General features: G+C 37.2%; 1 protein-coding gene across 1 annotated transcript; it reads right to left on the bottom strand.

The window, feature by feature from the left end:
- Window positions 1–45,912: 45,912 nt before the first annotated feature.
- FAM83B (family with sequence similarity 83 member B) lies at window positions 45,913–109,351 on the bottom strand (the record flags this gene model as incomplete). The annotated part of the gene is made up of 4 exons (XM_079933529.1): window positions 108,733–109,351; window positions 59,521–59,685; window positions 58,708–58,832; window positions 45,913–48,214 (listed from the first exon to the last, which is right to left on the bottom strand). Exons 1-4 carry the CDS (start codon window positions 109,174–109,176, stop codon window positions 45,913–45,915), a joined length of 3,036 nt encoding a protein of 1,011 aa, XP_079789655.1. The 5' UTR covers window positions 109,177–109,351.
- Between the last annotated feature and the right edge of the window lie 34,828 nt (window positions 109,352–144,179).

Genomic DNA, 144,179 nt, shown 5'->3' with positions numbered 1-144,179 from the left:
ACAATATAAGATTTATTGAGGTCCTATTGTGTAAAAAGACTTGTTCTAAGTGCTCTACATATGTTAACTGGCTCAATCTATAAGATTGTCATAAGAAGGAATACCATTCCCATCACCAGTTTAAAGGTGAAAAATAAAAGACAATAAAAGACAGTTTAGCTAATGTCACATAGCTAGTAGATGACCATCTTGGGCTTCAAACTCCCACTCATACAGTTTGGCTCCACAGTTCACACTCTTAGCCATTCACCTATATTACTTTTTTTTTTTTTTTTAAGGGAACTGACTTTTAAAGGAAAACAGTCATCCAGTTGACCAAGGGTCCTGCATATACTCCCCAAACTTCCATTGGAAACTTCAGAGGAGAAAGAAGAGACATTGCACTGTGTATACATTGTCCATTGTATCCTGAAATACATGCTGCCATTTGATCATTCTCTCAACTGACATTTCCACAAGTGTTTCTGAAATAAAACAAATGCATCTACATGCATAGCTGAGTCACTCATGTTAGAAATGATTAGTAAAACCTGGTGATTTTCATCACCTGAAAGAAAGAAGCATTACAAGTAGAACCATGGACAACTGAAAAGAATATTTTATATATATATATATATATATATATATATATATATATACACTCATCCTTTGTTCATACTCTCTAATTTATATATACTATGCTATACTATAATATATATAATTATACATATACATATATATATGTGTATATATATATATATATATACTCATCCTTTGTTCATACTCTCTAATTTATATATACTATGCTATACTATAATATATATAATTATACATATACATATATATATGTATGTATGTATATATATATATATATATATATATATATATATTAGAGAGTATGAACAAAGACAAAGGATGTGAAAGCTGACAGTCACCTCTAAGAGGAAAATAATGTCACAGAATACCACACACTGTGGTGTAATTTACTATTTTAAGTAAAAATGTAAAAGGATGAATCATTTTATCTAGTGCCAGATTTCCTAGAGAGAAAATAGAATATAACTGAAAAGTGACTCCCTATAGTTCAGAAAGCCACAAAGCCACTGTGTGAGAAAACTTATTAATGCATTTGAACTCAGACACCAAGAATAGACTTGACACTGAGTCACTTCAGGCTGGAATGGAAAAAGACAGAAGAAAGAAGGAATTCTGAAGACCTGTGACATTTGCTGCCACCTTTCTTGTTTTGGTTTGCAAGACATTACATGACATTTCAAAGAGCTACTTTCTGCATAGTTTTGGCAATAATATTGTTTCCAAAGTGGCAGGGGCGGGGTGGGGGGAGTTTGGCTTGTTTAGAGTTGTGTGGGTAGAGGAAGATTTGATTACCCTTTCAGTACTTACAGTGATCTAGAGGGCCAGCGCCATTGAGTTGACACGGTCCCTGGAGACCCAAATCTTCCTTTAGCCCATGATTCTCAACCCTTGTCATACACTAGAAAAAAGTCAGGAGATTTGAAAAATTTCAATGCCCAGGCTGCACCCAAGAACAATTAAATCAAAATTTCTGAGGGTGGGACCTATGAATCAGTGTTTGTCTAAGGTTGTCAAGGTTGAAACCTCTTTCTGTGTAGTTGTTTCTCAAAGTTTAACTTCCGTCAGAACAACCTGGAGGGTTTGTTAAAACACCGACTGCTGGGCCCTGAAGCCCAGATTTTCTGACTCAGATCTGGGTTGGGTCCCAAGGGTTTGTGTTTCTAAGAAGTGCCATGGAGCTGCTGCTGCTGATTGGGTGACCTCCAAGATAAGAATTTGACTTCTGATATCAGGGAAACAGAGGTACTACAAGAAGTTGTTACATTGAAATTGATATGGATTTGCTCCGGCCTAATTTGTTACCAAAGTGCTTAGGGAGCCCTGCAGAGCTTGGGACTCTGTACAGAGTATGCTCGAACTATGGCTAAACTGTTAACACCTTTCATTATCCACCTTGAGGTGTGACTGGCTATCCTGTTATGAGGCTGATCTTCCAAACTCATTGTCAACCCAGTGACATCTGCACCATGTTGGTAGTCCTACTGGAAATCACAGCCAACACAGCTCTGCAATGCTTTACCTTTCCATGACCTTGGAAAAGCCTTGGAGAGTAATGACCTTGGAGAGTAATGACAAAGTATGAAGTTGTAACCTTAGAGCTTTAGAGAAGGTTGGTATAAAAAGCCTTTCCTCTGCTTCGGGCTTTTACTACCCCTAACCCCCCAACAAACAACCCTCAGCAAAGAGCTATAGGTGCCTTCCAAAAATGGATCAAGAGAAAAGTTATTTAATCTGTTCCTTCAAATTCTCTGTTTTCTGGCTCTTTTGTAAAAATATCATTTTGTTTTTTATTTTGTAGCCAAGATTAAAATGAAGGACAGGAAGAATGCACTATAGCTTGATCACATCTGTCTTTATGAAAATTTGAATAATTATTTCTGCAATCAGTATCAAGTTTTTTTTCCCTTTTCTTGACTTCTCCCCCAAATTATTTCTGGTATTTGAGATATGCACCAGGCTTTCAAAAGTAAACACCTATTTCTCTGCCATTTTTAAATCTCTTGCATCTTCAACTGCTCTATATTATGGCTCAAGTTTCATAGAAAATGAATTAAGAATAAATTTAAAAGTAATTTCAGGGCTTCCCTGGTGGCGCAGTGGTTGAGAGTCTGCCTGCCGATGCAGGGGACACGGGTTTGTGCCCCGGTCTGGGAAGATCCCACATGCCGCAGAGCGGCTGGGCCCGTGAGCCATGGCCGCTGAGCCTGCGCGTCCGGAGCCTGTGCTCCGCAACGGGAGAGGCCACAGCAGTGAGAGGCCCGCGTACCGCAAAAATAAAAAAAGTAATTTCAATAAAATATCCATTTTAAAAAAATATTTATTTATTTATTTTTGGCTGCGTTGTGTCTTCTTTGCTTCGTGCCGCTTTCTCTAGTTGCAGCGAGTGGGGCCTACTCTTTGTTGCAGTGCGCTGGCTTCTCATTGTGGCGACTTCTCTTGTTGTGGGCACACGGGCTGTAGGCGTGCGGGCTTCAGTAGTTGTGGCTCACAGGCTCTAGAGCACAGGTTCAGTAGTTGTGGCACATGGGCTTAGTTGATCCGTGGCATGTGGGATCTTCCCAGACCAGGGCTCAAACCTGTGTCCCCTGCATTGTCAGGTGGATTCTTAACCACTGTGCCACCAGGGAAATTCATCCATTTTTAAAAAGAAAAACATCAACTACATTCTCCATGGTTTTAGACATATGAGAAGAATCATACAAAGTCTGGATAGATAGCGTTCATGGTGATCTCAGATTTCTATGGAGATAATCTCCCTTGGAAATGGGTAAAAGTTAAATTTGAATACACAACTAAAAAGAGCAGCAACAGTTATTTTTGTTCTGGCTATTCCACATCTTTCTTAGATGAAGATGTTTCCTTTTTATTTTCTTTCAAAGATGGAGAGAAACGAGTGAATTAATAATTCATTGTTGTCAGACTTTGATAGAAGTAAAATGCCTGAACAAAGAAGCTGAAATGCAGTTTTCTTGACTAAGTAAACCTTTTTCTCTATAGTGTTTGACTTAGGTACTTTGTTAACTCAAGTGAAATCTATAGTAAGTCGATAAGGAATATTATTTCTCATCATAATACAACAGCATGGACCTAAGCTTTTAATAATGTTTAAACTAATTAGGAACGCACTTGAAATCCAAGAAGAAATTTTTAGTAATGACTCTTTATAGAGACAATATGACTTTGTCTGGGGCACTGTGCTGGATGAATGATGTAAATAAACTCTAAAGTTGTTAGCATGTTTCTTTTTTACCAGTGAAAAAAAACTAAGTAGCATTCTAAAGCTTTGCTTATTTTTTTTAATAGAGAGAGTTTCTGTTCAGCATTCATTTCCTTTTTGACTAATTGGATGTATCCTTATTTCTCAGTTGTATATTGAATTCTATTCTTTATGTTTGAAGAGGTTTTGAATGTAAGCAAATAACAATTGAGAACCAAGGCACTGGAAATAGTAAATAGTGCTTTCATTTATTTGGAAAGATTCCAAAAGAACAAGGAACTGGAGAGACAAGCAAATTATGGGAATCTTCAGAGGAAGATTTTGCAACTCCTAATGTAATTTTATTTCCCATATCTAATTAGTCACTAAGTCCTTTGAATTCTATCTCCAAAAATGGTTCGATCCATTACTTACCTCTACCTTCATTTCCTCCATGTAATCATTTTTTTCTTTAGAATATTTCTGGAACCTTCTAACCAGTCTCCTTTCCTGCACTCATTCTATTCATTCACCACACAGAAAGCAGAGTACCCTTTCTGAAATACTATTTTCCTTTGCATAAAGTCCTTAGTTGGCTTTTCATTGCACTTAGCAAGAAATCCTACAAGGACTATTAAGATCTTTCTCCCTGTCTCTATAATTTTATTTCAAACCACCTGTGCTCTTACTAAGCTCGAGCCACCTCATCCTGTCCTTTTCTCAGTCCCTAATCCTGTTTTCTAACTTGGGGCGTTTGCTAGGAACCCTCTTTCTCCCACTCTTTTCTTGGAGGGCTTCCTCTTTTCATTGAAGTTTCAATGTAATTATCACCTCAGATTTTTCTTGACCATGCTGTCTTTAAAGTATTCTCCTTTGTATTTTTATAAACCACTATGGTATTTTCTTTATAGTCATTCTCTCATGAAATTGTTTCATAGTAGCAATTGTATTTTTATTATTTGAACTTAGAAATCACATTAGTAATATCATGTCAATGATAGAGCTTACCACAAGTTCTGATTGTATGTTTATTTGTTCACTTGTTACTGTCTCTTCCATTAGATTATAAGCTAGGTAGCAGGTATTAGGCAGGTAGCCATACCTGTTTGGTTTGCCTGTTTATCTCTGGGGTAGGGCTTAAAACAGTCATGTATAAAAACATGTCAAGTGAAAGGATAAACTTGAAGATAGATTAATAACATCTGATAATAATAATAAATTAATAACATAACCTTGTCCCTCCCTTAAATATCAATAAATTCTCAGTTTGTATCCATCTCCTGAGTTAACTATAATCTCTAAGAAAAAGAGTTAAAAGTAAACCAAAGAACTGCTCCTTTTTATCAGCCACAACTTGTATTAACCAAAACTTCACTCTTTAGATTTTTAGTCAGATGCCCTAAATAATTAACTGTTATAACATAATGTACAGTTAAGTCAACTGGGTTATAGAAAATTTCCATATTCCAGTAGATAATGTTTGCATCCTTTTGAAAAGCTATACCTCTAAAATAATGCCTGTATGTCTTGCTATGAAACAGTATACGAATCGGTTTCACTAGTAATTTAATTTATGCAAACAATTCTGCAGTTGAAAATTATTTCATGTACTGTCTTATGTTCTGAGTAAATCCATTATGGTATCAAATGAAAATGCAAATAACTCGGAAAAGGTTGTTAGTGCTTTACAGTATGTAAAATTTTAGAGGCAGGTCCTTAGATTATATCACTGATGGAGTTGCTGTCCTACACATATATCTATAAAAGCATATTAGACCAAAAAAAAAAAAAAGCATATCATGGAGATAAAGCATTTGGAGAGATTTCTGAGCCAGACAGCAAGGAACTTCTCAAGGTACCTTAAGAGATCACTCCATTATAATTTGTGCTTTAGATTTGCAGACTTGGAAACTGGATTCAATCCTTTATTTATTCAAAATAGATATAGTAAGCAGATCCAATGTTCCTTCTTCTGTGCATATATACATTCAAAAAAGATGAATTTGTTTCAATTCCTCACTCCCATTCTCACTTACACCTATTACAACCAAACTTTCACCTCCTCCTCAATTGTATCTCAATGACATGACCAGTGATCACCACGTTGCTAAACAAAATGGTCAGTTCTCAACCCTCAATAGACTGGACTCATCAGGAGTATTTAAAATAACTGATTATTCTTTTTTATAGGAAATAATTATTTGCTTGGGTTTCCAGGCTATCATACTCTCTTAATGTCCTGATTGGTCATGCTTTCAGTCTCTTTTGCTGAGACTCTTTTTTTCCTCTTATCCTATCCTCCACTTTTAAAGGTGGGATTTTCTAGGGCTTGTTTTTTGGATCTCTTCTACTTTTTATCTGCAGTCATGTTTTTGGTGATCTCACACAGTTTAATATCTTTAAAAACCATCTGCATGACAATGGCTGCCAAGATTATATCTCTCCTGCCCATTTCTTGCAAGAATTAAATCTCTACTTGGATGTTTAATAGACATCTCAAAACTTAACATCTGTATTAATTTGCTAGGGCTGTGATAACAAACAACAGAAATTTATTTTCTCACAATTCTAGAAGCTAGAGGTCTGAAATCAAGATGTTAGAAGAATTGGTTTCTCCTGAGGTTCTTCTCCTTGGTTTGTAGACAGCCATGTTCTCCTTGTGTCTTCACATGGTCGTCCCTCTGTGTGTGTGTCTGTGTCTTAATTTCCTCTTCTTATAGGGACACCAGTCATATTGGATTAGGGCCCACCTTAATATTCTTATTTCAATCGGTTACTTTTTTAAAGGCCCTATCTCCAATTATAGTCACCCCCTGAGGTACTGAGAGTTACGGCTGTAATATAAGAATTTTGAGGGGACACAATTTAGCCCATCACAACGTCCAAAACTCAATTACTCAGATTTCTCCACCAGCCTGTACTATGTATGGCAGCCTTTACCAATTAGGAAGTGCTAATTTCACCCTTCTAGTTGCTGTGGAATCAACCCTGACTCTTCTTTCTCTTTTATTTCCATATCCAGTCCATTAGTCAATCCCCTTGTCTTCACCTACAAAGTATATCCAGAATCCAATCTTTTCTTACTATCTCTACTGCTATCATGTGCCCGAGCTAACATCTTTTGCCTTGATGATTTTGACAGCTTCTTAACTGGCCAGCTTGCTCCCTAGACTGTCCTCCTCCTCTTGTCTCTTGCCAACACAGCACCTAGGAAATCAGGTAACATCACTTCTCTTCTCAAATTCTCCCAGTGTCTCACTTGTCACTGAGAGTAACATCAAATCCTTAAAATGGACAATAAGGCGCTCCACAATGTGGCCTCTTGCCTCTGTCACATTATGTCCCACTACACTCTTTTCACTCACTTAGCTTCAGCCTCACTGAGCTACTTGTCATTTAAAAATTCCAGGTGCTTTCCTGCCTGGGCTACAAGAAGTCTCCATACAAAAACCAACAACAAAACCTACTGATCATACGAAGCTGGATTCATTAAACTTGGTGAAGGTGAGAGTGTGCTGCTTTGGCAGAATCTCGGGAGTGTCTCAACAAGGGAGACTCAAGGGATTTGAAGCCTGGATTAGTCATAAATTTGTTTTAGGGCAAAAGCCGGAGATTGGTGAGAATTTGTAAACTAGGCAAGTTTCTCAGCCAGTCAGTGGTCTTTGGAACCCATGAATCCTGTTAAATCAGTTTGTCTGTGATTTTATCTTGGAGTATACAAGTCTGAACTAGTTGATGTTCAAACGATCAGAACTTAGGTTTGTGCTGTATGCCAGTTTCATAATGTTCTTCCATTTCCCAAGTCAGTATGAGTTTGCAAATTGTGGTTTCTTGTTCATTCCTGAGTCTTTGTGTAAACTTTTTCTTCCTCTGTAACCATCTTCTTCCAGATATTTTCATGGCTCAGTCCCTCATCTACAGGATTTCCTCAAATGTCAGCATCTCAGTGCAGATTAATCCAATCACCCTATTTAAAAATCCAACTCTCCCCGCCACCTCTGCTCCCAATTCCTTTTATTCTGCTTCATTGTTCCAATAGCACTTACCACCTTCTAAACTTTAACAATTTTATTTGATTATTCTGTTCATTGTCTGTCTACCTGCATTATGGTGTAAGCTCAGTGAAGGACTAGGAACGGTTTTTACCTCTGTTCATTTATATCTCAATTAAATGCTGCCTGATACATAGAAGTGCTTAATAAATATGTGTTGAATGAATTATTGAATGAATAAATGAATGAATGAGACCTACTCAGTATTTTTTAAATGACTTGTAACAGAATTCCTTTAAGATGATTCAGGCCAGAGGAACGGATTCAAACTTTCCAAACTCATGAGAGTTGTTGTTAAACTAGGAGGCTGATGTATTAAATACAATAAGAAATGAACACACATTGGGATACCTAGTGTGTACTTAGTACTAAACTATTAACTTCATATATGTTACCTGATATGAAACTCCAGAAAAGACAAATCTAATATTAAGTGACAGAAAGAAGGTCAATTGTTGCCTGAGGCTGGGTCTGGCAGTGGGGACTGACTGGAAAGGTCACAGTGGAACCTTTTAGGATGATGGGAATGTTCTACATCCTGATTGTGGTCCTAATTACAGGGGTGCATATATTACTCAAGACTCATCAAATTCTATACTTAAAATCAGGGCACTATATTGAGTGAAAACTATACCTCTATAAAATTGATTTAAAAACAAAACAAACTAACAAAAAAAATCAAATCTCTAACACTTATGTCTACTAAGTGCTACTACTTTGCCCTGCTCATGTAAGACCTACACACTGTATATCTTAGGTGAATTTCTCAGGGTACCTGCTCTCTCACAGTCTTAGAAATAAAGCCAACAGTTGAAAAATTGAATTCTTGTTACCTTGCCTCTCTACAGAAAACCCCAAAACTCTTTTTTTCAGCAAGGCAGGGTATATAAAAGTCAATTCATGTACAGCTATCTCAAGTTCTCCTTTTGTACTGACCTTATAATGAGTCTAACTTGATCAGGCACAGTGATCATTTCTTAAGTCTCTGTGGCAATGCACTAAATAACCATCTCCATCCAACAGATAGCTGGTTTTTACTTTAGAGAATGTTCCATTCTCTGAAAGTGATATTTTTCTGATCTGGAGCCAAGATCCCAAACAACTTGGTGTTTCCACCTATGTACTAATTCTAGAAAGCAAAAAATAAACGTAAGGCTTCCCTGGTGGCGCAGTGGTTGATAGTCCTCCTGCCAATGCAGGGGACATGGGTTTGTGCCCCAGTCCGGGAAGATCCCACATGCCACGGAGCAGCTGAGCCCGTGAGCCATGGCCACTGAGCCTGCGTGTCCGGAGCCTGTGCTCCGCAACGGGAGAGGCCAAAACAGTGAGAGGCCCACGTACCACAAAAAATAAAGTAAAAAAATAAAAAATAAATAAATAAATAAAGGTAATGCTGAAAATGCATGAAGTCTATGTTGTGGTTGTAGATCCAAGCAGTCATCCTTGGTTCGCATGCTGTCAAATGATCTAGATTAACCAGCATCTGATTGTGCCATTCCTTAATCTAAACTGTGGCCCTATTTTCTTCCCAATATCTAACACCTCTACCCCTGTTGAAGCTGCCTTTATAGAATCCACTTTGGTAGGAACCATTTGTGGTCACTTTACTGTATCTGGTTCAGTAATGGCTGCTGGGGTTGCCAATTTCTTACTCTCATCCATCCTTCACCCTCCAGGCTGCGGAACTCTGTGGCATCATTCACTGTGTCAATGGTTATAGGATGACTGCCTCAAAGGACTTCACTGTTACTAATTCTAATTACCTAGTTCTGTCATTCTCTTGTGTCTCTAGTATGACTCCTAAGTGATGAGAAAGGGCTGGATGTGATGGAACCAAGAATAACAGTATTACAAACATTTGAAATCATCTGCTTCTACAGAGCTTAGCCTGGAACCAGCTATTGGTTAACTCTGTCTTACGCTACATGGATATACGTTAAAATGAAGACTGAGAATTAACTCTTGGATTTGGCAAAATGGAGATCATTAATACACTTTGAAAGAGGCATTTTAATGGAAAGTTAAGGAGAAAAGCCTGATTCCAGTGGGATAAAGGGAGAGTGAGAGACTCCATTCAAACGTGGGACTACCCTCATGTGTGTTTTTCTCTCACTCCTCAAAGCTCACAGCCGTGGCAAATGACAAAAAAGAAACAATACTGTTAACTCTTAAGGACAAAGAAATGTAAGGAGGGACACAGAGGAGAAGAGAATTCAACAAATATTTGAAAGAGAGAAAGTGGAAATGCTGGGTGTAGCTGATTTACTAGAACTGGTGGCACCCACTCACCTCCTCCATTATCCTTAGGAAAGTGCTTGCTGTAAGTACTTTTTTTTTAAATTGCTAATGTTCATTAAACCATATACCACCAAACCATTCCACATTGGGGAACCAGCCCACATAAAATCAATGGTATATTGCATCATTATATATTATATATGATGATAAAAAGTTGAAACCAACCTGAATGTCTATCAATAGAAAATAGTCCAAAACTATGTTGCATACATCCTCAAGAAAATTAGGATGATTTCTGAAAAGCAAAATGGACCTATATTTACTGTCATGATGAGATATCCAAGGTAGTTTTTTTAATAAAAAAATAAAGCTACTTGCAGATAAGAAGACATTTTAAGAAAAAAAAATCAAAGCATAAGTAAGCCCTATATATGGGTATTTATGTGTCTATAAATTTGCATGAACATAGCAATATTTTCAGATGGACACACAAAGAAATGGAAAAATAAATTAATTTGGGTGGGGTGGAATAGAAACAATTGCTAATTTACACCTTATAAATGTCCACGTTAGTTTACTACAGAAAGTTTGCATTGATTTTTTTTTTTTAATTAAAAAGAGCTAAGCTAGAGAGATTAATGGAAAAGGGGAGAGAGAGGGAGAAAGAGAGAGATTCAACTATGACTTAATGGCAAAGCCAGGATTAGAATGTGGGCCCCTGTGCATTGTTCTTTGCATGTACCTCCCCAGGTCTTCTTCCAATAGGGAAACAAAGCAAATCAAGCACAGGAGGCCAGGTCAAGATAGAGCTCAGTCATTCAGCCTTCTGTATTAAATGGAAGAGAAATGAACAGTTCATGTAACGATGTGTGAAGTGATCATACCTAAAATGAGGGATGCCAGTGGAGTATCAGAAATAACAGAAAAAAATAGGTATCAAATGAAAATTAAGATTGGAGAAAATGCAGGTACTAGTTACATGCTTAAAAGTTTTCATTTCAAAGCATACGCAGAACAAAAAGGCAAACATAAAAAGCCAGTTAAAAAAAAAAAGCCAGTTATGAGGGCAAGAAGAGTAGAGGAAGGCCAAGATGGTCATATGAGGAAGGCCTGATAAGGAAGCAGAGGCTGGAGGAACTTCAGAGAGAGAAAATGATGGCAACAGCTAGAAAGAAATTTTGGATTAAAGCAGGACTCAGTAAATGAAGAAAATGAGAAAGAAGCATGAAAGGGGATTACTTTTTTTTTTTTTTTTTTTTTGCAGTACACAGGCCTCTCACTGTTGTGGCCCCTCCCGTTGCGGAGCACAGGCTCTGGATGCGCAGGCTCAGCGGCCATGGCTCACGGGCCCAGCCACTCTGCAGCATGTGGGATCTTCCAGGACCGGGGCACGAACCCACGTCCCCTGTATCAGCAGGCGGACTCTCAACCACTGCGCCACCAGGGAAGCCCAAAAGGTGATTACTTTAACTGTTACTTTGGTACAGACTGATAGAAGTTGAGTTTTAAGATAGTAAACATTCTCCACTCCCTCTCCCCACCAAGGAATAATCTGTTCCAGCTAAAGTGACCAGAAGGTCATATTTACAAAGTGTTTTGACTTCCTCACACACATTTGTTTTGCAAACTAAGCTGTAAAAAATTTTTAAAGCTGACACCATATCTTCATCATATTTAAGTCACCAACTTCTAGAAATACCCATGCATATAATAGGTGCTCATTAATTCTCACTGTTAAAGGGATTTGTGTTTTATTCTAGACTCCCATTATATTAATTTGCATATTTCTCTTTTTAAAAGAAAAAAAAACTCTAAAAGCTTAAGATGCATCTTTGTAGAGAAGGAATTCAGGAAACAAGTCTATAGTAAGGCAGATATTACTGTATTTGGAATTTTTAAAAAGTCTTGCAGAACTTTATAGAATTTAAATATTTCTTAGCTCTCTCATTTATTTTTCATCATTCATGCCTCCACTTCATTTTTCTCAACAGTTTTTAGATAAATGGAATATGTCTTCTCAAGGATTTTGTTTTCTCACACTCACAAATCTGAGATCTCATTTCTGCATTTGGCATAGGTAATTTCATTTGTTAATAGGGTTAGAGTGTGACCTCACCTTGTATTAGCAGGTGCCAGTACGTACTCTTCCTTTTAAAAATACACATGTATTTAATATACAATATATTTATTTATGCATAAATGTATCCATTGGAAATACATACCTGTATGTACATTTGTGTTCAAATGCTATCATATACCAATATATAAAATGGAACTACATTTTATCAATAAAAAAGTTGAAAATTCTCTATATAAGTAAGAGTACAGTTGACCCCTGAACAAGTTTGAACTGTGTGGATTCACTTATACGTTAATTTTTTTCAACAAATATGGACTACAGTACTACACAATCCACAGCTGGTTGAATCTCCAGATGTTATTTGTGGATTTTTGACCATGCAGAGCATCAATGCTGTGTAAAAGGAAAGAAATCTTAATTTATTAAAAGATATAGGAAAAGTATTTTTTATTTTTTTGGTTTTGTATCTGTCTCTTGACCCATTTACCCAAATGCATTTATTATCTAAGAAAGAGGGAAGTGATCTCACCACTGCTCCTGTGTTTCTTTGCTTCTCCTTTGCCCTTCCTGTTCACCCTCATACAACCACATTTCTATCACCATTAAGATTTTACAAGACCAGAGAACAGAAATTAAAGAACCTAGTGTATGGTTGTCAATACACTCAAAGAGACGGAATCTCTTAATGTATAGCACTGAGCCACAGAATTAGGTGGTATAATTAGAAAAATATCCCACTTGCCACAGAAAAGATGTACTAAATCAGCATTTTCAAACTGTGCTCTTCAGAACCCTTAAGACCAAATTAGAATAATGCACAGAATCATTTTAATGAGAAAAAACTTATGAAATATCAGATTAAATGATTTTATTATATCATAACTAAAACAAGTAAGCATGGGAATGTGTGTGTATATATATATAAATTCCACATGCTTATAGCACACAAATAACTATGAAAACACAAAGCATCATCTATCCCCTCCTTTGGGACATGGCTACACCCACCTGAGTTCAAACTCTGCCTCTGTCAATGAGACTAGACCTTTAAGCAACACCTCTGTTGGAAGTTTCTGTTCGCTGCAGGTTCCACTTTACCTGTGAAACTCAAATATCAATAAGTAGCCTCAGAGGCAAGAGTACCCAGCCCAACTTACAAGAATTCACTATGTTCCAGAATGTGAAAAAGAAGATGTTTCTGCTTCCTTACAGTCACACAGTGAGACAAAGACAAAATTAATATCTCAAATAAAATATATCTCAAAGACAAAATTAATATCTCAAATATATCCAAAGACAAAATTAATATCTCATATAAAATATATCCAAAATATCACAAACCCAATCTGTTAGCAAAATTAGTCTAAATATTTCTTGCCTGGTTAGAGACTGGATAAGGGAATAAACTACATTGGAGTTCAGATAATATGTTCTACAAAATGAGGGTAATTTACCAATAGTGTGAAGATTCATAGAAAGGGCACGAAAATAAACATGATCTGCCAAGGGACATGATTAATGGAGGAAATAAAAATATGGCAAAAGCCCCAAAACCAAGCAAAGTTAAGTGCACATTTTTGAAAAGGTGAAAAATTGAAAATAAAGATAGACACTTCCTAACTATGACATGAACTTAAAGTAAATGAAAACTATAGTTCTCATGACAAAATATAGAAAATAATGGAAAAGTTTGAATATAGCAATTACTACGTAAATATAAAATGAAAAAGATACCTTTTAATTGCTGTCAATTACGCTATAGCTTACACTTTAAAGGCAAAAAAAAGATCTTAATATCCAATGTGAGATACCTATAATAAATTATAAATTTTAATTCATAAATATTAATAAATGGCTTAATAAATTGAAAAATACACCCCACTAGACTGTAAGCTTCATGCTGCAAAAACTATGTCTATGATGTTAACTGGTGTGTTCTCTATTCATCCTAACACAGCAGGGACTCAGTAAAAATGTGTTTTGTGAATGAACAAACCAATATACAAAAAGTCAATTCTTACCAAAGTTTAAAATATGCATTTCTAGTTAGAATATCAATAAGAAACTTCTTAGAAGATGATTGTAAGTTTCTTCTGTATTCATCTACATGAACAAATAGATAAGAATGCTAAAATATATCAAAGGAAGAGTAGTAATGGGAATCTTTACCTATATGTATTAAATATATATATCATCTTATGAAATTATAATATATCATGGTAGTAATATAAGAATTAACAGGCAAATTAATGAAATAGAGCAAACGGGAATACACATTTGGGTACACATGCATACAAATGCACACGTGTTTAACTTGAGTGAGTTATTCCATAGATATTGCTCAGATACTAGACTACGTATTACTTAAAAATATTTTAACAATGAGGTCCTACTGTATAACACAGGGAACTATATACAATATCCTGTGATAAACCATAATGGAAAAGAATATGAAAAAGTATATATATATGTATAACCGATTCACTTTGCTGTACAGCAGAAATTAATATAATATTGTAAATTAACTATACTTCAATAAAATTTTTAAAAAAGATTTTAATCTTCACTTTAAAATAAATTTTGATTTAAAATATAAAAATCAGGCTACTTTTTTAAAGAGATGAAAATACAAGTGATGTTTAACTGGTGAAATCATCTTAAGCTTAAAATTAGTGAAAGGTGTAGAAGACTTTACAGGGGAAATGACTGACATAATTAAATGTATTGTTAAACGGCCATAAATTTAAAAGGCAAGTAACAAAATGAGAAACACATTCATACCAACTATGAAATAAGTTCTTAAAATCCTTAATAAAAACCTCATGAAAATTTAGAAAGTCATGGTATTGGTTATTAGTTTCTATATATGACACTGAATGCATGGTACAAGAAAGAAAAATTGATAAACTGGACTTAATTAAAATTAAAACATTTGAACTGCAAAAGACACTTTCAGGACAACAAAAAGACAAGTCAGACTGGGAGAAAATATTTGCAAATCACATATATGATAAAGAACTTGTATCCAAAATATACAAAGAGCACTTACCTGAGAAAACAAATCAATTTAGAAGGTGGGCAAAAAATCGGAACAGGCACCTCACAGAAGGAGATAAACAGATGGCAAATAAGCACATGAAAAGATGAACAAAGTCATATGTGATTAGGGAAATGCAAATTAAAACAAGATACCACCACACACCTATTATATAGAATGGCTAAGATCTAAAAACCTGACTGGCATGGGAGTAGAGCAAGAGGAATTCTCATTCATTGCCGATGGGAATGCAAAATGCCACAGCCAATTTGGAAGACCATTTGGTGGTTTCTTTCCAAATTAAAAATAGTGTCACAATATGATCAAGTAATCATACTGCTAGATATTTATCCAACTTATATGAAAACATATCCACACAAAATATGCATAGCAATGCTCATAGCAGCTTTCTTCATAATCACCCAAAACTCGAGGTAACATTTTTTTTTTAGACATGAGTAGGCAAAGGGTGGTACACCCATACAATGGAATACTATTCAGAGATAAAAATTAATGGGCTATTACACTATGAGAAGATATGGATAAATATCAAATGCATATTGCTCAATAAATAAAGTGTGATTTGGCTAAATATACATGATTCCATTTATGTGACATTCTGGAAAGGGGAAAACTATGGTAATAGTAATGGTAACTTGATCAGTGGTTGCCAGAGATTTGGGGAGGATGTAACGTGAGACACATGATGGTATTTGTCCAAACCAGTGGAAATTTACAGCACAAAGAGTAGACTGTGAAGTATACAAATTAAAATAATAATAGTAACACTGTATCAACACACATTGATTGTAACAAATGTACCATAGCAATGCAATATGTTAACAATAAGGGAAACAATGTGTGTGAGGGGGAGGGGTAAATGGGATCTCTTTGTGCTAAATTCCCACTGTAGGAGAGGCAATACCTATGTATTGTAATAGGTAATTTGCAGGTAATAGGTAATTTGTAATAGGTAATTTGTAATACCTATGCTGATTTTCAAGAAACTTGGCATTTACTCCAAGTGATATGGAAGCTATTGGAGGGTTTTGAGTTGAAGTACGGCATAATCAAATAGATATTTTTAAAGAATTACTCTGCCTGCTGTGTTGAGAAAAGACTGCTGGGGTGGGCAGCAATGATGGAAAAAATAAGAACAGTTAGGAAGCTATCACAATAATCTCACTGAGAGACAATGATGCCAAGAGAATGCCTGATGGACTAGGTGGGCCGTATGAGAGAAAGTGAGAGGTCATGGATGATGCCAAAGTTCTTGGCTTGAGCCAGCTGGAAGGATGGAGTTGCCATCAACCAGCATGGGGAAGCCTAAGGGTGAAGAAGATTTGGGAGAGGATATGAAGACATTAATTATGGCTATTACACACTGGAGTGTCAAGTAGATAGCTAGATACTGAGTCTAGAGTTTAGGGAAGATATCCAGACTGCAGACATTAATTTGAGAGTGCTTAACACAAAGGCATGGTGCAAAAAGGTGAGAGAGACACTGTGTCTACCAATAGACTTTAACTTCTTAAATGCAAAATCTATGTCTCACTTATTTTGTAATTATTGGTCTATATTGTGTATAGAAAATGCACATCAGACTGAATTAATGGTGTGGTTCACAACAATTCCTCAAACAAAGTTGTTTCAATGACAATACTTCTGTTTTGAATTTTATTTTCCCGCCTTAGTCACCAGAGAGTGTTCCTATCTTCAATGTACACTGACCTTTGTACATGTGAATATTTACTAGTTCTGAGTGTGGTATGTACCAGGGAGCTAGAAAGATGTTCTCCAAATTTGTTTAGCTCTGGACCAAGGAAGAAGAATTTATCACCCGGACTCTAGTTTTATATGCAGGGAACATAAATGACATTGCCATAATTTCTGAGAATTCTGGTTTTATCCTTCAGATTTTTATCACTGCAGAGGAAAGTTTTTAAAGATATAATGTATTTTATAGAAATAATATCAACACTTGATTTCTCCCATTATTAAACAAAAGGGCAAACTCCTAGCAATTACCCAATGACTTTTTGTAAATATATATATATATGTGTATATAAAATTTATAGGTGAGCCAAGATTCAATTTATAGTCAAATATTTTATTGTGTATATAGCAAATATTCTTCCTTGCAATTTTGAGATTTAGTTATATGAGATTTAGTCATGATCTGGCTTCAAGAAAAAAGGTGGAGGTTTTAATATAAATGTCATTGAAAAAGGGAGAGTACAAACCACATAAAAAGTGAATTTTAAAAATGTATAGAACAAATGTAAGAAAACGTAACACTTTGGGATTGTTTTTTCAGGCAATAAACTGTGTCCACAAATCTGTTGCTGGTTAAAATGCAACACATTTTCAATGTATTAACATCTGCAATTTTTAGAGTATAAAGGCAGTGGGTGCCCATCTGTCAACACATGATCATCTCACACCCTCAGACAAATATCACCACGGGATACTTAATTTGCTGTATAATGAATGTTACTCTATTTATTTAAATTTAATATAAAATATTTATTTAAATAAATATATTTAAGTCTATTATTTAATCTATTTAAATAAATTAAATATAATAATAGCTATCTATTTAAATAAACACCTTACATTTAATTTATTAGATATCTATTAAATTAGACATTTGTTAAATATATGTCTATTTAAATAAAGTCCTATTTAATTTACACAAATTAAATGTTTAATTTTAAATATTTAAGTATAAATATTTATTTATTTAAGTAGTGATCCTAATGTTAAGACTGAGGTTTTGATAGATGTTATAGTGAATATTCAGGGGAGCACATCTTGAAAATAAAACAAAAGCCAACTTTTCCTCGGCAGTAACTATCTTTAATACAGCGAGTTCTTTCAACGAGTCTACACACACTCATGCTTTAAACAAAGAACCTCTCAGCTTTAACATGTATAAAGCACTTAAGGCCCTTTTCTCTATGTATTTTCAGTACTAACCAAAAAAAGTCTACAAAACACTTTTTTTTTTTTTTTTTTTTTTGGCGGTGCACAGGCCCCTCACTGCTGTGGCCTCTCCCATTGCAGATCACAGGCTCTGGACGTACAGGCTCAGCGGCCATGGTTCATGGGCCCAGTCGCTCCGCGGCATGTGGGATCTTCCCGGACCGGGGCACGAACCCGTGTCCCCTGCATCGGCAGGCGGACTCTCAACCACTGCAACACCAGGGCAGCCCGGCCTATACATTTTTAATGTTAAATCCCTACAATCTCTCCTGAACAAATCAATACCAGTAATGCTCCACCTTGACCCATCAGGACCAATATTCTCCACCAGTGGAATAAGTTTTACTGCTGTAAACTTGACAGGCAGGGTACATTGTTGAGCACTGGAAACTCAAATATGTATCGTCATAGCCAACATCAGTCTCTGTCCTTTTTGTCTAATACTTCATTTTTGAGCTTAAGCATGTAGATTCCCACTGGATTTGCATCCTTGCTGTAAATCTCTGCTCACTAGACTAATTCTGAATGTATTCATAATGAGGAAACTTTGTATTGATGACTTACTGACTTGGACACTTCTTGATGTGTGTGACCCCTGCTACCTTGTTCAACCCACTAAACTGGATTTCCTCAGCATTGTTGCTGACCTGTCTGAAACCTGGAATTAGCCAAGCACTATAGCACCAAGGGGCTGGCTACCAAGCTAAGCCACGTGATTTCGTATGATGCATTTGTGCTCTCCTTCCTGCTGGCTACTGCTGCCAGGTTCTCAGCAAGTAGGAGGGTCTAATGCAGCCTCTTAAGCCACTTCTCAAAGAGGTACACAAAACCATTCTGAGTAACAACAGGGTTGAAAGATATACATTAACTCTCAGGATGACTAGTTTCTACAAACCATACTTACTCGAATAAAAATTGTAAAGGCCAAAATAGTACAAAGAACTTTACCTTCATTATCTCTCTTATTCTTCATCAGAACTCCATAAGGGAGCTAGTAAAATTATTCCCATCTTATAGATCAGGATTTGGCAAAATATGGCCCATGGGTCTGGCCTGCCATCTGTTTTCGTGTGGCCCATGAACCAAGGATGGCTTTCAAATTTTTAAGTGGTTGAAACATAATAAAATTAATAATAATATTTTGTGACATGTGAAAGTTACATGAAATTCAAATTGCATACCCATAAGTGAAATTTCATTGGAACAGAGCAACATCCATTTGTTTGCATTCTGTCTATGAGTAATTTTGCTCTACAAGGCAAAGTTGAGTAGTTTCAACAGAGACCCTGTGGCCAGCAAAGCCTGAAATATTTACTAGCTGACCCCTTATAAAGAAACTTTACTGACCCTATTTACAGGTAATGAAGCTAAAGACCAGAGCATTCAGTAACTTATCCAAGCTTACTCTAAAAGAAAGTAGTGATTAGATAAAATCTGGGTCTGATTGATCCAAGAGATCATATCTTAACAACTCTACAATATTGTTATAATTTTCATTGTTATGGAATTTAGTGAATCTCACACACAGAAAGGAAATTACATTTTAATGACTCTATAGTCATACTTTCTATCTTGACCACTGCAGATAGGTTTGGCAGAAGATGACTGCTACCACTTCTGTAAAATGGTATGCTGCCGAATTTATAAGGAGAGCATTTCGCTTTGCTGACATCTGCATGGCACAGTGAAGTTCTGGTCCTATTACAAGTGGAATAATTGCCAATCCCCATATTATAAACACTTCTACTTCTAACCTAACTGAAAAGCACAGCACATATGCTAGGCTTTTGGAATTGGATGAAAGTTATGGGACCATGCCCAAGAAATAATTACAAATGATTATTCAAAATTGTACATTCAGTTAATTGCCAGTAAAGAGAGAATATACTCCCTTCCTGATTTCAGAAGCCAGAAATAGTGGCAAAAGGTTCAATCCATTAAATAAACGAAAAAAATTACATCATCATAATCGTTATCTCAGAGCAACATTTTAATATCCAATATTCATTTTAAGGTCAACTTTGAAATATATTTATAATTTTATTTTATTTGTACCTTGACAACTACTAAATTTTAGATATATAATGCTAAGTTTCAAGGCTGCTATTTTGTACATGCTAGAGAGCAAAAGGAAGGGCATCAAGGATTAAGGGATACTGTTTTTAGGTCTTTGCAGAGATGCGTAGACTGCATCTCTCCATATACTGGGGCACAGTGGCACACTGATAATTAGTATTGTGATGATACATTGACTTATGAATTAACGCATTCATAATCAGTATTACATGCTATTATCATTGTCAATGGTATTAGGATCTTTGGACTGAAACACTTAATCTGTATTTGTGCCACAGCTGCCTATTCTGGAACACTTCATCTTCCAATTATTATGTTGCATCTTAAGATATCTATTTTTGTGACTTGGCTGTAAAGGTAAATGGCACATCTTGGAAGATCACTGCTTTTAATAGGCTAGTGTCTACCTTAAGTAGGGAAGTAAAAAAGACAAGGCCTCTTTTTTTCTAGGTAAGAAGAAAAGACATATGTATTAGAAAATTATAATGGCTAAAGTAATATTATAAAAATTAAAGCTGTGCATCCTACTTCCAATTTCATTTGCAAGGAGCTTAGAAGTTGCCACTCCATCCTAAAAACAGATAAAAATCTTCATTGATTGATGGGGGTGAGATGGGGAGGGATTAAATTAGGCGATTAAGACTGACATATACACACTACTATATATAAAATAGATAGCCAACATGGACCTACTGTATAGCACAGGGAACTCTACTCAATACTCTGTAATGACCTATATGGGAAAAGTATCTAAAACAGAGTGGATATATGTATAACTGATTCACTTTGTTGTATAGCAGAAACTAACACAACATTGTAAATCAACTCTACTCCAATAAAAAATTTAAAAAATAAATAACTTTTTAAAAAAGGATAAAGTCACAAACTCTCTTGAACAATAAGGGGAAGATGCTGGAAAAACCACTGCCCCTAAGGTTAGAGACACACACAGGTGCACACCATGTGAAGAAGCCATGCCTCAGGGGAGCAGAGATCACCATGGCAACTAGGGCCTGAGTAGGAAAACTTGAACTGGAATTGAAGACTTCCTGAAGCCTCAATGTGGACACCTGTGAGAGTTAAAAATTCCAGGGGCACCCAGTCACAGGGGAGACCTGACAATGTTGGAAGATTTTCCTAGAGGAACTCAGCCAGATTCCCACAGGGAGAGTGGAAAATGAACCATTTAGAAATACTCCAGAGCACTCTGTTCTTCTTAACAAGGTTGCCCTCAGGGCAAATGAGGTCAGAAGCCCAACCTCCTGGGGTATTATCAGAGCCTAAAAAACTTGTGTAAGGGATTTACCCAAATCCAGCCCACTCTAGCCATCCTGTCTCACCTTCGGGGGAGAAAAAAACTGAGAATCACTTATGAAGTTTACAGTCCCGAGGTACAGTTTAACTAACACACTCAGACCTGATCACAGGACTATAGAATATTTCCCTTCCCTACAACTTAACACCATGTTACTGAAGGTCTATTTAGAGCACTTCCTTTTACCCAGTACATTATGTCCCTTATCAAGAAAAAAAAAAATTGGCAAGGCATACAAAGGGCAAAAAACACAGCTTGAAGAAACTGAGTAAGCATCATAACCAGACATGACAGGGATGCTGGAACAATTAGACTGAGCATTTAAAATAACCATGATTAATTTGCTCAGGGCTCTAATGGATAAAGTGCATAACATGCAAGAACAGATGGGCAATGTAAACAGGGAGATGGAAATCCTAAAAAAGAATCCAAAAGAAATGCTAGAAATAAAAAAAAAAAAAACACTAACAGAAGAGAAGAATGCCTCTGATGGGCTTATTAGCAGAGAGGACACAGCTGAGGAAGGTATCTCTGAGCTAGAAGATCTATCAATAGAATCCTAGAAAGCTGAAAAGCAAAGAAAATAAAGATTATAAAAAAGAAAGCAAAATATCCAAGGACTGTGGAACAACTACAAAAAGTATAACATATGCATAATGAGATTACCAGAAGGAGAATAATGAGAGGAAGACACAGAAGAAATATTTGAAACAATAATTACTGGGGATTTGCCAAAATTAATGTCAGAAACCCAACCATAGATCCAGGAAGCTCAGAAAAAACACCAAGCAGGAGAAATACCAATAAAACTACACCTCAGCATATCATTTTCAAACTAGAGAAAATCAAAGTTAAAGAAAAAATTCTGATGAAATGCCAGAAAAAAAAAAAAAAAACCTTATCTACAGAGGAATAAAGATAAGAATTACATCCAATTTTACCTCAGAAACTATGCAAACAAGAAGAGAGTGGACTGAAATGATTAAAGTGTTGAGAGGAAAAACCTCAGGAGACTAGAATTCTGTTCCCTGTGAAATTATCCTTTAAAAGTGAAGAGAATAAAGATTTCCTCAAACAAACAAACAAAAAAACCTTGAGGGAATTTGTTGCCAGTAGGCCTGCCTTGCCTTGCAAACCTTAAAAGAAATTCTTCAGAGAGAAGAAAAAATAATAAGTCAGAAACTTTGGTCTACATAAAAAAGGAAGAGTATCAAAGAAGGAATAAGTAAAAGTACAATAAAAATATTTTTCTTATTCTTAATTGATCTAACAGATAGCAGTTTGTTCAAAATAATAGCAACAATGTATTCAATTACAGATGCACATATATGTCTATATATATGTGAAATGAATGACAACAATGGTACAAAGGACAAGAGGAAGGAATTAGAATTATTTTTTTATTCTAAGGTATTCACACTGCATGTGAAGTGATATAGCATTGTTTGAAAGTGGGTTTGAACTAGTCAGTTGTAAAGGCATTTTATAAACTCTAGGGCAACCACTGAAAAAAAAGGAAGAAAAGAAGTATAATTGATATGCTAAGAAATGAGAGAAAATGTAATAATATAAAATGCTACATTAAAACCACAAAATAGAGGGGAATTCCCTGGAAGTACAGTGGTTAGGACTTGGTGCTTTTACTGCCAGGCCCAGGTTCAATCCCTGGTTGGGGAACTAAGATCCTGCAAGCCATGCAACACAGCCGAATAAAAAGAAAAAAGAGTGAAAGACAAAAATAGGAACAAAGAATAAGGGCAACAAAGAGAAAATCGTGGTAAATATGGTAGATATTAGTCCAACTGTATCAATAACCACTTTGAATATAAATGCTCTAAGTGATTCAATTAAAAGACAGAGATTGTCAGAGCGAATCAACAAAAAAATGACCCAACTGTATGTTATCTACTAGAAACTCCCTTTAAATACCAAGAAACATATAGATTAGAAATAAATGCATGGAGAGAAATACACCATGTTAACACTAATCAAAAGAAAGTAGAAGTAGCTATATTAATTTTAGGAGAGAACAGACTTCAAAGTAAGGAACGTTATCAGGGATAAAGAAAGGCATTACATGATTTAAAGAAGTCAGTTATCCAAGAAAACAAATTCTTAGTGTGTATGCACCTAACAACAGAGAATCAAACTACACCAGGCAATAACTGATAGGGGACTTCCCTGGTGGTCCCGGGGTTGAGAATCTGCCTTCCAATGCAGGGGACATGGGTTTGATCCCTGGTAGGAGAACGAAGATCCCACATGCCGCAGGACTACTAAGTCCACATGCTGCAACTACTGAGAACGTGGGCCACAACTAGAGAGCCCGCATGCCGCAACTAGAGAGAAGCCTGCACACTTCAGTGGAGAATCCCACATACGGCAACAAAGATCCCAATGAAGATCCCACGTGCCAGAGCTGGGACCCTACACAACCAAAAATAAAATAAATAAATAAGTAAATATTTTTAAAAACTGGTAGAATTGCAAGGATAAATAGATGAATCCCCTATCATAACTTGAGACTTCAACACCGATCAGAAACAGGCAGATCCAGCAGGCAGAAAATCAGTAAGGACATAGGTAAACAACGACATCATAGATTAACTGAATATAATTGACATTTATAGATTACTTTATCCAACAACAGCAGAATACACATTTTTATCAAGCTCACATGAAACATTCACCAAGATAGACCACATTCTGGGCTGTAAACCACACCTTAACAAATTTAAAAGAGAAATTGTACAATGTCTGCTCTCAGACCACAATGAACTAAACTAGAAATCAATAACAGAAATATAATTGGAAAATCCCCAAACATTTCAAGATTAAACAGACCAGTTCTAAATAACACATGCATCAGAGAAGAAATCCTAAGAGAAATTTTAAAATATTTAAACTAAAATAAAATGAAAAACAGAACTTATCAAAATTTGTGGGATACAGCAAAAACAGTGCTTAGAGGGAAATTTATAACATTAAATGCATATATTATTAGAGAAGAAAAAAGATCAAAAATCAATCATCTAGTTTCCATCATTGGAAACCAAAGAAAGAAGAACAAATTAAATGCAAAGTAAGCTGAAGACAAGAAATCATAAGAATGAGAGCAGAAATCAATGAAATTGAAAACAGGAAATCAATAGAGAAAAATCAACAAGACCAAAGCTGGTTCTTTGAAAAGATCAATAAAACTGATAAGCAAATTAAAACAAAATGCTGTACCACTACACTCCTGTTAGAAAGGGCAAAATCCAGAACACTGGAAAAAACAAATGCTGATGAGTATACAAAATGGTACAGTCACTTTGGAAGACAGTTTGGAATTTTCTTACAAAATTAAACTTACTTTCTCCATATAATCCAGGCTTTGCACCCCTTGGTGTTTACCCAGAGGAGTTGCAAACTTATGTCTGTACAAAAACTTGCACATGAATGTTTATAGAAGCTTTATTCATCGTTGCCGAAACTTGGAGGTTACCAAGATATCCTTCAGTTTGTGAATGGTTAAGTTAAATAAACTACAGTACATCCAGGAAATTGAATTTTATTTAGCGCTAAAATGAAATGAACTGTCAAAATCATGAAAAAACACAGAGGAAACTTAAATGTTTATTATCAAGTGAAAGAAGCCAAACTGAAGAATCTACATACTGTATAATTCCAACTAAATGGCATTCTGGGAAAGTCAAAACTATGGAGACAGTAAAAAAGATTAGTGTTTGCAGTGATGGTGGTGAGACAGTAGAGATGAATAGGTAAAGGACAAAGGATATTTAGGACAGTAACATACTCTGATGATATTATAATATTTGATATATATCATTATTCTTTTATCCAATCCCATAGAGTGTGCAACACCAAGAGTGAACCCTAATGGGATGGAATTTTGGTGGATGTCAATGTAGGTTCATCCTTGGTAAAAAAAAAAAAAAACTGGTGAGTGATGTTGATAATGGGGGAGGATATGCACGTGTGAGGGCAGGGAGTATGTGAGAAATCTCTGTAACTTTTGTACGCACTACTATATTTAAAATAGATAACCAACTAGATGTACCCACTGTATAGCGCAGGAACTCTGCTCAATACTCTGTAATAACCTAAATGGGAAAAGAATTTGAAAAAGAATAGATACATACATATGTATAACTGAATCATTTTGCTGTACACCTGAAAATAACACCACATTGTTAATCAACTATCCTGCAATATAAAATAAAAATTAAAAAAGAAATCTCTGTAAGTTTTAATGTTATAAACCAAAAACTACTCTAAAAAACTAAAGTTTTTTTTTAAATAAGAAAAAATAAAATAAATACATATTCCTAAACTGTGCTTACTTTTAGTATCTTTAACTCATTTTCTGGACAAAACTTGTTTCAATATTAAGCTATCTTTATATAGTAAGTAAAGCATGTGAGTCTTTGCCTCATTATACTTCCCCTGTCTTCTGAGTCTTAATACTTTTCTGCATGCCTCTTTTGTGCTTTTGGGCTTTTATTATCACTCTGTTTACCTGAGTCATTCTGCTGGTTCCATATATTGTAAACTCTTTGAAGTCAGGTACTGAATCTTAAAAAGGTATTTGCATTTACTGCTATAGGGGATTAATGAAAAATCATTGACTTAAATTGAATAAAATATGTACTTGTGGAAAAGTACATTATGAGGAAATATGTGTGTTTTTGTTTGACAGACAGAGAGATTTTTATGTGCTACACAGTTTCTTGAGTTAAACTAATGAAAACGGGTCCACTTTTAATGTCTGATTTGCTTTCATCATTTGCAAAGACAAATATTAGATAAATATGAAGTGGAGAGGAGAATTTATTTTTATGAGAGGGTAAATAAGAAGAAGGGTGAACTCCAGAGAGAAGGAAGATTAGACCTGAAAAGGACTTGCAATTCCCACACAAGGAAGGTACAAGGTACCATATTAGGAGCATTGGAGAGAGTGCCCAATCTGAGTAAAGTTTTTAGTATTATCTTCCTTCTAGGTCCAATCACAGCATCCAAGCCTGTTCATCTCTTTCTTCTTTGTCTCTAATACTTACTAAACATTTAGTATAGGTAGAGCACTATTCTAGAAACCATAATATTTTGTATTCTAAGTGCCCTGAATTAATTTTGCTGAAGCATGATTCTTTAATCTAATTTATGATACTAAATCTGGCCTGAACAGACTTTGTGGTTCAGACACTAATGAACATGCAATGAGTTTTGAACCATAATCAATTCATCTAGTGACAGATGAGTCAGCTCTAAAACATAGTATTTTTTTCTTTCATAGGCTTTGAAAGCTAATTGTTTCCGTTCAAATTCTGATTCTATCATTTACTAGCTTCTTGTCCTTTGAGGTCATTAAGAAAGTCCTGTAAGCTTCAGTTTCCACATTGGGTAAAGAGGGATGACAGTAGAATTTAGCACAAAAATTTCTGTGAGGATCAGTTGAAATAATGCATTCAAAATCCCCACACATTATAAGCACTCAATAAATACTAGCTATTACTACTATTAGAATTAGTGTTGATCTATTGTGTAGCTGTCCCTATTATGGATCTCTTGACCTCTGGGGCAGACATTTTTGAATGGATAATTACTGTTGATAAGATTTGAATTAACTGGACTTCAGTAAGCTAGTATTTCTCCATTCAGGATGCATTAAATAAAGAGAACTCTGCCAAGCTCATGAGTCTCCAGTACTCTCTCTTCATACTTAACAAAGCATAGAATCACCAATTTTATGGTTTTTCTACTTTTATTTTAATTTTTTATCTAGCTCTAAATAGCAAGGTGTATTCAAGTGTATTTGATATCAATAATTCATTCCTTATTTAAATTTAACCTGAATAGAATATATAAACCAACGATACATTTTAAAAACCTAGTTCTTATCTAGTGCTAAGTCTTATAATGTCTTATAATGGTGTCAACACACCATTATATATAATATTTATTTATTTATTTATATAGACAACTAGGCTATTTAATGATGTCTTTCTTTCTGTAAGGTAGTCAGATCAAAATGATCACAGTTACAGGACTCCAGAGCAATAGCAAATGAGCTCCCTTGTTATTGAATATAGTGAAACAGAAAAAGTTTTCTTTCTCAAATGGCAAAATAAATTATATTTTGATGATCTATAAATTATATGGATTACATAATTCCAAATTTTTTATTAAAAATAATATACAAATAACATTTGTCCCAATAAAGCAAAGTAGTGTAGATCCGATTCCTCTCCTCTGCTAATATATACAGATAAAAATATCTCTTAACAGCTGAGCAAGCAAACCTACAAATTTGGCTTAGGTGGATATTAACTAACTTTCAACAGGTTGAAGAAAGAACCATTTTAGTGGAAAACTATTTAAGCTTAAAGATGGAGCAAGCACGATTTATCTCTAACATAATGTCATTCATCAAACATAGGTCCTAGGAAGCGTGTGAGTATGTGCGTGCACTGAGGTAAAGGAGTCAAATCAATCCTAAAGAAACAAGTTTTAATATTTTATTTTGGTAGAATATACTATAGTTAAATGTTGTGATTTCAACGTTAAATTCTGGCAGTGTAAATGTCCCTGAAATTATTGAGGCTTAAGAATCTTCTTAGAAACACAGAAATTTAGCTTCAGTGGCTCTCATATTTCTATCCCTAGGCTAGCAGCATGAACATCATCTGGGGACTCAGAAAACGCACATTTTAGGCCCCCCTCCAGACCTACTAATGTAGAAACTCTAGGGGTAAAATCCAGACATCTATGTTTTCACGAGCTCTCTAAGAGATTTAGATGCACACGAACACTTGAGCATCTCTTGTCTAAATCAATTCCTCACAAACAAGAGCAATTTGACGTATGTGCCAAGAAGTCTGGAGCAAACAAAAATCAAGTAGAATGTTTGCCATTGATGCCTTTTCTAGATCCTTTCAAGTCCTGTCTAGTTATGTTACTCCTTTGACTCAATTAGAGAACATTTTGTACACCACCATACCTCCTCCCCATTCTCTCTTTAACAAGCTCAAGCTCAGCTTCATTTTGGTCTTTAAGATGGATCTTGATTCTGGTCAGTGATATTCAGCTAACTCCAGACCCTCCCTTTGAGGGTCAGTGTCATGACGCTCATTGACAATCTGACTCACCCTATTGACTAGTTCTACTTTATCTGGTTATCAAATCATTTCCCTATTTCTGGAAATGCACCTCTTATATTTCCACCTCTTATCCCAGAGGACAGAATGTCCACCCTAGCATGTTCTTCTGACCCCCCTTCTTATTAGCTGCTGTTCAAGGCTGCATTGATTAGTAAGAAGACTAATCAGAGATGAAGCCAATAAACAGGCCACTTTTCACCAGCATGCAAAAAACTGTGTGCTTGTATGAGGATGAAACATAGTGGGGCAGGAAAGGGGGGGAAAGAGAGGCAGGAGGACAGTAGGAAGCAAACAACATCCCCCTGGGTGTAAGCCTTAGCCCTGCTTCTCAGCCAAGTCCTGAGTGTGGTACAGAACCAAGGCCAGCATGTCAGGTACTTCCTTATCAAAGAACCCTAGAAGGCACAAGGAATAAAATACAGAATACAAACACTAAAATTTCACTCCCCTAAATCCTAAATTTCTCAGACCCAGCCAGTGTTTTCCTATTTTGTTCTCTGAATCCAGAGTTTTGCTTGGATACCCACCAAAGATCTCCAGTTTTAGAGGAATTTAGTTGTTTTAATAAGTCACAAAGTTGCTGGAAATTTCTATGGAGGAGCCCCCTTAGCTAGCCATAACTCTCTATGCCAACTACTCCCAGTTAAATCAGCAGTTTATGTGCTTTATATGGTTCACATACCAACCTTTGGGGGCCTCATCATATTCCTTGTTAGTACCATAAAATATTGAGTTCTGTGTTGGACTATCTGTTGTGGTCCCTTGTTACACCTCCAATATTCTAAGTTCTACCTTCCTCTCCTCTTTCCAGCTGGAGTAGCTACAGTCTCCCCATGCCTCATTAGAAGTGATTCTAGTTTATAGCTCTAGGCAGATCTTTCTTTGACAATTCTGCTATAGTTACTCAGTCCATGTCTGATTATATTTTGAAATATAATAACTTTACTTGGCAAATAATATCGGGACAGAAGAGATCCTTTGTGAAAATGCTTCACTACTGAGTTTGTGTTTCTATCATGAAAAACCATCTGGATAAAGAGAAATTCAAGAGATGACATACTTAGGAAGTCATCAAAGCCTTCCTTTGTTGTTACATTTAGCCTAAGGCAGTTTTCTGGTTGCTACAATCGAGAAATTTTGGTGTGTATTATACACATTTATATCCTCATCATAAATGTGGAGGAAGTATTTAAGATACACAGCCAGCATCTTGGATTTAAATACATGGTTTCCAGGAAAGTGCTCAGGAAAACTCTCATTGACTATTTAAAACATGCAATAAACAGCAAAATAAACATATTTTCAGCAGGGGAGATTCATTGGTTTTGTGGTCACTGGTGAAAAATAATAAGGCTAAAATCACTGCCATTTGCTCTTCTTTCCTCTCTCTCTTCTCTTGATTTCTTTTCTCTTCTCTTTTCTAGCTGTCCCTGGACAATCTTACTCAGTGTAATTATCCACTTTGATTATCCACTTCAATGCAGATTACTTCCACAACTATCTCACTCTTCTCCCCTGAGCCCCAGATATACACCATTAATGACTGCCTACAACCTAGTATCTGAAATATAACAACTACAAATGACTCAGCATCCTTCCCTCCACACACCACCACACACCACGCCTGCCCCTTCTTCTATATACCTTACCTCAGGTAAGGAAACTCTGCAGCCTTCCAAGCTAAAAAACTCATATGATCAAAACTCATCCCTTTCCTTTAAGAAAAATCATATTTTTGGTTATCAACTATTCTATTCTAATTCCAAAACCTCTTCAATTTTGTTCCCTCTTCTTCATCCCCCAAGGCCACTGCATTTGTTCATCACTCATTAAAAATTTCTTAGATTTCCGCAGTAGCTTCCCAGTTGGACTCTGGATCTCCACATTTCCTCCTCATCCATTTTTAGTAGCACTTCCTAAGATTAATTTTTACAAAAAAATTTTTAAAGGTCATTCCAAGCTCAAGAGCCTTCAAAGATTTCTCACTGCTTCCAAGATACAGTCTAGACTTTAGCTTGGCACATAGGATGCCTTATAATTTGGTTCTAAAGCTTCTTTTCTGACATTTACTGTTCCTTCTTTGCACCCCCATAAACGCTAAGATCAAACCACACAAACCTCTCCATTGTTTTAGAAAAACACCACACCTTTTATACATTTCTATCTTTGTATATGCTTTTCCTCTGCCTAGAGTAGATCCTCCACTTTATCTTACTAGCATACAGAGACTCCACTGTGGCTTTTCACATGGGGTATTAATTGTTTATTTGTGACTCGATCACTAAATTATGCTTCTGGAAAGAGGAGATTGTGCGTACACCATAGGTATCCAGCAAATAATAGACATTTAATTTCAGTGAATGAATACTTAAATAAATCCAAGGCAACATCCATAGTAAATACATCCATAAATAATGATCTTAGTGATGTTAGGATAAGGTCAACAAATCAGTGAGTAGTAAATTGTTCAGGAGATACACATTTTAGGGAGGATGAAAAATCTGGAAAGATACCATTTTCTCTTCTCTTTTTACTTTCAGAATGAAGGAAAATTTGACTCCACATTTAAAAGCAGCCTGGTGAATTCTACTTTACATCCCTATCAAAATCTAACTCAGAAATGATGTCATAAATTTCCCACACCTAATACTGAGTCAATTCCCCACGTGTAGTGTTAGGGGCATTACTTCTTCTAAGGGAACTGCAGATGGTGATCATGAATGACACAAAGAAACACATTTTGGATCTTTGATGATATTAAGGAATAATTGATAAAGGTATTATAGAAAATATCCTTAAATATTAAGGATATTTAGAAAATATCCTTAACTTTTAGTGATACATAATGAAAACACAGAAGTGACATCTGATATTGCTTCAAAATAATATGAAATGGTGAAACAGTTAAGAGTGTGGATGATACATTTACCCATGAGTTAATGGGTGATGGGTATTTATTAAAATATTTGTCCAGGTGTCTATATGTTTGAAATTTTCTCAATAAGTTAAAAAAATACATTTTGCATCGTGACCAATGCCTCCACAATTGTGAACAATTAAAGTGACATCAAATATTTTTTTCTTGCTATTTGTGAGGCACTCTGATATTTTCTATTCTAGTCTCTCCCATTCTATTTTTAAAATATAATTATGGACCACTAAATTTATTTGTTTTGATAGTGGGTAATGGCAAACACTCTGTTACACAGTGGAATAATTTTTCATATGTTAGTCTCCCCCTGTCCAATGCTCCCTCTAAGAGTTTTCTATATTACACATTAATTAGTAACCACCTCATAAATCGGCCAACCTCTTAAACATCATATCTTCTTGATGTTGCTCTAATTCTGACAAATGGCTCTTGCCACGAAGTCTGCTGTAGAAAATTTTTCTAGAATTGGACTAAACAGATGAAGATTAAGGCAGGCCATGGATAAAGCTAAGGCAACCTAGGAAAGACAATTCATGACATCATAAAATCATTTTCCTGACTCAGAACAGGCATAACTCTTTGTGTGTGTGTGTGTGTGTGTGTGATATATGGCCTTTATTATGTTGAGGTAAGTTCCTTCTATGCCTACTTTCTGACGAGTTTTTATCATAAATGGGTGTTGAATTTTGTCAAAAGCTTTTTCTGCGTCTACTGAGATGATCATATGACTTTCATTCTTTAATTAGTTAATGTGGTGTATCACATTGATTGATTTGTGTATATTGAAGAATCCTTGCATCCCTGGGATAAATCCCACTTGATCATTGTGTACGATCCTATTAATGTGCTGTTGGACTCTGTTTGTTAGTATTTTGTTGAGGATTTTTGCATCTATGTTCATCAGTGATATTGGCCTGTAGTTTTTTTGTTTGTTTGTTTGTTTTAAGTTATTTATTTATTTATGACTGTGTTGGGTCTTCGTTTCTGTGCGAGGGCTTTCTCTAGTTGTGTCAAGTGGGGGCCACTCTTCATCCTGGTGTGCGGGCCTCTCACTATCACAGCCTCTCGTTGTGGAGCACAGGCTCCAGACACGCATGCTCAGTAATTGTGGCTCAGGGGCCCAGCTGCTCCACGGCACATGAGATCTTCCCAGACCAGGGCTCGAACCTGTGTGCCCTGCATTGGCAGGCAGATTCTCAACCACTGCGCCACCAGGGAAGCCTGGCCTGTAGTTTTCTTTTTCTCTGACATCTTGGTCTGGTTTGGGTATCAGGGTGATCATGGCCTCAGAGAATGAGTTTGGGAGTGTTCCTCCCTCTGCTATATTTTGGAAGAGTTTGAGAAGGATAGGTGTTAGCTCTTCTCTAAACGTTTGATAGAATTCTCCTCTGAAGCCATCTGCTCCTGGGCTTTTGTTTCTTGGAAGGTTTTTAATCACAGTTTCAATTTCAGTGCTTGTGATTGTAGACAGGCATAACTCATTTTATTGGACTTTGTCAAATTTGGGGTTCACTGGAGAGAACTACTAAGAAATTAAAAGTTATTACTGACATTATCCAAGTAAAAAGTATTCAAAGCAATGCTAGTGGAATGATAATCGTATTATGCTAATATTTACCTGTGCTTTTCTTTCGAGGGGACCAAATTACAAAGTAGATGTGTTTGATATTTACATACTCTTATGAAGTACAAAATATTACCATTTTCATTTAATATAAAAGAAATCAAGCACAAACAGTGTTTCTTAAAACACTCATGAAAACTTGCTGCACCTCCTGATGATCCAGACATTCTTTCTTCTTACATCAATAGTCTACTGCAGAGATGGCGGACGAGGAAGACGCGGAGATCACCTTCCTCCCCACAGATACACCAGAAATACATCTACACGTGGAACAACTCCTTCAGATCACCTACTGAATGCTGGCAGAAGACCTCAGACCTCCCAAAAGGCAAGAAACTCCCCACGTACCTGGGTAGGGCAAAAGAAAAAAGAATAAACAGAGACAAAAGAATAGGGATGGGACCTGCACCAGTGGGAGGAAGCTGTGGAGGAAAGATTTCCACACACTAGGCAGCCCCTTCGGGGTAGAGACTGCGGGTGGCGGAGGTGGGGAGCGTCGGAGTCACAGAGGAGAGCACAGCCACAGGGGTGCGGAGGGCAAAGCGGAGAGGTTCCCACACAGAGGATCGGTGCCGACCAGCACACACCAGCCCGACAGGCTTGTTTGCTCATGCGCCGGGGCGGGGGGGCCTGGGAGCTGAGGCTCCGTCTTCGGTCGGACCGCAGGGAGAGGACTGGGGTTGGCGGCGTGAACACAGCCTGCAGGGGGTTAGTGCACCACGGCTAGCCGGGAGGGAGTCCGGGGAAAAGTCTGGACCTGCCGAAGAGGCAAGAGACTTTTTCTTCCCTCTTTGTTTCCTGGTGAGCGAGGAGAAGGGATAAAGAGTGCTGCTTAAAGGAGCTCCAGAGACGGGCACGAGCCGCAGCTAACAGTGCGGACCCCAGAGATGGGCATGGGACGCTAAGGATGCTGCTGCCGCCACCAAGAAGCCTGTGTGTAAGCACAGGTCACTATCCACGGCTCCCTTCCAGGGAGCCTGTGCAGCCTGCCACAGCCAGGGTCCCGGGATCCAGGGACAACTTCCCCGGGAGAATGCACAGCGCGCCTCAGGCTGGTGCAACGTCCCGCCGGCCTCTGCCACTGCAGGCTTGCCCCACATCCGCACCCCTCCCTCCCCCCGGCCTGAGTGAGGCAGAGCCCCCGAGTCAGCTGCCCCTTTAACCCCGTCCTGTCTGAGCGAAGAACAGACGCCCTCCGGTGACCTACACGCAGAGGCGGGGCCAAATCCAAAGCTGAGCCATCGGAACTGTGCAAACAAAGAAGATAAAGGGAAATCTCTCCCTGCAGACTCAGGGGCAGCGGATTAAATCTCCACAATCAACTTGATGTACCCTGCATCTGTAGAATACCGGAATAGACAACGAATCATCCCAAATTCAGAAGATGGATTTTGATAGCAAGATTTATGATTTTTTCCACTTTTCCTCTTTTTGAGACTGTGTATGTATATGCTTCTGTGTAAGATTTTGTCTGTATAGCTTTGCTTTCACCATTTGTCCTAGGGTTCTATCCATCTGATTTTTTTTTTTTTTTTACTTTTTAAAAATATTTTTTTCTTAATAATTAATTTTTATTGTAATAACTTTATTGTATTTTCTTTTATCCTCTTTCTTTCTTTCCAATTTTTCTCCATTTTATTCTGAGCCATGTGGATGAAAGGCTCTTGGTGCTGCAGCCAGGAGTCAGTGTTATGCCTTTGAGGTGGGAGAGCCAAATTCAGGACACTGGTCCACAAGAGGACTGCCAGCTCCACATAACACCAAATGGTGAAAATCTCCCAGAGATCTCCATCTCAATACCAGCACTCAGCTTCACTCAATGACCAGCAAGCTACAGTGCTGGACACCCTATGCCAAAAAACTAGCAAGACAGGAACACAAACCCACCCATTAGCAGAGAGGCTGCCTAAAATCATAATAAGTCCACAGACACCCCAAAACACACCATTAGACTTAGACCTGCCGACAAGGACAAGATCCGGCCTCATCCACCAGAACACAGGCACTAGTCCCCTCCACCAGGAAGCCTACACAACCCACTGACCCAAATTTAGCCACTGGAGTCAGACACCACAAACAACGGGAACTACGAACCTGCAGCCTGCAAAAAGGAGACCCCAAACACAGTAAGATAAGCAAAATGAGAAGACAGAAAAACACACAGCAGATGAAGGAGCAAGATAAAAACCCACCAGACCTAAGAAATGAAGAGGAAATAGGCAGTCTACCTGAAAAAGAATTCATAATAATGATACTAAAGATGATCCAAAATCTTGGAAATACAACAGAGAAAATGCAAGAAACATTTAACAAGGACCTAGAAGAACGAAAGATGAAACAAGCAACAATGAACAATACAACAAATGAAATTAAAAATACTCTAGAAGGGATCAATAGCAGAATTGATCAATAGCAGAACTGAAGCAGAAGAACGGATAAGTGACCTGGAAGATAAAATAGTGGAAATAACTACTGCAGAGCAAAATAAAAAAAAAGAATGAAGAGAACTGAGGACAGTCTCAGAGACCTCTGGAACAACATTAAACACACCAACATTCGAATTATAGGGGTTCCAGAAGAAGAAGAGAAAACAAAAGGGACAGAGAAAATATTTGAAGAGATTATAGATGAAAACTTCCCTAACATGGGAAATAGTTAATCAAGTCCAGGAAGCACAGAGAGTTCCATACAGGATAAATCCAAAGAGAAACATGCCAAGACACATATTAATCAAACTGTCAAAAATTAAATACAAAGAAAACATATTAAAAGCAGCAAGGGAAAAACAACAAATAACACACACGGGAATTCCCATAAATTTAACAGCTGATCTTTCAGCAGAAACTCTGCAACCCAGAAGGGACTGGAAGGACATATTTAAAGTGATGAAGGAGAAAAACCTACAACCAAGTTTACTCTACCCAGCAAGGATTGCATTCAGATTTGATGGAGAAATTAAAACCTTTACAGACAAGCAAAAGCTGAGAGAGTTCAGCACCACCAAACCAGCTTTACAACAAATGCTAAAGGATCTTCTCCAGGCAAGAAACACAAGAGAAGGAAAAGGGCTACAATAACAAACCCAAAACAATTTAGAAAATGGGAATAGGAACATACATATCGATAATTACCTTAAATGTAAATGGATTAAAGGCTCCCACCAAAAGACACAGACTGGATGAATGGATACAAAAACAAGAACCATATATATGCTGTCTACAAGAGACCCACTTCAGACCTAGAGACACATACAGACTGAAAGTGAGGGGATGGAAAAAGATATTCCACGCAAATGGAAACCAAAAGAAAGCTGGAGTAGCAATTCTCATATCAGACAAAATAGATTTTAAAATAAAGACTACTAGAAGACACAAAGAAGGACACTACTAATGATCAAGGGATCAATCCAAGAAGAAGATATAACAATTGTAAATATTTATGCACTGGATGTAGGGGCACCTCAATACATCAGGCAACTACTAACAGCCATAAAAGGGGAAATCGACAGTAACACATTCATAGTAGGGGACTTTAACACCTCACTTTCACCCATGGATAGATCATCCAAAATGAAAATAAATAAGGAAACACAAGCTTTAAATGATACATTAAACAAGATGGACTTAATTGATATTTTTAGGACATTCCATCCAAAAACAACAGAATACGCATTTTTCTTAAGTGCTCATAGAACATTCTCCAGGATACATCATATCTTGGGTCACAAAGCAAGCCTTGGTAAATTTAAGAAAATTGAAATTGTATCAAGTATCTTTTCCAACCACAATGCTATGAGACTAGATACCAATTACAGGAAAAGATCTGTGAAAAATACAAACATATGGAGGCTAAACAATACACTACTTAATAACGAAGTGATCACTGAAGAAATCAAAGAGGATATCAAAAAATACCTAGAAACAAATGACAATGGAGACACAACAACCCAAAACCTATAGGATGCAGCAAAAGCAGTTCTAAGAGGGAAGGTTATAGCAATACAATCCTACCTTAAGAAACAGGACACATCTCGAATAAACAACCTAACCTTGCACCTAAAGCAATTAGAGAAAGAACAACAAAAAAACCCAAAGTTAGCAGAAGGAAAGAAATCATAAAAATCAGATCAGAAATAAATGAAAAAGATAAGAATGAAACAATAGCAAAGATCAATAAAATTAAAAGCTGATTCTTTGAGAAGATAAACAAAATTGATGAACCATTAGCCAGATTCATCAAAAAGAAAAGGGAGAACACTCAGATCAATAGAATTAGAAATGAAGAAGGAGAAGTAACACCTGACACTGCAGAAATACAGAAGATCATGAGAGATTACTACAAGCATCTCTATGCCAATAAAATGGACAACCTGAAAGAGATGGACAAATTCTTTGAAATGCACAACCTGCCAAGACTGAATCAGGAAGAAATAGAAAATATAAACAGACCAATCACAAGCACTGAAATTGTAACTGTGATTAAAAATCTTCCAACAAACAAAAGCTCAGGACCAGATGGCTTCAAAAGTGAATTCTATCAAACATTTAGAGAAGAGCTAACACCTATCCTTCTCAAACTCTTCCAAAATATAGCAGAGGGAGGAACACTCGCAAACCCATTCTACGAGGCCCCCATCACCCTGATAAAAAACCAGACAAGGATGTCACAAAGAAAGAAAACTACAGGCCAATATCACTGATGAACATAGATGCAAAAATCCTCAACAAAATACTAGCAAACAGAATCAAAGAGCACATTAAAAAGATGATACAACATGATCAAGTGGGGTTTATTCCAGGAATGCAAGGATTCTTCCATATAGGGAAATCAATCAACGTGATACACCATATTAACAAATTGAAGGAAAAAAACATATGGTCATCTCAATAGACGCAGAGAAAGCTTTCAACAAAATTCACACCCATTTATGATAAAAACCCTGCAGAAAGTAGGCATAGAGGGAACTTTCCTCAACATAATAAAGGCCATATATGACAAACCAACAGCCAACACCATCCTCAATGGTGAAAATCTGAAACCATTTCCACTAAGATCAGGAAGAAGACAAGGTTGCCCACTCTCACTACTCTTATTCAATATAATTTTGGAAGTTTTAGCCACAGCAATCAGAGAAGAAAAGGAAATAAAAGGAATCAAAATTAGAAAAGAAGAAGTAAAGCTTTCACTGTTCACAGATGATATGATACAATACATAGAGAATCCTAAAGATGCTACCAGAAAACTACTAGAGCTAATCAATGAATTTGGTAAAGTAGCAGGATACAAAATTAATGCACAGAAGTCTGGCATTCCTAGACACTAATGATGAAAAATCTGAAAGTGAAATCAAGAAAACACTCCCATTTACCATTGCAACAAAAAGAATAAGATATCTAGGAATAAACCTATCTAAGGAGACAAAAGACCTGTATGCAGAAAATTTTAAGACAAAGATGAAAGAAATTAAAGGTGATACAAACAGATGGAGAGATATACCATGTTCTTGGATTGGAAGAATCAACACTGTGAAAATGACTATACTATCCAAAGCAATCCACAGATTCAATGCAATCCCTATCAAACTACCACTAGCATTTTTCACAGAAATACAACAAAAAAATTCACAATTTGTATCAAAACACAAAAGACCCCAAATAGCCAAAGCAATCTTGAGAATGACAAATGGAGCTGGAGGAATCAAGACCCTGACTTCAGACTATACTACAAAGCTACAGGAATCAAGACAGTATGGTACTTGTACAAGAACAGAAATATAGATCAATGGTACAAGATAGAATGCACAGAGATAAACCCACACACATATGGGCACCTTATCTTTGATAAAGGAGGCAGGAATATACAGTGGAGAAAGGACAGCCTCTTCAATAACTGGTGTTGGGAAAATTGGACAGGTACATGTAAAAGTATGAGATTAGAACAGTCCCTAACACCATACAGAAAAATAAGCTCAAAATAAATTAAAGACCTAAATGTAAGGCCAGAAACTATCAAACTCTTAGAGGAAAACATAGGCAGAACACTCTGTGACATAAATCACAGCAAGATCCTTTTTGACCCACCTCCTAGAGAAATGAAATAAAAACAAAAATAAACAAATGGGACCTAATTAAGCTTCAAAGCTTTTGCACAGCAAAGGAAACCCTAAACAAGACCAAAAGACAACCCTCAGAATGGGAGAAAATATTTGCAAATGAGGCAACTGACAAAGATTAATCTCCAAAATTTACAAGCGCCTCATGCAGCTGAATAACAAAAAAACAAACAACCCAATCCAAAAATGGGCAGAAGACCTAAGTAGACATTTCTCCAAAGAAGATATACAGATTGTCAACAAACACATGAAAGAATGCTCAACATCATTAATCATTAGAGGAATGCAAATCAAAACTACAATGAGATATCATCTCACACCAGTCAGAATGGCCATCATCAAAAAATCTAGAAACAATAAATGCTGGAGAGGTTGTGGAGAAAAGGGAACACTCTTGCACTGCTGGTGAGAATGTGAATTGGTACAGCCACTATGGAGAACAGTATGGAGTTTCCTTAAAAAACTACAAATAGAACTATTATATGACCCAGCAATCCCACTACTGAGCATATACCCTGAGAAAACCATAATTCAAAAAGAGTCATGTACCAAAATATTCATTGAAGCTCTATTTACAATAGCCCAGAGATGGAAACTCTGCCATAAAAAGAAACAAAATTGAGCTATTTGTAATGAGGTGGATAGACCTAGAGTCTGTCATACAGAATGAAGTAAGTCAGAAAGAGAAAGACAAATACCATATGCTAACACATATATTTGGAATTTAAGGGAAAAAATGTCATGAAGAACCTAGGGGTAATACAGGAATAAAGACACAGACCTACTAGAGAATGGACTTGAGGATTGGGGAGGGGAAGGGTAAGCTCTGACAAAGTGAGAGATAGGCATGGACATATATACACTACCAAATGTAAGGTAGATAGCTAGTGGGAAGCAGCCGCATAGCATAGGGAGATCAGCTCGGTGCTTTGTCACTCCCTAGAAGGGTGGGATAGGGAGGGTGGGAGGGAGTGAGATGCAAGAGGGAAGAGATATGGGAACATATGTATATGTATAACTAATTCACTTTGTTATAAAGCAGAAACTAACACACGATTGTAAAGCCATTATAATCCAATAAAGATGTAAAAAAAAAAAAAAAAACTACAAATAGAACTACCATATGACCCAGCAATCCCCCTACTGGGCATATACCCTGAGAAAACCATAATTCAAAAAGAGTCATGTACCAAAATGTTCATTGCAGCTCTATTTACAATAGCCAGGAGATGGAAACAACCTAAGTGTCCATCATCGGATGAATGGATAAAGATGTAGCACATATATACAATGGAATATTACTCATCCATAAAAAGAAACGAAGTTGAGCTATTTGTAGTGAGGTGGATGGACCTAGAGTCTGTCATACAGAGTGAAGTAAGTCAGAAAGAGAAAGACACATACCGTATGCTAATATATATATATGGAGTCTAAGGAAAAAATAAATGTCATGAAGAACCTAGAGGTAATACAGGAATAAAGACACAGACCTACTAAAGAATGTACTTGAGTATATGGGGAGGGGGAAGGGTAAGCTGTGACAAAGTGAGAGAGTGGCATGGACTTATATACACTACCAAAAAAAAAAAAATTCTACTGCAGGTCTTCCCTGGTGGCGCAGTGATTGTGAGTACGCCTGTCGATTCAGGGGACGCGGGTTCGTGTCCCAGTTCAGGAGGATCCCACATGCCGCGTAGCGGCTGGGCCCGTGAGCCATGGCCGCTGAGCCTGCACGTCTGGAGCCTGTGCTCTGCAACGGGAGAGGCCACAACAGTGAGAGGCCCGCGTATCTCAAAAGAAAAATAAAAAAGTCTACTGTAACCTGCACACCTTGAACAAAGTAGGTTCCCAGTATGAGTGGTGAATAAATAAATGAGCTAGATTATTGAAACAGTTATGGGAGAAATGTCCAATCAGACGTGTTATACTTTTCTTTGTTAACTCAAGAGTATTCCTCTGTATATTTCTTTTTTCTGTTTTTAATGCTTTCAGCTCAGGTAATCCTACCTCAGGTAATTCTTTTCCTCAATCAGGATACAAACTTACGTCTTTTAAGGCCGTTCTATTTTTTTCTAGTTCAATTACCTCAGGATGGTCTATGACTCCTTACGTTAATTGAGCGTATTCATAAGTTTCCTTTAGGATGGCCATAAAAGTAAAACCTCATCTATGTCCCATACTATCCCATTGAACCAGAATTTTCTTAAACATCGACATTTATGGTGAATGTAAAAAAAGTCAAAGTTTGTTTTTATTTAACTATTTAAAATTTTTGTTACCTACTTAAAAATCACATTTGCCTTTAAAAGGTCACTATTTAATTCAATGGCATCTTAATCTGTGATATAAGGGACATTTTTTTCCCCTAAGGAAAATGCATTTTGAGTTATAAGTAACTTTCAGATTCCAGGTTGTATAATGTCACTAACTGATGTAATACAAATGCACATTCAGAATATCTTACTCAAACTAAATGCTACAAAATTCTACAAAAATCAGCTATCAATATTTTAACAAAATAGTCTCTATTTTTCAAAGTCACAAGTTATTTAAAATAACTACTATATTCCAGTAGAAATAGAAAGAGGATGAGTGTATGTGATACTGTTAAGGGAAGAATACTGTCACTGGATATCAAATGTGGATAAATTATTAAATGAAATGGTTAATTCAAAAAAAATTAAGCATTTAAGAGATTATTTCAAAATTTATGGAGAAATATTTTAAAATGTGTAAAAATCTAAATTCATTACATAATAACTAAGTGAAAAACATCAGTGTCAGTGGCAAAATCCAGGGTATGAAGATAAAAAATAAACAACTTGATGCATAGATTTTGTACAAAATTATTTAATATTCACTTATTAAATCTAATAACAAAAGTTAATTTGGAAGAATATTTGCTAACATTGCACATATATAAAAGGTTGACTCTCTGGTTTATAATTTCATCTTTTTCTTTTTAAATATTCTAGAACCAAATGAATCTTATGATAAACTTTTTTTAAAAAAAAAACAGCATCACACATAGGTCACACATTATGTAAAACAATGATTCTAATTTATACTTCTTAGCCATAGGCACATTAAGAATCAACAGATATCCACAAAAGACAAATATCTGTGGGATAGTAGTTGAATAATTGGAAAATCTTGAGTAAAGTTATAGTTGAGTGCAGCCATAGTTCAACCTTATCTGGGTCACACTAGATGTCATCTAGATTAAATAAGATATTTGTTTCCACAAATGTAGATGGCCACCATATACCCAGACCTCAACACATTGCATCAGAATTGTGGCCAATCCCAATCCCTGAAGCAGAGGGATAGCAGTGTGTTCAGGATACAGGCACTTAAACTATTCTGAAACTGTCAATAGCTACTTTGAAATCGTACCTAATTTTCTGAGTTTCTGCTTACAAACTAATGTCCTATGTAGAGAGTAAAAATTGCCTCACCAAACTTTAATATAAAATTGCATCTAAGTGACATTATCTTTCCACCAAAATTAACATGGGGAGAAAAAGAAAATATATTGCTTGAAATGATTACCTCCATGAAGCTTGGGTGTGTCTGTTGAAAATTCAAAACCCTGAGTAAATTATCTGAAGCATTGTATGCTTGCTCAGTCTTAACCCTGTGGAGTTTCTCAGCCTCAGAAACTTTGGAAAGTTACTGTGTATAGATGCGACATATAGATATTTCTGGAGGGAAAAAATAGAATGATAATAAGAAAAGAGGCAGAGGGGAATATATCTGCCATGAAAAAGCCCAAGCTACCCGTCACAGGTGGATGGAATGAAACCCTGGGCTTCCAACCCTACCAGGGAGAGGAGGAACTTAGGAACTACTTAAAAGCTATCTGTGTTTCCAGAAATGATGGCAGCTGCTGTACAAAAAGGCAACAGGCTTTTGCATATAATTAAACTGATTAAAACTCTATAGTCTTTATGTAATTTCAGCTTTGTGCAGTTTCAGTTGCATTGCTGTAAATTTCAGGACTTCCAATTTCAGAGCTGCCTAACGACAGCCCATTAGCCCCTTCACTCTGAAAGATGCCCTATCTCACTATAACAAAGAATGGGTAATATTAAAATCAATCTGGTTTGGTTAACTCCAGATTCTCCTTTGATAAATCAGTAAATGACTATGGTCCAGAATCACAGAAGTGAATTTTTCTAAGAGCAAAATGAAAAACCTCTCTCACTCATTAAACCTCAATTCTAATGCTTTTTAATAATCTGATACTAATCTGTGAGGATCATACAATTGCCAGATGACTCTAAAATTTAAAACGCTAACAGAAACACTTTTCTTATTGTGACTGAATTCCTTATTTGATTATAAGGAACTACACATTCCAAAGGCCATTTTCTTAAAAAATACATTTTTTTTTTGTAAATATACTTGGCTACTTTTCCTGTGAAAAATGACTGTTCACTCTTAATGTTTACATTTATGCTGTTAAATTATTAGGAAGTGTGCAAATTTTCCAATCTTTTACACTCAACTTTCCAAAACAAGCAACTCCCACATCGTAGTACTTGGAAATTCCCTATGTTATAGCAGGAGTTTTAAAATCTACTTTTATGAATGATGTGACATTGAGTACCATATTCTGGATTTGTGTATATAAAATGCTATTGTTGTACAGTTAGATATATATTTCTGCAACTCTTAAAGAGAGCAAAAGAGAAAGACAACGAAACCTTTGCTAGCTGATCGTTGTTGAGTCAGGAAATATAAACGTTCTCTCATTTAAATCTCAACAGTTTGGGTGAGGCAGGTGTTGAACACATTGGGGAGGTAATAGGATGTGATAATGTTATAGACACTTTAGTACCATGACTCACTGGTGATGTGGTTTGGGGCATTACTTCTCTGAGTCTCAGTGTCGCAATTATCACCTGTAAATAATGAGGACAATGGTAGCTGCAAAGTAGTGCCGCGGGGACTTTAGATTCTAGCTGAGGACCTGGTCTATGAATGTTAGGTTTTCTTCTGCTGCTGTCATGTATTTTCCTGACATGTTTCTTATCATGGCTTTAAAATACTGTGGAAATTTTTTTTAATGACATAGATATTTCAATATCGTTATTTTAATTACTTAGTATTGACGTAGATATTAATATTTGACTGAATCTCGAATTTTGAAAACAACATGCTGCCTCATATAGCAACTTAGAAGGTGTTAAACCATATATTTAAAGTGTCATAGGGGATTTCCTTGGTGGTCCAGTGGTTAAGACTCCGCTGCAGGGGGCATGGGCTCAATCCCGGGTCGGGTAACGAAAAAAAAAAAAAGTTTCATAGAAACACTTTCCACTTCTCAAATGATGCATTGTTTCTTGAATTCTGTTCTTTGTGGATGAAATAAAGCCAAGTTAAAGTCTCTGTAATGGATATAGAGCTTTTATTTCATTACTCTAAGAAAGGCAAAGTGTATCTTATGAACTGCATATCATCATCAAATTAAGATATAGAAAGATTTAAAACTTTCAATGAGGCCCCAAGGTCATGGAAAAAACAAGCCAGATAGCACTTCTCCTCATTTTCATCAGGGTTCTCTCAAGAAAATACTATGCAGTCAGAGTGTATTTGGCACAGTATAGAAAAGAACAAAGACTTTTGCAAGCAAAACACCTAAGCACTGTCGTACTAATCCAAGATAAAAATTTATGTAGAAGTTTACATTTCTAAAACCTTCTTTGTATTAGAAAAAAGAAAGGAATAATTCAGGTTTTCCAAATTCCTGTTGGCTTGCTATAAGTTTGAAGGAAAGAATGACAATAAAAGTTCAGCAGCTGATGGGTGGAGTGCAGTACAGGCTCCTTTTGTCCAGAGTGGAAATAAGCACATCCTGAAAATAAATTTCTATGGTGTACTTGAACTACCTGAGGTTGATACTTTGCAAACACCTCAGATAAAATAAAAAATGTGCTGTGCTATATGGTTTAAATTGTACTGTTGTTGCCCAACCAGTTCCACAGAAAAGTTAATAAAACATTAATAAAATACAGGTTATCTCATAGAATTTAAAGGTAATTAAAAACCACAAAGGCTTTGTCCTATTTTCTCATAATTTGAAGTTATGAAAACCCCACAAAGATGTACTATAAAGGACCATTGACAGCATTATGATCCATGATCCATTTTAATAAGGAAAGCATTTGCAATGAATGGTTAAAATCCATATACCATCTCTCCACCAAAGTTTCCATTTAAGACTTAAGAAGATCTTCAGTCTGAAGAAAACAATTTCATTACATTTGTCTTACTATTACCATTTAAAAATCATGTATTTATGGACATTCCATCTATAGTGTAATTAAGCACAACTAAATTTATCACACAGAACAATAACTTTACTATACATTAGTAAGTTGGTAAACATATACTTCACACCCAAAATTCCACCCCCATAGAAATCTATTAGGATATTACAAAAAAAAATCTACAATGTTCTTTGGACAAATATTTATAGCCATATTTATTTTGTATTTTAAAGTCTATTTGTAGTTACAGTATTTCATTTATTTTTGTTTATGAAGTTTCCAAACTTCTGTATAAGTCCTCGAAACTTGTTTTCATTTGGCTGATATGAGTGGTAAACACCAGTGTTGTAATTAAGCATTGGGCTGGACCTGCCATAACTATTGCCCATAGTTGAGGATTTCATTTCTGGGTGGTGTGTACTGGTATTTGGCATGTTGCTTGTTGGCTGAATAGAGCTTTCAATACTACAAAATGGCTCAAAACGACTGTAAACACGCCGGTCAATTGAATGAGTTCTTATAAGCTCATCATTGGGCTTTGGTCTTGGAGAAGAAGCTGGTTTTCTTTCAGGAACAACAATTGCTTTAATCTCCTTCGAATCTCGGTACTGGATCTGCTCAGTGTTGAATCTCGGGGCAGAGGCATCTCCTGCTTTTTCCAAGAACTTGCTTTCAACTGGACCTGAAGAAGGCATAGTTTTGTTACTTTCATCAGATGAAGAATGTATCCCCTGAGATGAACGAACTGCTACATCTTCTTTACCCTTGTGGATGCTGCCTGGAGAGCTGGATGAAGAAGAATGTTTTCTTCTAGGAGATGAATCAATTTTGGGTTCTGATTTTTTTTGTTTTTCATTCTCTTCAGCCTCAGAAACTAAAGTGTCAGAACTACTACAAATTCTATAAAAGGCAGGTGCTTTATTTTTGGATAGATTTTCTTTCTTTTCTGGGGTAAGGTTAAGTAATGACCTTAACTTCAGAGAGCCCTTTTTCAAAAAACTTGGGGAACCCTTCACTTCTTTCTTGGAAGTGAGTTCTTTGTTGGGTTCTTCTTTATTCTCATCAAGCAAAGCAGCAATGGAAATTGATCTGATAGCAGTGCCACTTGGAGGGTCTCTCTTGGTAACCTCTTCCTCATCCTCTTCCATGGCATGGGTCACATTATGAACACTTCTAGAACTTTTTAACAAATCCTCTTTAGTTTTTTCTGGTTGTCTAATTCGATTCCTGGTAAGTGTACTATACACATAATGCTTACTATTTCCATGATTTAAATTGGCTTTTGAGTGGTCAGTGAATGGGAAACTTCGCCTTTTAAGCAGATTCTCATTTTGTTGATTCTTTAGGTTTTCTGTCTGCTTATTTACAGACAAGGTCGTACATAAATGTTTGTTTGAGTCCGTAGGGCCATTTGTAGTTGGGATTAAAACTGCCAGGTTCCTTTCGGGAACCTGTAGGGTGTGCGTTTTTGGTGCCTCTGACTGCAACGGGAGCTTGGGGGTTGATTCCTGTGAGGGTTTGTCTGTCGGATGCTGTGCGCCTGTTGGGGTGTCTGGGATCTTTTTAGGAGTGTCATTTCCCTGGGAACCAATGACTGTTGAATTTGAGGAATCAGTTGTACAACTGTTAACTTCCTGTTGCTCAGGTAAAGTGGGTTTAAACACAAAAGAAGAACGAAGCCGAGAGTGAGTATAAACGGTATTGGCTTTCAAATTCTCAGGACCGTCGTAGCCCTCAAACTGGTCACCTAGAACCGATCCATTGGAATCACAAGAAGCTTCTGAATGATCATTTAAGTAGGATTCAATTCTCCAGTTACGCAAGAATGACTTGGTGGTATGTTCAAGGTTTGGCATGTGTTTTTGCAAAAAGCGAATATGATTATCTGTCCCGTTAAAAGACTTCCACACGTTGGAATTCCTTTCTGGAAGGTTTGTCGTCTTCCTCTGGGCAAGTCGGTCAGCAAAACTCTGGGCAGGTGTGTTCTGGTGGCCTGCATAGCCTCCCTGTGATGAGGATGCCACACTGAGACTATCTGAAGGCCTTTTCCAATTATAGGGAGCATTAACGGTTCGATTCAGAGCCCTGTGAAGCAGCAGGTATGGTGCTGTTTCTGGCTGTTCCCCAGCATAACTATGCCTCTTCCAATTTTCATTTATCTGACTGTGTTGATGCTGACGGATTGGATCATTAAAGTTGGAAACAAAATGAGGTCTGTATGCATGATTTCTTATGTTATATCTGTCACGTTCATTGAGAGTATATATCCCTCTGTTTTTGAAGTAGCTAGAATCTAGTTTATGAATTTTGTCTTGTGTACCAAAAAGGTTTCTTTGGCTGGAAATGGAAGCTAAGGAAGACACTGAATGCTGGTAAATGCCATTCTCCCAGAGTGCTTTGCTGTGCTTCACCCTTGCTGACTCTTCCCATGCAAATGAGCTGGGGACAGAGGACCTGGCATAGAGAGTCCTAAATTCTTCATCAAAGGACTCAACAAGTTGTCCTGTGATTATCTGAACCATGCTGAGGTGTGCTTTTTCAAATGACCACATGTAGCTGGGAAAAAAAAAATCAAAATAGGCAAATTTTAATTGTGCTGACAATATTTAGCTCTATTAAGAAAAGTGTCATTTAATGTTGACAAAAGAGTATTTTTGTTTATTTTCCTTAACTACCATAATTTAGAACATTTTCAGTCATTATATGCTTGCAGTACATGTCTCCCCACTCCCATATTCATATGTTAAATAACAAAGCAACACAAGTTCTGGCTTTCAATCCATCCATAATTTCAAGAAGTACAAAGAAAAGCCTGGTGTGCATTTTTCATCTCTGCCTACTAAGATTTTATGGAGTAAAATATGACATTATATTCCATATACAACATCCTGGCAGGGTGCAGGCAAGCTGGTATTGGAGGAAAAGTTGAGAGCCTCTGCCAAGCTGTCTATTCCACATGAACTTGGACCTCAGTTTCCTCCCAGCCAGAATGAGGATAAGGACAGCATAATTCGCTACAATTCCTTATGGTCCTAGCATGTCATGATGCAAGATCATCTGTGCTAATGCGTGTATTTCATCTCTGTGGCTTAAGTGTAAATGTAATTTAGGTGCCAGGGTTTGGAAACAGACAGGATTTGTGGCAGCAGCTTCAGCCACTAAGGGCATCCTTCACTTCACTAAGTATATACAGTAAATTCAGTACTTACAAACCATGCCAATCAGAATGCCAATTAAGACCTTTCCAAGTAGAATACAACTGCTAGGGGATTGAAGTTTGTAATTACTTTATAGTACTTTGTGGAACTTCAAATCTCTCTCCTGAAGTTTAGAGGCAACAGTTATCTTGAAGTTTCATATATAATTTAAAATCTTATTTTAGAAAATCTTGATAATGTAACATAGAGAGTAACTGAGTTGAAAAGGCCATTGCTAATATGCTATGTCTCAAAAAATGTACACGATATAATGGGGTTTATACGAAAGAAAGAGGAGACAGAGCCATTCTCCACAATAAAGGAGCTTACTGTTTATACAGGGAAGATAATAACAGAGGGCAGATGGAAATATTAAAAGAATGTGCAGAACAATAATCTAAAATACATAAAATATCATAAACAGCAGTGTATAACTTCCAGGTTTTCCTATGACAATTTCAAATGAGGGTATCCAATTCAAAATCTGATTTACAAACATTGATAAAAAATTATGTGTTTTATCTCTTCATTGTTAGTATCAAGATGTAGCAAAACACCTGTTGTGTTTTCCTGATAAAACTGTCCTTGTCACATGTGAGCTGTCACACAGTGTGTGACATGGTGAGTACAGATGCCAGACCTCTCTAGAAATGTTGAGCATTTAGCATTTCAAGAAGTTTTATGGCTAAGAAATTTGAATTAAAGAAGAAGGCATTCTGAATTTGCCTACAAGGAAAACAATGGCAATACTAGAACAGCAGAGATAAAGGCTGCTTTTACCTAAAAGGGAGAGTACATTTTTAACCAGTTTCTACAAAGACTGGTTCATAACAGTTCCACCAGATCCTCTTATATTTGGTAACAATAAGAAAAATCCGTAATTATTAGTCAGAAAAAAACAAAAATGACAAGGGCTGAAAACCATAAATTTTTTTTAAAAGAAGTATATTTAAAATTAACATGAAATAATAAAGAGAGTAGAGTTGTTAGATAATTGTTTTGATGAATTTTAATAATCTGTTGTCCTATGTATTCCATATTCACTTACACAAACAGCAACTTAAATTTTGCCTCTGGCTTATGATATAGATAAGAAGATAAAGAGTTTCTGTTGCTGTTTGTTTGTTTGTTTTTTCCAACACCAATTTTAAAGTAGCTCATTTACAGTCATCTCAACAGATATCACCTGTTAATACCTAGTAAGACAAAATTGATGTGAATTTATTGTTGAAGATAATCTTCAAAGTCAAGTTAAATAATAAAAATAGAAAGTACTCATTATGATGAGAATAATAAACACCATTTTATAAGTCAAGTGAACTCCTATTTTAATTAAAATTTCAATTAAAACCCCTCTAAAAACAAGTGGGTCTGACTAAATAGAAACACAAATAATGAGTCTTTAAAAGAATTCATTAATTTCAAGCACTAGTTGTAACTTCTGCTCTTAACACATTTTCTTTTAAAATTCCAAAAAGGATTTTCAATATAGGGTCCCTGAGCTCAAAGAGAAATTTAGCAAATATTAACAGTTAAAACAGGCCTAAAATAGCAATTGACATTAGGGGCTTTGGATGAATTAACTCATTTAATTCTTACGACACAAAGTAGGTTCTATTATTATCTTCCTTTTAGAGAGGAGGAAACTAAAGGGCAACCAAGTTAAGTAACTTGTCCACGGCCACCCTATTCAATGAGTTGCCTCCTTCTTCTGGACTTTTTAAGTTCTTAAGAGAAGAGGCAAAATTTGCCCTCACATTGTCCTGTTGACATCCACAGCTCTCCTGGCTGTTTCCTGCAGGCTTTAGTATTGAGTGACCTAGGACTTCACGTGTTCTTTTTTTTTTTTTTTTTCCTGGTCTGTTATCATGATGAATTATATGATTGATTTTTTTTACATCATTATTGCAGTATAATTGCTTTACAATGGTTTGTTAGTTTCTGCTTTATAAAAAAGTGAATCAGTTATACATATACATATGTTCCCATATCTCTTCCCTCTTGCTTCTCCCTGCCTACTACCCTCCCTATCCCAACCCTCTAGGTGGTCACAAGCACCGAGTTGATCTCCCTGTGCTATGCAGCTGCTTCCCACTAGCTATCTATTCTATGTTTGGTAGTGTATATATGTCCATGCCACTCTCTCACTTTGTCACAGCTTACCCTACCCCCTCCCTGTATCCTCAAGGGCATTCTCTAGTAGGTCTCTGTCTTTATTCCCGTCTTACCCATAGGTTCTTCATGACATTTTTTCTTAGATTCCATATATATATGTGTTAGCATACGGTATTTGTCTTTCTCTTTCTGACTTACTTCACTCTGTATGACAGATTCTAGGTCCATCCAAATCACTACAAATAACTCAATTTCGTTTCTTTTTATGGCTGAATAATATTCCATTGTATATATGTGCCACATCTTCTTTACCCATTCATCTGATGATGGGCACTTAGGTTGTTTCCATCTCCTGGCTATTGTAAATAGAGCTGCAATGAACATTTTGGTACATGACACTTTTTGAATTATGGTTTTCTCAGGGTATATGCTCAGTAGTGGGATTGCTGGGTCATATGGTAGTTCTATTTGTAGTTTTTTTAAGGAACCTCCATATTGTTCTCCATAGTGGCTGTACCAATTCACATTCCCACCAGCAGTGCAAGAGTGTTCCGTTTTCTCCACACCCTCTCCAGCATTTATTGTTTCTACATTTTTTGATGATGGCCATTCTGACTGGTGTGAGATGATATCTCATTGTAGTTTTGATTTGCATTTCTCTAATGATTAATGATATTGAGCATTCTTTCATGTGTTTGTTGGCAATCTGTATATCTTTGGAGAAATGTCTATTTAGGTTTTCTGCCCATTTTTGGATTAGGTTGTTTGTATTTTTTGTTATTGAGCTGCATGAGCGGCTTGTAAATTTTGGAGATTAATCCTTTGTCAGTTGCCTCATTTGCAAATATTTTCTCCCATTCTGAGGGTTGTCTTTTGGTCTTGTTTATGGTTTCCTTTGCTGTGCAAAAGCTTTGAGGTTTCATTAGATCCCATTTGTTTATTTTTATTTCCATTTCTCTAGGAAGTGGGTTAAAAAGGATCTTGTTGTGATTTATGTCACAGAGTGTTCTGCCTATGTTTTCCTCTAAGAGTTTGATAGTTTCTGGCCTTATATTTAAGTTTTTAATCCATTTTGAGCTTATTTTTGGGTATGGGGTTAGGGAGTGTTCTAATCTCATACTTTTACATCTACCTGTCCAGTTTTCCCAGCACCACTTATTGAAGAGGCTGTCCTTTCTCCACTGTACATTCCTGCCTCATTGATCAAAGATAAGGTGACCATATGTGTGTGGGTTTATCTCTGGGCTTTCTATCCTGTTCCATAGATCTATCTTTCTGTTTTTTTGCCAGTACCATGCTGTCTTGATTACTGTAGCTTTGTAGTATAGTCTGAAGTCAGGGAGCCTGATTCCTCCAGCTCTGTTTTTCGTTCTAAAGATTGCTTTGGCTATTCGGGTTCTTATGTGTTTCGATACAAATTGTGAAATTTTTTGTTGTATTTTGGTGAAAAATGCCAGTGTTAGTTTGATAGGGATTGCATTGAATCTGTGGATTGCTTTGGATAGTATAGTCATTTTCACAATGTTGATTCTTCCAATCCAAGAACATGGTCTACCTCCCCATCTATTTGTATCATCTTTAATTTCTTTTAGCAGTGTCTTATAATTTTCTGCATACAGGTCTTTTGTCTCCTTCAGTAGGTTTATTCCTAAATATTTTATTCTTTTTGTTGCAGTGGTAAATGGGAGTGTTTTCTTGATTTCACTTTCAGATTTTTCATCATTAGCGTATAGGAATGCCAGAGACTTCTGTGCATTAATTTTGTATCCTGCTACTCTACCAAATTCATTGATTAGCTCTAGTAGTTTTCTGGTAGCATCTTTAGGATTCTCTATGTATAGTAGTATCATGTCATCTGCAAACAGTGACAGCTTTACTTCTTCTTTTCCGATTTGGATTCCTTTTATTTCTTTTTCTTCTCTGATTGTTGTGGCTAAAACTTCCACAACTATGTTAAATAAGAGTGGTGAGCGTGGGCAAACTTTTCTTGTTCTTGATCTTAGTGGAAATGCTTTCAGTTTTTCACCACTGAGGACGATGTTGGGTGTGGGTTTGTCATATATGGCCTTTATTATGTTGAGGAAAGTTCCCTCTATGCCTACTTTCTGCAGGGTTTTTATCATAAATAGGTGTTGAATTTTGTCGAAAGCTTCCTCTGCATCTATTGAGTTGATCATATGGTTTTTCTCCTTCAATTTGTTAATATGGTGTATCACGTTGATTGATTTGCATATATTGAAGAATCCTTGCATTCCTGGAAGAAATCCCACTTGATCATGGTGTATGATCCTTTTAATGTGCTGTTGGATTCTGTTTGCTAGTATTTTGTTGAGGATGTTTGCATCTATGTTCATCAGTGATATTGGCCTGTAGTTTTCTTTCTTTGTGGCATCCTTGTGTGATTTTGATATCAGGGTTATGGTGGCCTCGAAGAATGAGTTTGGGAGTGATCCACCCTCTGCTATATCTTGGAAGAGTTTGAGAAGGGTAGGTGTTAGCTCTTCTCTTAATGTTTGATAGAATTCGCCTGTGAAGCCATCTGGTCCTGGGCTTTTGTTTGTTGGAAGATTTTTAATCACAGTTTCAATTTCAGTGCTTGTGATTGTTCCGTTCATATTTTCTATTTCTTCCTGATTCAGTCTTGGCAGGTTGTGCATTTCTAAGAATTTGTCCATTTCTTCTAGGTTGTCCATTTTATTGGCATAGAGGTGCTTGTAGTAATCTCTCATGATCTTCTGTATTTCTGCAGTGTCAGGTGTTACTTCTTCTTCATTTCTAACACAATTGATTTGAGTCTTTACCCTTTTTTTCTTGATGAGTCTGGCTAATGGTTTATCAATTTTGTTTATCTTCTCAAAGAATCATCTTTTAGTTTTATTGATCTTTGCTATCATTTCCTTCATGTCTTTTTCATTTATTTCTGATCTGATTTTTATGATTTCTTTCCTTCTGCTAACTTTGGGGTTTTTTTTTTTGTTGTTGTTGTTCTTCTTTCTCTAATTGCTTTAGGTGCAAGGTTAGGTTGTTTATTCAAGATGTGTCCTGTTTCTTAAGGTAGGATTGTATTGCTATAAACTTCCCTCTTAGAACTGCTTTTGCTGCATCCCATAGGTTTTGGGTCGTCGTGTCTACATTGTCATTTGTTTCTAGGTACTTTTTGATTTCCTCTTTGATTTCTTCAGTGATCACTTCGTTATTAAGTAGTGTATTGTTTAGCCTCCATATGTTTGTATTTTTCACAGATCTTTTCCTGTAATTGGTATCTAGTCTCATAGCGTTGTGGTTGGAAAAGATACTTGATACAATTTCGGTCTTCTTAAATTTACCAAGGCTTGATTTGTGACCCAAGATATGATGTATCCTGGAGAATGTTCCATGAGCACTTGAGAAAAATGAGTATTCTGTTGTTTTTGGATGGAATGTCCTAAAAATATCAATTAAGTCCATCTTGTTTAATGTATCATTTAAAGCTTGTGTTTCCTTATTTATTTTCATTTTGGATGATTTGTCCATTGGTGAAAGTGGGGTGTTAAAGTCCCCTACTATGAATGTGTTACTGTCGATTTCCCCTTTTATGGCTGTTAGTAGTTGCCTGATGTATTGAGGTGCCTCTACATCCGGTGCATAAATATTTACAATTGTTATATCTTCTTCTTGGATCGATCCCTTGATCATTAGTAGTGTCCTTCTTTGTGTCTTCTAGTAGTCTTTATTTTAAAGTCTATTTTGTCTGATATGAGAATTGCTACTCCAGCTTTCTTTTGGTTTCCATTTGCATGGAATATCTTTTTCCATCCCCTCACTTTCAGTCTGTATGTGTCTCTAGGTCTGAAGTGGGTCTCTTGTAGACAACATATATATGGTTCTTGTTTTTGTATCCATTCATCCAGTCTGTGTCTTTTGGTGGGAGCCTTTAATCCATTTACATTTAAGGTAATTATCGATATGTATGTTCCTATTCCCATTTTCTAAATTGTTTTGGGTTTGTTATTGTAGCCCTTTTCCTTCTCTTGTGTTTCTTGCCTGGAGAAGATTCTTTAGCATTTGTTGTAAAGCTGGTTTGGTGGTGCTGAACTCTCTCAGCTTTTGCTTGTCTGTAAAGGTTTAATTTCTCTATCAAATCTGAATGCAATCCTTGCTGGGTAGAGTAAACTTGGTTGTAGGTTTTTCTCCTTCATCACTTTAAATATGTCCTGCCAGTCCCTCTGGGTTGCAGAGTTTCTGCTGAAAGATCAGCTCTTAACCTTATGGGGATTCCCGTGTGTGTTATTTGTTGTTTTTCCCTTGCTGCTTTTAATATGTTTTCTTTGTATTTAATTTTTGACAGTTTGATTAATATGTGTCTTGGCGTGTTTCTCCTTGGATTTATCCTGTATGGGACTCTGTGTGTTTCCTGGACTTGATTAAATATTTCCTTTCCCATATTAGGGAAGTTTCCATCTATAATCTCTTCAAATATTTTCTCATTCCCTTTCTTTTTCTCTTCTTCTTCTGGAACCCCTATAATTCAAATGTTGGTGTGTTTAATGTTGTCCCAGAGGTCTCTGAGACTGTCCTCAGTTCTCTTCATTCTTTTTTCTTTCTTCTGTTCTGCAGTAGTCATTTCCACTATTTTATCTTCCAGGTCACTTATCCATTCTTCTGCTTCAGTTATTCTGCCATTGATCCCTTCCAGAGTATTTTTTAATTTCATTTTTTGTGTTGTTCATCATTGCTTGTTTCATCTTTTGTTCTTCTAGGTCCTTGTTAAATGTTTCTTGCATTTCCTCTGTTGTATTTCCAAGATTTTGGATCATCTTTAGTATCATTATTATGAATTCTTTTTCAGGTAGACTGCCTATTTCCTCTTCATTTCTTAGGTCTGGTGGGTTTTTATCTTGCTCCTTCATCTGCTGTGTGTTTTTCTGTCTTCTCATTTTGCTTATCTTACTGTGTTTGGGGTCTCCTTTTTGCAGGCTGCAGGTTCGTAGTTTCCGTTGTTTTTGGGTGTCTGTCCCCACTGGCTAAATTTGGGTCAGTGGGTTGTGTAGGCTTCCTGGTGGAGGGGACTAGTGCCTGTGTTCTGGTGGATGAGGCTGGATCTTGTCTTTCTGGTGGCCAGGTCCATGTCTAGTGGTGTGTTTTGGGGTGTCTGTGGACTTATCATGATTTTAGGCAGCCCTCTGCTAATGGGTGGGTTTGTGTTCCTGTCTTGCTAGTTTTTTGGCATAGGGTGTCCAGCACTGTAGCTTGCTGGTCATTGAGTGAAGCTGAGTGCTGGTATTGAGATGGAGATCTCTGGGAGATTTTTGCTGTTTGATATTATGTGGAACTGGGAGGTCTCTTGTGGACCAGTGTCCTGAAGTTGCTCTCCCACCTCAGAGGCACAGCACTGACTCCTGGCTGCAGCACCAAGAGCCTTTCATCCACACGGCTCAGAATAAAAGGGAGAAAAAGTAGAAAGAAAGAAGAAAGAAAGAAAGAAAGAAAGAAATTAGAGGATAAAATAAAATAAAGTAAGATAAAATAAAGTTATTAAAATAAAAAATAATTATTAAGAAAAACTTTTTTTAAAAATTAGAAAACAAACAAACAAACAAAAAACCCGATGGATAGAACTCTAGGATAAATAGTGAAAGGAAAGCTATATAGACACAATGTCACACAGAAGCGTATGCATACACACTCACAAAAAGGGGAAAAGGCGAAAAAATAATAAATCTTGCTCTCAAAGTCCACCTCCTCAATTCGGGATGATTCATTGTCTATTCATGTATTCCACAGATGCAGGGTACATCAAGTTGATTGTGGACCATTAATCCGCTGCTTCTGAGGCTGCTGGGAGAGATTTCCCTTTCTCTTCTTTGTTCGCACAGCTCCCGGGTTTCAGCTTTGGATTTGGCCTTGCCTCTGCATGTAGGTCGCCGGCGGGCGTCTGTTTTTCACTCAGACAGGATGGGGTTAAAGGAGCCGTTGATTCGGTGCCTCTGGCTCACTCAGGCCGGGTGGAGGGAGGGGTACGATGCGGGGCGAGCCTGCGGCGTCAGAGGCCAGTGGGACGTTGCACCAGCCTGAGGCACGCCGTGCGTTCTCCCGTGTAAGTTGTACCTGGATCCCGGGACCCTGGTTGTGGCGGGCTGCACAGCCTCCCCGGAAGGGGTGTGTGGATAGTGACCTGTGCTCGCACACAGGTTTCCTGGTGGTGGCAGCAGCAGCCTTAGCGTCTCATGCCCATCTCTGGGGTCCGCACTGTTAGCCATGGCTCGCGCCCGTCTCTGGAGTTCCTTTAAGCATTGTTCTTAATCGCCTCTCCTCGCGCACCAGGAAACAAAGAGGGAAGTAAAAGTCTTTTGCCTCTTTGGCATGTCCAGACATTTTCCCGGACTCCCTCCCGGCTAGCCGTGGTGCACTAACCCCTTCAGGCTGTGTTCATGCCGCCAGTCCTCTCCCTGCGCTCCAACGGAAGCCCAAGCCTCAGCTCCCAGCCCCGCCCGCCCCAGTGCGTGAGCAGACAAGTCTCGGGCCGTTGGGTGCCGGTTGGCACCGATCCTCTGTGCGGGAACCTCTCTGCTTTACCCTCTGCACCCCTGTTACTGTGCCCTCCTCCGTGGCTCCGAAGCTTCCCCCCTCCACCATCCGCAGTCTCTGCGAAGGGGCTTCTAGTGCGTGGAAACATTTCCTGCTTCACAGCTCCCTCCCACTGGTGTAGGTCCTGTCCCTGTTCTTTTGTCTCTGTTTATTCTTTTTTCTTTTGCCCTACCCTGGTACGTGGGGACTTTCTTGCCTTTTGGGAGGTCTGAGGTCTTCTGCCAGCGTTCAGGATGTGTTCTGTAGGAGTTGTTCCATGTGTAGATGTATTTCTGATGTATCTGTGGGGAGGAAGGTGATCTCCGAGTCTTACTCTTCCGCCATCTTCCCCCTCTCCAGTTCACGTGTTTTTGGTGTTTTTATCTGCCTATTGATGTAGCCTTACTGTGTTATCCCATTCAGGACCAATGCCTGGAATTTATAAGGGAGTTTGAAGGCAGCACTTAAACTCTGGAATCAGCTGGACCTAGACTGGGTTGCCAGACCTGAACTGTCTTTTGGCCCTTAACTGTGATGTTTTGGGCAAGTCACTGAACCTTCTAGAACTTCCATTTCATCATTTATCAAATGTAGATAAAAACAACTGCCTTGCAGAGAAGTTTTAAGGACTGTGAGTGAAACATAAGAGCCAAGCTAGAATAGAAGTAGATATACTCCAGCAGTGGTACCCTAGAAAGATGCCAGAGAGTAGATCTGGGGCTGAAAAATCTTGCCTAGTGTCTACCATGGCATTTTTACAGCCAGACTCTTCAATGATTTTTCAGTAGTCCTATGATGACAACATGATAATCATTAGAGTCTCAATAATACTAAAATAAGAGCAATCCATTAGGCAGGTTCTTCAATGTGATAGCTTCTATTTTTATGAACAATTATTATGATTCATACTGTTTTCATAAGGAACAAAAACACTTTTAGCATATAGAGCTTTAGGAAACCTGAGATATAAGTCAATGCTCTCATTTTGGGGAGGAAGAACTTGAAGCCCAAGGAAGTTATGTGACTTGCACAATGACTTCACAGCCAGAACTGAAATTCAAGTTCCCAAGCTTTTCATGCAAGGGTTCTTCTTTTATTTTTAAGAAATAACTAAACAGATTACATTAAAACTTTAAACTCATAAATTCTGTAAATGATTGATAATACTGGAGGTAAACACAATGATCTTACCTGTAGGAACCATACATAACTTTCTGGCAGTCAATTAACAAAAATTTTTGTTCCATTTTTCCATGAAATTTTGCTCCTGTTTTGGAAAGATAATCTTGGCCTTTTACTGTCCGCACTCGAATATTCTAGAATTGCATGTAAATATAAAGTAAAAATTATGGCTAGAAAGGGGATATCTTGAAAAGTAAAATATGTCATCGTAAAAACTTAGTAACCAAAAAAGTACACATGAAATAATTTTTTAAAACATATAACAACAAAAACAAATATAGTGAAAAGCACATTTTAAAACACCACCCAAAAAAGAAGGAACATGGTCACTTAAAATAATATATTTTAACATAACTTACATCATTTACACAGGATGGTTCTATAAGTCACTTAGGGTCCTACTGCAAGAGCCCCTTTCAGGTTATAGTAGCATGATAACAAAATAACTAAGAGTAAAATCCACCTGTCTTTTAATAAGTCAAACATCACTGAAAACACTATGCTAAATGATTGTGACAAGCAATATCTGCTGAATGAAAGATTATCACTCATGCCAGTCATTTCAAGGTTGTAAATTAATTATGACTGGCAGCAAAGTTAACTCAAAAGCTTAAGTGCCCCACCATCAAGAAAAGCATCCTATAAAACCATCACGAAGATGGTGAAGTCACAGTCTGAAGAGTACAAGGGACCCCTTCTGTGGTCAGCATCTTAAATATATGGTGTACATTTAGAGTAATATAACTTAACATGCCTTACATTCAATGACTGAGATAAAGATAAAATAGTTGAAGAAAACAAAACAAAGCATGAAATATTTACTCTGAGACGTTGAACTTGACAGCCCTGTTTCTCAGTCATACTTAGGAAATGATTAAAGTTTGACTCATCAAGCAGAATGTACACAGATATCCCTCGAGTTGATGCCTCCACTATTTCTTTGAAAATGTCCACGTCTGTAAATATATCCATCACTAAAGCAATGACCTGTTAAAGATAAGAATATGAAACAATTTTAGATACCCAATAGAGAAAGATCTAGAAATTGCTTGCTTTCAGGAAAAACTGGACAAAATAGAAAATAGTTCAATGCATAATAAATATATATATATATATATATATACATATATATAAATGTATACACAAATATTTTTGCAGTTTTCTAAAATAGAAGATAGAAAAGTATATTGAAAATAAACAAACTATATACATATTTGTAACACTAAGTAATTTCATACTAGCTTTAAGTCAAAGGGAATCTTCATTTCAGTAGAATGTTGAGTGAAGGGCAGATCCAAATCATGGCAATCTAGGTTGCCTGTAGGGTGAATGGAGGGGACATTAGAGGGACAGATAGAGGGTAGAAATTGGTGCTACAGTTTTCATGGGAAATATTTCAAGGGAAAAGCAAGATTTCTGTAACTAGTTAAGAATAAAAGTATTGGAGAACTAGGACAGAGAAAAAAAATCTTCTAGAAATAGAAATATAGCTAAGAAAGGACCAAAGATAAGAAAGGGGATAAGAAGACTTGAAGACCAGAAAATTAAATACATATGCTTAAAATTAGCTTAGCAGACAGAACAAGTAAAAGAAAACAAAATGGACAAAAAGATATGATTAAAAAGGTAAATGCAGAGAGAAATATCCTAAGGAACAGGCCCCTAAAATGGAGAGAGTCCAAGTTAACTGTTGGAAACAGAACCATTATTCCCTTTGAGAAGCAGCAGGAGTGAAATGATGCTGAAAGAAAGGGAAATCATTTGACTGACTATATGCCAGATGAGAAGGACAGAATCCCTGCCCTTTGTGAAGCTTACAAAGTGGGGGAAGAAACCACAAGCAATACAGAGAAGAGGTAAATTACGTGATAAGCTATAAGATGATGTTTTTTGGGAAAAAATTAGAGCAGGATAAGGGGAAATCACAGTTCCCTGGAAATTGAGAAGTAGGGGTTTGGGGTTTTCAGGGTAAGCCTCTCTGAGAAAATGTCCTTTGAGGAAGTCCTCAAGATGGATATCCTGAGGAAGCATGTCCCAGGCAGGGGGACCCAGCAATGCAAAGGTCCTATATCAGGTTCAAGAAACTGAAAGGGCAGAAATGAAACAAGAAAGGGAGAAACTAATCACAACACCTTGAAGGCATTAAAAAGCCTTCAGTGGTTTTTCCTGAATAAGAGTGTAAGCTGTTGAGGGTTATTATTGAAGTAATAATATGGTCTCACTTATGTTAGAAAAGGATTTTTCAGGCTTTTCTTTGTTTAAGAACAGACTTTAAGGCTGGAAGGCAGGGTGGAAGCAGGGAGGCCAGTTAGAACTATTGGAGCAATTCCAGTGGGAGGTGATGGTGGCCAGGACCAGACAGTCCTGGTACCAGCCACTATCAGTGATGAGGAGAAATCGTCAGCGCTGGATATTTTGAGCCAAAAGGACTTCTAGATGGACTGAATATGGGATGTGGGAGAAAGAGGGGGAAAAAGAAGATGATTCTAAGATTTTTCAGCTCACCAACCTGAAGGACAGAGCTGAGATAGGGGAGGGTACAGCTACACTAAATTTTAGGTAAAAAACTGAAAAGGCAAGTTAAGTTTGAGGGACTTGGATATTCAAGTGGAATACTGAGTAGGGAGGTCTAGGCCAGAGCTGTCAACTGGGTGTTGTAGTGTAGAGATGACAATTAAATCCAAGTCATCCAGGGAGACTGGATGAATAGTTAGGAGATCTAGTACAAGAGGGGCTAGCAAAGGAAGTCTAAAAGAAGGGACATCCTGAGAGGCAAGTTAAGACAGGGTATCAAGAAGAAGGGTGTCCTCAAGAGTGTCATACCCTACTGCAAGGCCAAGTAACATGAGGATTAAGCATTCATCGGATTTAGTAATATACAGGTAATTGATGACTTCACAGTGTAGTTTTAGTGGAGTGGTGAGAGCAAAAGCTTTCTTGGGAGGGGTTTAATAGGGTTTGAGAGGACAAAGTATATTAAAAGAGCCTAGGAGTGCTATATAGAATGCTAACTTTAAACGACAGTTATAAACACACTTATTTATCCTCCTTGTGTAAACTTTCCCTGCAACCTTTATGTGTATTGTCTTTATCAATCTTTGTGGTTTTCCAAACTGGTATACAGTCAGTATAATTATTAGAAAGCAGACTTCTTTTTAATTAAACATATTTCATTACAATAATTAGTCTGTGTACTCATTAAGTAGAATTATCTATCATTTTCTTCTAAACACTGGATTTGTTTCACAGCCTCAAACTGTCTCAGGGATCCTCCCACACCAAGTATTTATTAACCTCAGATACTGAAAGTTATCTGCAGGTATAGGTAACTCTTTTTGAGTAATCTGACTACAATGAGAAGCAGAAAAATAGAGCAGTAGCTGTGGGTAAAGCTGGGTCAAGAGAAGTTGTATTTTTTGTTTTGTTTTAAGGTGAGAGAAATAACAGCAGGTCTGTGTGCTAATGAAATGCTCCAGTAAAGAGTAAAAATCAGTGATGCAAGAGATGGTGGGAGGTGGGATGGGGAAACAAGGGATTTCTGGAGGAAGGCCTTTGAGCAGGAAATAAAAGACAGGATCTAGTGCAAAAAATAATTAGAGCACAGGGAATAAGGATCTTCAAAAGATCATTGTACTACCAAGCCAGAAGGCTAGGTACAAGGTGCAGGTGCTGGTGGAAGTACAGATGTGGTGGAGGGGCTATGGATGTTCTCCTCGGAATAAAGCCACTTTCTCAGTGAAATGGGAGGCAAGGTCTTCAACTGAGAAGACCTTGGATTATGGAAGACACGTTAGCGGTATGAGGAAAGGCGGTTAAGTAGTCAGCTAGGAGGGTAGAAGAGGGAACGGACTACAGAATATAGTGTGACTACAGAGTGGCATTAAGGACCCACCAAGTCATAAATTTAAAATCAGACCAGTCAATGTGGTTGAGAGCTATTCTCTCTCACCAAGGAACAAAAATTGTCAAGAAATGAGAAGGAAAGAAATGCCCTGGGAATAGACACATGGCAACAACAGCTAGGATAATATACTGGATACATTGCAAGTATGTTAGAACATGAAGAAGGTCATGGATAATATATTATTTAATCCAATAAGATGTTAGAACAAAATACTGGGCCATGTTCAATTTATACAAGATGATGACGTTCTTTAAGCTACCAGTGAAATATACTTCAATCAGATTTTCTTTAGGAAGAACAATTTCAATCACTCTAATGGCCTCATGTGATCCTTTCCTTATAAATGGTATGATGTGGCAGGAGAAGCGAGAAGCTAGTTAGAATAGCCTCACCTGTATCTTGTGCATATTCTCTATAAAATAGAACATGTGAAAAACTTTCAGTCACATCCACAATTATTAATGAATGCATTTATATACAATAATGAGTGATGTGATAGTGTATGGACATTGAGATAAAGAAATGAAAATGTCCATTTTATAAACTTATTTTACAAAATAACTTTTAAAAACATATGTCTAGAGCAGTCTAGCACTATTTTTTTTTAACTAGAAAGGAATTTTTTAAAATAAAGAAACATTATTATACTACACGGTATTCTTTGTAAAAAAATAATCAGTATATCTAAAGAATTTATTTTTAATTTGTCTGATAGTCTCCTGTAACAAATTACTTGAGACTTTGGAAATGAACAAAAACTTTTGACCAGATAAATAAAGGGTTTTGTTTCTAAAAAGTAATTGAAGTCACTCAGTCAATGGAAGATTCTAGTACATAAAAGGTAGAACAAATGACAGTCCCTCTTGTATGACAGATAATGCAATGCATCAGGATCTGGGAGACCAGATTACACATCTTTGACAAATTTATGTGATGTCAATGGAGTCAGGTACCTTATCAGGATTTCTGGTTCCCAGCACCCAGTAGATATCTTGAAAACTTATATAAAGTCTACAGAAAATTTCAGCTGTGCCAAGAAAGGCAAAATAAAATGTAGCCTTTTTTTTTTTTAATTTAATGGTGGGTTACATTCATGGAAAGGAATGATAACTAGAAATGAGGTATGCCAAACCTGATCTGAAGGTGTTACACTCCCAGCTAGTTAACTAAATCACACTGTGCTGTAGAAATAACCACAATGACTATATATAATGAAATAAAAATGATATACCTGATTAGTACAAGGCTTTTCAAAAGGTATATTAATTGATTTCATAAGTCAATACAGAAACCAGTTACATTAAATGGCATTCATTAAACTACCATGTTATATGGTAATTTTAAACTTCTTCTCTTGCTTCTTCATTAATTACTGTTTTATTCTTGTTTGATAAATTGAAAAAGTAAACAAGGAAATGCATTCATCAGCAACATGAGACTTAGGAAACTTTCAGGAAGATATTCTGAGTGACTTTTAAGATTTGAGTGAAACTTTGCATCTTTTAGTAGTTTCAGAGAAACTGATTCAAGGATATGAGTTTCCACTTATTTTTCTCAGAGTAGTAAATTTTCCTGAAGTGACCTAGACACACTGAATTAAAATAATATTAAAATTAAATATTAAAATAATATAAACAGTGACAATAAATTTATGATAACTTCATATTCATGATACAATTTAAGCTCATTTAGGAAAGTAAATAATGAGTTGTTATGTAATTCAGAGAAAAGGGAGAAAAACCTCTAAATGTACATGGTTGTTAGGGTGGGTTCCCAGTAGAATGAAATACACTACCAGGGCTTCATGAATAAGCCTTAAATAATGAATAAAGATTATTTTTAGCCATCCAAGCTGGAAGACTAGCATTACAGAAATAGAGGCAAAAATTAGAATGATGGCAACAGTAATATTTTAATAAATGTTTATTGAATTAACCTAAAGTTAAACACAAAGATTATCACACTTATGAATATGGAACAAATTTACTTAGGATTTATCTGCATAACTGCTATGAAGGATCTTGAAAATCTGACATATGTTTAGATTTGATCTTGAGAGCAATATAAATCCTGAAAAGGAAAATATGTGCACAAAATAGTGTCTTGGGAAAATGTATCTGATAGCAACATTCATATTGAAAGTATCTAAATTCTAATGAATCATATTGACTAACGAGGATCATGAAGCCCTCTTTTTATGGTAATGTTATAAGTGCAGTGAAATATTTTTTAAAATGTGAGGTAGAAACCAATGACAAGAAAAATGAAAAGTATGATAGATTTGATAGAAAATGTTCATCACAATGTTGACACTGAATTACTTGCATTTCCTTAGAAATATGCCTCACCATCTTCAGAATTTTAATTTTGAAACCCATACTGCATTTTCCACTATAATCCATTAAGATAGAACACTATTAGCAGTATGCTTTTATATGACCTAAATACTTAAAGAAATGTAAGTACACCTTGGGTTAATGATCTGTAGTCACAGAACTGTCAGTATTACCCTCAAAATTGAAAAAGTGAATATTATACCTTTTATGCTTCAAAATACTAAGCACCATTTGAAAGGATTCGGACTTCCTTGGTAATTGCCTGCATATATACAGGAGGATTTCCTTTATCCAACAGAAGGAACACTAATAAGGAGTTCAAATTAAAAAAAAAATCAACAAAACTTTTTAATAACCGTATCTATAATAAAATTCAACACAACTAGAAGACCTTAAGAATTGAGTAATAGAAATCTAGGGAAATGATCACTTAGGAATTATATATCTCTGAGTCTGTAATGCCTATTAAAAGCAATGTGCTAAATGGATTTCAGAAAAAAGAGAGCCCGATATTAAGAATAAGTGCATTTGGTCCTTATCCTTCTGCAGCCTAAATAAAAGTATCAATTTTCATATATAATATATTGTATGCACTATAATATTGTTTAGTAAGTTTAAGCTTTACATTATGAATGCCATAACTTTTGTACATATATAAGCATCTATACTAGTAGCTAAATTGATATCAATTGGTTTGGTCTGCCATAAATTGTGTAACCTTTGGAAAGTCAGTGAAGTGATTCTGAGTCTCACTGACCTCTATTATATATTAAATAAATCACAGACGATCGTGTGTGTACCAAGTTCTAAAATTCTATGTTTCAGTAACTATTCATTCACTCCCAATTACCCAAAAATTGGATTAAAACATGCATTGTACTTAGATTGTAAAAATCTCACCAACCACTACCTGGTGAAAGTGAAAAACAAACAAGCAAAAATCCTGGGTATTGTACTAAAATTCAACAGAAGATGTAAGGGGGAATGTTTGGGCTGTGTTATGGCTACAACATAAATCTGTAGAAGTAGTACATATGTTTGACAACTCAGAAGCGTTGCATAATTTTGATATTTCCCTCCCTTTCTGCATTGTGCTACATGATTGAAAGTACTTATACACCAGTATTATGGACTGAATGTTTGCGCCTTCCAAAAATGCATATTTTGAAATCCTGAGCAGGCTTAAAAAAAAACAGCAAGAAGAGCCATAGTCCTTTTACTGATTTCACAGTTCAGCCCTCGTACAAGCTCTCATTTCCCCAGCACTTCCAAAAAGTAACTTCTCCTGAAACTTGACCTGACAAGGGTCCTGAGCATGGGCCCCCAAGCCAAGGTATCAGAATCTAGATCTTGGCAAACTGACCAAAGTAACTTGTTTTCCTGACACTCTTAGGAGATCTCCTTTAACCTGTAGCATAACTATCCATTGGCTTGGAATACCTATTATCTTATTTAAATTTTTCCAATATTAAGGGATGTCTGTCAGGAAGAAAGGAGTGAAGGGCACTGCAGGTGGAAAGACAAAGAGGGAAGAAAGGAATAAGAATCTATTACTAGTTGTGTTGGGAAAATTGTAGAGTAGCACTTAAAGGGGAGGAAACGTTTGGGTAACAGGAGCTGAAGCATTAGGAATACTCACCAGGAATAGCATTAGAACCCATTTTTCTGGGTCATGGAAATCTGCTGAGGTGGAGTTAGCCATAAGGCTAGAAAGATTAGCAAGGTCAATTTGGCCAAGATTGTAGAGGGCAGCCCTTGCACGCCAGGCTAACTACAGATTCCATAAGGCACAATGGGGAAGCATGTAAAGCTTTTCGCCAAAGCGTTATGTGATTGGAAAAATACTTAAGAAGATTAACATTTTAGTATACATGGGATGAATGAGAAACTGGAACATCTACCAGCAAGTAGAGGAGTTAGGAGGTTTCAATCCTAATGCAGCATAAATGTGTAAGATCCCAATGTGAATGAAGGCAGCAGGAATAGAAGGAAGGGATGGAGGTAAAGCTGCAAAGGATGACTTGACAAGACTCAGTGGCTGAGTGCTTGAGAAAGACAACAGAGAGAGGCTAGTCAGGGCTCATCAGGTATTAGAGACCTAAATTACATGGAAAATTATTGTACCATTATAAGAAAATTTAAAATTTGAAAGGAGTATTTGTATATAAGGAAATTCAAAACAACGTGATAAACACCATGCTAAAAAGTTGTACTCTCTGTTTTTCCCATCTACCTATTTATCTATTCATCCATCCTTTCATCTATGCTTTTTTTAAATTAGCCATTGAAACTTAAGTGTTTTTAGGCATACAGGAAAAGTTGGGTGGACATCAAAGGAATAAAATAGGAAAGAGGTATACAGTTGATGGCATACAATCTCGGTGGAGTCAGAATGGGATGGCATGAGCAGAGGAGGGTTTGCCTTAGAATTAGGTTCTACAGATGTGCTAAGACTACAGGGAAGAAGAGAATGAGTACTAACTGCAAGAAACGTTTTGATGGTGTATAGGGTATTGTGAGAGGAGGAAAGGGAAACAGATTAGGTGACTGTCACTGGATGCCCTCAGCATACACTTCATGGTTGGGGGTAAAGCCTACCTCTGGGGCTGTGGTCAGTGAAGGCTCAGACTGTGGGCTTGCATGGGAATGAAGAAGGTCCAGAACAGTTGCTCTGAGGAATACAGTACAGAGTTAACAGGAAATTAAAAGTTATTCAGTATAACAGTGAGAGGCCAACTGAACTTTTTCTTTTAATGTAAACTTGAAATTGACTTTTTAGCAAGTTTTTGAGAAATTTTCCATCAACATTCAACAAATGTCAAAAGACATTTAGGTAACAGAGAAATTTCAATACTGACTAGGTATTTAATAGTAATGCTTTTTTTAGGTTTGATAATTTATGCTTTTTAAAAAGCCCTTATTTTTTAGAGAATTATATGGAAGCAATTACAGATGAAATGAAATAATCTGTTACATGTGATCTTCTTCAACTTAATTCAGCAGCAGTGGAGGATACGGAGGAAACAAAGTTGAACACAAGTTGATAATTAATGAAACAGGGTGGTGGTACATGAGGAATCATTATCATATTCTCTCTTCTTTTATATACGTTTGAAAGTTTCCAAAGCAAGATGATAAGTAATCAAGAAACTATCTAAACTTTCACTCTATCCATTGTATTCCTTCTTCTCACTCTTTTCTATTTTTATCTTTTTAGTTCAGATATCATCCTTGCTAAATTTCCCCTTTAATTTTGTACTCCTTCTTCCTAAGTCACTCTTCAGTGTTTCCTTTACTTCCACAAATATCTGTCCCTACATATCTCTCTGATTCTGTCATTTTTCTAGCGAGGTGAACTAAGAGAAGAACATAACTTTTTTGAGCCTCAAATTTTTCATCTATAAAATCAAGTGAATAACTCCCATTCTGTAGGATTATTGGGAAAATTGAGATGCTGTATATCAAGTTTGTAATAAGTGGCCCATGGTATAAGATGTTACATAGTATAAGCACGTGGCAAAGGATCACTGAATAGTTGCTACTATTAATAAAAGTGTGGGTGATAACAGAGCTTGAAGAATAGATATTTTGTTATATTTGAGCAAAATTTTATAGTCCCTAGTTTAAAGAGATGAGTAAAGTGTTTCACATGTTTCAAGCCATTATTTTCTTAATTTATAGCATTGGCCTTAACCAAATATTCCCCAATAATTAAAACAACAATTACAACAAAACAGAACAAAATTTTCTATTCATGTTTTAAGAGGGTGCATTCTTTACTTGAGCAATAACTGTGTTACTTTAATGTCAACTATTAATTAACCTGACATAAAAAAATCAAACATACCACATGGCAAAAATACCACAGGTCCTATTTATTCAATAGTAATTTCTATGTGGATAAGAAACTTGAATATCAAGGTATACATCAAAGGAATAAAATAGGAAAGAGGTAATACAGTTGATGGCATACAATCTCGGTGGAGCCAGAATGGGATGGCATGAGCAGAGGAGGAAGAGGTATCAAGGTATCAAGGAGTTACACAAAAGTTATGAAATATTGCAGAAGCATTTTTGCATTTAGTATAAGTCTTTCCTATGTCTTTATAGTCAAGTTACATGCACCTAATCCTCTGTTTATTTAACTCTACTACTCTCTTTTCTCTCTTGGATAATTTTTTTCACCGCTAGCCTCTGAGAATTGTGTATTATTTTTCACTTTGATGCCTGAAAGTTGAAAGGCCACATACCTTTGGTGGTAGGGAAGAGTCATTCTAAAAGCTAAGAGACAGGGGAAATAATTATCAGGGGCTCATCAAGCTAAATTGAAAAATGTTAACCGCATTACCTAGAATATTTCCTGAATAATCCCTCTCCCACACACTCCAGGTTTCTTAAGTATTTTGAACACCTAATGATACTCATTCTCTTCAGATAAACAATATACAGACACAAAACAGCAAATGTTTTTCAGTTGGGCTACAGAAACAAGACACAGATTTCCTATTTTACTAGCAACTATGTTATTTTCAAGTCTTAATTAATATGATTAAAATCTCATTGTGAGAATCTTCCCTTTCTCTGCTGAGAAAATTCTAAAGTATAATTTATTTATTTTCCTTATATAGGTTCAGAAGAAGGAACTTGTCAGAATTCTAGGTTGAAAGTCTGTTTCACTTTATTACATATTTTACATCTGAAATTTGAGGTTTTATCAAAAGGAAACGGTTTTTATCAAAAGCTGAAATAGCCACATTTATTCCAAACATTTTTATTAACTTAAACCAAATTGTTTTATCTGTAAAATTAAGGAAGGTCCATGTCCTTACATATCACCCTTGATTAATATTCTACATAAATATGTTATTGAAAAATAAAATATGTTTCATATAACTATATCCTCAAGCAGCTGGTAAAGTTATAGATTTTGGCAAAATGGAAATTAATGATTAAAGAAGAGGAATAGAATGAGATGAGGACAAAAGAGGAGAAAAACTATACAAAAATTCTCTTGGAGTAATACATTAAATTTCGTTCTTATACCAAATTTGTAAAATGACATTTGAAAAGTCATTTAAACTCTAAGTATTTCCAAAGGTCAAATAATTTCATCTTTTACATATAAGGACACAAATAATATTAAAAAGGTACTTCCATTCTAACAAAATTCAAGTTGGAGTTTCAATCTGGGCCAGTGAAATGTTTTTGAAACAACTTAAATATGCCTGTAATTTAGATTTCTTGAGACTTAATTTTTGAAAATAGATCAAATGGCAAAAGAAAAGTACACTGGATAAGCATTAAAACATTCAGATAAAGAAAAAAACATATCCAAATCATTAAAATGTGAAGCAGTTCAGTAAGAAATCTAAACTTAAGCTTTTATTATTGAGCTGATCAAAGGCAACAGAAAGCCTGCCGATTGATAAGGAGACCAAAGGAATCTGTCCTCTGGGAGGAGTGTAGAAAAGGGGTATGCAGAACGCTCTCGTGAATTTAATGATCTGACAGGAGGGAACATGTCAATGACATATTTAGTTTCAAATTAAATTAAAGAAATTAAAGTTTCATGAGCATCTAGAAAAGATTTCCAACCACACTTTCTCAGATAGGCTAATTATTCAGTTAAAAGATCATCTCACAGTTTTTTTAGACATAATGTTAGATTATTCTTTTTTACTTTCAAATCAAACTTCCTAAGTAAAATTTAGGAGCATTTCTTTCAATTCTAGTATCTGGATCAGAAAGTAAACAAACAAGTGGTTAGCAACATTCTTATGACATGAAAAAAATGTATAAAATATTTTTCATAATTAGACACACACACATGGGGAGGGGAGAGGGAGACGAGAGAGAGAGAGAGAGAGAGATTGATTATCTGTCTCGTTCTCTCTACCTTCAGGGGAAAAATTACAAAAAACAGACTAAGAAAGGAAAAATTGCAACAATTTCACAATTATGCCAGGGACAATGGCATTTTCTTTTCTTCTTGGTATATACGTAGTTTTACAAAACTGACATTATTTATGTAATGTGTATGCCATATATTTGTCATTCTAGAATATTCTCCTATTAACAAACTGTCATAACATCACATGTTCAGAAAAGACAGTTCTCCAAAGCAGTGTGAAGAATGTAGTCTGAACACAGAAGGACCGACTAGGAATCCGCTGCAAAGGTCCAGAACCTGATCGGCAAAGTTGGTTATATCATCCAGAGGTCTGCCAAGAAAACATGTTTCCCTAAGAGTTTTCATTGTTGAGAAATTAATGAAAATATTTACAAAAGTGTGGGTACAGTTAACGGAACTGACTATAGAGACAAGCAGGGAGAGAGCAAGAGAAAAACAAACAGAACATAAACTTCTCTCCAGCTGGTGTTCACTCTCCTGCTGGCACCTCCCACTGAGCACCCTTTCCTGATCAGGGAGGAGGTGGCAAGGACACCCAGGTGATGCAGTCTATGGCATCAGCGTTTGAAAAGCAAAGAGGGGCAGAGAAAGGTGGAAAACAGATCTGGGATGGGTGGGGATAGAGGATAATGTGCTCAGGGATGCAGAATGGAGGCTAGGTTTCAGAGATATTTAGGAAGTAGGTGGCAAAAATGCAATGTGACCGGCAGCTGGATGGTGGGGTCATGAGTAGAATATACTTCCGGATAACTTCCAGATTTCTGGATTGAATGACTGACTGGTTGGTGTCGTCAATGACAGACACAGGCAGTTGGGAGGTTGGAAAGGAGGAGGATGGCCTTGGGTCTATTGAGTGTCAGTCATCTATGACACATGGAAACCCTTACAGGCTGTGGGTTGTCAAGGTCTGGGATTCAGGAGAAAGCTTCTGGCCTCCAATGTTACAAATTTCCAGCCATGATTTAGACTATTTAAAAATATGTAATTTATAGAATCAAATGTAAATTCTTTACAATGGCATGCAAAGTCTATCACAATCTGAATGCCTTTTCTTCTTCGTTTCATGCTTCGCTGCATCTTCCATGCATCCCACTCTGATGGCCACGTGCTTTCACATCATGCTTGTGAAGTTCCTTTTGTCTAAAATCCCATGTTCTCCTTCTTTATGAAAATCCAATTCATCTCTCAAGGCCTAGCTTACCTGAAGACCTCTTTCACAAAGCCTCTGCTAATTCCCTGAGCCTAAATAAATGGCATCCTAACTTATGCTCCATCCATGGTGTTTAATACATTTAGCATAGCATTTATTTCATCAGCCTTGTGGCTCACTCATTACTTTCAAGGGAGTAATAAACTAGTGGAGGGTGGGGAAAATATACCTCAGTCATTTTGTATCCCCATCAACTTAACAATACAACTCAATAAAATTTATTAAATTATTCATGCTTTCTCTAAAGCATCAAAGACAGCTATTTTCAAATAGTAAACAAGCAAATTTTTTAAATGAATATTTACAGTTCTAATCTGAATTCCTAAAGATTCCTATCATTTTCTAAATAAAGCACTGTCTCAGATATCTCTCATGGTACTTTTCATTTACAATTTACCAAGTCTGGGAAGGAGGTGGGTTGGAACACATGGACTGATGTTATTACTGTGTTTACTGGTCTTCTGTTTCTGGGCAATGTTTTATGTATGTACACCTGTATGAAATAGCAAGAAGACTCCTGAAGGTCATCTGCCTGCTATTCAAATGAACTATGTCCTGAAATCTATCCTAAATGGCACAGGTAATAAAGGTAGAAAACATGGGTCCTAGTAAGTGGGGAATAATAACACTTGCACTGTGGAAGGTGTTAGTAAGAATCATCTTTCTCAAAATGGCTCACTTTAGTTGGGCTGGATAAGTTGTATTTCACACGAGTGACATCAGCAACAAAAAGCTAAAGATCATGGAAATTAAAGTATTTAAGATCACACAGTAAATGATGAAACTATGGCTAGAACTGATTTTCTTCTAGTTCAGTACTCTGCCATCAGGCCATATGCCCCCAGACCTTGCCTGAAGCAGGGGAAAATGTGTATACCTGAGGAGGTTCCAGAACTTGGTTCCAGACCATCTCTTTTGGTAGAATCCAGTTTGGTCACAGAGGTGTGGTTAATGCTTCATCAATAGTGAGAGGCAAAGAATAGTTTGATGCAGAGTTCCATTCTTGAAATACAACTGTACCCCATGTTCTGAATCTTGTCTAAAAGTTCTGAAAATCTCCACAATATTACCATTGGGTTAAGCTAGTATTAAATTCTACTTTTTCTCTACAGTCTATCTAGAGCTATATCTGAGCCACTATGGGATAGAATCTTATTTTGAGAGGTTCTATTCCAAATGTATATAAAACCCACATCACACCTGTCAGAATGGCTATCATCAAAAAAACAAGTTAGGGGGCTTTCCTGGTGGCGCAGTGGTTGAGAGTCCACCTGCCAATGCAGGGGACACGGGTTCGTGCCCCGGTCTGGGAAGATCCCACATGCCACGGAGCAGCTAGGCCCGTGAGCCATGGCCGCTGAGCCTGCGCGTCCGGAGCCTGTGCTCCACAACAGGAGAGGCCACAACAGTGAGAGGCCCGCATACCGCAAAAAAAAAAAAAAAAAAAAAAAAAGTTAATAAGTGTTAGTGAAGATGTGGAGAAAAGGAAACCCTCGTGCACCATTGGTGGGAATGTAAATTAGTGCAACCACTATGGAAAACAGTATGGAGACTCCTCAAAAAATTAAAAATAAAACTACCATATAATCTAACAATTCCACGCCTGGTTATTTACCTGAAGAATACAGAAAGAATAACTCAGAAGGATATATGCATCCCTATGTTCCTTGCAGCACTATTTACAATAGACAAGACATGGAAACAACCTAAATGTCCATCAACAGAAGGTGTGATATACATGTACAATGGAATATTACTCAGCCATAAAAATAGGATTAAATCTTGCCATTTATGATAACATAGGTGAACCTAGAGGGTATTAGGCTAAGTGAAATAAGTCAGACAAAGACAAATACCATATGATATCATTTAACATGTGGACTCCAAGAAACAAAATAAATGAACAAACATAACCAAACAGAAAGAGAGTCATAGATACAAAGAACAAACACGTGGTTGCCAGAGAGGAGCGGGTTGAGGGGAGGGACATAGATGAGGGGGATTAAGAGGTAAAAACTTTAAGTTAAAAAATAAATGAGTCACAGATATGAAATGTACAGTGTGGGGAATATAGCCAATAACTATGTAACATCTTTGTATGGTGACAGATGGTAACTAGACTTATCATGGTGATCATTTTGAAATGTATAGAAATATCAAATCACTATGCTGTGTACCAGGAACTAACATAGTAGTGTAGGTCAGTTGTACTTCAAAAACAAACTCATAGAAAAAGAGATGAGATTTGTTGTTACCAGAGGCGGGAGATGGGGTGTGAAGAGGGAAGGAGGAATTGGATGAAGGTAGTCAAAAGAAACAAACTTCTAGTTGTAAGATAAAAAATATAAGGGATTCAATGTACAACATGATAAATATAATTAAGACTGCTGTACGTTGTATATGAAAGTTGTTGAGAGTAAATCCTCAGAGTTCTCATTACAAGGAAAACCTTTTTTTTCCTATTTAATTTTGTATCTATATGAGATGATGGGTGTTCACTAAACCTATAGTGGTCATCATTGCATGATGTATGTTAACTCAAATCGTTGTGCTTACACCTTAAACTTATACAGTGCTGTATATCAATTCTACCTCAGTAAAACTGAAAGGAAAATGTATATAAGCCACTATGGATGACTTCAATACATGCATAAATTATATGAGATATGAAAATTATGCCTAGATTTTTTTTCTTAAAAAGTATAGCCGAAAAGTGGTTATTTGAAAAATCTATCTCATTAATTTAAAAATTAAAAATCAAGTAATCAAAATAAATCGTATGTTCATTCATAATAAAATATATAGAATATTTTAAATAAGACAGGTTTCACAGCATTTAAAGGAGTTCTTGGTGGCAGAACTGTGCTCTAGGGATATTTCTCAAAATGGAAGAATCTCGCCAGGTAAGGAAAAGTAAAAGTAGAATGGCTGCAAAAGTAAAAGTAGAATGGCTCATGAAAGAAATTGCTTAGTTTCTACTAAAGAAATGGAAGAAAAAATAAAGTGGGATGAGGGTGTAAGGGGTTTGAAGGTCAATGAAATCACTGACTACAATTCTCTTAGTAGACTATCTTTTACCAGAATCTTTGCCAGCATTTGCCAGGCTTTTTTTTTTTTTTCTTTTCTCATGAAATGCCAAGAAGGCAGAGATTTCCATTTGGTCAATAAATGAAGTAGCAACAGCTGCCTCATGTTTCACAAGTGTCAAAGTCCATTAATTTTTTCTTCCTCCAAATTTTGGTAAAGGAGAGCCTTAAATAAGTAATGGTAATTTTTTTTTTTTTATCCCTCGAGTGAATTTTCTTTCATGACAGGTTCTACGTCACATCTGTTCAATGCCATTCCTTTGATAAAAATCATATGGTGACTCAAGCTAAATATGTCATCATAACATTTATGTCATTAGGTCTCTTTTCTGAGATTCCTTCAAATCTTAATACATTCTCTGAAGTTTGGTCCTGTGTTTACTCAAAAAAAAAAAATTCATTTGTTGAACAAAGGCATGAATTAAATCAACTCTGACCTCCGAAGTGCTTTCAAACTCTGAGATACTATGCTTCTTAAAAAAAAACACAACAAAAAAACTTCATAAAAGATTCCCTATGAAAATATCACTGAGAATTCTCCTCTACTTCTTCTGTCTCAGGCCATCGGCTCCTCATGCTGCAAGCTTATGAGATGTTAGACACAGAAGTTGAAAATGACTATCAAATGGGAGTAAAGAGAATAAGGAACTGAAGAGGACTTCACTGGGCTATGACATCACCCAGAAATGTCAGCCACCCTGGTGTCTTCTACTTGTATATTTCAGTAACATTGAACAGTACTTTGGAGTCATTTGGTTGTCTTCCATGGTAATGTTTCCAAATGATTGAGATCAGTAAATAAAATTACACTATCTAAGAAAAATAACACATTCTTAAATAGCATTTGACTGAATAAAACAATGATGGGGATAATCTTCTTCAGTTTAATTAAAATTATAATAAGACTAATCTAGCTAATGGCTTTACTACTCAGAAGAAACAACAAAAAAAGGCTGGAATATGTTTCTAACATTTGTGTTTTTTTACCATTAACCAGCATTCAAGAAAAGGCACTGCCTGAAAAGAGATGCATAGCACATATTAAAAAGTAAGCTTTCTCCCATAACTGTAATGAGCTTTATATTTGATGCTCCTGTTTACCCTAAACTCATTACAATAATAGAATATAATGGAAATGGGCACTTCATAAAACAGGATGAATTTTAATATAACCAGAAAAGAATGTCTAATAAAAAAGGTTCCTACATATACATTGAATGAAAGAGATTGCATGATACTTGCCATACCTGTGAATGGATATTACAGTATGTGGTTATTTAATTATAACATTTTACCAGGTCTTAGAGATAATTCTTAGCAACATTATATCAAATCACCATATATATAAAATCACCTATTAACTGTGGGAATAATCAATAACTTGTTTTGCTTTGACTCTATACTAGATTGAATTCTAAGTCTAGAAAAAAGTTGATTTTTTTCTTAATTTAAATTTAGATGATAAAATCATATAAAATAGATAAGGAAGTATAAGCAGCTTCTGGCAGGAAAGAGCTCTCTACAGGGGCCCCTTTTGTCTTGTCACTAACCTTACACCAGGTACTCCCATGCTCTACTCATCTCTGGCCCTAGTACACCTTTCAAACCTTAATCACACAATACCTTGCCCAATCTGTTGGTTCTTTCCATAGATCAAAGGAGTAGAAATGAAGAATAAGTAATTAACAGACGACCAGATCTCTTCCCTAACTTACCCTTTAGTAATCTCGAGAGCGAACAGTGTGAACAAGATAGCATCTAAAGAAAAGTCACAAGAAGGCAATAAGCCTGCATACATGCCTGTGCACAGTGGGGTATGGTGACCAATCTGATGCCCTATCCCAGTGATTAACTGAGATTACTTCCTGTTTCCCTTTAAAACTTTCAAGGTTGAGCAGAATCTTTGGAGTTGGTTTTTGGGGAACACAAGTCCACCTTCCCCCCAGACTGATGGCATTCTGATTAAAAGAAACTTTCCTTTCTACTAACATTTCTCTGTCTCTCTCTCTCTCCCCCACACGCCCACTGATTTTTGAGCAGTGGGAAGCTGAACCTGATTCGGTAACAAAATCACCAGCTTAATTCAGCCCATGTACGTTACTTATATGGGATCACTGTCACAGGTTCTGGGACTTTTTTCTGCTCTTAATAGAATAAATGACCTAGCTTATTTCTAAATTGAACCAGACATTCTGTACTTTGTGAACTTTTGAAAATTCCATTTAAATGGAATTTCAGTTCTCCATAGAGATAAAACAGGAACGTCAGTTGAAACAAGTCTCAGATTTTCAGTTTAGTCCTTTCAGCACAAAGACACACCCACGGAGAGCTTCATCTTAGAACAAGGGAGGGAAGCTGTTTTCTGAGGCGAGAATTCCAGGCACCTGGTCATCGTGGCACAAGCTGGGAGAGGCACAGCTGGAGCCCACAGTGATTTCAATCTGCTTCACAGCCTTCCATTTTGTCTGTGGCCAATAACCTGTCCTTTTCTCCACCTCTCTCACTTTGGGTGGAAGCACAGAACTTTATTCCGAAGCAGTTGACCTTTGGAGCATGGCTGGCAGCCACTCCCCAGCTCTGCCACTCCTGCTTCCCATGTGGTTGCTGCCTCTGGGGGTCTTTTCCAGGCTTCCCCAGGATGTCCTTCATTCTCCTTACAGGTCACTAATGTCCCCTCCTCCACCCTCCCCTTCCTCTTTTCTTTTCCTCCCTCTCATTTTCTTGTTTTCAATTGAAGTATAGTTGATTTACAGTGTTGTGTTAGTTTCAGGTGTCAGCAAAGTGATTCAGATATATATATATTTTTTTTCAGATTCTTTTCCATTTTAGGTTATTATAAGATATTGAATATAGTTCCCTGTGCTATACAGTAGGTTCTTATTGTTTATCTATTTTATATATAGTAGTGTGCATATGTTTATCCCAAACTCCTAATTTATTACTTCTTCCCTTTCCCTTTTGGTAACCATAAGTTTGTTTTCTATGTCTGTGGGTCTATTTCTGTTTTGTATATAAATTCATTTGTATCCCGCAATCCCTCTCCTGGGCATGTATCCGGAGAAAACCATAATTCGAAAAGAGACATGCACCCCAATGTTCATTGCAGCACTGTTTACAAAAGCCAAGCAACCTAAGTGTCCATCCACAGATGAATGGATAAAGAAGATGTGGCACATGTATACAATGGAATATTGCTCAGCCATAAAAAGGAATAAAATAATGCCATTTGCAGCAACATGGATGGACCTAGAGATTACCATACTAGGTGAATAAAGTCAGAAAGAGAAAGACAAATATCATATGACATTGCTTGTATGTGGAACCTCTCATTTTCTCTTGGTCTCTTTTTCCCTCTTTCTCTATTTCCCTGGATATACATTTTCTTTGCTTCTTTTTACTGCTTGGCTTCCCCAAAAGTCAGTTTTTGCCTCCCATGGCCACTCTGCCAACGTTGGATTGCATGAGGCTCCTGGAGCCAGAGCTACACTCTGGTTCTCACTCTTTCCTGGCACCACGGCTCTAGTGCTAAAGGTGTCTACTGACTCCGTCTCTGAACCTCAGTCTAATGTCTTAACAGCCAGAATCTCTTTGGCCCACCCATGGAACAAACACTGAAGTCTGAAATCAGCAGAGATGGGGTCTCATCCGTCTGCTTATTTTTAATTTTAAAAAAGTGCATTGAGCTCTCATTCTTTGCCAGACCCCAAGAGGCATTAAATCCAGGGTGGAGGAAGAGGGCAGTGTCCAGTGGAGAAGTGTTTATCTTATCTTAGAAAGGAGTGGGGAGGCAATAATCCAGATTAGAACAAGATGTAACTTTTGGACAACAGTACTTCTAGGTAGAGATGGTAATAGCTGTGAATTCACTCAACAGGGTCCCTTAGGACTTTTGGAAGATAATGCTACTCACTGCTTTGGGACAAGTTTTGTTTGCTCAGCTGGACTTGTTGATAACTGTCTGCGTATCAGCATATGTACTGACCATCACTCCCTAACACCATTAAATATCTGAGAAGACCAGCTAATTATAGACATTTTAGAAGAGAGAGAAATAGTCTTTTACTTATGATTTTTTAAGAGCACTGACTTATTACTTAACAATTGGACATTGAACAATATGTAAACAAAGACTTTAAACTTTGTGATTAGTCATAGGAGCCTTAAAATAGAAGCAAATATCTTTGCCAAATGGAGTGAGACAATAACCATCCAGGGTGCCCAGGACAGTTTCAGTCTAACAAAGAGCTCTTCCCCTGTCATACAGGATAAGGGTTGACACTAATTCCTCAGTGAGGAGCTGGGAAGTGACATTAGAACCTACTCTATACATGCATGATCCATAAGCATATAGGGCAACGATTCTAATATTCACCTGGAAAATAAAATGTGAGTACATAGAAAAATTCAAAGAAAAGGGTAATTGAAAGTGTACTCTTACGCTAGAATAAATAGTATGCTACTGGCATATAAAAACTAGACCAGTAGAAAGAAATGGAGGAAAAATAAAGAAGAATGAGTTAAAAAATATACTGTAATCAAGATTCTGTTAAAGATGATTTTCAAACAGTTAAGAAAGAACAATGTTATTACATTAATAGGGTTAGAAAATAAGAAAATAAAGACTAATACCCCAATAGAAAAATGACTGAAGCCAAGACACGTGGCCAATAAACATATGAAATGTAGCACAAAATCTCAGTAACAGGGAGTATTACAAATTAAACTGTCGTGTTTTACCTGTCAGCCTGTCAAAAAGACTGAGGTGACTGACAGCACTCCATTTCGGCAGGTGGTGAGAGAAAATCTCAGCAGTTGTGTAAATTGAGATAATTTTCCTAGGTGACAATCTGGTAACGTTCTTAACAGTGAATAGGTACCAAACCACATCCTTTTTCCCACCAGGGCAATTCCCTGGACTCATCCTAAGAGAGACGGTACTCAGAGGTAGAGATGTACACCTTCATGTTCAACCCTGCACTCACTATGACTACACATATCTGTAAGCAGCCTACATGCCCAATAGATAATATGGCATTATAGTACATCCATATAATGGAAAACAGTGGTGACAATAAGCCAGTTCAAAGCAGTTTGTAGGATATAAAACCATTGACTGAAATATAGAGGAATATATACGTAGAAAAAAAATCTACAATTATAATCACCAAATTTATTTCAGGTTATTTTTATTGTCTTCTATCTTCCTCTTATTCTTGTACTGTATTATTATAAGTGAGACTAGTTCTATTTTTTTGATTATCAAAATGCATTTGTTTTAAATATTTATGAAATCAAACTATATAATTTTCACCTTCGTAGGTGAGAGTTCAGTCATTCTGAACAAATCGTCTTGTTTCATCCTAAAGGCTGAAGTTAAAGAGCCCCTCAAGACACTTGTGTACAGAGACAACAAATATAGTAACCAGCACTCCTTGAAAAATTCTGTCCTAATGAGACTTATTTCTGCCTGAGTGTGTGAGCTACAGGTTATACATAGATAAGATTTTGGACATCACTAGTAGACAACTAGAAATAAAATGAAAGGACAATTTGACTCTTGTACAAAGTAAAGGAGGTTTGCCCAGAATTCTATGGTTCTTTTATCTTAGAACCCATACAAAAGTTTTGGAAATTGTCAAAAACAAGATAACTGTAATGATTAAGAAAGGCATGTAGCCTCCCCAATAATAATGACAAACTGACAGAATTCTCAGAGAGGCTAAGATCATAGTAGAGCTGAAGACTAAATCATGGCAGTCAATTCCTACTAATGAATCCCCAGGTAAGAAGAAATTCCGTATGATAGATATTGGACTTAGGAAATGTCTACCTCTGGAAGTTGGCAGAGTCAAAACAATGGAAATATGATCCAGGATTCCGAAAAGTGAGTTGTAGATTCAGAGCTCTGAAATAGAAGGTGGGGGGCACTTGGGGACATTGTCTTCCATTCTGGGGAACAGGATTATTTTAGCTCACATCATGCACTTGGATGTCAATGTCAGGGACAAGACACAGACACAGGACACAATGTTTGACCCAATAAGGCAACCCCTTTGCTAGGAGGTGGATGAAAGAAGAAACACAAAAACAAACGTATGGTTACCAAAGGGGAAACATAGGGAGAGGGATAAATTGGGAGACTGGGATTAACAGATACACTCTACTATATATAAAATAGATGATCAACAAGGACCTACTGTATAGCACAGGGAACTCTATTCAGTACTCTGTAATAACCTACATGGGAAAAGAATCTGAAAAAGAAGGGATATAGGTATATGTATAACTAAATCACTTTGCTGTACATCTGAAACTAACACAACATTGTAAATCAACCATACTCCAATATTTTAAAAAAAAAGATATAAGAAAAAATAATGGTAATAAACTACGAAGAGAATTTTTTGCACCAAAAAAAAAGAGAAACATTTTACACCAAAAAAACCAAAACCAAAACAAAAAACAAAAAAAACTGTGCTGAAAGTGATTCAAGCAAATGGTGGCAAATTCACAAATCATGAATGAAAATGAAGTCAGTCTTAACCTCCTTAAATAAGAAAGACCCAGGGCTGGGAAGACAGCTGGCTTCTAAGACTTGAAAAGGAGGCCGAGGAGGGATGACTCCTGGACTGAAATATAGTCTGTCAAATCAGGTGGCTTGCCTCACCAATGACACACCTGTCACTAAACAGCATCAGCCTGTCAGAGCTAAAGTGCTTAATTACTTTAAATAATTTCTTTATAAATCTGGCTAATAAAAATGAGCTGAATGTAAAATGCTGACTTCTCTTCAAAGTCATTCCAAGGTAGAACTTAGTGCCTCAACAGCCTAACTTCAGCAGCAACTGTTATTTCTTTCCTTTATGTTCAATATTAAAGGACTGAATAAAGAAAGCAATGCTATTTTTATGAGAACTTACATAAGTCATTTTATTAACTTTCTATATCATGGCAATGCTGTGTCACCACATTTTTAAAAACTTCTTCAGTTGAGTATATGATGTGTTATATATTCTTTCCTATGACAGGAAATTCTTTAACATAACAGTTACAGGGGATAAGACGATTGATCATCTACTTGCTTTATTGTAACAGGCTTTCACCATATTTGTTTCAAGAGCATAACAATACACATTTTTTTTATAACAGTGAGCAACCTTGTAAACCTGATACAGTATTACTGACTGAGATTCTATATTGAGCTACATGGTTACCAAATTCCCCAGTCCCGGTGGTATTTCCAGTCTAGGAAAATGTGGTAAATATATCAAGAGGAGAGCAACAGAACTCGAGGAGGATAGCGTAAAAAGCAGGATCAATATAAATTGAGCTCTGAGACGTGTCATCTTTAAGCTTCTTCTTCTTTGTAGACTATTCAAAGATACTGATTTGGTGAGATATATAGGCAGATTCTCAATTCTTTTCACACGTGTCAACGATAGCTTTTGTTGCTAGCAACTCAGTAAATCAGTGAAGTTGACAAGTGCCAAAGAAGTGTCATGAGCTATTGAAAAATTTAAATTTTGACCTATGATTGCCCTTTAATATCCTAATACACAATTAGAGATGCTTTGAGTGTTGAGTATGCCAGTGCAGTTACACGTGTGGTCTTGCACACACATTTCCCAGCCATTCTTACAAGGTCAATGGATTGGCCCATCATGCTCATCAGTTTCGGCATCTCCCAGTTTCTTGCTTTTTAAAAGGACTTGTTTGAGGCATGCTGCCATTTAGCTGCAAGCAGAGTCAATTCAGCCTCCACAGTCAAGCGTTTTATTCGCTATGTATATTTGTTATACACATGTATAAATATACACATATATATACATATGTTGTCAGTGACATGTGCTTTTTCTCCCCTGAGTCATCAACATTTACTTGATTAACAGCAAAGACAGAATCTGTGGCACCGAAACTATTATTTTTATGAATGCTTCACTTGAGTATGTAAAAATACAACTGTTTTATTTTTGGTGCTTTTGAAGTATGAAGCAGAAATCATACCAACTGCTGACTTCGTTCTTCAATAGCACTCTCACTTTTTCTGCCTCAATATTCTTCAAGAATACCACACTCCCAACAAGTGAAAATTTTCTTTACACATGGAGATTCCTCCCTCCCCAGGCTGTGAATGGCCACTTTGAAAAGGCCCCCCACAGATTCTACTCTGTTGCCACAGGGGTGGGATGTGGCTGGGGATGCCTCACTCTCTTCCCATCTCTCCATCCACCGAAAGGCAACGATCTAAAGAGGTAAGTTCTTTGCTCCTGCTTTCAAGTTGTGCCTTGTATTTACATGAAGATGCTAAAAGCTGTAAGCCCCACCATTAAGGTGATGTATGTTACAATATTCATTACATGAATAACTTTGTGTACATAATTGCATTGTACACATCAAATGTGCATTTTCACAAAATCTTGGTTGATTTTAAATGTGATACTGCATTTTGTAAACATTTATAAACTATCATGGGATAAACTCTTTTAACCTGTTTTATATATCAGGTTTGATTTTTGTTTGTTTTAACCCAAATTGTTTCATTTCATTATGATTAAAAAGTGTGCTTTGGGTCATTTGGGCCCTGGAGCTCAATTTGCCTTCAGTCCCCAAAATCTGAGCATGAACATTTGAACAGCATTCAGTTTGGAAATTTCCCTGAGCTTTTGAACAGAACACTGACAGACCCAAGTAAAGAGGGCACTGGAATTATTGGGTATGACAAAGGATAAAATGTGTATTTTAAATCAGGCTTCCAGTTGCTGCACTTACTACTACATCCTAAAATCTCAGTGCAAGTTGTCCTTGCATGTAATTTCTAAAATGCTGAAAAAAGGAAATGTTTGGAAAAACCTTGAACCTATTCTCTCATTCACACAAATGCTGTATGTAATATCTATTTAAAATATAATAATAAAGCTTTCCTAATTTCTACTTTATCAATTTATACCGCTGATTTTGGATTTCATGGCAAATCAGAACTCACTTTTCTATTTCTCATTTTTGTTTAAGAAGTATGCTGCACATTCACTATGTGCTAGGTATTTTAAAGTATACAAGGTAAAGTTCCTTTCTCAAGGACTTTAACGTTTAGTTGGAGAAACAGAGGCATAAACAAAGATTTGAATCACAGCAGGATTAAGGGCTAAAAAGATGTGCATGGGAGCATGGAAAGTAATACTAAGAGAACCTGGGAAGTTCAGGAAATGCTTAGCAAAGATGTGTTAACTAAAACATGAAGGTAAAGAAGAAATCGACAGGAGAGACGACTGTAAAAGAACAGAAGAGGGGTTCCCAAATCAGTCCAGATAAGAAACCATGCAAACCTGAAGTTGAGCAGATGACACTGGGCACTTGCACATCTTGGTGAAAGAACCAACAGGTCTTGATAAAAATTTGGATGAGGGTAGGGAAAGATACATGAGAGAAGGAGTTAAAATGATTTCAAGGTTACTATTTTGAGTATTTTGGGGTTTTTAAAATTTTTATTTTATATTGGAGTATAGTTGAGTTACTGTTTTGAATGCATGTTAAGATGGTGATACAGGCAGAAAATATAAATGCAACATCTGATTTGGAAGTGGGGTAGAGATAGGAGTTCAGCTGAGGAAGTACTAAGTTTGGGGTGCACGGGACACTCAGGTGGCAATGTCTGGAGACGCTGGTGTGAACTGGTGATGGGCAGCATGTCATTCTTTCTGGCCTTTTTCCCAGTTCTCCACAAGTAACAAATGACCTACAAAGACCAGCCATCTCTGTGTCTGAGTCTGCCAAGTGTAGAGCATCTCCGAGCCTGCTTCACACTTGAACAGAGCTAGCGATGAGCCTCCCAAGGACTCCTGTTCTTCCTGCATGGCTGTGGGGCTGGCAGAGAATTCTCTGAGCTAGAGACAGCCGGGGAGGAAAGAGCACCAGACAGAAGCAACAGGCAGGTTTAACTATGTCAGAAGCTTCTGGTTCATTTCAGGTTTAATTACCAGGGGATATACAGAGAATGTCATATTGGATCCTTGGAAACCCTTTGTAAGACAAAAACATTTCGCTAAATATCCAAAGGGGGAGGAAGAAAATAACATTAGCCTCTCTAAGAAAGGCCACCCTGAGTAGAGGAAGGAAGGATGTTTTCCTTATTCTGGTCTTCTCTCGGGCCCAAATAATTGATTATTTTCCTTGAGTATACTGTAATTACAACACCAAAATTCCTTAACTTTAAAGGTTGCTAATTAGGAAAATAGTACAGGTACTATTTCTATTTTATGCAGGTCTAATCCCTACCTGCTAGCCAAAATCATTGCTGGCTGTGAACTGGTAGGCATGTGACCTGCTTAATTCTTCTTCTGGCAGATGTCTTAGTGTTACTTGCATGTCTTTTTTTTTTTTTTTTTTTCCTGTTACATTATCCTACTAGTTCAGACAAAAAGAGAGTGACTAGAAGTTCCAGAATATTCACCAATCGAAAGCTTAAACACTTTGACCTGAATTTGACAGCTAACTTAACAGTTAGGTTTTCATGTTCTTTTGTCTTTTTCCAGACATCTGCAGAATTCTTTAACATGAAAATTCTTATTAGAATTTCTGTCAAAAGCTGTAAGAAAATTTCTGAGTCCTCTGTCCCTATATTCTATTTGTAGGGAACACAATAATACATAAGTACATGTCATAAATTTTAATCTCATCTAAGGGCTTTCCTATTTATAACATTTAAGCTACTCAGAATACACAACTATGCAATCAAGGCTTTCATTATCAGCAAGAAGACTACAAATATTATTTCAGATTAATCATGGTACCCAAAGCTGTTTCCCATCTGTGGTTTCCCTACTTTCCAGGTGCTGTTGTTGTTTTCTATTATCAGGTCATGTGATGGGTTACTCCACACCAGTGCAGCAGCAGTATTGGCTGGTAAAGCTGTCCCAGGTCTGCTGAAGGTACTAAGTAGCCTAAAGGGTCTCAAAGAGAGGACCTGGGAAGGAATGTAGCAGTGGTGACTAGGAAAATAATAACAATAAAAACAAGAACAGCAAAGACTCAAGTGAAGGAAACAGAGAGACAACATCTAACTAAATACTAACAGGATGACGTCAAATGTAATTGTATACTATTTTGCTTTTGTACTGTTTCCACACGACCTCTTAGAATCTAGACTTGACTATAATATTATTATGTTTAATTCTTAACAAATGCAGTTGATTTTTATTAAAGAAGATCCTTCCAAGGATTTTGGGTAACATGTATAAATTCAAACCAGGTAAATTTTCCTGATAGTTGTTGAAATGTGACTAAATACCAAAACATTTTGTTGTTTTTATCCTATCAATTTTAAATTGACAGCATTCTTAAATACAGAATAATCTTCCCTGATATACACACTACTATATATAAAATAGATAAACAATAAGGACCTACTGTATAGCACAGAGAACTATATTCAATATCTTATAATAATCTATAATGGAGAAGAATATATATATATATAACATTATATATATATGGAAAGAATTTGAAAAAGAATATATATATATATATATATATATATATAAAACTGAATCACTTTGCCATACATCTGAAACTAACACAACATTGTAAATTAACTCTACTTCAATTTTAAAAATGGTTAAGAGAATAAATCCTCCCTGACTTCTCAAGCATAGTATACTGAATATAATTTAAATCCGATATTATTTAAATGTACTCTAAGACAATGACAATTTTAAAGGCTGTTGGCAGAGACACTTGCTACATGCTAAGGCCTTATGAGGCTATGCTTATGGTATTCGTTTGTATGCTTCTTACTGTTTCTTTCTTGCTATCAGGATGTCAAGCTAACACTTTCTTCTCTTGTCAGTGTGGCTCCTTGTATTCTAACTTGATATTTGTAATTTGATCTGGGTTTGGAAAGAGCTAATTTGAATTTTGTATACTATAAGGGACTAGGAGGCCTGTCCAACCAAAAAGCTATCATTTTTGCCATGTCTATTTTGGCTGTTCTAGGGCTGATTTGTTTATTTCTTGGTTCTCTGCGTCATTCTAGATGGTGGTATAAACAGGCGGTCACATCTGGAAAGGTAACATGTTGGTGTATACTTTAGGTTTAAGCAATTGATAAAGTATAAAGTATTTTAACCAGTGATTTTTTTTTTTTAGTCTTTGCAACTGGTTATTGGTTTCAGAACCCATTTTTCCCTAATTTTGATGAAGCCTCTCTCAACAGAAACAACCATTATACACTACATTTACAACACACACAAGTAAAAACTATGAACGTGAACTTCACATGTTTATTTTCAGAATATATGATGACTTGATATGTGAGTGTATGTTAAAATTCTCTGATGCAACAATCGTGTGTGAACACAAACTGCCTGAGAAGGTAAAAGCCAGAAACACAAACTGGTACATCTACCTGAGGATAGGAAAAAAACACGCGTGTATTATAAAAAGATATGTACAAATCTCAAGGAAGTACAACAAAGTATAGTAGTATTTTATGCAAGGCTAAAATGATAAAAACTGAAGGGATCTTGATGTGGTATTGCATCTCTCCGTTCCCAGGTCTGTTCCCAAGAAAACACACCTGCCCCAGGCAAACCAAAGCTTGTCCTGTCCAGGCTCCATCATGATCATCTCTTCAATATCCCTTTGTAATGCGCATTCTCACTCACCCACATTTTGGATGTTACTGTTGTTGTTTTCCCACACCCCTTCTGAGTTACAGAGTCCGTGGCAATAAAGTATTTATAAATGCCCTGGCAATAATTAGGTTCCAGGCTTGGAACTACCATGCTAGCCGTGGTCAAATTACTTCACTTCTTGAAATCTCAGTTTCTTTATCTGAAAAATGTGAAAATAAAGCATACCCAACAGTCTTTTCAAGGATGAAATAAAATAGTCTTTTAGGCATGTAGCATCATACCTAACACATGGGAGAGGCTGCGTGGTCGAGCTGAGGTTCAAAGCCAGGCAGTCGGGATCCAGGGTTCACGTCCATGTTCATCATCCCTGCCCTAAGCTGCCGGATACATTTGCATATTCTGAAGTTTCTTCCTGAAAAGTATCACATCAGATTTGTCCCTGCTTATTTCTAATAGTTTTCTGGCCAAACAAAGCCATTCTTCATGAGCAGCCTAAATTCCAAGGGTCTATTACCATTTCTAATATGTCTACTGAAAACTGAAGAAACAGGTTTTGTATTCTATTCCAGTAAAAAACAAAAACGTTAATTGAAACACCAGATGGCTGAGGCACACCCCTGTAGAGTTCTGTTTCTTAGCTTCCCTAAGATGACACATATTCTTAATTAAAATCTCTTCAGGTATGTTCTCTCAAATATAAGACATGACACTTGCATAAACTATATTGTATTTGTACCATTTTTGGCATATGTGTGTTTTTTTATTGGCAGACATCACACACATATGTTAAGAGAACTATATTCAATATCTTATAATAATCTATAATGGAGATTATGTTACAGAAAGTACATTATATTTCCCTAATTTACCTATAACTATCATCCTAAACAAAATCAAGAGACTCATCAGTATCCAAATAGACTATATACACCATCTATCAGGGAAAAAAAAGTGCTTCTAGGACTTGGAGTTTGTAAATTCTGGGCAGATCCATTGCTTCCTGAATTTAGATATGGAACACTGGGAGAGCCGTTTAAATCACTGGACACCACAGTCACCAAAGGCCATTGGCTACATACGCCACAACACTTACGGGATTCAAGTGCAAAAGACACGCAGTTAAATATGAGCCTGGAAAGAACTCTTCTCTCTCACCCTTAAATTAACCCCCTAAATTAACAGACAAATATAAATGTCCAAATGGAAAAGAACAGTTTTCTTCATGGAATAATTAAAGACTGCTGTTCTCCGACGACCATAAAACACACTGATTCAGATTTGAGTAAGGTGACAAGAAACCAATTATCTTTTAGCACTTGACACACTTAAAGTAATTAGAATGTCAAATCACTTCCAGAATGGAGAGGAGTAGAATGGCTACAGGAATAAACATTGAGGCCTCACGTATATGCACATGTGCACAAGAAAGGACTCCTTGGAGGTTCCTTTTATAGTTCTCTTCATATAAATATTATCAAAGGAGAATCTTAGGTGCTAAACTTTTAGAAGGTTTTTATCAAGTCACATTCCATCTACATCACTTTGTTCAGATATTTGACCTTCGATTTAATTTAGAAATTGGTTCTGTATGTAACTTGATTTAGTAGAAGCAGAATATTTTAATTGGTCCATACATATTGGGCATATATCAAAGCTGGAACTGTGAAACTTGTGATGCTGAGAATGTCTTTTAAGAACCACCAGTTGATGGCAAACACCATCTCTAGAACCAAGATATGAGGTGTTAAGTGGCTGAACTGATATCAGAAATTTTGTTCATATTATAAGTGCTGATGTATTTTACATAGTTTATTAAACAGTTTAGACTTGTAAAAATTTGCCCTAATACACCAACTATAAAATATTATTAACAAATAACCATGATACGAAGAGTGTGTGTCAAGGAACAAGTCAGTGGTATAAATTGAAAGGGTTCTCAGGATTAATCTCATCTTGTTAGTTCAGATCAGGCTTCCTATAATAGTTATCTATCGCTGCTTAGCAAATTATCCCTAAAATGTAGTGGCTTCACACAACAAACGTTTATTATCTCACAGTCTACATGGGTGAAGAATTTGAGAGCAGCTTAGCTGGGTGGTTCTGACTCAGAGCTAAGGTTGTCGTCATCTGAGCCTGGCTGAAAAGGAGTATCTGCTCCCAAGGGGGTTCTTGGTTCCTGACCCCACGGACCTCTGTATAAATCGCTGGGGGACCTCATGACAGAGCTTACCCCAGAGCAAGAAATCAAAAGAGAGTGAGAGGCAAGCAAGATATCTTTTAAAACCTGATCTTACTTCTGCCATGTTCTATTCATTAGAGGGAGTCACTAAATCTAGTCCACTCTCAAGGAGAAGGGAATTCAGCTCCATTTTTGGAGGGAGGACTGTTGAAGAGTTGTGGACATATTTTAAAATTAGCACACGTAACAGGAAGATATGTTGCCGAAAATTACACAATATTAGTAGGTAGAGATGGAGAAGAGTATTTCTGGAAGAGGGAAGGACAAAAGCAAACATTTAAAGGCAGAAAATGGCAGATGTCAAATCTAGAAGGCAGATTCTGGATGTGGTCAGTGCTTCTGTGGCACTTGAAGAAAGCAAAGACACAAAGGTTTGTAATCAGAAAAGGATGATATTGATCCTTCTGGCAAGAAACTGTAGGGATACTGGAGAAAGCAGAATTGTTAGGGAGCAAGAGGAGTTAAAGGGACTGTTGCAATTAACCGTGAAAAGTTGGGAGCAGAACTTGGGCGGTAGCAATGGAGAGAATTAGGAGGAGGGAGACGTGGCCGAGGTCCAAACCTCAGGGCCCGATGACAAAACTGGAAGCGTAACATGAGAGAGGGATGAATCATATGTGATTCCAAGGTACTGTGGCCTTGGTATCTAAGAAAGTGATGATGCCTTTCACAGAGAGAGAAGACAGGAGAAAACACTTAGGGAGCTTCATAAACTTCTAGCTACTCTTTTGGACATAATTGCATTTGAAAGTCCAGTGAGCCATGTAGGTAAAGATGTCGGACAGTCAGCTAGAATTAAAGGGCACCGTTCAGAAGACAGTTCACACCAGAGTTGTAAAGAGCAGGAGGTGTGGAAGTGGAAAGGGACACCAAGGAATAAAATGCAGAGAACAGACCCAAGGGCTAAAACCTTTAAAACGTTCACTTTCAGAAGATGGAAACAGAGCTACCAAAGGACATAAAGAAACACTAGAAGTACAGGAAAAGAATGAAGAGAGAGAAATATCATAGAAACCAATGGTAAGAGATGAAAGGTGACCAGTGCCTACAGAGAAGTGGAGGAGGCTGAGGATTGTTAAAAAGTGGCTGGCATGTCTTGATCATGTGGACAACAGTGGCCTCAGAGGCACTGGGTTAGAGAGGAATGGAAGACAGACCCAGACTGCAGAGATTAGAGGAAAGAGCAATAAAGAAACAGAGACGCTTGATGGAAAATACTCCCTAAGAAAGTATAATGATTAAAAAGTAAGAGAGAGAATGGTAACAGGGTGGAGGCAAGCAACTCACTGAGTATGTTGTACTGGAAAGCAGAGGGAAATAACTATAAACACAAAATAGAGATATAGAAATCAAAGTAATAGAACTGCAGGGGACAGTTAAGATCACAGATTTTTTTTTTTTTTTTTTTTGTCTGAAGAAAACAGGAGGTTAGGAGAGAGGACAGCCGATACTAAGCTTTTGAGGGGGAAAAGCTGGAGGTTGAAAGGGATTCACTTAGAAAGTCTTCACATCAGGGATTTATCCAGGGAAGCAGCTCTTGGCCTCTGAGTAGTAAAGATGTTCAATACAGTTCAATATGCTAAGCCCCATAATAAACATGTGTAATTTTAAAAATTCTCTTGTCACTGTTTCTTCTTAATATGAGATTACATGAGTTGAATATACTGTGACATAGGTTACAGCAATCTGAAGCAGTTTCTTCAGCAGTAACCAGGAAACAAAACAAACAATCAAAAAAAAAAAGAAACAAAAGAAAGAAAAAGAGGAAAGAAAAAAAGGACTTTTTCTACTTCCAGGCTGAAGGGAGAATTTCACATGTGTAATCAATGAGTGCACTCTTTGGGTCACATTTCCTGAAGTGGTATTTTTAAATAATTGGGCTCTCAACTGCTTTGATCTTACCCTGAAAAATAAAACTGTGTGGACACACATGTTAAACGTGAAAATAAGCTCTGGGAAATCTGTGACTCTGAGCTCCAGGGACTTTGCTACTGTGAAACTATGCAAATAAATCTTAAAAGCCCTGATGACTGAATGAGAATGGGTCTACTTCTACAAACACATAAAAAGGCAGCTGACATGACAACCTTTTATTTTAGAAGTTAGCTTCATGGTTTTCCAAATTGGATTGTTAACGGAAATAAATTATTTGGAATGTAACTTAGAAAGAGAAAAAGACTGGTGTACTTGGCTCAATGAATACATTTATTTTTTGAATGTGGCAGATGTTTTTTGAAAAAAGGTGAAATGAACATACATCTGAAAAAATTAACACTACATTTTCCCAAACTTTATGCTTTCTAAAATACAACTTTGACAAATATAATGCTATAAAATTCTTGTATTTGGTTTCACTCAGGGCCATTCATTTCCCTCTTGATGTTTTGAATAGAATCTGACATTATATACTTCTGTTTAAAAAATTAGGTTTAGGGAGTTCCCTGGCGGTGGTTAGGACTCGGTGCTTTCACTGCTGTGGCACCAGGTTCAATCCCTGGTCTGGGAACTGAGATCCTGCAAGCCACGCGGCACAGCCATAAAAAAGAGGGAAAGAGAGAATATTACTAAAAAATTAAGTTTAACAGAAATTGTTAAAATATAAAAGTTATATGTACAAAATTTATATGTAAACTTCACTACTTAATATATCTAAATAATATATTGCTATACATGATATTTATATTTATAAAGCCATTTTAAAAAGATACACAGTTTTTTTTTTAAGGCTTTAAACCTAGGAGCACTTAAACCCTATTAAATTTCCCATGGAGTTAAACATTTATAAGTGTGCTTTAAGAAGTCTCTAAGATTTTAAACATGATGAAAAGCATGTACATATAAAACATATGTAAATATGAACATCTATCCTTACACAGATAGAACATCTATACATAAATGTATTCTCACATGTATACTATTTTTAAGTAGTATTTTAAACACAAGACTATCACTTGCAGCTCAGATAGACAAAACTCCATGAAGATAATGGTTGTAATAATGAGTTTGATGATGTGTACTGCATGGAAAAATGTTGGAAAAGTAAGGCATGAGGAGGAAAAATAAAATATAGGATGGTCTCCATTCATAAACATGTTAGAAATTCTTAAAATAAGAGTAAAATAAAAATAGTCTTTAACTGATTCATTGAATGAGTAATATCTATATTTCAGTACTAGACATAAATTTTAAACAATTTTTCTCAACTTTAAAATAGTGATAGCTTACCCTTTATTTTTATTTTTAATTCCATTAATATATATCTAAGAGATGTGTAATTTTTTTCTCACATGAAGATTTTGTGATATTTACTCATACTAATTCATCCTAAATTAAATGAAAGGGAGTCCTCTAATACAAGACTATGATAGCTTATATTAGACCAACATTCTTTCTGAAAACAATAAAGGCTATAAAACAAAAATAAAGGCAGCCAGAATTTGTGGAGCCAAGATCATAGATAAAGGAGAAGCAATGAGGAAAGCCAAGTGTTTCCTGCCACTTTTTCACCTAATATTTTTTCACATTTGCCAGTTCACACAGCAAGGCACTGAGGCCAAAGCAGTAAGCTGTGGTGAAGAGTTTTTAGCAATTTCAGAGGGATGAAGAAAACAGAAACTGGATTCCAGTACCATCAATGCAAAAAGGACTTACAGACACCTGATCACAGAGAAAGGGGAATCATGATAAACTGAACTCAGGATTCCATGCAATTATTGCCCTAAAGACATTTGGCAAATCTTAAATTGCACACTGAGTAAAAGGATGAAAAACAAAAGAGAAGAAAGTTGATAAGAGGGTAAAGAGCTTAAGAAAGCTTTTGAAAATCACATTAGGAAGATAAAAATTGGAGTTGAGATTCTTCCAAGAAAGAGAGGCTCCTCTAAATACCTCCAGTGAAATCCCAGAAGAGTTACCCTAGAAGTAGATGAAAACTGGAGATAGCCCACTATTCTGTAAGACTAAATGTCATCCTTATACCTCAATCCCTGTATGGAATAGGTTGATTTACCCTTACCTTAACTGTCAACTTAAAGAAAACTAAATCCTCTTTAGTGGAGATTACTTCTGCACCTTTTCATACTAAATATTCAGCATTCAATAAAAAGTTCCAAGCATGTAAGAGGACAGGGCCAAATGACCAAACACCAGGTGGAAAAACAAAACACAGATAATAGTAACAGATTTATAGGTGATCCAGATACTGGTGCCACCAGAAACAGACTTTAAAATAACTATTATTAAGGCATTCAAGAATTATCTGGCTGTTATACCCTGAGAAAACCATAATTCAAAAAGAGTCATGTACCACAATGTTCATTGCAGCTCTATTTACAGTAGCCGGGACATGGAAGCAACCTAAGTATCCATCAACAGATGAATGGATAAAAAAGATGTGGCACATATATACAATGCAATATTACTCAGCCATTAAAAGAAATGAAATTGAGTTACTTTTACTGAGGTGGATGGACATAGAGACTGTCATACAGAGTGAAGTAAGTCAGAAAGAGAAAAACAAATACCGTATGCTAATACATATATATATGGAATCTAAAAAGAAAAAAAAAATAGTTCTGAAGAACCTAGGGGCAGGACAGGAATAAAGACGCAGACATAGAGAATGGAATTGAGGACACGGGGAGGGGGAAGGGTAAGCTGGGACAAAGTGAGAGAATGTCATGGACATATATACACTACCAACTGTAAAATAGATAGCTAGTGGAAAGCAGCTTCATAGCACAGGGAGATTAGCTCAGTGCTTTGTGTCCACCTAGAGGGGTGGGATAGGGAGGGTGGGAGGGAGACGCAAGAGGGAGGAGGTATGGGGATATATGTTTATGTACAGCTGATTCACTTTGCTATAAAGCAGAAACTAACACACCATTGTAAAGCAATTATACTCCAATAAAGGTGTTAAAAATAAATAAATAAATAAAAATCCCAAACCTAAAAAAAAAAAAAATTAAATGGCTGAAAAATACCATCCCAATTAAGAATTCAACAGTTGAGTTTAATAATAAATAATACTCAAAGAAAGGATTGGTTAAGACTTAAAGATACCTATGTAGAAAATATCCAGAATGAAATATACAGGGAAAAAATTATGGAAGATACAAAAATGAATATGAATTATATGGGATGTGTTTAAGTAAAAATAAACAAAGATGTATACACCAGCAATTAGAATTCTTAGGACAGGAGCAGAAATAGAACAGGAGGATCAACACTTGAAGAGATGCTAGCTGAGATATTTCTAAAGCAACAGAAAGACAAGCCAGATTCAAGAAGCTCTACTATGTCAAGGAAAAAAAAAATTAAAAAATAAGTCCTCATCCAGTTACATCATATTAAAGCTCCTGAAAATGAGACATGAAAAGGAAGCCTTAAAAGCAGATGTAGAAAAAAATACATTATCTCTAAACAAGCAACAATAAAAGTCTTTACAACTGCAATGGTAGCTTGTTTAAAAAAAAATTCACAGCAAGTACTGTTTGTATTTCATGCTATATTCAACATTGTAATGGAAGACCTAGCAATGTAGTAAGGTAAATCAAAAATATAAAGAGTTACATGGATTGCAAAAGGGAAAATAAAACTAGCATTAGTTACAGATATGATGATATATCTAGAAAATTCCAAATAGTCTATACATAAACTATTGGAATTAATAAATGAATTTATCAAGTCATTGAATCCAAGGTCAAAATATGAAAAATATATTGTATTTCTACACACTAGCAAAGAAGAAAAATTAGAACAAAAATATTCAAATATTATTTCTAATATCAGAAAAAAACAAATAACCATTAATAAATCAAACAAGTGATATGTAAGACCTATATACAGAAAACTACAAAATCTCACTGAAAGAAAGTATTTATAACTATAAATGTAGGAACATATGTCATTCATGGATTGGAAGATTCAATATTGTAACATTTAATTCTGTTCAAATAGTCTACAGATGCAATATAATACCAATCAAAAGCTCAGATTTTTTTTTTTAATTGACAAGATGATTCTAAAATTCCTACAGAAAAGCCAAGGATTTAGAATAGCCAAGGCAATACTGAAGAAGAGCAAAACTAGAATACTTATGCTAACAAATAGAGAGGCTTACTATAAAGCTATAAAAACTAAAACACTGTGGTCTTGGAACAGGGTTAAGAAATAGATCAAAGGAACAGAATACAGTGAGAAATATATTAATATCAAAGTGGTCACTTAAGTTATGACAATAGTGTCACTGCAGTACAGCATAGAAGGGATGATCTTTTCAATAAATGGTGCTAGGTCAACTAGATAGTAACTCTACAAAAATTAAAATGGACCCTGACCTCATATGACACACACAAATCAATACCAGAAGGATTTGTAAACCTAAATATGAAAGACAAAATAAAACTTCTAAAAGCTAACAAAGGAGAACATCTTCTTGATCGTAGGTAGAAAAATATTTCTTCCATGAAACTCCAAAATAGCTAATCCTAAAATAAAAAATAAAAAATTGAGCTACATTAAAATTAAGAACCTCTGTTTATCAAACAAATATACCATATCAGGGTGAAAAAGTAAGCCACAGAGGAGATTTGCAAGACATGTATCTGACAAATAATTAATATATGGCATAAAAAATTCTTAGAAATCAATCTTAAACAAATAACCTAGTTTAAAAAATAAGAAAAGAATGGGTAGAGAACCCTGAGCCCTATGACAGAATGCAAAACATATCTCATCTAAAATCCAAAGCACAAGTATAAAGGTGACAATATCATAAGAGCAACTAATCAACATCTGGCAAGAAAACTGATCAGGGCTCAATGTAGCAAGTAAAATTGAACATGGATTTTCAAAGATGAATGGGAGGCAAAGAATATGGAAAAGGATGTTCCAAGGAGGGGAATAATCATGTAGAAAATTAGGAAGCAATAAGCTGTCATGAAAGGCCCACAGAATGGCAGTAAGTAACACTGCAGGGTCAAGTGACAGGAGGGAGGTGGAAGGAGATAAAGCACAAAGGTGAGAATGCAGCGGGAGCCACCTTTAACAGGAGGAGCCTCATATACGCCATGCTTGTTGACCTGGACTCTATCTGGTACATCATCAGGAACCCGAATGTAATAGGACCTGTACAAAAGTGTCCTGAGAATTCAGTGGTTTGCCTGGTACCAGCATGGAAGGTCTATCAGGTGCTCTGTTTGGACTCAAGTACCAGCATTGCCTACTTCACATCCTAGTATAAATTATTTAACCTCTTTGTTCTTCACCCATGAAAGGAGGCAACAGAGGTACCTACCTGAGAGAGCTGTTGTGAATATAAATATTAATACATATAAAGAGCTTAGCACACAGCCTGGCACATACCAGCCAATAAATGCTAGATAGTATTAATGTCATGAACAAATTTAGTTCTCCTTCCCAGTAGAGAAGCGACGTGATATGAGTCTGGGAATGGAAGACCCCTGAATATGATCTGTACTGAGAGTTATTAATCAGTTGGGTGACTTTGCACTTTTGGACTTTCTCAATTTCCAACTGCTCTTTAGTAAAAAGACCACATGGTCACTAACCCGAGATTCTTTTCTGTTTTTAAGTAACTGCTCCCAAATTTCAGCAGGCTTGAGTATGACTATGTACTGTGACTCAGATACTGATTTTTTCTCATGATTATGGATTTTCCAGTAGCACATATTGGATTGATATTTAGCCAAATGGCAATGTTTTTGCATTTTCACATTTATTTACTTATTTAAAATATTTGTTTGACTTCTTAGGGGGAAAATTGATAGGTGATGATTAATAAGACATTAATACAGCCCAAAGGAAAGAAAATGTACACTTACTGATTTTTCTGCTTTTAAAGCTTCGAGATTAATTATTGAGTAGCTAATAATTATGCAAAAATAGTTATGAGGCTTTCTTCATTTCTAAATTCTAAAGGCTTTCTAAAGGAATATTACTGGGAGATGCTCATCATATCAGTACTGGTGTGCCGAGGGGTGGGAGGAGGGTAGGTACGGGTCCAGGTAGCAGGGATCCGCCCTGTCTGCAGCAGAGGCTGCCCTGGTGAAAGAGCACATTATCCCTGATATTATTTACACGGTCTCTGCCAGCACACGGTGTCATAAAAAAAGCACACTGCCTTTTAGTCAGACTTATTGTTGTTTTCAAATTCCCAAGAGACAATGAACTTCCTTATTACCTGCACCCAAGCAGCCTCCACTGCCCCTGTTCTATATGCCTTTGCTTATCAGCACAGGAAATCAAGTATTTTATTATGGGAAAAATCCTAAGTGGAAAAAGCAGGAGGCAAATTGTTATACATAATTTCAAATATGATCTCAACTATTTTACATGCGAACATTCTATTTCAGCGATCTAATATTGGGTGTTCAGAGATCTCTCTCTCTCTCTCTCACACACACACACACACACACACACAGTTGTGTGCACATGTACTTCTCTATCCATCTATTTATATCTTAGAGGGAAGAAAATTTCTAAAGTTTATTTTCTTAACCCCTTCCTGTATTTTCCCCCATATTTTCTATAAGGAATACGTATACTCTGATAATAAGAAAAAATAAACCTTTATTCTATGCAATCATTGAACTAGTAATCTGTCTCTGCCAGCAAATATTTTGAAGGCATTTCAACTACATCAAAACTTTTCTACTTTGAAACTTCAGGAAATATCTCTATAACACTCTGATACACAGAGTAAAAAGGTGGGAAAAAAATCCAGCCCCTTTGTAATACATAGGTCACTCACATAATGTCCATACACCCTCAACCTCTTATCTATACAACTCCCAGAAATCTTTTAGCACATCCCCCAAATATTAGACTCTAAACCACTTGAAGTGTTTATTTTTCTACTTGTATGACCTAACAGATTGTCTTGAACATAGCAGGGATTCAATAAAGACATATAAACTATATATAATATAGTATGTAGTTGAGACTTTTTATACAGAAATAAATTTTATTGACTTAAAATATTAAGACATTTTTAAATAGCTTTAAGACCTACCCCCTAAATCATCTTCTTTAGGGCACAGAATTAAGTAGTTATAGTTTTCTATTCCTGCAGGAAATTGAAGGTATATTCTCATTTCAAGAAGACGTCGTCAGCTCCAGGCCATTATCAGTCTGCTGGTGAGCATTATCCCAACATATGTTACAAACTGTTTTATATTTCCCTCTACATTTTAGCTAACCAACAAAATGTTAATATATCCAGGATCGGATGTAATGGTATTACTCAGAAACATTTCATGACCTCTCACTGTCCATACCCACAAAGCTGGACTGAAGGACCTTCACAATTTGATCTCAACACACACCCCCCACCGCCTTCCTTTTTACAGCCCCACTCTACTCCCCCCACATTCCCTGTTGTCTAAAATGTCAAGCTCTCCACAGTACATCTCCTACTCCTCAACATGTATGACCCAAGGTGACCTCTGAAGAAAGTGAGGTCCCAAAGGCACCCTCCCAGTTCTTGTTTTTCCCCTCACCTGACCAGCACATGGGGTTGCTTAACACTTGCCTTTGGGAGACTCTGTTTCTCAGCAGGTTATATAACCTCCTGCCTTATCAGGTCCCGGGTCATCATCCAGACAGTCTTCTTATCTCACATGTTTTTTTTTACCTACTTCGTTGTATCTGAGGCTTATCCAGGTACTTCCTAGGCCGCCTCTCACCTAAGAGCTCAGGACCAGAACTATTTCCAAGTCCAGCCACGCTGGATGTAGATTCTAATCTGAACCCTAATCTCTATTTAGACACATGTTGCTCTTGGTGGCTGCCATCACCAGTCGACTATCTCAGGGCTCTGGTGAAAATGATAACTTAAAAGCCTCTGTGCCTTGGTCTCTGCCTGCTTTCTGATTCCAACTCTCTCATGACTCTGAGGCCAACCTCAAAGGACAATGCCATAATCCTAGTTGCTCAGGCCAAAAATTTTGGGGTCATCTTATATTATTCAACTTATTTCATACCCCACATTTTACTGCCTTCAAAATAGATCCAAAATCTGACCAGCACTGCTACCATCCTGGTGATCTAAGACAATATCATCTCACATTTGAATTATTGTAATAGCCTCTGCTATGCTTATTCTTAAGCCCCTATAGTCAATTTTCAATACTGCAGCCAGATGTGTCCTTTTAAAATAAAGCATATTTCAAATTGATCATGTCTCTCTTTTGCCCAAAATTCTCCAGTGGCTCCCCATTTTACATGGAGCATAAGCCAATGTCTTTGTGATGGTCCATGAGGACCTCCATGATACCTCTCTGAACTCACCTAACTCATCTCCCCTTTGCTTTCTTGGGTCCAGGAACTGGCATCCATACTGTTCCTCTAACAAACAAGAAGGCATGTCCCTGCCCTAAAGTTTACCCTATGTCTAGTCTGCTCTGCCCTCAAAGAGATGCAGGGCTCATTCCTTCTTACCTCAAATCTTGACTCCAATGTCACCTTCTTGATGAGGCCTCTTCTGAACAACCAATTTAAAATCGCAAACTAACCCCTGCCACCGCTCTTAATCAGCACTCCTTACCCAGCCATATTTGTGTTTTGTTTTTTTCCATAGCACTCCTAATTTATTACGCTTATTAAAATCTAAATCTCCCTATTTGTCAGTAAGCTCCATTCAAAGATAGGGTTTCTTTGGTACTTTATTCTCTTCCGTATCCTCAGAATTTAGAACTCTACTTGACACACAGCAGACATTAAATAAATATTTGCTGAATGAATGAGTAGCTTGCCATACTTGTCACCTGTTAAGACTGGCCAAAGGCTGGCTGACCCAGTCATAGTTGAACCAAGAAGAGGCCAGAGGACAACCTCATTGACTGCCCTTCTCTTACTTCTTTGAATGTCTCCTTTATTTGAAACTCAGAGAACCCGTTTCTGTTCAGGACATCCTGATTTAGTCTGCATTCTAGGTGCTACATCTCATCTACGTATCATAACCTTCTGTCATTTCCAGTAGGTCACTTCTGACTTCTAATAGTAACCCCACAATGGCTTTGTACCTGACCCATTTAGAAACCAGTGCTTCCACATCCCCACCAACTGGTCTCCATCCCAGACCCTCTCAACCAGGTCTTCTAAAACCTCCATTTGGGAATATGCAGCTATTAATAGTTTCCAGTTATGACCCTTTTAGATCATCACCACTGACTTAGTCACACCTATCACAAGATAGCAGATTATTCATCAGTAAAGTATGGATAATAAAAGTACCTATTTCACAGGAAGGTATGAAGGTCAGTTTAAAGTACTGCATGCAAAATACTGACCAGTACATGACACATAAGTGCTCAATAAATTACGTGTTCCTGTTACTAGATAACATAAGATAAATCTTTTACTCAAAATCAGATGCTAGTTCCAGTCCTGATAATAAAAGCAACGTTTTTCAAGATAATTTGAAGAGCGACTAGTTAAAAGATATGAATGATTGATATAAAAGTATATGCCACATGATGAATCTGTGGCAACTACAGGAGAATAGGCAGAATCCTTGGAATACAAACATCCGTCTGGTGTGAGAGCCACCCTCATCTCAAAAGGGTCCCCATAGCAACCCCCCATTACATTTCACATCTCATTAGGAGGACAGATAAGCAAAAGAAAGTTATATCCCTTTATTCTCATGGAAGTTAACATTTGATAAGATACTTCAATGTGTACCTGAGGTCCTAAGCTTATCATCCCATTCAGCTGCAAACTACATTTTATGTATAACATTTTAAACAAAGATGCCTACAGAGTTCTCTTCATCCATGTTCCTTCCGCTTCCTATTAGAATACTACTTGCCCCGTTCTCCTGTGCAGGGTTATTTTTCTGGCTTGGCTCTAAAGGCATCTGAGTTTGCAAAACTGCTAAATTCTATCCCTATGAACTTTAAGTATTATTTAGACATTAGGAAAACTGAATGTTTTATGATCATAATGTTTTATGATTAGCTTTGCCATTCCAACACACTACTAAAGGTGTATTATCAGAAAAATATTACACACTTCAATAAATAAATAAGTTTTTAAAAATTTAATCCTATGACAGGAAGGAAAATGAGTAAACAAATTATCATAAAAAATAAACTGTCTATTTCAGAGAACCCAGAATACAAAGAACTAAATTTTGTCCTATGGTCAATAACAGGCTCTCTCAAAGTTCAAGAGAAAGATTGTACACACCACATGCAGTCCCTATAGGAATTGCTTCTCACAGCTTATTTTGGAAAAAGAAAAGAAAAAGAATTAAAGAGTACCAAAGGGTAAAAACTGAGAACAGAAAATGGTCTTAAAAACATTTCCCTTAATCAGATAAATCATGCTCACTCTGAAATAATTCAAATTCAATAATAATAATTCAAATCGGTTAAAAATGAAAATCATGGGCGATTTAAGACTTTACCTGATAAGACATAGCCTGGTAAAGCATCTGAAACTCATAAATCACACATGACTTTAGTATACAAACCAAGCTGGAGGTCTTATATAACAATTTTTTTTATTTTTTCATACACCAGATTTTTTGCTTCCACAGAGCAGAAAAACAGCCACTCTATCAGGAAAGCAAAGTCTTTTAATCTAAGACTAATTATGGTAGACCTTAAATAATATACCTAATATTACTTTTTGAATTACATCAGAATATTTAGTAAGTAATAATAGTTCATAAACTCAGAGTTACTTAAACCAACTTTTGACCCGAAATGGCAGGTCTATAATAAATATGAACTTTAAAAACTTACAAAAACTTGCTCTTCTTTTTTATAAATATGGAACCCTTGTATAATGTCTTTATTTAAAAATCTAATAAAATTATCACTTTTAAAATTCAAGATGAAAATGGAATGACTACCTTTTTTCCTCTTGGTCTACAGAATGTTCCCCTACCTCCACCTTAGCTTTTCACCAGAACTCTGTATCTTTTCAGATCTTTGGATCTTTATGTAAGAAAGCAGGTTTATAATTTTTTCTTCAACTCTGAATACCTGTCCATAAAAGAGATGCCTTTTCTGCACATCCAGAGTATAAAATTCATACATCTAAGCTGTCTTCACAGTGGGTCTTATTTTCAAATATACAAACTTATGTTGAATCAAAATTTTCCCATTTTGAACTTTCTAAGCAGTAATACTGGGAAAATGCTATGTAGATTGCTAATGCAGTGTACATAATCACCACGATACTTCAGAAATGGGTTTGAGTCATTTCAACAACAGCTAATAACCCTGGCTGGCATTCCTGGTAAGATGCTGTCTTGTTACATACTGGACTTGGTCATTCATTGCTCTCACTTTTAAAGAAGAAATGCCAAATCACAGTGATACAAAAATACAGGCTGATAAAACAAATACTGTATATTAATGCATGTATGTGGAATCTAGAAAAAATGGTATAGATGATCTTATTTGTAAAGCAGAAATAGAGACACATGTAGAGAACAAATGTATGGATACCAAGGGGGAAGCGGGGGTGTGAGAGGAGTTGGGAGATTGGGATTGACACATATATGCTATTGATACTACGTATAAAACAGACAACTAATGAGAACATACCACACAGCACAGGTAACTCTACTTAATACACTGTAGGGACCTAAATCGGATGGAAATCCAAAAAAGAGCGGATATATGTATATGTATAGCTGATTCATTTTGCTGTACAGTAGAAACTAACAACATTGTAAAGCAACTACACTCCAATAAAAATTAATTTTAAAAATACAGGCTGATGGATTCTTTGACAAAATAAAGGTCTTGAGTAATGTAGTAAGAGGAAAAGTAGAAGAAGGAGAAGAAGGGGTCGCCATCATCTCAACACCACACGCAGGGTATTAAACATGTGGAGGTGTCATGGTAGATAGGTCAGCCAATTCATTCCACTCTCTCAAGGATCCTATGGAGTATTAGCATCTCCGTTTTACAGATGAGAAAACTAAAGCTCAGAGAGTTTGTAGTATAATGTCTAGTGCAAACAGCTGTTTGAGTTGGGATTCAACCCAGCCCTAACTGACTCTGAGATTCAGAGCCTTCATGTCATTCCAAGAAGTCTCTTTGAAAAAGAGCATTATTTGAAATTGGCAATTAAAAGAGGCTGCAGCTTTCTGTGTAACTGTGTTAAAGTAACTGTGTTAAAGTAACTGTGTTAAAATCATCAGGGTTATTGTTAGTAGTGGAGGATAGGAGTAGAGAACCAGGAGTTTGGCATATAGAGAGTATTCCCATGCAGACACAGTGAGAGTTAACATTGTAAAGTCAGTACAATTTTAAAAAGATTTTTAACAAGATCTCTCGCTCTCTTTCTCTCTCTGTCTCTTTCTCTCTCTGTCTCTGTCTCTCTCTGTCTCTCTCTCTCTCTCTGTCTCTCTCTCTCTCTCTCTCTCTCACACACACACACACACGTATATACACACACACATAAAATGCATTTTATTCAAAGAAAAGCTGTTCAAATTAATGTCACAGGATACTAATGTCATTAAATCTTACTAAGTAAAAGCTATTTTTTGGAAGAAACTAATTTTGACTCAAATTTAAACAAAGAAATATTCTTTGTGTTGGAATGGGAGGGTGCAGAGAGGAAATTCTTAATAAAAATTGGGAATATCAGGAGAGAGATAACCCTAGTCTAATAAAGGCACTGACAAACACATAAATATCACTTAGCTGGGCAGGATATGGCTGCAAAGTAATAGTGATGAAAGTGACACACTATGACACAATTATTATTATTCATATAATGAACTAATTCAGTATAACATATTGAAATAATCTTGAGGTGGTAAGTGCTATTAGAGATTTGGATAAGAACATTCGATTTAAAAAACCCTAAAATGCTTTGCTTCATGTCTTTCATTAAACAAGTGAAGATACCTGTGGTGTACAATGACTTGTTCAATCCATAACTAGTTAGCTATCAAGCCTCTAGTCCAGTGCTACTTTTATAACACCCATCAAATCCCAGAAGCCCCCATCATTAGTCCACCTTCCCTTTTGTGGCAATGGGCCACCTGGTAGTAAATGTTTCTCTGTATTACTAAGAATTCTGAGGCTGTAACAGACACACCTAGGAACAGTGACTCAGGGAGCAACCAAGATCTGAACTCAGGAGATGCAGGACAGAGCACCTCAGGAATCACTTCTGCCCTAATTCTCACTAGACTTTTGCTTATGTATCTTCTCGACCCCATATTTCACAAGAGTAAGAGTCACATCTTATGGAAGATGCTAGCCTAGAATTAGGAAACAGAGAGGCCAACAGCATTCTGGTTAAACATTTACATATTCAAGACTACCAGAAATGGTTACTTTAGGGATATTTATCACTGAGTGGACAGAAGAAAAATGACTTTAGTGAAAGATGACTTTTTAAAGTAATTAGAGGGGACATTTTCATAACACAGAGTAGAAGTAATTAGGAATAAATGCATATATCATCTTGGGAACACCTCTTGACAGACAGATAATTACCTGGGAAAAGTCTTGCTAGATGCTATCAGACTTTATAAAGTTGAACCAAATTTAATTATGTCAACCACACAGTGAAAAATAGAAGGAAGTTAGGAAAGAACCAGTAAATAAAAATAAGACCATTTTAGGGCACAGGGTATTACCTGTAATTAGATTTTCCCAAAGGAAAATTGTCAAATAGCCAAATAAGCAAATATACAAAAGAAAAAAAAAAAGAAATGGAAACAAAAGAAGAAAAAAAAAATCTCTCTGAATAACCTGTGACAACTGACATAAATGAAATGAACAAATACAAACAAATCTATGGATTTTTGAAATACTATAAAGATTATATTCTGCTTATAAAAACAGAATGATTCAGAGATAATAAAACTAATGCATATAAATTAATGAAATTCAAAAACAAAGTATTTTCAGTGGTTATGATCAGACTTCAAATGATTGGACCTCTAAGAAAACTGCTTTTGGCTCCTTTCTATTATTTTAAGATTTTTTTTTTCCATTATATGACATTTATTTTCATAAGCACCTTATCTTAATTGCAAACAGAGCAGTGAAAACGAATTTAAGTTCTTCTCTGAGATCACTTCCTGGATTCTGCTTTGCTGGTTCCTAGCTCTACTTGTTATGGCCTCATAGCTCCACAGAGTTTCGTAATGTTGATTAACAAAATAATTTCACAGAGGCAAAAAACTTTATTCTATTCACTAAAATAAACATTATTCAAATACTTTATGAAAAAAAAGATCATCCTCTTCATACATTTCATCCTGTCATGACAATTCATTGAGAGTTACCAATAAAGAGAATTTGTCCTCTGAAAATAGTTCAGAAAAAAGAAGTTTATCATAATAACTAACAGGCTTGATTCTGAAGGTTTACAAGAGCCTAACTTACCTGCTGAACAAATGATAGTCATGAAAAGCAGGCAGAATATTTAAAAGGCAATGTGTTTCAACAAGCTGGTATTTCATAATAATATTTGCTCTTCTTATTTTAACATTTTTCACAGGACCTTGTTCAGTTATGGGCTAAATAGTCTAAAATTTTGTAAAAATGTGATCAATAACTTTTTCTTCTCTGGAGTATTGGATCCTTCAAAAATCTTTAAACTAACATAGTGACATATGAAGAAATTTCCAAAATATTCGCAAAATATACATCCCATGCATTTATAGCCCATTTAACCTCAATATTTATTGCATCTGATTAGAAACAAACACATTCTCCAATGCTTTCGGGAAAAAAAAAAGGAAAGAAAACCACTAAGTAATCTATTATGATTTATATTCAATTTCAATATACTCAACTTATAAAGTTCAAAAATTCTCTTTCTTTGAATTCAGCTTGGATATGTATATACAAGGTAATATACATACCTTGGGTATGTATAAAGGTAGAATTCTTTCTTATTTTATGCCACTTAGATTTGGTGAAAGAGAAGCAAAGCATTACATTATTGTTTTACAGTTTGGACTTTGAGTTCCTCAGCTTGTTAATTCAAGTAGGAATTCTAAGCAGACGATGACCAGGCAGAGGATATTACTTTTAGAGGCTCACTAAATAAATAGCTGCCACATTAGAAAGAAAAATACATCAGATGGTCATGACTAATGTTCAGTTTCCAGTAAGTGCTAGCCCAAGAGCTCATGCTAGCTCCTGAATTTCATTTTGTGCCACAGAAATGCAATGCCCCGTAGGAGATTAGCTGTGGTGCAGGCTAATGAACTCATAACTACTAAGTTTACCATAATAACAAATATTAAGCTTCACTGATGTATTTTTCAATTTTCAGTTAACACTGTAGTTCAAAAACATATTGTCTCCCCAAGAAGAAATTCACAAATGTTCGTACTTGATATTTGTTGTTTTACCTTTACAAGGACTCATATATTTTCTTGACTTCTGTTGTTTCACAAAATACAATTGTATACTTTGTTCTCAGAGCACAGGATAGTCCAGTTTTAAAAATCCTCATGGTTCAATTCAGAAAATTGAACTGACAGTTCAATTCATTCAATGAAAGTTTGGACACCTACCGTGTACCTGATTCTATAGCTAATGTTTAACAACTGGAATAGATTAGTGCTCCCTTGATGTAACCCTGCTAAAGGAGTTAATATGGTTACAAGGTCAGGTTATTTGAGTTTAAAAGGTCCAGGGAAAAAAAAAATCACCTTACTTTTGCAAAGCCTGAGTTTGACAGTAGCCTTGGAACACTGTGTCTTCCTAATGTGAACGGGAGGCTCTTAGTTGCCTGTCTTCTAAACTACCATGTCCCTGTGGGTTTCAAGGGTCTAATATGTCTGTACTTCATAAAAGCATGCTTTCCCAAGCATCTCTGTGTCTTGTTGACATGAAAGAAAGCAATGCCGTGTATGTGTGCATCGCAAGGCCCCTTTTAGGTCTAAATTTCTATACTGTATAGTACCCATAACTAAGAAATAGACACTTCATAGTTAACAATCATAACTTTTTGATCATATACTTTAAAACTCAATAAACAGCCTGGGAAATTTTGTTGTAGTTTCCAAAGCATCCATCATGGTGGTGAGTACATAGAAAACTCCCAAGAAGCTTTATTAGATTGATTAAAAGAACATTTCTACAGTTTTATCTGAGCTTTAAAATAGAATTTCTGAGATTTATAAACCAATATAAATATTTAAGAGAGAGTACAGAGGCCTTAAAATGCTAAGCACCTCAGGACTTTACTTTAGAATTTTACATTATCAAGCCTGATTTTTCACCATTTTCACACAACTTAGGAAATAAGTAAGAAAATCTATGCTTTATTTAATAGGATAAACTATATCCAGAACAAGAATTAGGGCTCAGTCCTGTTAAGAACAAAGAAAAATTCACCAGATTTGCCAACCACATATTTCCTTTCAGAGATTAAGGAAAATGTAAGTGATTTAGGCTATGAATACATCAAATCATCTCTTTTCCGGTCCATACACCTCAGCCTTCATGGGTGAAGATCTCTCATGTACGTGATGAAGAGAAGGAAATCTCCACCTGTAGTAGGAACCCAACACCACTCTCTCAGATATTTACAAGGTATGGGAAGTTACAACCTTTCTACGTATCCATATATATATTTCCTGAAATAGGCATGGTCTATACATATAGAGACTCTTTCATTAACACATATGTCTGTTATACTACTCTGGTGATTTTCCACATTTCAAATTTTTCATTTATAAATAGAAATATTACCTTTCTTGCTTCTTTTATCATCTTCCGAATGGTTTCCTTAATTGTAAATAGTTGTGCTCTTGGTGGATGAAAGAGGAGGTCAATTTGGGTACCCCTTACGAGTCCAGGCATCACATATGGCCAGCCCAATTCAAGATTTGGAGCTTCCACATCAGACTCAACGGGCCAGTAAGTCCCTGAAGATGAGGTATCATCGCAGGAATTATCAGTACCATATGCTGTGCTTTGTGCCACTTTTTGAACATTTTTCAAAATATAATTAATTTCTTCCTCAGCTAGAAAGTCTGACACTCGTTCCTTGGCAAGAAATTCTTGGTATGCATCTAACCCCTGTTCAATCAGTGTGTCCACAGCTAGTCGATACCATTCCTTGTAGTGAGGTTCAATGTAATTGTCTAATTTACATTCGTCATTCAAGGAGGAAAGCATTGATGAGTTCTCCATGCTTGCAAACCTTTGACAATGGCACTTTCAAATGCCCATTCGTGCAGGGATGAGAGGTATCTGGGTATTTAAAAAGAAGGAAATCAAGATCAGTTAGAATTCTGTAATCAAATGTTTCATAATCCATGTCAACTGTTATTTTTACATTTACTCATAAAAATGAGTACCAGTAGCTCAATATGACATACATTTCATATCCAAAGTGGCAATAATAATACCATAATTCACATATCTATCACAAATAAGCTAAACAGAATCCCATTCACAGACTGCTAGCTGATATTCCTTTTCCAGGTTACCTCTAACTTTAGTTTCTCATCTAAGGAAATACATCTTCCTTTTCTGATATCCAGAAAGTCCACCCTCCTTACCTTTAATCTGGGATTACACATGGTGTGATCAGTTTCTTTTTGGTTTTAAAATATTTTAAAATAGAATTAGAAGAAAACCAATGCCTGGCCAGCCATTTATATAAATCTTACTGATTACTTGTTATACATATATCCTGATGAAATATAAAAAGCACAGAACACTTGTTTTCCAGGAACTTATTAATTAGATGAAGAGGCAAAAAGTACACACAAAACTGTTTGTTACCCACTTTGAACAAAGACATATATTGCTAAGGGCCAAAATGAGTACTGTCTGTAGTCAATGCTTTCAGAATAAAAGCAAGTAGAGATCAATATGGAATAAAAGAGTTACGGATAGCCTTGCACAGGAGGGGGGCTTCAGGTGAACCTGGGGCAATGAGTAAGAATATCATCAGGTGGAAAGAAGGAATATTTTCATCCCACATAAAAATGTAAAGCATAAGAAAAGCACAGAACAGGTATGCACTTGGTGCATTCAGGAGTTAATTTAAAAAAAAAAAAACAAAAATAAAAACCTTGGTCTGCTGGAAATTAGGATCGTTGTATTAGGGGTAGGAGATAAAGTTGAATAGACAAAATGGAGCCAGGTGTGGAGGGCCACTGGAGACTGTTGTGATTCAGCAAAACTTGTGTTTAAAACAATTAGTCTGGCAGTATCAGGGGAGTGGAGAAGAGAGAAGTAGCTAGGAGAGTCTTTCAGAGTTCAAAGTCTCAGTGAGGACGTGACAAGAATATTCAAGTGATGGTTCAAAGCAAGAACTCCTGAAATTGGATGGCTTGACAACATACAGGTGATAAAAAACTTCAGGACATCAAAGACAATTCAGATTTCTCATAGGAATTAAAATCTGCCTATCTGAGCTCATGCCCCATCCCTCATGCCCACAAAATGTTATCTGTTCCATAATTCCCTGCATGAGATACTGGACTGGACCTTATCTCAATCAAATAAGGGACTTTCTAGGCTTTTGAAATCAGGATCTTCATTGTGTGGATTCAAACAAAGTACAACCCTATGATGTGCTACAAGCACAAAAGGGCTTATTTGACCAAAAACATCTTTGTCAGTGGCCGTGCCCTAGTTTACAATTTTCCACTTCACTCAGACTTTTTGGTCTCAGGTTTACCAAAAATTGAATCTGATTTGGGAGGCTAACCCAGGAAGCCATTACCATTTATTAACTCCTTACCTGAAAATATGTAACAAGAGTCACTACTCATAGACAGAAGTCGTGAAGGAATGGACAATAAATAGGGTCATAAGTTCTGCTGGGGGAGAAAAGATCAGAAAAAGATCCAGCATATAGGAAGGCAGAGATGAGGAGTGAGGAAGATACAGGGTACCTTACGTTACTATTTTAGTGCAGATAAGCCTACGTCCATCCCTAGGCTCAGAGTTTTTACAGAGAAAATCTAGCAGTAATGAAAGCCTAAAGAGTAAATCTGATACAAAAATAAAAACAGAACATGTCCCTTTTGGTCTCCTAGAGGGTCCTCAGCTTGAGCCATAACTTGATCCAGGCCAAGGAGACTGAACCTGTCCCTGGGTCCCAAGACCGTCAGGCTGTGCAATGTGGCATCTGAGTTCTGGGCAATACCGTCTTCCTGCCCCACATGGTATTATGGTGGAGCTTTGGGTACCACACTCTCACTCCTCCATGCGCAGAAGGAGGAATAAATACCAAGCTGTCTGCTCATGTGAGAGATACGGTATGAAGAAGTAAAATTTGTTTCTTTTATTACCTAATTACATTTAACTTAATCTATTGACATGCACCAGGAAGCCAATGAGGAAACTTTCATAAATGTCTCAATCTTGTATAAGGTGCCATCTTCTTTCGAATGACATTTTATTTGAGTCCAGTGGTTCTCAACAGGGGAGATTTGACCCCACCCCCATCCCAAACAAGAACAATGTCTGGAGATGTTTTTAATTATAAGGATTTGTGGGGAGGGTGCTACTGGCATTCAGTGTGTAGGGGCCAGGGATGCACAGGACAGCCACCCACAGTAAGGAATTCTCTGGTCCAAAATGTCAACAGTGCCAAGGCTGAGAACTCTTCATCAAGTTGCGCACTTCCTACGCATGATATCATACTACTAATTGATGACTTTTTGGTGTTCATTACAGTTCTCTTTGGCACATAACACTCATTTTTAACAAAGAAATAAGGTTTTTATTTGCTTGAGAAGATCAATCCATTTGATGAAAGTATAGTTCCCTAAGGTTTAGTGAGGTGTGGTTCTCACTTGATAATTCCAGTCCATGAAGGGACAAATATCCAGGGATGACATGAAAATCACACAGATTATCTGTAATTGTTAAAAACAGTAGGTAACTTCTGATTGTTCATAACAATCCCAAGTTTTTTGAGCACTCATTTTTAAACTTTTAAAATTTAACTTTTGAATTCCTATAACTTATGATGTTAACTGCCTATGACTTATCTGGAAATTAAAATGCAAAAAGTGCTTTAAAAAACTATATTCATTTCTTAGCTTTACCTACGCATATATATACACTCTGCAACTATAAAAAATTTATTGTTGAACTATGTGTAAGCTGAGATATCATAAAGATCGGAGGGATTAGGAAAGTAAAATAAAACTAGAAGGATAAAGTGGAAAGTTAATTATGAAGGAAAAAACAATTGAAAATGAGAAAAAAGCAAAACACTACAGGACTAATCAAATAGCAAAGCCAGAAATGATGCAGAAAAACACACCAAAGGAAAAATACAACAGCCATAAGCACTGAAGCTGAGATATGATTTATAAGGGTTAAGAAATAAATACACTTGATTTGTCCTGCTGGAGAGAGGCTATCTTTCAATGTCTAGAGATATCCATTTATTGCAAGAGGTGTTTACAAGGGATACTTATAAAGGAGCCATCTACAAACAAATTTTAATGGAGGAGAGCAAGGTAATGGCACCTACATAAACAGCTACTGCAATAAAATAGCAACAGTATTTAGTTATAGACTTAATATAATACTTTCAAAAGTTCAATTATTAAATATTGGAAGGGCTATAATTGAGGATAAAATGAATTGGGTGTACCTTTAAACATACAAAAAGCATTATTTAATTCATAACCATTAAAAACTCCTAGAAAGTATATTCTTTCAACATACAGGATAGAGTTAATAAGTAGAGAAAAATAAAATCTTGCCATGATATGAAAGCTGAGCAGAGTGCTAGGCTCGGCTGCTATTTAAGTGACTCAGTCCAGAAAAAGAGCCTTGGAAAATACATGATTCAAATCCAGGCCCCAAACCACTACACACTGCATTTGATATCAAACCTTTAGTGTGACTTGAGGGAAGTATAAATTCCAAATGTTAAATCTGTAAACACAAAAGCTATAAACAAGGTATAAAAGAATAGATTTCAGTGCATGGGCCACTCTGAAAAACAGTTTGGCAGGTTCATTTATAAAACTGCATATAAATACACAACTAACACATGAGGCAAAAATTACACGCCTGGGGTTGATCCCAGAGAAATGAAAACTTATCTTCACACAAAAACTTGTATATGGGGCTTCCCTGGTGGCGCAGTGGTTGAGAGTCCGCCTGCCCATGCAGGGGACACGGGTTCGTGCCCCGGTCCGGAAGGGTCCCGCGTGCCGCAGAGCAGCTGGGCCCGTGGCCCATGGCCGCTGGGCCTGCGCGTCCGGAGCCTGTGCTCCGCAACGGGAGAGGCCGCGGCGGTGAGAGGCCTGCGTACCGCAAAAAAACAAACTTGTACATGAATGTTCATAGCAGCTTTATTAATAATAGCTCTAAACTGGAAACAGCTCAAATGTCCTTTGCAGGTGAATATTATACAAACCGTGGTAACCTCAGACCACGGAACATTAGTCAGCTATACAATAAACTAACTTCTGATGCCTGCAGCAACCTGGATGAACCTCACGAGGATTACGCTGGGTGAAAAAAGCCAACTCCCAAAGATTCCACACTGCATGATTTCATTTATAAAATAGTCTTGAAATGACAAAGTTATAAAAATGATCAGATTAGCGAATGCCAGGGGATAAAGAAGGGGTCGATGTGGCTATAAAAGGGCAACAAGGGGCATTTTTGTGGTGATGGAAACTTTCTGGATCTTGACAATATCCACGTCAATATACTGGGTGTGATACAGAATGACTGTTTTTGCAAGATGTAACCACTGAGGGAAACTGGGTAAAAGATAACAACGAATTCCTCTGTATTATTTCTCTCAACTTCATGTGAATCTACAATTGCCTCAAAACAAATTATACTGATGAGCAATTTCATCTGCCTTGAATAGAAAGCAAAAACAAAAACAACACATAGCTGGGAGGGTGAGAGCTTGTGTGTAGGCTCACACCACCAGGTTCAAAGCCTGCTTCCCAAATTACAGTAAGTCCCCTACATAACAAACCTTCAAGTTGTGTCGAAGATGCAAACGTGGGTTCCATCAACGTCAGGCGTGAGTGAAATTGCAGCTTGCCCTCTGATTGTGTTAGCTGGGTACATAGGCTAACTTTGTTGGACTTAACGAACAAATTGGACTGAGGAATACACTCTCGGAACAGAACTCGTTCATATGTAGAGGACTTACTGTATTGCGAAGCTCTTGGACAAGTGACCTATGTCCACAAGCCTCAGTCTGTGTTTGTTACCGAATGCAAGTTCATGTTCCTGACCCCCAGTGAGGCCAATCAAACTGAAACATCAGAGTTTGGAGCAGGGAAAGGCTTACTGCAGGGCCCAGCAAGGAGAACTGGTGGCTTGGGTGGCTCACACTCAAAAACCCCGAGCTCCCCACAGGGTTCTAGCAAAGCATTTGTAAAGGCCAGGTGAGGGAGGGACATCTCAGGGAATGTGGTCATCTGAGGCACAGTTCTCTGATTGGTTGATGGTGAGGTACCAAGGTGGTGTCACAAGGGTTAACAATGTCAATCCTTAGGCTCCAATAGGTCTAGGGACTATGTGGTCATGGTCATCAAGTAGTCAATTTCTTCTATTTGGTGGTGGTTTTTAACATCTGAAAATCTCAGGAAATATGAGATGCTATTATTGGGGGGTACTTCAGAGAGGAGCTAAAGCAGAAGATAATGGGGCAGGGGTCTGTCCCAAGAAGGCCCCATAGGGTCCTACTCAGTTACATGTTAGTGGCATTAGGTCATTCTAAGGAATAAATGAGGTAATACCCTTAAAATATTTAGCTTTTATCATAATTATTATTATACTACTATTCGTATTTTACGTTTTAACAATCTGTTAGAGTATAAACACTATAAAGATACAAAAATTGTTTGTTCACAAGAGTCTTTTAGGATTCAAAGAAAGGTAGTGTTTTCTGTCATCCCATTAACAATGTTATGCACTGTTTTGTCAACTGCAGTATTAAGCAAACAGCCAAACCTAGTCTCCATTTGTTTATGGTTTCTGATCTAAGAAAACTCATTGAAAGACTTCTGAAATAAGAAGAGGTCAGTGGAAAAATGCTCCAAGGAGAAATTACAAGCTTCTTAAATGACAGATAGTCTGAGGTTATGATTATTTCATGTGCAAGCAGCTGGCCCCAAATCAGGACTTTGACTGAAAAATACCAAACAGATCAGAGTTGCCAGTGTCTTTGAGGTCCTTTTCCCAACTTCCATCTTAGGCTGTTCCTATTCAACTATTGAATGCTGTTATGAATTCAATTGTGTCCTCCAACAAAATATGTTTAAGTCCTAACCCTCAGTACCAGTGAATGTGATCTTATTTGGAAATAGGGTCTTCTTTGTAAGATACAGGACATAGACAAATACACAGGGAGAACTCCAAATGAGGACAGAATAAGAGATTGGAATGCTAAGGATTTCTGGCAACACCAGAGTTAAGAGAAAGCCACGGACAGACTAACCCCTAGAGCCTTCTAAGAAAATGAGGTTCTGAGGAAACCTTGATTTCAGAGTATTAGCCTCTAGAACTGTGAGAGAATAAACTCTATTGTTTCAGGACAAAATTTGTGGTAGTTATAGCAATACAAGGAAGCTAATATAAACACACATAGGATTGTCTTTATTTGTAAACCTTAAAGAATGTAAAATAAAGGAACTTAATAAAAAATTAATTTACCCTCCACAAGTAATTTCAAGTGTTTTTCTAGTTTATGTGGTATTATAAAACCAGTTCTCTGACATAACTTCAATGTTAGGCAAATTTCACTAAGGGACATTTTACAGTCTTTTAAATATTGAGGAAAAAATGCCTCATATCACTCTTTTTTTGGGGGGTGAGAACTGACTCTATGATGTGTATCAAAATGTCTACTTACAGGGCTTCCCTGGTGGCGCAGTGGTTGAGAGTCCGCCTGCCAATGCAGCGGACACGGGTTCGTGCCCCGGTCTGGGAAGATCCCACATGCAGCGGAGCAGCTGGGCCCGTGAGCCATGGCCACTGAGCCTGCGCGTCCGGAGCCTGTGCTCCGCAACGGGAGAGGCCACAACAGTGAGAGGCCCGCGTACCACAAAAAAAAAAAAAAAATATATATATATATATATATGTCTACTTATAGAAGATGAGAACATGTTTTATAAAGGATTGTTTCAGAACATCCCTGTCTTATAAAATCATAATCTATGGTGGACCACTGTTCAAACTCATATATCTCTTCTTCATTCAAATTTGTACCTGCCAAAATAAGTTTGACTTTGATTATCAGAAATTTAAGATGACAATTAAAACATTAAAGAAGTTACTGTTAAATTAAAAATTCACTATAATACTGAAGCTGCCAAGGACAATCTGATATCTAATTTTGGCATCTAAATGTATTAGGAGATTCTAAGCTGGCTTCATAATAACACTTAAAACAAAATGGTCCAGTATCCAAGAGCACAGGTCACAGGCTTCCACAGAGCAGGCCAAGGAATACATGCCTGCGTGGCACACGCAATCAGAGTGTGGGTGTAGATGTCTCCATACGTGAGTCACCTACAGAATCACCCATCTTATCAAACTCATGAAAAGCACAAAACTAAGCAGCTCCAACTCATTTTATAAATCCCAAATGAAAATTCCATTTGCTCAATATCTAATCATTTATTAGTTTCCTTAATCTCTTTTAATTGGGGATAGAATGATGATCACTTTCACATCAAAATAATTGCAGGGTTTGTTTATATTGGCTGCTCTTCAATATATTTGCACCCCCAGTCTAAACTATAGTTCAAATGTAAGAAAATAAAGGCCACCGATTTATGTTAATGACATTAAAACATAATCCTTCACTACCATTTGGAAGGATTTATTGAGTAATTCCTGTAAAGAAATTTGTGGGAAAAAGAATAAACACTTTACTGAGAGAACATATACTTAATAGTCAAACTGCAGAGGATTACTCTATGCATGGCTTAAAATGCAAGAGAAATTAGAGTAAAATTACTTTTTGACCAATATCTAACCTGTTCCTGAACTGTGTTTTATTATGATATTAGTACACCAGAAGCTCCAATGGATGAAACAAGGTCATCCTGATGGGTTGTAACTTGTGCCAAAATGATCCATCTCCACCTGATCCTGATAAATGTGTGTAACAACCATTTGGACCAATAAATAGAAAAACATTGATACAGTTTACGGAATTGAACAATAGCATATATATTAGATGCCAGAATCAATATTCAAAATGAATTCAAAATGATCTTAAGTAGTGAAATATAAATTTATTTAAATTTAATAAATCAACTGGATAGGATTAAACTCAATAAAATAAATTTTAAAGTTTGAATTTACATTTAAAACTAGCTATACAAGTATAGGATGGAGGAGGGTTTGGGAGCAGATTATGTCATAAAGAATAGTTGAATAATTGGAATGTTTAGTCCAAAGAGAACACAAAGATAGGGCATATTAGGGTAGTCTTTAGTTACAAGAAATGGTGAAGCAGAATTATTTTAAAGGCAAATGACAAATCACAAGTTGGCTCAGTGACCCAGAGTGGGAAAGATGGCCCAGGATTTGACTTCTGCTCTGCCACATACTGGTTGTTAAGACCTAGGTCTTCATTATTTCAGGGCTCCAAACCTCGTGTTCCTCACCAGGAAAATGGGTAAAATAACAGTACTGATAGCAAAGGGTTTCTATAAAGACTAAATGAGATTAAAGCTTTACTCTATATCAGCCATAAAAACTGCTAAAAATGGTGAGGTAGTCATATAGGAAGGAGTTTTATTTAGTAATAAGGCTCTATTTTTCTTTCTTACTGAGAATCCTCTCTCTGTATGTAATCACACAGAGGACATATTTTTGGATAGAGTCCTATAATGTGTCACATATTGGCTTCCTGGGGGACCCTTTGCTTTAAAATTTTAACATGATGTTTATTTGGCCTTCTGAAGAGACCTGGGATACCCACAAACTCACGAACTTTGTTTGGAAGCAAGGAAGTGGTGAGCAAAGCGTTTCTTAGGTGTAACAAAGACCTGCCTACTATGCCCTGTCCTGGATTCTCCAGAGTCAGCCTTCACAGTTTAGCTTCATTCTTTTGAAGTTAAATAAACAACATTATACACAAATGCAAAACAAATGAACAAAAAAACCCAAGAAAGTCAGAAGGTGTCTCTAGTAGTTTTAATAGCAGGCAAAAATGCTTCTGTTATGATGCTATATGGACAAGAAGCAGGCTACCAAACTACAAAAGAGCAAAATTATAACTAAAGAAAATTCATCCAAAACCAAAAGGAAACACACACATAAAAATGAGAGTGCTTGTCTTAGAGTGGTGGTTCTATGAGTGATGTTTTAAAACTTCTTTACACATTTCTGTATTTGCCAGATGTGTATCAATGAATATGTATTGTTGGCACTGGGGAAAAAGAAAGTTGATAAAAGAAGTATCCCAACAGTTATTTTTGACTTTAGAATGTCCTCCTCTTTTTTTCAGTCATGTGCTAAGTTGACTGTAATAGGTAATTTAAAACTCTGCATATAATAATTATTAGACTCTGCAGTCTAATAATTATTACAAAGCAACACATGAAAAACTACAAAATGTCCAGAAAATAAAGCTATGGTCACAGGGACCACAAAGAAAAAAATAAAATTAAAATAACTCCATGTGGTTAACGAGGTCTTACTAAGTAGCTCAGAGATGCACAGTGTCATCCCCAACTCTCAGGGGTCAGGACCAGAACCAGGGCAAGGAGTGCCACAGCACTCGTGGCACCTGTTATCACATCTGATGCATCAATTAAAGGCCTTATTCACTATACCTCCTTCTCTAGACTAGGAGCTCTGGGATAGAGGAGACTCTCTATTTAGCACACTCATTAATGCTCAGGATGGACATAATTGTTAAATAATAAGCTAATCACATACTGCCTTAATAACTCAAAGTAAGAGAATGATAGTTGATTAAAGTATGATAGGTCAAAAATTGCCAAAATATAAATTTTTTTATAAAGCAATAATACCCATGCAGAACTTTTAAAGATAGAAGCAACTACTTGTTTATATTAACTAGAGGTTAATTTTTTGACAATACAAAATATTACCCATTTGTAAAGCACTTCTAAGAAAATAATTAGAAACCCAGTGACTGCTGTAAGTCATTAGATAAATCCAGATATCTCTATCAAAAAACACAAACACTTATTTCAAATGAGCACTTTGTCAGGAGAATGGAGATGTTATCAAGTGTCACTTGGGGATTCTAACAAAAATTTGTATTTGGAAATGTTTAATTATGTTGAAGTCATTCTGAAAATGGTTTCTGTGCATTTAACATCTTTACTAGAGTATAATTGCTTTACAATGGTGTGTTAGTTTCTGCTGTATAACAAAGTGAATCATCTATATATATACATATATCCCCATATCCCCTCCCTCTTGTGTCTCATTCCCACCCTCCCTATGCCACCCCTCTAGGTGGTCACAAAGCACCAAGCTGATCTCCCTGTGCTATGCAGCTGCTTCCCACTAGCTATCTATTTTACACTTGGTAGTGTGTATATGTCAATGTGACTCTCTCACTTCGTCCTAGCTTACCCTTTCCCCTCCCCGTGTCCTCAAGTCCGTTCTCTATATCTGTGTCTTTATTCCATTCCTGCCCATAGGTTCATCAGAACCATTTCTTTTTTTTTTTTAGATTCTATATATATGTGTTAGCATACACTATTTGTTTTCCTCTTTCTGACTTACTTCACTCTATATGACAGACTCTAGGCCCATCGACCTCACTACAAATAACTCAATTTTGTTTCTTTTTATGGCTGAGTAATATTCCATTGTATATATGTGCCACATCTTCTTGATCCATTCATCAGTCGATGGACACTTAGGTTGCTTCCATGTCCTGGCTATTGTAAATAGTGCTGCAGTGAACATTGTGGTACATGTCTCTTTTTGAACTATGGTTTTCTCAGGGTATATGCCCAGTAGTCGGATTGCTGGGTCATATGGTAGTTCTAGTTTTAGTTTTTTAAGGAACCTCCATACTGTTCTCCATAGTGGCTGTATCAATTTACATTCCCACCAACAGTGCAAGAGGGTTCCCTTTTCTCCACACCCTCTCCAACATTTATTCTTTGTAGATATTTTTTATACACCTGTTCCATTAGGAAGGAAAAGAACAAATTTTCAAATGCATAAGATGCTAGAAAGGTATTGGGTTTTTCTTTTGTTGTTTTGTTTTGTTTTTTGCAGAACACGGGTCTCTCACTGTTGTGGCCTTTCCCATTGCAGAGCACAGGCTCTGGACGTGCAGGCTCAGCGGCCATGGCTCACAGGCTCAGCCGCTCCGCGGCATGTGGGATCTTCCCGGACAAGGGCACGAACCCGTGTCCCCTGCATCGGCAGGCAGACTCTCAACCACTGCGCCACCAGGGAAGCCCTCTTTGTAGATTTTTTGATATGGCCATTCTGACCAGTGTGAGGTGATAGATCATTGTAGCTTTGATTTGCATTTCTCTAATGATTAGTGATGTTGAGCATCCTTTCATGTGTTTATTGGCAATCTGTTATCTTCTTTGGAGAAATGTCTATTTAGGTCTTCTGCCCATTTTTGGATTGGGTTTCTGTTTTCTTGATATTGAGCTTCATGAGCTGCTTGTATATTTTGGAGATTAATCTTTTGTCAGTTGCTTTGTTTGCAAATATTTTCTCCCATTCTGAGGGTTGTCTTTTCGGCTTGTTTACGGTTTCCTTTGCTGTGCAAAAGCTTTGAAGTTTCATTAAGTCCCATTTGTTTATTTTTGTTTTCATTTCCATTTGTCTAGGAGGTGGGTCAAAAAGGATCTTGCTGTGATATGTCAAAGAGTGTTCTTCCTATGTTTTCCTCTAAGAGTTTTATAGTGTCTGGCCTTACAGTTAGGGCTTTAATCCATTTCAAGTTTATTTTTGTGTATGGTGTTAGGGAGTGTTCTAATTTCATTCTTTTACATGTAGCAGTCCAGTTTTCCCAGCACCACTTATTGAAGAGGCTGTCTTTTCTCCATTGTATATTCTTGCTTCCTTTATCAAAGATAAGGTGACCATATGTGTGTGGGTTTATCTCTGGGCTTTCTATCCTGTTCCATTGATCTATATTTCTGTTTTTGTGCCAGTACCCTATTGTCTTGACTACTGTAGCTTTGTAGTATGGTCTGAAGTCAGGGAGCCCGATTCCTCCAGCTCCATTTTTCTTTCTCAAGATTGCTTTGGCTATTCAGGATCTTTTGTGTTTCCATACAAATTGTGAAATTTTTTGTTCTAGTTCTGTGAAAAAATGCCATTGGTAGTTTGATAGGGATTGCACTGAATCTGTAGATTGCTTTGTGTAGTGTAGTCATTTTCACAATGTTGATTCTTCCAATCCCAGAACATGGTATATCTCTCCATCTGTTTATATCATCTTTAATTTTAAAGTCCTGTGTTTTTCAATGGAAATAGTGATACAAATTAGCTGTAAAGCATGACTCATTTCACCTCTGTTATTAATGTCAGTTATATTATTAAATGGATTTATTTCAGCAGGAAGGAATGATTCATTCTCTGTTTAAATGAATTATGATTACAGACGTTTGGTATATCATTAAGGTGAAACTGGCATCGACGATATATTCCAGAGCAGCCTGGAGAAGTTTAAAAGTCCACATTTTTTTTTTAACAGCGTGATAAAACACAGCAGTGTGAGGCTTCTGTTTGTCCAATAAATTATCCTGTTACAAAGCCAGATTATGGTTTCGAGCAGTATGTAAATCTCTCCATTCTAAAGGTACGTAAAACTTGTGCGAGTCACTTGGTGGCCGTCTGGGTTATCAGACCAACTGGGGTGTCACAGGGCTTGTGCTCAAGTGACCCTTATTTTACTTAATAACGACCCCAAAGCAAGAGGAGTGAAGATGGCAATTCGGAAACGCCAGAGAGAGGATGTAAAATGCTTCCTTTGAGTGAAAAGGCGAAAGCTCTGTACTTTTCATCAGGAAAGAAAAAAAGGTGTGTGCTGAGGTTGCTGAGATCCACGGGCTTAGTAGTACAAGATGAGCACTTTCTTCTAGATACCTTGAAATATTTACGAGAATGCGTCCACTTTAGGAAGAAGCTAGAGCCATGTGGCTGACAGGGTCTTGGTGCTCCACCTGGGTGTCAGGCCTGAGCCTCTGAGGTGGGAGAGCCGAGTTCAGGACACTGGTCCAGCAGAGACCTCCCGGCCCCACGTAATATCAAACGGCCAAAGCTCTCTCAGAGATCTCCGTCTCAACACTAAGACCCAGCTCCGCTCAAAGACCAGCAAGCTACAGTGCTAGACACCCTATGCCAAACAACTGGCAAGACAGGAACACAGCCCCATCCAATAGCAGAGAGGCTGCCTAAAATCATAATAAGCTCACAGACACCCCAAAACACACCACCGGATGTGCTTAGCTAGCTATATCACAGTTGAAATAAAGTGATCCTCTTTTATTTTCTCCCAGAAATTCCCCCTAAAAACATGTGATTGGAAAACTAGCCCATAAGCTTCTTCATTGGCTCCTTTCACTTGTTTATAAAACAATTGCACACGTAGAAATTAGTTAATCAGGTCTAAATAAAGAAACACATTTTTTAAATGTGTAAAATGCTGCTGCATTTGTATAATGGATTCTAGGTCTTGTGGATTTCAGGGAAACAGTAACCTGAGTTCCCTGTGATCTCTCTTCGTAACTGTGCTTTAATCTCTCTGACCGTGGTTCTAACCCGGAAAACTGTAATGACAAGCAATTCCTACAACAATGTACATTTTCAAGTGGAAAGACCCTGGCACTGTTCTGAAGGTGTGTTATCACTGGTTACATTATCAAAAGCTGTCTTCTCTGTGCTTCAGTTGTAACCATCCTCTGTACAAATCAAGAAAGTCATTCACATGTATGTATACATGTGAATACATGTATACAAAATAAACAACTATTGAGGGTCTCCCCCAGATAATGGTATTACTATGCTGTGATATTAAAATCAAAAGTAACAATTTGTTTCTTTAACTCAAATCATTAATGATTTTATCAAGTCACTTACTGTGCACACACCTACTAAGGATGATCTAGGGCTCCTGTCCCAAATTTCTGGGGAATCATATTTGGGATCCAATGGCCTTGAATAGATTTTATGCTCTTTTCCCTTTAGGTTTCTTGTCCTAACTCTTCTACATACAAGATGCAATCTGCTAACTGGGAGTAAGTCTACTCTATAAACAAAACACGGGATTTAATATAGTTTGAAGACACTGTCTTAATAACAGCGCTCTGAATTAAGGCTTTGAGGATGTACCAGATGTGACTGATTTCTCAGGGAATACCTTTAGATGCGAGTGTACAAGAACTGGCCAATTGCACAAACAAATGCTTTTGTAATAAAGCACTTTTCATGTTACTCTCAGTGTTTAGAGGCTGATGTTTTTTGCCTCACATTAACAGACACGGAAATTGTAGACATAGGCTATCATTTCAATTTTCTTTAGTATCATTTTTCTATTGAGATTTTTTTTAAAAGAAAGATTCAATTATATGTTTAAGTGGTCCCTTACTTAGTCCTTTTGACCTGTGACTTTTTCTGCATTAGACACTGACACTCAAAGTAACTCTTCTGTGATAAATCCAGTCTTTAATCCATCAACTAAGAAACATTTCAATTTACTGCCCAGTAAGGCTGTCAGCATGTCAATATGCAGTTTCAAAACATCGTTACCCTCTTTTTACTGTCTTATTTGCACTCTTATTTGAATATTTTATTCCAACTTGAACTTATAAGTTTTTGAAAAATAGATAAATGAAAGTCTCCATGGTAGTGATAAAATGCTTATCTGATAAATGGAATATAATCAAGGCAAAGATGGAAATGATTGGATATGACAAATGAGGCAAATCTTTAGTTTTAAACAGATGATCGTTATACACCTGTTCCATTAGGAAGGAAAATAAATTTTCAAATGCATAAGATGCTAGAAATGTATTTTGTTGTTGTTGTTTTGTTTTGTTTTTTGCAGTACGCGCTCCTCTCACTGTTGTGGCCTCTCCCGTTGAGGAGCACAGGCTCCGGACGCGCAGGCTCAGCGGCCATAGATCACGGGCCCAGCCGCTCTGCGGCATGTGGGATCTTCCCGGACCGGGGCACGAACCCGTGTCCCCTGCATCGGCGGGCAGACTCCCAACCACTGCGCCACCAGGGAAGCCCTAGAAATGTATTGTTAAATATTGTATTTAACATTAAAGTGTAACTGGCAATATTATTTATAGTTTGGCTATCAGAGAATAAAACTTCTCTTGCAATGTGTTTTTTAATACAATTTGATTTTACAGATTTTTAGAAACATATAATGTACCAAAGTAGAGACCTGTACTGATGGAGATGACAGATGGAAATGAAGAAAGATAAATAAATAAATAGGTGAACAAATGGAGAAACAGACAAACAGAAGTAGGGAACGGGAGGGCTGGACAGAGAAAAGATGACAGGTGAGGTAGCAAAAGAAGATGAGAGAAAGGATGAGATGGTGGAGCAAAGAAAGAAAGAGAAGACTGAGGAAAAGAAAGAAAAGGAAGAGAAGGAACGAGAAGGGACAAAGAGAGGCCAAAAAGGTTAAATGGACAGTAAGACTGGAAAGCAAAGGAACAGTTGAGACTGCAAAAAAACCCTGAAATCATTGGGAAACACCGTCAACAGTTCCTTACTCTAAAAACACCTTACCTTTTTTTCACTTTTCTCAAACCAATAATTCAGGAGTTACGTTTATTTGAGAAAAATACATTTTTTAAAAAACATCAGGAAACACCTATTGAATGAGTCAGATGATACTGAGTATTTGGAGCAACACACTGTTTAGAAGTGAAGCCATCATTGCTTCTGCATGTATATAAAAGACAGCCCAGACAGACATCCCATGGTGAGCGACGCTATTACAGCCGTTGAGGTGGAAGATGCCGCTTTTTAGTACTCTGAAAACGGCCTTTTCTTCCCCAAGTGAGTAATGCTTATACAATCTGAGAAGCAACGTGATAATAAACAGAGAACTAAAACCCTTTGAAATGAAAGTTGGACAATAGAAGTGGAAATAATGAGATTTCAGTGATACCTTGGGGAGACCTTAGTTAACACTATTTTATGGTACCGTCAATTAAAAGCAATCACAGAGAATTTCAGAGCACAATGGGATACACCAGTGATCATGTATCCAAGCCCTTTCACACCAGTGAAAAACTTGAGAGGTTGAGAGAATTTAAATACTCCGTCCAAAATCACCACTAACTCAGGTCTGCTAATGTTCAATTTCACAAATGATTAATGAACATATACAATATCTGCTGAGATCTTCAGAGTATGAAGGAAATACTGAGTAAAGGGACCTGATCATTAATATCTGTTTGTACTTATTAGGTTCCTAACTGTGAGCTTCCCGAGATCCAAGAACAGGATCTTGATACCCTTACATTCCTGGAGCAGAACACATTGCTTGGTGCATAACTGTCAATATATATATGTTGAATGAATAGATAGGGCACAAGAGCACAAAGTTATAACCTTTACACATCATGACTGCACAGCTTTTGTATAAACTCTTTAAAATAGGTCACTGCCTACTGGCTGTCATTTATATACATTCACATGGAGGTTACACCAGACCCTATGCCAGTACGCAAGAGGCTGACCACTACCACCACCTTACCTTCCCCAAGGATGAGCAGAGTCTACAAATTATTTGACACATAGCTCAAAGGATAAATGGCACGTGCCTCTAGGGGGCATCTGGGCTCACTCCAAAGGACAGTGTGAAAATAAAACAATATACAAACTGGGTAGGTAATTAGATATCCCCCGAGGAAAAGTTCCGCATAGAAGCCATGATCATGTGACTCAAGCACTTTGCAATGTAGATGTGTCCAACGGGTGAATATTCCTTATATTGGTATCATCTCTCCAACCCAGGCTCATCTTCCTCACAGCATCACAGCTGCTCAAAACATCTTTTACCTCCCTGATCCCCCACCCCTACCTCCTACGCATGCTAGCATCCTGACTCCTTAAAAACCCTCCTTCCCAAATGGAAGCCAACTTACTCCCATTCAAGTTCACCTCCACACATACCCTTTCTACTGGAGCTCACCATCCCCACCCTCCCGTCCTGTGTCAGTTGCCCACAGTACTCATCTCCCATGATTGGCAATGCCAACCCCCGTGGGTTCCCGACTCTACCTTGTGGGCTGGGATAGGTACCACAAACAGTGCCAAAGCCCACTGACCCACCTCAGGAGGAGGAAGAGGCATCTGAAGGCTCCAGAAAATTTTCTCAGAGAAATTGGTAGTTGGTGGATTTAATTCTTGATGGAGCTTAGGTGCTATTTGTATAAAATTTAACCCATGGAACCCCTAAAATCCATCATTTAGAATTCTGTTTCCAGGGTTCTGGGGGTTGCGGAGTGTATTCTGATTTTCAAATGATAAATTCACCAACAAAGTTCTAAAATACACTTCACTTCCAGATTAGATATAATTAAGTGATCAAAAGGACATTTTTAACACTGTGTTTAACAGACGCTGTGAAATTGTGAAACATCCCTGGGACACACATACTCGGCAAGTTACAGAGGGAGACACATGAACTTACCTAACTAGCTAAACAAGGGCAACTTGTAACTTTACAAATAATTAGTTAAATTAAGCTAAGAGTGGGGCCTTTTCAAAAGGTCTCCTCCAACCAGATTTACATTACAGAAGAGGCCTGATTTACTGGAATCATAACTTCACTGCAAGATTCACAGGGCCCTGTTACATCTTGGAAACTCACAGGTGTATAATGTAATGGAACCGGAAGCAAGGAGGTGAGTTGTTTCTGGTCAGTAAGTCATGGCCAAGAAAAGCTCCACCATAAACTGTAAGGGGTCTGCTAGCAGGAGGGGATGTACTAGAAAGAATAACCATCCCCCAAAAGTTTAGTCAGTTACAGTTAAAGTAACAAACTCCAGAGAGTAACCACAAAAAACATCACTGAGCAAGAGGTGTGGTTTGTCTCCATGTACGCAACACCTTTCAGCAGTTGTTCAATGGGTGATGCTTCCCACATTACATTCTGAGCATCTGGGGTCTAAAACGTGCCAGCTTGAAAGGCAGGATCCACCCAGCCCCTCAGGCAGGCTCTGCAGGGTGCCGCCAGCATTCTACACAGGTATGTACACGACGTGTGCCGTAAACTCAAAAGCAAGGGGTGAAATTTGGACTGGATGGAGTGGGGGCCTCTATCATGCTAGGAACTGCAGGAAGACAGGGAGAAATCAAACAAAACCAAGACCCGCTTCACCCCCACCCCATCCGGATCCATGCCACTCTTGTTCTTTTGTTATTTTGCAAAACTGAAAAGACCAGCTTCCTCTTCTGAGTCCCTTTCATCCCTGCTCCCTTTCGTATTTCTTGTCAGGACTGATTCAGCCTCAGTCATGGGTTTCCCTGGGGCTTCTGCCTGTGTTTGGGGTGAGAAAGGGAAAGAGGGGAGGTGCCTGCTGGTAACCTAGCATTATGTCTATCAAGTGGGAATCTGGAAAGGAGCTGCTGGACATCAGCGTCTGGCCTTGACTGCTGGCTACTAGCACCACTCTTTCCTAGTGTCCTGGCCTCCTTAGCTCTTATCTCCACTGCTGGGGCTGAGACGCTATAATTTATAAGCACATTCCTAGGGGCACAGTCTCCATGCGGTCCTGTGTTCCCAAATCTCCAGTCTCTTCCCTATAAAGCACCACTGTCTCTTCACACACCCGTGATTCCAACTACTAACATACATACATTATCTTCCTCTTCACTGCCTGCCCGCCATATAGGTAATAATTCTCCCAACACGACACAAAGAACAGACCTCAAGTCTCCATGTGAGTTTCCAGGAGCAATCCCCTCTCCTTTTAAGGCCACCACCACCCTGGAGCAGTGGTTCTCAAAATCTGATAGGAACCAGAATGACCGGGCGAGCTAATCAAGGTCACAGATCCAGGCTCAGGGGAACTAAAATTTGAAAAGCACAAGTCTGGATTAATGTGAGAGCAGAAGCGCGATCGGACACAAATAGGAGAGTGTGTCAAGGTAAACTTTTATTTTCCCTTTTGAGTGCTGTTCCCCACGCAGGGTCTAAAGGACACCCATGCCCTGTGCAGCCGCGGTCCCCACCTTTTCCCAAGCTCCCCTCCTCCATCCAGCCGCCCTCCTCCCAAGGAGGCCTCCAGGACTCTCCCCACCGCCGACCCCAGAGCCAAGAGGAAAATGATCCAAAGTACACCGCGAGCGGGGCCTGTCCCTCGGGCACCCGAACCCAGCTCGCCTGAGACTGAACTTTTCAAACTTTCCAACTCACTCTTACACACACGCTAACGAAAGAAAAGCAGATAAAAGCAAGAGACAACTCTGCACGCCGGCAACTGTCCGATCCCGCGCGCGCTGCCCGGGGAGGTTCGCGCCCTCCTCCTGGCCGGCCCCGGGGTGGCCGTGGTCCCCGCCCCTGTCGCCCCCCGCCCGCCGGGGAGAGGAGGGGAGGGGAGGGGAGGGGAGGGGAGCCAGGACCCCACTTACCGCCGGGAGCGTCCCGAGCCGCGCGCAGCCACGCCCGCGCCAAAGGTTTGCGTCCCAGGAATTGGAGGTGAGGAGTCACCTGCGCGTCAGGCGCTGAGGGCAGCTCGGTCCCGCCCGGGCCGCGCCTCCCGGGCCCAGGTGCCGAGCCAGCGAGGGCGGGGTGGGGACGGGCTGCAACAGGTTCCAAGCTGGGTCGTACCGAAGCCCGCGCAGCCAGCCAGCGCCCCGGAACCTGTCTAACTCAGACCTCCAACCCTCGGCCAGCAAAATAGAAAGCCTTTCTTTCCTGTCCGCCCTCAGGGCTACCAGAAACTACAAGTCGCGACATCCCGGCCGGGCGAGCAGAGCCCGAAGGGCGGCAGCGCTCACCTGGGCAGGGGCTGGGCTCACGGAGCGGCATTCAGCTCCCATCCCCCGTGCGTCCCGGGCTCAGGAATGCGCGGGGGCGGGGGGCGGCTGGGTGAAAGCCGGGGTGGTACCACCCCCCAGGGAGCGGATGGACTCAGCTCCAGGGAGATAATTCCCATCGGCAGCCCGCAATGCAGACCCTACCCCACCGCCCGAGTGTGTCCGGGCTTGGAGGAGAGCAGGAGGTGGAAAGGTGGAAGACAAACTGCGTGTGAATTTATCTTTTTGTAAGAAAGAGTTTTACGTATCATCAAAGATGTGGGACTGACTTTGCATTGTCTTGATTACTGATTTGGATGAAAGGAATACCTGCGCGAAAAGCAGGTCACTAGGTGGGGTGCTGTGGAGCAATGTTATGGACATAGAGACACTATCATTTGGTTTTAATATAAAATAATTGCGGCAATTAATGAAATTAATTTTATATTTTTTCTTCTACATCTCAGTAAATCTGTTTCGAGTGTTGTTAATAATTGTATAATCACGTCGTCTTCAAGATCTAGCCATTTGCAGCAAATGTTAAGAATGCAGCCTAGTAGGGAAAGAATGAAACTTAGGAAAAATAGGCATATTTTAAACTTCTGGCATGATATGTCAATTATCATAAGCTGGAATTGACTTTTTAAATGACTTTTATGGCTATTTTGCCCTGAATAAAAACACTTGAGGAAAATGCTAAACTGTTGAGATTTGAATTAAGTCCTGACTGATGAGTAGACACAGGAGAATGAAATGTACATATTCTAGATGTTGAAACAGGGCAAAGGACAAAGATGGAAAGTAAAAGTAAGTTCCAGCACATCACAAAGACAAATTTCCAGATTGTGGTATCTGCGATCTGCAGTTTCTTCAACAGCATGTGCAGAATATTCTTGTTTTACTCAGTCAACTTCTTTCTTCTGTTTCTGCTAATTTACATGTCTCACCTTTTAATAGTTTTGCAATTCTGGTCTTCATTTTTGGCATGAAATCTTCTGACTCACTCAGTCCATGTTCTCTGTGTGGATCTTCATTTGCTGGTGTTCAAAAATAATGCTGCATTAAGAGAACAATATTTATGAGCATTTTGAAACTATGTTCATAAATATATGCTTATCCTATTTAAAAAACAGCAAGAACATTTAGACTAAAATTAAAAGGGACCCGTGGGAAGTTGAATTTTATTAACATATGCATTCGTGCATAAATCAAGTGAAATCTATATCTACTAAAATGTTAATTATTCAAAGCAAAAGAGAGGAAAGTATCAGTAGAGAGAAAGAATCCATTAAGGGTGCTATGCTAAGGGCTTTCCATCCTTAGTGGGATGAGAGAATGTATAAAATTGACCTGACACCTTAAGTATCCTGCAAGCTAGGTGAGGAGAGAGGACACATGTACAGGAAAGGGAGCTACTAGACAAGGCAGTAGAACTTTAAGTGGAAAGGCTCTGTGTGCTTTACAGGTAAGAGGAAGAAATGATTAACTGCTTAGATTACTGGGGAATGCTGACAGAATAGAAATGTCAGAGTTTGAATTGGGTCCTGACTGATGAGCAGACTTGGCAGAAGATGGAAGTTGACGTATAACTAGATGTTGAAATCGCAGACGAAAGGTTAGAGGTGAGAAAGTAAAAGTGAGTTCTGGGACCCTACACAGCAATAGCCACATGTGGCCATGGGTATGGCAGGGCTGCACTGGAAGGTAAGTTTCGGAGAAAAGTTTCGAGATATTTCCTCAGCTGCAGAATGATATCAGTGTTATTTACTGCCTAGGATTGGTGTGAGAATTATGAATTAGAAATAGTACGTGTAAAACCCTTACCATAGCACTGATATGTGATACTAAGTGGCCACTATTATTATACTTGGGCTCAGGTTGTGAAGAGCCCTGATTGCAAAGCTGCAAAACACAGACTTGGTATTGACTGATGGTGAAATAATGACTAATCTAACAGTTGATGCCCTTTAGGATAAATTCTAGGGTGTGAGGAAGAGCAGTTAGGCCAGCTGTAGTGTAAAAAGGGTGACAAGGGTAGCAGCAGTGACAACAGAGAGACCAATTAGACAGCCAATGAGACTGAAAATCAATATCATTGGGGGTCAGAGTGGATGTGGAAGTTCAAGGGTTTGAAATAAGAAATAACTGGAGCTGCTAAAAGTTATCAGTGGAGGGAAAGAAAGAAATAAACTAGCCATGTATGTGAAAAGTAGGAAGAGGCAGGAACAGGGTCACGTGGAATTTATTTCTGAGATGTTGGAGACCTCTCTTAAGTCTATAGGCACTCAGGGAAAGATTGTGGAAAGGAAATAGCAAAGGATAGAAAGAATAGTGGTAAGGAAAAAGAGCCAGGTAGTGTGGGAAAGCACACATAACCCTCAGTCTTTCCATATGAAAACCGTGCCTAATACATTCTCATCTCTATGATTTTTTTAAACAGGTTAGATTGAAAACAGGAACTAAAATTTTACAAATAATCCTTTAAAAGTAACTAAAAAGATGAGTGAGAAGATGGCATGCTTGACTAAGAGGCTCCCAAGACAATATTTATTGATCAGACAGCAAGTCCATCTTCATTGCTTCTTTACCCCATTCGACAAAATTTAGGCTGAAGTCCGAGAACAAAATAGTGGCAATGTTAAATTACACTCAACAGATCTTGAGCTATCTCCCACATTGAGTTCACATGCACAAGGAGATTCAAAAGCAGTATCAGTTTCTTTTTTTTTTTTTCTGATCCTCAACATATTTATAATTTAATTGAGAAGACAAACTATACATATATGAAATAGAATAACACAGAGTATTATACAGATGCACAAAAACATTCATAAAAATAAAAGATACAGAAATCATAGAAGAGAAAAAGCAAATAAAGTTTATTGGAAAAGAGAATTATATTCTTGGTGATATTTTTTTTCCTGACTGTTTATTTTGCTTTTAACAAACACGTGTAACTTCAAAACTTCTTAGAAAAATGATAAGAAGCTATTTCAGTGGGTTACCAGATTTCAGTCATTATTTGTAGACCAAAGGAGCACTAAGCTTCTGGTCCTTTCAAGAGCTTTAAAATAAACATTTTAGTGCACTTCAAGGCAATGGCTTCCAGGCAGATAAAGCCATTGATACAGAAAGAATGTCACATTTAACAATAAAAAAACAAGTTGTGCTTATCAATAACATTTTCCCTAAGTACATTAGGGAAAGTTAAGAAGCAAAATTCCGTATCAGTGTTGACAAAACCTATAGCTGGATGAATCATCACATCAGTTTAACTGTCTTATGACATTTCATGTATGACTACTGTGGAAATCATTGAAATGAACTTCATTTTATTTATGTGCCACATTTAAATTGCTATATAAAGTATTATGTAAGTGTCATTAATTCAACACATATTTATCAAGAGTTTTCTGTAGGAAAGGCATCATGTCAGGCACTAATTAGGGCAGAGGTTGGAAAGTTAATAAAGCAGAGCAGATATGCCTAGGAATTATCTATGTTTATCTGAATCTTTGACATTTGTGTATGTTTGTGTGTGTGTGTTCATGTGTGTGTAAAAACTTAAATACAATTTAAAGTCCAAAAAGATGGTATGATTCTTTGTGAAAAGAGGTACGGAAACAAATATAATTAAATATTATTAGGTACATATGTAGATTAATAATAGTTTTTTCTGGGTCTTTTTTCTACTGCTAAATTCTTTCAAAAGGATGGGAAACACATTATTATACTTTGTGCTTCCTCCATTCTTCAAAATTAATGTTTATTACTGTGTAATTATTTTTTTTATCTAGAAGTATCTATAAAAGGTTAGATAATTTTTTTTTTTTTTTGGCTGCGTTGGGTCTCCATTGCTGCATGTGGGCTTTCTCTAGTTGAGGCGAGCAGGGGCTACTCTTCTTTGTGGTGAGGTGCGCGGGCTTCTCATTTTGGTGGCTTCTCTCGTTGCGGAGCACGGGTTCTAGGCACTCGGGCTTCAGTAGTTGCCGCACACGGGCCCTAGAGTGCCAGCTCAGTAGTTGTGGCTCATGGGCTTAGTTGCTCCACGGCATGTGGGAATCTTCCCGGACCAGGGATCGAACCCATATCCCCTGCATTGGCAGGCAGATTCTTAACCACTGTACCACCAGGGAAGTCCAAAGTTAGATAATTGTAACAAATTATTTTAGGAAATGAGGTAAAGAGAAATTAAATGGTAATTAAAACACAGAAAACCATCATCTTTTATTTTTAAATCACTAAACTCATTAGATCCTACCCTCTCATGAATGCATATTCTCTTCTTCTTGGGCAGATCAAATATGGGAAAATATTAGGTTGCTTACGTTTTTCATGACACACACAAATAACTTTAAAAATCTTGCCAGTATTTACTAGTAAAACACACAATCATCAATGAAGTAGAAGGACAGAACATGTAGTGATGCTGATAGAAGATATTTGATATAATCTACTGATTATTAGAGTTACTAATTTTTAATAAATTTCCATTAGTGTTTTGTTACCAGTGTTTGCTAAGGTATATGAAAGTTGTCCAGTTTAAATATCTTTTCAAAGGCTTCACCTAACTTCTGAAAAGTCATTAGCTATTCATCATTGTTATGGATGAATATGAATAGCTGTCTTCAAAGGCATTTTAGAGTGGCAGTATGCAACAGCCATGATCACCAAGGTTATTAACATAATCACGGACATCCATCGTTATCCTACATTGTATGAATTATTTAGACATACTGCAGTAGCAGTCATTTTAGTTGTCCTCAGGGTCACTCACTACCTGGACTGGATTTCACAGAGGTCAGCTGAGGTCTGGGATATAACTTGTGCTTTTGTGATTAAAACAATGAGGGGAGAGAAACAGAGACAGAGAGAGAGGAGAGAGGAGCAGCAGCTAATTGCCAACTCCAACTGCCTTTTCTGGAAGATCTAATTTGGGGATGTCTGCAATCCTATATCACTGTCTCCCAGATCATGTTTATTTGCACTTCATGCATTTGCCCACGTCTGCTCAGTGGATCCCCAGCCTGTGATGCCCTCCTGTTCCTTTCTGCCTCTCTATAGGATAACCACTGCTCAAGACCCATCTCTATTCCTACTTTGTCTAATTCTAGCTTTGACTAGTGTAGGCTCTTTAAAATGCAAAAGACTTAATCCCTTTACTACTTCTCTGCTAAAAATATGTGACCTTATAACATACCTATCATTGTTTTCCAGGGCTGTTACTGAAGTCTTCTGGTATAATTTAACCTTCCCAGCATCCTGTCTTCCAATCAGATCAGTGGTTCTCAGCAGAAGGAATACCAATCCAAAGAGGACGTTTGGAAATGTTACAATGATTGAGGGCTCTCCTGGCATTTGGTGGGCAAGAACCTGGAAAGGAATATGTCCTGCAATGGGTCCAGCACAATGGAAAATTCCCCCCTGTATTGTGCAAGTAACTGCAGTCCTGCCACATAATGAGGGTGAAAAATCCATTAATTATTACCTAAGACTAGAATTTCTTCCTTTTACATACAAGAATTGTTTGCAACTAAGTTAATTTTTGCAAGTCAGTAATTCTTTTTTACTTGTAATCTTTTACAAGTAAAAACAGTTTTAACATACATTGAATTCCAGGAATCTACTTACAATATATTTTGCTTAATTTAGAAATGTGCTAAGAATTATTCTTTATTCTGTAAATCACAACACTAGCAGAACTGCATCAGTTACCAGTAAAACGTATCTGTCTTCCTAGGCAACTGTAGGTCAAGCATCTGATTCGTGTTTTCTGGTAGAATTCTGTGTGAATATTTATATATTTAAAAAACAGTATTGTTTTACAAATTGCTTGTATTTATATTACAAATGAGGGCATGACATTCCTTTTTAAAAATATGTGTGTAGGTTGTTATTTTATCAATAGTTTTCAGTTTGTTTCAGTATAATGAGGGGACATTAACCTTATTTGTTCAGAAACATAGAGGGACATTGAGTCTGAGAGTTGAGACCTACAGAACCAAATTATACTATTTGTGGGAAAAGCAGGATCAAAAGGAGGAGTAAGTAAAGTAGAAAACTAGGATTTACTGAGTAATTCCTTTGTATCGGGCACAGTGTCTTAGATTCTAATATACACACAACACTGCAGGACCAACCCAGTGATGGCTGCAACCACTAAGTGATGAAAGAGCAAATAGTCCAAAGGCATAAAACATATACTGAATGATAACAACAAAATCCTTACCATGGCCTGTTGCATGCACTGGCCTGCCTATTTTGCTACTTACCTGGCATCTCCACCTCCCTTCACGCTGTACCCCCTGCTCTCACCTTCTGAGTTCCAGCCCCATCAGCTTCCTCCAGTTCATCTGTTTTCCTGGACGTTCTTCCTCAAGGCATTTGCAAATGCTGTTCCTTCTGCCTGGAAAGCTCACTGTCTTCCCCAGGCTTTCCCTCTTTTTCCCTTGAGGAAACCACTCTCTAGAATTATTCCCATGTTTTTTTAAAGCATGTTTGTTAGTTTGTTTTTCTGGCTCAATATTACTTCATGGAAATCTTTCTGTGTCAAAAGGCAAAGCTCTAATTGATTCTTTTAACTGGGACATGGTACCTTTTGAAAGGATGTTTTATATTATATATGTGGCATTTCTCTATTGATTACAACTTTATATCCGGATTACTATATTTTTCTACTATTCACAGCATTGCAATAAACATCCTGGTGCATTTAAGAAAAGAGTCTAATATGAACTCCTCCTTCAGAGTTAAACGTTACCCTTCCTTCCACTGGAAAGCCTTCCTGGCTTCTCAGACGGGGTCATTTCCAGGTTTGTACATTTTCATGTGGTTTTTCTTCCTTAAAACTATAGTAATTATAATTTTAAGTTTATGCAAATGCTCAACTCCTCTAGTTCACAGGGAACAAACATCCATCTGTTTCTGTCCACCTCTGAACCCCTAGTGCATAGCAGGGGCTCAAAAATATATGAAGAATGAATGAGGGAGTGAATGAAGTATTATACCCAAGAGCACCTTCCCTTTAACTCTTCCAAGTGGTGCCTGCATACTCACGTTTTTGTCTCTTAGCAACTTCTGTAGCTGACATTTCCTCTTCTTCTGAAAATTGAGTTGATATGGTGTTGAAAAGAACAAATGTAAGGGATTGTGAGCTTCAAAGACCTGACTTCTATATTGCTCAATATCAGACTTCAAATATCAAAATGTATCTCTTAATCTCTGCTCTAATTATGAGACTGGAATTATTCATATTTAAACACAGACACACTTTTGAACAGTGCCATGTTCTGCCTTTACTACCAACAGTATTCCAACCAAAAGTATATTATTTCCCCAGTGGGGATTATTTTAAATACACTAGACTTCATTTAAGCAGATGTTCCCTAAGGTTCCAATTCTGCTTACAAACATAAGCAAAATAAACTCCACCATCATTATGATTATTAGCTGGACAAAAGGAGTTAACAGAGAATGTTTAACAAAGAAAATAATTTATAAAAACCTATAGGATACTACTGCTGTAGAGAGTCAGATTACATTGCTATTTGTTATTATATAAAGAACATAACTTTTGGTTTTAATTTTAAAAATCTATTATGAAATTCAGTTGGGACATTAGGGCATCTGGAATGAGAAATGGTGAGAAGAAAATAGAAATCTGGATGGAACAGAAATTGAAATCCAATAACATTACCAAAGTTTATAAGCCCAAGTTGTAGAACCAGCTGATTTTCATTCAAATCCTGGATTTGTCATGACCCTTACCATGGCATCTTAAATGCCTGTGTCTCCAAATCCATACCCCTAAATCTGGTATAATTATAATAATACTGACCAACCTCAAAGAGATGTTAGGTAGCTTAGAAAACGTACAGTTACCATACAAAGGTCCAATATGACTATGGCTACCATTACTGCAGACATTCCACACCTATTTCAAACATCAAAGCCGAGACAAGCTCTAAGATGAATTAGGGCAGAAACAGAGCCTCATTCTCTGCATGGCAAAATTCCATTCTGATGGTTCACCTTGTATAATCATGTTCTAAAAAGCCAAACTGATATTTCAAAATAACCACCCCCGTCATTCGGTTTTCAGCTAGCACAATGTACAGACTAGGGGAAGCCAATCAGAGTTTCTCTTGGAATTTAGAGACAACTTCAGCATCTGTCTGGAGCTATAAAATCAGTCCACGAGTAGCCATATTTAGTCATGGAGACAGAAAAGCAAAGAGAACTGGTCTGCAAAGAGAATGAGGACACAAAAGCCCACGGCAGAGTAGAGAGGAAAGATGAAACTGAGTCTTAATTGCTTTCCACTTTCTAGGCTCAGATTCTGTTGTGGGCTTGAGTGCAATCCTGTCCTTGGGCTTGGGAGAGATGCATTCATCCTCTTAATGTATCTTTCACTCCTACATTTGTAAATACAAGCTGGTTTCTGTTACTCACAGTCTAAAGAATTCTAACTAATCACCTATTTTAGTATCAGGTGGAGGGCTGAGAATAACAGACCCTCAGAGAATGTGGAACTGGCTTTCAGGAGAGGGTCAGGTTGATTTCTCAACCCAGAGAGAGAAATTGTTAATCTGTATCATGCAGCAGTGAAGTATTTGATTAAGTAATATGCGTTGGCTCTTGAGATTTAGGCTGAGTGCTTACCAGAAATGAAACATTAGTGGAAATAGTAGCAAATAACGATATATGTGAAAGTGTGCTGTTTGCACTCTGAGATGTTTAGTTTTAGCCCAGGATATGCTTCAGTCCTGCATTCGTCTGCAAGCAGATAAAGAAAATCTGGGTCGGTGATTAAAAACATTTGAGATCTAGGCAAAACAATTTACCATAAATCACATGAACTGCAGTTGGTGCATATACCAGGTACTATGGATAAGATTGAAGCAATGGTTTCAAAGTACAGAATCGAAATTTGAGGGATATGTATGTTAAACCTTACCACCTGCCTCCCCTTCCATGTCTTTCAAGCAGTCTTCTAACATTTGTTCCCAGAAGTAATAATCTTTTCATTTCATTGTAAGCCTCATTTCATCACTACATTGTCAGGAGGAAGGTACAGGACCCGTTCACGGTTAAGAAAGGCTCCTTCCTCATTCTACTGTTACCCATCCATGGTTTGTGGCCGAGGTCAATCAGCAGGGGATGGTGAGAACTGGTCACAACTCATAATCACAGGAAGGGAACTTTCATGGTAAAATAGGGTTTGGAGAGTGTCCTTATAGGCAGTGTCTTGTGGAAATGTTTTTCAGCAATTTCAGTTCCCCCAAATAAAGTCAAAAGACAGCCCAAGAAGTTTCAGGGCAGAGGCAATATAAAACTCTGAGGAACAGTTATCCATGATAACAAATAGTACAGGAAGTATTATCCCCTTGGGTCACCCTCAGATCCAAGATCAAACAGCACTAGGAAGTAAGGGGTGCCCAAATACCTATGTGTATGTGCCTACCCACACCCACAAAGAGGAGCCTTCCTCATGCTCCTCCCAGGGGAGGCCTTGAAGAGCACTGCACAAGGAAAAGATCAAGATTGATTTCATCAAAGATTCATTCCGTTTTTTCCCCAACCAGTTTCTTAAAAAAAATTTTATTGGAGTAGAGTTGATTTACAATGTTGTATTAGTTTCAGGTGTACAGCAAAGTGAATCAGTTATACGTATACATATACCCATTCTTTTTCAGACTCTTTTCCCATATAGGTTATTATAGAATATTGAGTAGAGTTCCCTGTGCTACACAGCAGGTCCTTTTTAGTTATCTGTTTTAAGTGTGTTGGCCACAATTAAGATTATAATTTCAGGTAGCAGTATATAAGAACAAACTGAAAATGAACTCGAGAAAGAATGAGTTTCACTTAGAGAAAACTAACCCATTAAAATGCCCCTCAGATGTTTTTGTCCAGCAACATCCGCCTTTTGGGAAAACCATATTTTCCCTGTTCCTTTTGGATCTAATGGGTCTGAGAACCTCAGTACCTCTTCACTCTCCCCACAGCCACAGTGGTAAGCAAATGGCCAGGCCTTCCATGTTTACTATTAAAGCAAAAAAGAGAGAGAGAGAGGGCCAGGCGGCTCGAATCATCTACATAGGGCCAACCAGAGGTTGTCTCTAGAATCAAAATCCCAACATTTAAATTTTTTTAATCATAAAATATCTTGGCCGTACTAAAATGTATAAGGAATAATATAACAAGGATCCATGTAACCAATACTGCCCCTACATACCCCACCACAGGCCATTCTGTGATCTTGGAAAGTTAATCATTCTCCCCAGTTTTCATTCCCATGTCTGTCCTGATACTTGATTCTTTACTTATGTACATACCCCTAAATGATATATAGGATTATGTTGTAAAGTTTAAAATGATATCCATATATCATAATGCAATTAGAGAAGTTAGAAGCTGTCTTTCTGCTGAGATTGTTAAGCTGAGGTGGGGAAGGATGGCCTCTTCCTTTCCTAACTGTATGGATGAATGTGAAGAAAAAGGAAATTAAGCCAACTTATGAAGGACAAAAACTTTAAACAGTTGGGAAGTGGAGGGAGAGGACATTTTAGTAAGATGATAGAGTCCTGGATATAGCTAACTACAAAACCATCAATCCAGCTCCTGTTTTAAACAGAATTTGAGTTGGATTTTGTCCCTTGCAACCCAAGGAGTCTTCATATATAAATTGGTATCTTAAAAAGGAATACTTCAGGTAACAAAATGTATGATGCAAGTAGATTGAACTGCATTTTTGTTTAATAGACCAATTGGCCATGGGTGGGCCCTTGACCAAAACAATATCAATCGTGAGTCTTCCACTGGATTATATATTTGGATACTGGAGAAAAAACTGGGATAGCACACCGTGAATCTAATAGTGACCCATCTTCCCTAGACACATGGAGAAAATCCCTCGGTAGTTGAGAACGTTAAGTTTACATACAGAGGGAAGCAGTGGAGGTAGAGGTACACATATTGGAAAATATTTTGAACTCTGAAATCTAGTTGAATCTAATCTAGAGTCAAGAATTTCCAAATTAATGATCTAATAACTTTCCCTTTTAGTTGTAAGTTAGTTTGAGTTGCTCCTGTCTTAAAAGTCCTGATCTATTCCCTATGGCATAGCTCTGTGTAAAGTAAAGACTATTACTTCAGGATTACTCTAATTATGGAGTAGTTAAGTGTTTGTTGTTAGGCACTGGTTGGTTGAATCGTGGATAAGATATCTTTGGATATATGGAAAGAAAGACATAGATGAGCTGAGAAGTCAATAGTAGGACATGACATGTCTTTTTTGCAGTGCAGACAATTGCACTGCTGACAATAATCGTCCTTCCTCTGGGAACTTCCCAAGCATCAGGAGGGTGAGAGGGCAGCCATCTTTAAATTGCATCAACTCCTGGATCCTAACAAGATTAGGAAGAGCTTACTGAAAAAACCTGGACAGATGACACTTTCTCTCTATTTAGAAATGATCTTGAGAATGAACTAGTTAGTCATGGCATGTGACTGGAACCACAACATGTAAACTCGGTGGCCGTGGCAATGCCATTTCGTCTTAAAGATGAGAAGCAGAGAAAGCCATTATGCAGAAATGGAAAAACTGATGCAGATGTGCAGAGATAAACAAGAGAAATGGAAGGAGATTTTCATGGCTCTCCTGGGTCTAATCCCATTGTCTTCTGAGGCTTTCCAGCCCCCTTATGTTGCTTCTCCACCTCTGCAAATTCAATTAACCTTCATTGTGTACTTGCCCAACCATTAGCTGGGTTCTGTTCATTTGCAACTGTATGTTTCAAAACAAAACAGCTGTGCCATTATAACAATAACTTTGATGGCTATGGTAATAGTAATGTTAACTAAAATTAATCAAGCATTTTTCATAACTTTATATGACATATTATTTAATCTTCTCTATAACCTTATGAGACAGATGTTATTATTTTCCCCAATTTAAATATGATAAAATGAATGTTAGCATATATTGTTACATCTTTCATTGAAAAATATTCAGGCAAGTTATTAGTATAAATTAAAGAATTAATAAATATTGGGTTCCTTTAAATAAACTGTGATATTATATTACACCTCCAACAGAAAAGGTGAGAAATTATCCCAGGAGTTCTTTTTTTCTTTCAGTTATTTTTTTGATAGTGGTTTTTCACTAGCATGGTATGATAGTTATTAAGAAGTAAATACTCACCATCAGGTGGCATTATGAGTCATTTTGACAGATACTATAATTTAATCCAAAAGTCCCCCAAAACAAACAAACAAAAATGATACCCCACTGATACTGACCCTATTTAAAGTTCTCATAGAAAACCTTGTGATTATGTTCAGAGAGATAACACATAGTGCATTGTGGCTTCAGGATCTGGCTTTGTTTTCCCCTGATATTTTTCTTAGTTGAAGCTCTGGTTTTAAATTTTAAACAAATGCTTACATGACTCAGACAATTTGATGTAACATGAAAGAGCAACTTTGACCCTACCTAAACAGAACCTCCGTGGCTGCCTAAATAAAATGTCTGAAAAAAAAATTAACCATGGGAAATCTTGCCTATGGCATGACTTATCATAATATAATTTAATATAAAGACAGAGTTTCAATCTAATATAACATTGTATCTTCTACCATATTGCGTACACTCTTATGTAGCACTCACTACATATTTTTGAGAAAATCAATGTGAGGTGGATCCAATTTTGAACTGTATCCAGGGATGACTTGTATATGACCCAGAATGATTTCATTTCAAAAACCTGCCACTGTCATAATTTCCTGTTGTTAATATTCCACAGATTACTGGAATGCATTTTCACTGCAAACATTTGTTTTCATGCCTGGCTCCCCATTAGATGGATTTTCTTAATATCAGAGACTGTGCCGTCCTTATTCACCTTCTTTCTTCAGTGCCTAGTACAGTGTGAGCACTCAGTAAAAATGGGTGAAATATATCCAACATATGATTATCCCAAGGTTCCAGGGCACTCAACACAAGGAGTACACAAGTAGTCTGGCCATCTGGTATGTCTCCTTATTGGTGTCATCTACAGACTTCTTAGACACCCAAGATTCCTTGAAGACTCTAACATCTGGTTAGCTCTCTGATTCCTGGTGAGTGCAGAATACACATAGGTCATCTTTCCAACACACCCTGGTTACTAGATTTTTGTTGATCCTGTTGTTAATCTCTCCTCCAATAATCTTAGCCTGCAACCCATCTCAGGAGCCATGCCCACGGTCATACCCTGGACTTGGCCATTACCAATAATGACACCCTCTCTGTGATGTTCATTTCAAATATCCCTCTCTGACCACCACCTTCATTCTTCTCATTGTTCCCACTAGACCTCTAATATCTAAAACCTTAACTCCATGGGCCTTCAATTCCTCAACTCTGACATCTTTTTACTCCTCTTTGCCTCCCTCATTCCTCATTCCTCTTCTACCTTACTTAGATTCAATGTTCATCACTAGGATCATTCCCTTACCTATACCCTCGATTCCCACAATGCTCTTTCCCTCCATTGTATTCTCCTAGCCAGGTTCCCAGTTCTGGGTGCATATAACTATCTCCTCTGAACATACACCCAAGGAGAGACTAGAGCTGGAGGAAAACCCACCACCATGCTGCCTGGTCCCAGTTCACATCTATGATCACTAACTTCCAGCAGCCCACCGCACGGCACCTCCCTTGTTCATTTCATTCTCCCACTGTTCCTCATGACTATTTCCCAGTTTCTCCTCTGTCCCCAAACCTCTAATGTCTCCTCCACCCTCCCACTCACAGCTGATGATTTTGTCCCTTATTTTACTGAGAAAACTGAAGAAATCAGAAAAAAATGTCCTGATATTCCAGCCACCAAATATAAAACCTAAAAATGAAATTTTGCTTTCACCTTTGGGTGAGCTATTCTAACTCCTGGGAAAGGCCAATCCCCTCCACATGTGCACTAGATTCTGTTCCCTGTCACCCACTGGAAGACAGGATGTGGCTTCCTCTCTCCTGCTTCATACACTAATTGTCTCTATTGAATCTTTTCCATGAACATACGAACATGTTATAGTATTTCTCATCTAAAAGAAAATGAAAAAATTATAAAATCTAGTTCCTCAATTCTCTGCTCCTCTTTACGACAAAGTTTCTAAAAAAGTTTCAGGAATCTCTAATATTTGTGGTCTCATTCTTCTTTGAGTTCATTCCCATGAGGTCTTCCCACCCTCTCCCCACCCAAGTGATATGAACAGCTCTTTTCAAAAATATGTGTTTCATTCATATCGCCAAATCCAATGGTCAGTTATTGATTTGAACTTAACAGGATCTATCAGCAGCGTGTCACAGTTGATCACTCTGGCCTTCTTGAAACAGAACTCCCGACTCCATGCCCTTTGGCCTCCAAGACACCTCACTGACTGCTCCTTCTGAGTTTTCTTTGCTTATTTACCGTCATCTCTTGGATTATAAACACTGGTGTCCCTTAGCTTGTCCTTTGACCTCTTCTTTATCCATATGTATTCATTAGGTGATCCCTGATGAGCCTCCAACCCAGTCCTCTCTCTTGATCTGCAGAATCATTCATCAGATGCTCCCACTATATTTTAACTTGGAAGTATAATAACATCTAAAACTAACATATCCAAAGTTAAGTTTTGGTTAGGCTTGTCCTTCAAAAATGAACAAAACAAAACAATTCGCCCCACCAGCAATCTTCCCCAAATCAGTAAATAGTAATTCCATTCCTTTTTATTTCAGCAAAAAATATGGGTGCATGCTTGATTTCTCTTTTTATAATGTAATCTGCATTCAACCTACTAACAAATTCTATTAGATTGTCCTTCAAATTCCAAATCTCACCATTTATTATTATTCCACCCCTGCTTAATCCTGGTCATTTTTTCCTTGGACTATTGCAGAAACCTCCAAACTTGTTAACCTGCTTTCACCTTTGCTCCCACATTTGCTAAGCTTACATTCTGCTTTATTTAATAGGAGTACACAAGCAATAGCATGAACAAGATAGAAATTTCCAGGAGGTTCCACTGTCATCAGGCACCTGGTATCCTTCTATGTAACTGTTCCACTGCACTAATCTAAGAGGTCTGCTCCAGCTCGGGCATCTGTCTGCATTCTGAGAAGTGAGGGGAGAGAAAAACACAAGGAAGAGATCACTTTCATCCTTTAAGGAGTCTCAGTGGGAGTCTTCACA

This window comes from Stenella coeruleoalba, assembly GCF_951394435.1.
Source record: "Stenella coeruleoalba genome assembly, chromosome: 10".
NCBI classification, from domain to species: Eukaryota; Metazoa; Chordata; class Mammalia; order Artiodactyla; family Delphinidae; genus Stenella; species Stenella coeruleoalba.
The sequence above is the reverse complement of the archived record's forward strand: the minus strand, read 5'-3'. Positions and strand labels throughout refer to the sequence as shown.